We start from the raw sequence: 144,179 nt of genomic DNA on the forward strand, positions 1-144,179 counted from the left end.
ATTCTGACTATAGATGCCATTTTGGATACAGTTCCCCTTGTCTGGTACATTTATGTTCTAAGCACGCTTAGATCCTGAATTAGTCCTTCCTGTGCTTGAAGTAAGCAAGAAGCTTTCAGATGCTATCCTAATAAGAGATTCTTGATGTTCACTAATGCCTTAATTTGAATGACAAGTCTGGGAGTGGCTGAGCCTTTTTGAATGGGGTTACTCTTCATCTGGAAACCTATAAACTGAAAGAAACAAGTTATGTGTCCCTATGCCCAAATATAATGGTGAGATGAAACAGTAATGTAATCTGTATATAAAAACTTGCAACCATGTCACCAGACCCAATTTCAGTGACGCCTGAAATTCTGTAGTATATGCTTCTATGAGTCTCTAATAAAGGTAAAGAAAAAGGATCAGCAGGAGAAAGGAAGCTCGGGCAAACAGGTCGCAGTGCAGCTACTAGAGCTGTTTGTTGGTTATAGAAAATGTGCTTTTTCTTTGGACAGTGAACTGCCAGGATGTATCCAATATCCATTAATCACAGGAGCCAAGGCTCAAGTGTACGGAGAAATCTTTTATAACTTACTGGTAAGATAGCTAAAACCTGCTCTACACCCAGTTAAACCAGGTGTTAATGATAAATTTTCAGTAATAAAGTTGACAACTCATGCCCTCCAAGACATTTTTTAGAACTCAAACAATTTTTAGACTCCAAGACGATTTTTAGACTTCAAACAGCATGTTATAAGCCATTCTCTAGTAAATGTCATCCCTATGTTGACCAAAGGCTAATACCAGAGTTCCAGACTTTCTGGATATCACTACAGAGCTACCACAGACCGGATACCTATTAACCCTATGCACTTTGATTCAAAAAGAGAACAGTAGGCAAATAGCAACCACTGTCCCCCAGAGAAAACGTTTCCAAGCTCTGCCTGAGAAAGGAGATGTGTCTTTGATAGGGTCTGGTTCTGCTTCCTGAGAGTTCTTCTCCATTACAATCTTCTCTCTCAACATAATCTCAGCTGTCTCAGAATGTAATCTTCCCTCTGAAACATCCTTTCTTGTCTGTTAAAAAATGGCTCATATTTGTAGCAGTGAAGTAGCTTTCATAGCCTGTGGAAAGTTAGGAATCCAGGCCTTTCAGTTATTTGAGCAATCGCAACTCCACTTAGCCCAACCTAGTGGCTTTTTGTGCTGATGCAATTTTCATGCAATGTTTGTGGAATTTGTATGTATCAGAAATGTATCAGTCCATGTGACAAAGGTCACACAATTCTTTTCCAGACTTTTCTCACTCTTGAGTGGCTTGTCATGTGGCCGCAAAACACTCCACATAAGAGTCTTTGAGCCTCTGTAGTCTAGGTTTTTGTTTTGTTTTTGTCTAGGACCTGGTCTACTAGGCCCTGGCTTGAGTCGTTCAGAACTCTTCAGGGTCTTACAGCCACACTCTTGATTTGGTCTTTGGCCCCAGGCTTCATATCACCGTGAGCATACGTTACCAGCTGGGAAGACTGGTGATGACTGGCACTTCAGTTTTTGTTTTTGTTTTTCTCCAGAAAGTCCTGTCTCCTCTGTATTGCCGCTCCATTCTGCTTGCAAGCTAAAGGGTTTCTTTTTGATCTTGTCTCTCTCTTGCTGCTTTCTATCATTCATAGTTAATAAAACCAAACAGCTATTTGAAGCATTTGGCCTGGTGATCTCCATAGTCAGATTGGAACATTCACTGGGTACAGCTGTTATTTTCCAAGTCACCACACATGAGAGTTTGGCCATTTATATTTCCACTGCTATGTAGCATGGACAAGCAGAAACTGGAAAGCATTGGGGGAACTATTAGCAAAGGCTGATAGCAGCCAGCCAATGGTTAGCAGAGGCTGCAAAAGCAGTTAAGTGAGTAATTGTGACAGCAGACTAGAGAATGGGGAGTCTGCCACCTTCTCCCAAAGGAAATGCCACAGGGTTTAGATTTTTTTTTTTTAATGGCAGCATTCTACTACCAGGAACTAATTTCTGTGTGATTTACCAATTGCTGAGGCATCAACCATACCAAATTTGAGTGGCTTAAAACTATGACCATTTATTAAGATTGCAATCCCTATTAGTGTGTGATTTTGGTCTGGACCAACTTCAAACTGATCTGAGCTAGCTTGCTCATGTGTCTGCTCAGAGCTGGCAGATTGGCCGGAAGTGGCTTGCCCCAGATGGTCTCACTCCCAAGTGTGGAAGTTGGGTGTGATGACAATGGCAATTACCCTCTTGCTACTCATCACCTAGTATACAAGTTCATATATCTTCACATGACAAATGGATTCTAAAAGCAACGAGAGAGGAATTTGCAAAGTGTTTGGAGACCTAAATTGTGAGCTTGCTTAAAATTTCTTCTATGACATCCTAATGGCCAAAACAGGTCACAAGGCCAGTCAATGGTAGGGACTTAAACTTCACATCCTTATCTTTTTGGGAGGACCTGAAGAGTCTTGTGGACATTGTTTTTTTTTAAGCTTGTCATTGACTACTGTCAAGTACAGGAACCTTAGCCTTTGTCCTAATCTGATATTTCTGAAATGGTCTTGGAACCAGGAACTTATTTTTCTACTTACACATGCCTTTTCCTTGATTAGTAACATCACACAGTTTATGTTAGAAATCATACTCTCTATTCTCATTAAAAAAAAAAAAAGTTATGATAAGCCCAGTGCAAAATAGTGTCCTTCAGAAAGAAATATTAGAGAAAACTAATTAGGCTGTGCTGGTTCTAATTAGCAAATAAATTCCAGTATGACAGGATTTTAAAAACAAAATAGGAAAGAGCAAAAGCACATTAAAACCTTGTTAAAGCAAATATAGTTGCCCCAGAGAAAACCAATAAATTATTAGATTAGGATCCTTTGATATCATTTACCCACATTCAATTTTATCTGTTTTCTGTTGAGCTAATCACCAAACAAAAATGCGCTACTTAATAAAGCCAATTATACACAAGTAGGCTTTGAATAATTTTTTGAAAGGTGCAACATTTGAGAAAGTGTTGACTATGAAGGTAGTTAAGGTAGGTTTCTGGACTTGGCTTACCTGTTTTCAGGATCAACAAATTAGTTATACCTATAATTTCATGATTATGAAGTACATTTTGTCCACTTAAATAATATGCATAAGGAAATAAATATCAAAGTGTTATTAAAAACATTCTTTGAGTTGAACTGTGTATTAGAAATTAATTTATGTAGGCTCTGCCGCTACTCTGAGCTAATTACCAGTGTCATTTCCATAATTATGCACCATATTCATTTCACAGAGCAACACTTAGGATGGAAATAACCTAATTTAGCATACCCACTTCAGTAAACTGTAGAGTTGAAAATATGCACGAATAAATTTTAAGGTGTATGAGTTTGTGGAACAGCAGTGTCACAGAATGTCTGGGAAATAAACATTAATATCATCGAATTAGTGATTTTAAACAACCTTGAGCTCATGACTTTGCATAAGCCTTTATTTAAATTCAAAACAGTTAAATATGATTAATGCAAATTCCTCTACTCCGAAATCTGTGATTAGACAGATACAAACTGAGTTTAATTTTACCCTGTCAAGGAGATATTGATTTAAATATAAGCAAGACACATGCTTGCTTTTTTGATAAAACAAACTTTTTAAAATAGTTTTCTTAAACTTAAAAACTGACTTCATGTAACAGAAGAAAAAATGAAAGTGTATTTAGCATATTCTTTAGTAATTAACATGATTGTTCACAAATATTTCTTGAGCTGGGCATACATGATATTATTAATCCCAAAATAATCCTGTGACAAAGGGCTGAATATCATTATTTCACAAATGGAAAAGTCAAGCATTAGATGGGTTGTTTGATTTCTGGAGATAACACAGATAGTAGGTACTGAACAGGAATTCCATCCTGTGCTTCTGGGCCTGTCTTGGTCCAAATCTGGTGTGCTCCCAACACATCACTTTGACAGAATCTTGACATTTCACTGAGCATTTTAAATATGTTTTCTGGGGAAAAAAATGCACATTGATTGCTATTTCAAGTTAATTACCAGCTCCCTTCCCTGCTTCCAGCTCCCCACCTCTGCCCTTCATTTTTTGCTCCGGTCCTGTTAGTTCATCCATAACTGATCAGACCACACGTTGTGTTTTCTAAGTTCCTATTCCCTGGGCATGTTATATGGGACTACCCACCATGTTGATTCTGCAATACCTACTATTGATTGGCAACCACTACCTTATGGCTGAGTAAGCAGACTGATAATCTATTGTGAGACTTCAGGAGTTTTGCAAAAAACATTCAACACACAGATCTTTTGAAACCTCTTTCCAGTATCTTAAGATGTATTTCAACCTAATTCAAGATTTCCTTTTAAACCAAACTTAGCTTTTTAGTAACAGCACAGATTTTCCTAATTAACACATAGCTGGCATTGTCTCATTTGAGTAATTTCAGTTTATTTGTATCTGCTCATTCATTTTATAGATTATTTCATTGGACACTGGAAATGTGAAAGTGTTTTCCTTTGAAAATAGGTATATATAAAATTAGGTTTAAAATACATAAATACTGAGATATTTACTTTATATAAATTAATATGAAATAACGCAATATACTAAAGGTGTTTCATACACTCTATTTTTTTAAGTTTGTTCATTTTTTTTTTTTTTTGAGAGAGAGAGGGAGGGAGAGTGCATGCATTTGCACACAAGGGATGGCAGAGAGAGAGAGAGAGGAGAGAGAGAGAGAGGAGAGAGAGAGAGAGAGAATCCCAAGCAGGGTCTGTACTCTTGATTTCATACACCATGAGATCATGACCTGAGCTGAAATCAAAGGTTGGCTGCTTAACTGACTGAGCCACCTAGGCGCCCCTTGTACACACTCAATTTATATCCTAAACACATATCATCTGGCACAAACCGCAAGAAAAACATTTTTTTTTTCTTCTAGTCTGTTCTCATTGGCCATATATATGCCTAACCTACTGTACTTTGCTAACCACCTGGTTCTGGCACCATTTGTTTCATTTTATTTATTAACTCATTCAACAAACTTTAAATGTGGAATTTCCAGGATAATACATGTCCTGTGGTATGTGCCCTAAAAGTTCATCCTCCTTTTGTATATTCCCAAAGCTAAAGTATTTTGTACTTTCTTTAAAGATGAAAAGACAATGTTTCAGTTTTTTGAATCCTTCCCATATGTCAAATAACCTGCTAATCCCTTAAATAACATATTTAATTCTCATCACAACATTGTGACAATGTACTATGAAATATGGAATAATGCACTCATGTGTTCACATGATTAATTTATTTGTTTAATGGACAACTGTTGCTACTCATTATAGGGGAAAGGAGATCATGACTGGTAACCATGGATCCATATGAGGAGCTGTTAGGATCAACTCACAACATGGTCCATGGTTAGTAATAATAAAATTTTAGCACTGTAATTATTTTTATTCCTACCACCATTTTATTTCTAATTAGTATAGATTATAATTGATCCCATTTCTCAAGTGATGCTCTGGTTTCATAATTCAAGCAATAAAAATAAAATATGATTGATACAAGGCCCACAGAAACACAATATTGTTTTATTATTAATGTACTGCTAAAATAATATCCCAGTCTATGAGACTCAAACAGATTTGTACCCGGCCTATCTCTAATGAATATGAAAACTGAATGGAAATAATTTGTAATTAATCGAGTTCCATTCCCTGCATTTTTTTTACTTCTTTTTGTTTAGAATCGTTATTTTAGACTTCTTGGGCATTTTAAGGTGGAAAGATGAAGATTAATTGAAATATATGATTTTTATGTGATTTTTGAAATTTGTCTAGGTAAACATCAGATTTGAGAGGTTTATGTAATAAAGTCTTATTGGCAGAACAGTAAGTTTACAGAGAATTGAATTCAGAGAACAAGCAATCCTTCCTCCATTTCTTGCTAATGCTATAACCTAGACAATATATTTTAAATTTACAGTGTAAGAATAAAGGGTGAATATACTTATTTCAACAACTAGATGTTATTAGTGGAGTACATCCAAAGGTCTAAGTTCTCGCACTTCTGTGACCTTATTTTATATCAGCCAGTCCTTATCAAAGGCATTTTATCAGAGTAGTCAATATTGTTTGAAGTCAGATAAATTCTATAGTTAGGGAACTTGGATGGTGGAGGTGTAGATGAGGAATGCTTCAGTGAGTTGTCCATTATCAAAATGTCTAAGGTTAAGTGGAGAATTAAACTGACTGAGGCCTGCAATCTAACTTCCCAGCCAGGCAGAGGGGCAGCTAACTTTCTTTAACAGCAAATTCCATTATCTATAATTACCTACCTCTTTTAACTCTTCTAAAGTCTGCCATCATGAGTCTCCTAATTTTATAAATGGCTGTACTAATAGACAGATAGATTGCAGCTGTGGTTTTTATTCCCAGCTTTTTCAGTGAGTCCTTTAGAGGAGAATCAGAAAAATCCTTTCCAGATTTTCTCCCTAAACTAATGTTTCATGATTTGTAATCAATGTGGTAATGTGAAAAAGTGACAGATTTAGATAACACCTCTCCACTCCCAAATTTTACATCAATACTCTATTTTCAGTGCTGTCAGTGGCAAAAAGTAGGCTAGTTGTCAGAGTACAAGAATTGTGTGTGTTTGTGTGTGTGTGTGTGTGTGTGTGTGTGTATGCACACACTAGAAATAATCAGATTATTATGTGGGATTTAAAAACATTACATTGTATTATAAATTTCACAGATTTAACTTTATTCATCTATTTAAGCATCCATCTCCATAATAGATTATAAATCTACATTTAAAGTATTTATAATGCAATTTAGATACAAAGTGGACACCAAGGAAAAAATGCAAAATGCAAGTAGTAAACAAATTAGAGATTTGACCTGAGGAAATACAAGTAATGTACCATAGTGAAGAAAAAGTAAAGGAAACTACAAATGACAAAGACAATATTGCTAATGATTAAGAACAGTGACTCAAGACTGATGGCCTGGGATGGAATCCCAATTTCACAACTGATATATCTATGTGACTTGGAAAATATTAGCAGCTCTTTCCTCAATTATAAAGTCTCAGAGCTTAGGGACACCCAGGCAACTCAGTTGGTTAAGTGGCCAACTTCGGCTCATGTCATGATCTCGCAGTTTGTGAATTCTAGCTCCACTTTGGGCTGTGTGCTGACAGCTCAGAGCCTGGAGCCTGCTTCAGATTCTGTGTCTCCCTCTCTCCTTGTCCCTCCCCTTCTCACACTCTGTCTCTCTCTTTCTCAAAAATAAACAAAAATTTTAAAAGTTAAAAAAAAAAACAAATTCTCATAGGTTATAGTGGGAATTAAAAATATATATTTAATATATACAAAGAACACATACAAAAATATATAGAAATTAATATATACAAAGAGCTTATAATAATACCTATCATGTAATAAAAGCAATATGTTGTTTATTATAAAATATGTGGGTCTGGAACTCTCAAGCCCCGGGAAGGGAAACTCTTGGCAACACCCAGTTTGGGCTCATTTCTCCTGATTTTTGATACCATGGCACCCTCTTAACTGTGTATATTGTACATTGGATTGTACATATTTGAAAGGGGACATATGGCAGCATCTGGAGACATTTTGATTATCATGATTTGGATGACATTACTGGCCATTCAGTGGATAGAGACCAGATCTGCTAACCTACCTACAGCAAAAGAAAAGCTGCCAACAACAAAGAATTACCCATCTCAAATCTCAGTAGTAGCAAGACTGAGACATCCCAAGTTAGATCACCTATCTTATGAGGGACTGACTTTTCCAACCTAAGTGTCTCTTATTCTAAAACTTAGGCTGATCATGTATTTTTTTTCTTGCTTTAAATGACCTGAGTAATGTAAAGATGAGGACGTTCAATGAATTCAGTTGTTCAATAGGTCTTTAAAAAAAATATGTGGGTGACAAAGCGTTAATGGATGGCAGAGATGAGTTTAAACATAGCCCAGTTCTTTCTAGTAATAAAAGTAGAAAGACATTGAAGATTTTTTAGCACTTCATCTGAAATTCTGTTTTTTTTTTCATGTGGAATTCCTAGTCCACAGATTTATTGTAAAAGTTGTAAAATATATAAATTATAGTCTGGCATATATTTAGGATTAGTTAACTGTTATTACTATCATTTTATTATATAATTTCATTATTATAAATAAATGGTAAAAAGTTGAGGTTGCCCAAGATTGTTTTGTTTCTGTCTTTAATTATTGTGTGTTTTTAGGGCTAATTTATGGCACTTTTGATGTGATTAGGAAAATGATATAAAAATGCCAAGAACATTTTTTTTTCTAACAACACATAGGGAATTTCCTAAGCGTTTTTCCACAAAGGTCAAGGTAACAGTGTTGAAATGCAATACAATACGTACAATTTCTGAGATATTTAAGTTAATACACAGCAATATAGTTCAAGATCTTAATTGCCTTACTTCTGAATGGTTTGCATACCTTTTTCTAAGCAATTTTAAATATCATTTCTCTCAGGAGTTTTTAGACAATGACTGTTTAGCAGACCATTTAAAATTACTTTTTTAATAAGATTTTTAAGTCCTGGGATTCTTTGTTTCTCAGTGATTGTAGATAACCATAGAAAATTTAAAATGCTAAGTTGTACATATGTGAGTACCTATGTGTTGTTCTTTAAATCTATCTAACAAGGAATCTTGACTAGATACTGAACTTTCTTATCTCCATGTAAATATGAACTCCAGAAGTAACATCTTATCTCCATATGAATGTGAATAAAGCCAGCATTTTTCTTCAGGAAAACTACCATGATTCACACCCCTAAAAATGAAAATACTCAGTAGTTCATAAAGTTTCTATGACAGCCTAGAGCCAAGATAATTTTGGTTTGGACTTTTTTCATGCTAGTTTTCATTAGCTCTCTACCTTTACCATAGTAGACTTTCAGTAATGCAATATTTAGATGTAAAATTTTGAGAAAGAATTTCCTCGTCAGTTGTACTGATCCTAAAATGTATTGATTGGAAACAACTAAAAAAAAAAGTATATGAGGTGATCACATTTGAACCACATATAAGTATACTTTTAAAGGTAATTTCTTGTGTTTTATTACCGTAAACGGTGTTATAATTCCTTCTGCAGTATTCTGGCTTGCCACTCATTTTTATTTGAGAAGATTTGTGGTTCATAAATGTAAAAAAAATATATTATTTATGGAACTGAAAGTGATTTTAAGTAATATGGACAGAAGAGAAATAGATTGATAGGAGTATGGCATATCTCTATTTTCCCCACTGAAAGTTTCATTTGGTTTTTAGGACAGAGTTGAAGATCAGTTGTTCTGTTATCCTTGAATCTGAAAGCGTTATTGAAATTCAAGATTGAGCCATGTTTTATTAGCTGGCATTTTATATTGAGTTAGTATAGATTAGGCAGTAACTAGTTTCTGCCCACAGAGTCAAAAGCCAATGAAAAATCAATAAGAGTTTCAACCACTTATACTATTCTTGGTGAAATTCTCCAGAAATTGAGTGTGCAGCATAGATAAATAGTTGAGTTGTGTGTCTAAAGCCCACTAGATTTTACTATAAAAATGATAGCATAAAATATCTGAGTTTTTGAAAGAAAACTGGCACTACACTTGGTGGATGTTCTTGAAAACTAAAACTAAAACTAAAATATAAGTTCCAATTTCCCTTTTGAAACAAAAATCAACATGGACAGTGCTTTGAATTTTTCTTATAGAATGTAGCTACGGAACTTAAAAAAAAAAACTTTAACAATATTTGTTATCTAAACTAAGCAATATTGGTATTCATTCCTGAAAGTTAAGGGATTAATAAGAAAGATGATAAGTTAGAATACATAATTTAAAAATGATCTCAGAATGCTCTGAAAACACATCTCACTTTTAAGATGCTATCCTAGACAAGGGAACTATAAATAAATTTTTAGAGCAAGGGGAAGAAAAGTTAACAGAGAGATAGAAAACACATGTAATAATGTCACAGAAATCAAAAGCTGGGCACTTTTGAAAAAAAATTGTGTCACAAATGATCAAGATATGTTAAGGGATAATAACGTGGAAATCATTATCTGAAAGCAGGAATGGAAAGCCTTTATTTATCTAGCAGGAGAAACCATACAAGGAACAAGGCAAAAAAAATAGTGTGTTCTGGCACAGGATTTACTTGTATGGGTCACAGGTTATAGCCCAGGGATTCTATTATTTATAATTATATAATTGTGCTTATATATTTGGATTTACTTTTATGAAATCATCTCTCATTCTGAAAGAGGCTACTATTTGCTTTAGGGAGGTTCAGATTCTTACGAAGGCAATTCAGCTTTGTAACTGAACAAAATAAACTTTCTGAGCTTGCAGAATACAACGATCATGAAAGTCAGGCTTTGTCCAAAGGAAAGAGATTTTATAATCCCAAATATTTTAACTTGACACATCAAGAGGGAAAGTTGGCCAATTCAGAAATTAGATGATTTGATATAATTTATAAATTAAAAGGAAAGGAATTTATCTCATAAAGGGATTCCAAAAGAAAGGAAGAAGATTGTCAAAACCTTCCTTCTCTGATTCAGATCGAAAGTGAAGAGATTGTATTATATAGGATGGAAACAATCTCTAGGCTGTGTGTTAGGAAACTTGAGTTCTAGCCTTGGATGAATAAATATGAGTCTTGGGCCATTGGTTTTCAAGGCATAGTTCACAGACCCGAAGGGTTCCCTGTGATTTTTTCAGAGTGTCTGCAAGTTTTATTTTAAGAAAAAAACTAAAAGGTATTTGCTTTTTTCATTATACTGACATTTTAACTCATGGTGCTAAAGCAATGCTGGGTACAACTATGTGCCTTAGCAAGAATCAAAATGTGGCACTAAACCATATTCATAATCATCCTGGGTTTTTCACCACCACATATTCAATCAGTCGCCATTATCAGGAAATTTCTATATATTAATTCTTTCTACCCACTGTGAATATTATTGTACAAATATCCCAATGGGCGGTTTCTGTTATTTACCATCAAAAGAAATGAGTGATATTATTTCACTAGGTACTGGGTCAAAATTGTAAGTGAATCATGTTTATAAATCAGATTTTAGTCATATTTAAGAGATTTTTCAATGATTTCAAAGGATAAAATTAGTTTTAAAAATTATTTTCAGATATTTGTCCAAAGGCTAAAGTAAAAATTTTAGGTCAACTTTGTTGAGAAGATACTACATATAATATATGCAATGTAAAAAATATATTCATTTTACATACAAGTCACATGTAGACTGTGATTAAATAATTATGCAGATAAAGTCAGTTTATAGCTTTAGGATACTGTACATATTCAGGTTAGTAAAATGAAACTCCTGTATCATAGTGATGAATGAATTTTATACAGTATAAATATTTAATGCTTTTCTTCAAGTATGAATTTAATAAATAAATCACCCCAAAAATAGATTAACATAGAAAAACAGTCTTAAATATGTACGTATAAAGTATAGATAATGCTTATCTTCTTACGGATATATAAAATCACCCTGTTCTGTTTAGTATTTCATTGGAAATAAAAAGTAATCTCCAAGAACCTCAGTTTTTAGACTCTTTGAATGTAAATTATATCAAGTACTATATATTGTCTCTAAATTTTTATTTAGAGAGAAATAATACAAATTCACTTATGATTCACGCATGCCCTGATACATTCTTATTTTAAAATGAGACTCATAATTTGTGATTACATGATAAAATCTTTCAGAAACAATTTTTCCAGATATTCTCTAGCAGATAATATACCAGCCTTATGAATTTTTATCTTTAGTTGAAGGTTACAAGAAACTTAGTTACTGACTTAATTATTGAATGGAATATATGAAATATATGCATATAAATATATTTCATCATAAAATTCAAAACATAGTAATTCCAATTTTAGGAATCTTAAGAAAAGGAACTCATAGATACAGAGGAACGGACTGATGGTTTACAGAGGTGGGAGTTGAAGGGTGTGACTGAAATTGGTGAAGATGGTCAAAAGTGCAAGCTTCAAGTTATAAGATAAATTCTGGGGCGGTAACGTGCAATATGGTGACTGCAGTTTACTGTATTGTATATTTGAAAGTTTCTAAAGAGTAAATCTTTCTTTGATGTCTTTTTTGCCTTCCAAATTCTTATTTAAATTCCAGTTAGTTAACATGCAGTGTAATATTAATTTCAGATGTACAATATAGTGATTCAGTGATTCTGTACACTGCTCAGTGCTCATCATGATAAATGTGCTCTTTAATCCCCACCACCTATTTTACCCATCCCCCCACCCACCCTCCTCTGGTAACAGCAGTTTGTTCTCTATAGTTAAGAGTCTGTTTCTTGGTTTGTCTCTGTCTTTTTCCCCTCTTTGCTCACTTGTTTTGTTTCTTAAATTCCACTTATGAGTGAAATCTTATGGTGTTTGTTTTTCTCTGACTTATTTTACTCAATATTATACTCTCTAGCTCCATCCATGTTGTTGCAAATACCAAGATTTCATTCAATTTTATGACTGAATAATATTCCATTTTGTGTGTGTGCGTGTGTGTGTGTGTGTGCTCACGTGTGTGTGTGTACCATCTCTTCTTTATCAGTTTGTCAGTTGATGAACACTTGGGCTGCTTCCATAATTTAGCTATTGTAAATAATGGTGCTTATAAACATAGGGGTGGATGTGTTCCTTTGAATTATTATTTTTGTATTGTGTAAATACCCAGTACTGTGATTACTAGTTTATAGGGTAATTCTATTTTTAACTTTTTGAGGATGCTCCGTACTGTTTTCCACATTGGCTGCACCAATTTGCATTCCCACCAATAGTGCAGGAGAGTTTCTTTTCCATCATATTGTTGCCAACACTTGATTCTTGTGTTTTGATTTTAGCTATTCTGAAGGTGTGTGGTGAAATCTCATTATAGTGTTGATTTACATTTCCTGGATAGTGAGTGATGTTGAGCATCTTTACATGTGTCTTTTGGCCATTTGTATGTTTTCTCTGGAGAAATGTCTGTTCATGTCTTCTGCCTGTTTTTAATTGGATTATTTATTTTCGGGTGTTAAGTTCTTAAGTTTTGGAAACTAACCCTTTTTTGAATATGTTATTTGCAAATATCTTCTCCTAGTCAGTAGGTTGTCTTTTAGTTTTGGATGTTGCCTTTGCTATGCAGAAGCTTTTTATTTTGATGTAGTCCCAATAGTTTAATTTTGCTTTTACTTCCCTTGCCTCAGGAGACATATCTAGAAAAATGTTGCTATGGCCGATATCAGAGAAATTACTGCCTGTGTTGTCTTCTAGGGGTCATATGGTTTCATGTCTTCACATTTAGATATTTAATCCATTGTGAGTTTATTTTTGTGTATGCTATAAGGGAATCGTCTACTTTCCTTCTTTTGCATATAGTTTTCCAGTTTTCCAAGTACCATTTGTTGAAGAGATTGTATTTTTCCCATGTCACATTCTTGTCTTCTTTGTCATACATTAATCTCCCACATAATATAAGTATGATAAATGACGTAAATCAGAGACAAACAAATACCATAAAATTTCACTTATATGTGGAATCTAAAAAATAGAACAAATGAATAAACACACAAATAAAAAATAGGAACACATCCATAAAGACAGAGAACAAATAGTTGCCAGTGGGGAAGGGTCAGGCGGGAGATGTGAAAAAAGTGAGAATAAAAAAAAAAGGGTGACAATATTCTATGTTGAGTTGCATATTGATGACATACTTTAAAATTTTAAAGCCCCCTCAAGTATACTTTTGGAACATTTGTGAGTTTTCAGATTTTGTTACTAGAAATTTACTCCCAAGTTTTTCCTTAGGGAGGCAAAAACATAAACTTTTCTGTGGGAGAGTATTTTCATTTAAGTAAATAGTTGCTTTAGGGGATCATTTAAAATATAACCAAGTTCTTTTACTTTTAATATCTATCTAAAGTACACAGTGAATTGAACATTTAGCACTGAGGCTGTATTTCACATGAACATGCAAAAACATGAGGTTATGCAAGTTTTATTGATGTCTGCTTTTCATAATAATAGCAAACACTGATACAGTTTTCTTTTTTTCTTACAATTACCAGTAGCTGTTCTACATGAACTGCATTACAATAGCTCACTTAATTTTTAAACAAACTTGAATTAAGTTCTGAGATTGTGTCCAATTTATAGATACAGGAACTGAGTTTTAGAGAGGTTAATAATATACCTAAACTCATAAAGCCAAGAAATGGCCCAGTTTGAACCTACGTGGTCTGACTCATATGGTCTACATTCTTAATACTGTGTAGCACAGCAACACCACATATTATCAATGGGTACTATTTAATGTCGTCTCTCAGCTGCTAATATTTAGTGCTGCCAACAGCTCATTTTTAGGTCATCCATTAGTGGCTACATTTTTACCTAACTTACTTCTATTATTCCATTTTGCTCACACAGGTTTTTTTGTTTTTGTTTTTGTTTTTTTACTGATGAAGTGTACTTGAAATCAAGAAAGGCAGGGAATGAAATTTTTCTTTTATTAAGTGATTCTGCATATGGTGTCTTATTGTCAAATTATGATATCATACCCAACACCTCACACCATTCAGGGCCTGAATGATTCTAATCTCGATCTTAGAAGTTGGGTTTAAGAAGAATATTTCAGTTTGTGTCCCAAGGTCTTTAGCTGAAATTGACCAGTTAAGAAAATTAAACATTAACGTACAATTTACAATGTTTAAAAGTAATTGGACGTCAAGTGGCGTCTGGGTGGCTCAGTCAGTTAAGCACTTGACTCTTGACTCCTCGTTTAGGCTCAGGTTATGATCTCTGGGTTCGTGAATTTGAGCCCTGCAATGGCCTTCACACTGACAGTGTGGTTCTGTGCTTGGGATTCTCTCGGCCCCTCCCTGGCTTGTGCTCTCTTTCCCTCTCTCAAAAAGCAAATAAATACACTTTTTAAAAATGTAATTGGACATTGATTATTTAGCTGTAAAAATTGTTAGCATATATTATTTTAGAAATACATAATTATTAATAGGAATTGATCCAGAAAATTGCTGAAAATTTATAAACAGTCACAGGATATTTTGAAGGCTATATAAAGCTCAAATGGTATTTTTTCCAGAAAATAGAAATCCATTTAACATATAGGTATACACAAAAATTTTAGAAGAAAAAAATGTGTGCATATAAATATATGTTCATACTAAATAAGATATGTAGATTACATATATAATAAACCAAAATATTCATATATTCTATAAACTGACAATTGTTTTCCCCATAAAGTAATCCAGAATTTATGACAACCCCAAATTTCTTGTAACCTGAAAAATGCAGTACTTTCTTCAGATATATTCAACAACTGTCTAGAGTTCAGTAGATTCATATGACCCAAGAAAGAAATGAGGCTAATAAAACTGAAAACTCATTGAGTTTCAAAAGGTGATGACCATGGAAATAGAAGTACAGTGTTTCAAATTGACAGGGTACTGTAAATCTATGCTACAAGCTCTGGATAGGGACCTGTCACAGATAAAACTGTGGACCCAGAGAGAGAATCATTAACTGGAAGTAGCCTCATCCAAAAAAGAATTATGTGAAAAGGAAAATCCTGTTCAATTAAAGTGAGGATGCTTACTTTTGTTCTTAACTCATTAAAAGCAATGAAACCACTTGATTTTATTATACGTTTCTTCACTGTCTGATTAACTGATACAATTATTTACTTAAAACCCATTACATTAGTTAATTTTATGTGGTGTGAGTTTCAGAGAAAGAGCTGTATCCATGCATGTATTTACTGAATCTAAAAATATATAATGAAAATAAGTTTGAATACTGGATTTTCCTTTTAAAAATTCTTTTTCACATTCCTCAAACAAAAGGTAACATTAGGAAAGATCTTTTTCCTTTTTGAACTAATTTTAATTTACTAAATTTTATTTAAAAAATCGTTACTGATTATCTACATTTATACCCAAACAAGAAAAAACAAAACAAAACATACAAAAAACCCCTGACTTTAGCTCTTTATAAAAAAACAGCAAAATTGTAGCATGTGAAATTTCATTTTCTTTTTTTTAATTTTAAAATTTATTTATTTATTTTGAGAGAGAGAGAGAGAGAGCGAGCACGAGTGGGATGGGGCAGAGGGAGAGAGAGAGAATTCTAAGCAGGTTCCATGCTGTAAGTGCAGAGCCTGATGTGGGGCTTGAACTCACAAACCGCGAGATCATGACCTGAGCTGAGATCAAGAGTTGGACGCTTAACCGACTGAGCCACCCAGGTGCCCCTAAAGTTTCATATTCTAAAAATCAACATTTTATGGAGTGTTGTCTAGGCCAATTTATTGTTTGCTATTCAAGTCAAATTATGTATTTAATTTTAATTTATGTGAAATAGTTTACATTAATTTCCGGTTGCTCCTGTAGTAAGTTACCATAGACATAGTGAGTTATAGCAACACAAATTTATTATATTAAGTCCCGGAGGTCAGAAGTCCAAAATGGAGTTGAACTAAACCCAAGATGTCAGCTGCGCTATGTTCCTTCTGGAGATGATAGAAGAAACTGTATTTCCTTGCCTTTTCTAGCTTCTAGAAGTGCATTCCTGTTATTCCTTGACTCATCTCCACTTCCTATATCTTAAAAGCCAGACAGGCACATGCTCTTCAAATCTCTATCTGCTTCTGTCTGCACATTGTCTTCTGTCTTATAGGGATCTCTGTGACTACATCTGAGCCACCTAGATCATCCAGCATAATTCCCTGTCTCAAGATCCTTAAGTCAATTACATCTGCAATGTCTCTTTTTTCGTATAGTTTTTACAGGTTCTGGATATTATTACATGGACATATTGGGAGCCCATCATTCAGCCTCACACATACCGTTAGGCATAATGTAGACAAATGTTTCCAACCTAACTAGTTTCTGATTTACTAGATCTAAATATCTCTAAGGATCATAATAAAGTACTCAGAAAAAACAAAGGATATCTGAATATAAAAAATAAGAGCTATTATTTACTCTATAAGTTTCCCTTTTTATTTTAACGATTTTTATTTCACTTCTCTAAATATATTTGTACAATAGTTTACTCATACAGACATCTTATTACACACAAATTAAAAGTAATGAACAATCTATGAAAGACAATAAGCATGAAATGTACTTATTTTCACATTTTGATGGTCTTTAATCATTATAAGAAAAAAGATGACCACATGAAAAAATATCCATGGTCATATTTCAGTGTTTAGCCTTTAAATTTACTATTGGACAGTCATTATCAGACATTTATACAAATATACATTTGTACAATTTATACATTTATACAATCAGGAATTTATACAATACAATACAATAAATACAATTTATACAATATATTAATTATAGAAAATTATTCAACAACATGCCAATATGATATATATTCATGACTAAGGGGACTATAAGGATACCCATTGGAAACATAAAGAATAAATGATATAAAATACAAGCTTCAGAAATAATAGAAATGTAAATCATCAAAGAAGTACATAGTTATTGAATCATTTATGACTGAGAATATTTGTGTATAATAAATAAAATTTAATTCCTTTGTTAAAAAATCTCATCAAAGTCACTGATTAGCCTGAAATCCAACATTTAAATTAGTAATTTACTCCTGTAAAAAGGAATTATAATACAAATATCAATCTTACTTGAAAAATTTATATTCCATTATAATATTAACATAATTGGAATGTAAATGCTCAAGTTCAACCACGACACATGAAAATGCATCTTTATCATCTTTCTGACATATTCATAACATTTTATTTCCTTCACAGAGCACTACTACTAAAATCCTGTGTCATTATTCAATTTATGACCTTAATTACCATTATTTTTGTGACAAATGTATTTGTACTTAAGCATTTTCCCTATATTTCTTAGAATCACATATTGTCTTCATGTAGCAATGACTTGTAAGCTCCTTGAGGACACAAACCTCTGGCTTGCATAACGTTTTGACCAAGGTGACACTGAATCAATGTTTGATGAATGGAAGAAATTATTTTTAATGATCAAATTAACCTAGATTTCTTCATAAAAATTAATTGTCTTAAGAATTTCATGGTACTGGGGCACCTGGGTGGCTTAGTCAGTTGAGTCCAATTCTTGATTTCGACTTGGGTCATGATTTCGATAGTTCATGAGATGGAGCCTTGCATGGGGCTCCGTGCTGAGGATGGAACCTGCTTGGGATTCTCTCCTTCTCTCTCTGCCCCTCCCCTGCTCGCTCTTCTCTCTCTCTCTCTCTCTCTCTCTCTCTCTCTCTCTCTCTCTCTCTCTCTCTCTGTCTCAAATAAATAAACTTAAAAAAAATTCAGGATGGGGCACCTGGTGGCTCAGTCAGTTAAGTGTCCTACTCTTGATCTCAGCTGAGGTCATGATCTCATGGTTCATGAGATTGAGTTCCATGTTGGACTCTGCACTGATGCTATGGAGCTTGCTTGGGACTCTCTCTCTCCTCTCTCTCTCTCTCTGTCTGCCCCTTCCCCACTCATGCTCTTCCTCTCAAGACAAATAAATAAACTTCAAAAAAATTTCAGGGTACATTTTCTGCTTAATTTTATTTTCTAGTTTCCAAAGTTGACAAATCTCCGTAGAATACAAATGGAGAGCATATATCCTTTGGAGTAAAAAGTTGTTCAATAATTCCTAAGTCTGAGGAAAAGTAAACATATTCTATCTTAAAATTCTACCATACTAGCAATTTGACTTCAATATTTCTCTACCAATACAAGGTTTGCATTTTTTCTGGTCATAATAAAATAAAAGCTGAACTATGTGTGCAATTCATCCCAATCTGGGCATCATGTGTCATTCAAGTCTGTTCAAATTCAAATAGACAGTAATGTTTTTTGATATACAATCTTTGTATATGTTACTTCAATCAACATCCCAGTATAGTACTCATTTAAAGAAAAATAGAAGAATATCTTATGAGCCATGGTTGAAATAAACCTCTAAAAGGCCATGTGTGTACCTTCAGCAGCAGCAACAACAACAACAACAACAACAACAAATAGGAGAGGTAAAAACATGACCTAGCTTATGTCAAAATCAGACAAAACAGTCAATTTATTCAGCAAATATATTTTGAGATCTACTGTTTTTGTTTTTTTTTTTAATTTTTGAGGGAGAGTGTGCAAGTACTGGGAGAGGGGCAAAGAGAGAGGGAGAGAGAGGGGAAGGGAGGGGGAGAGAGAGAGAATCTTAAGCAGGCTCCACATTCAGTGTAGAGCCCAACATGTAGCTCAATCCCACGACTCTGGGATCATGACCTGAGCCAAAACCAAGAGTTGGATGCTCAACCAACTGAGCTACCCAGGCCCGCTGAGATCTACTCTTGTTTAAGGAACTGTACACCCAGATAATAAGAGAAAAATGCAAAACCTTGGTTTATGGCAATAAATTGTTCAAGGTAAGAGATAATATTCCTTAAAAGACTGAATTATATACTAACACATAACTCCTTAATGTGTATTATGTACATACAGATGTGTGTTTATATATAGACCTGTATATATGTGAATTGGGGCATATATATATATATATGTGGAAATATGAGCGTAGGTATCTATTCATGTGTGTGTGGCTGTATGGATGTGAACGTGGGTGGTGAAATATATGTGTGGGTGTTTTGGGGTGTATGGAAGGTAGTGGAGGTATCATGTGTGCATGTCTATATAAGTGGGTATGTATATGAGGAGTATATTTGTGTCAGTGGTCCTCAACCAGGGCATTTTGCCCCCCTCCCCTGTCAACATTTAGCAGTATGGATTTATTTGTAGTTGTCACAAATGGCAGAGAGGTGTGCCACTAATTTGTAGCAGGTAGAGTCTAAATAGATGCCACTGGATGCTCCTTAAGCACCTATAATGCATAATGTAGTCATGCATAACAAAAATCTATTCAGCCCAGAGCAAAATGCCAACAGCACGAACTTGCAGAGCACTGGTATATGTGTGTATGTGTGTGTGTGGGGGGGGCGGGCGGGGGGGGGGAAGGGGTTGCAATGATGTTATAAAACTTGCACAGGATTGGGGCGCCTGGGTGGCGCAGTCGGTTAAGCGTCCGACTTCAGCCAGGTCACGATCTCGCGGTCCGTGAGTTCGAGCCCCGCGTCAGGCTCTGGGCTGATGGCTCGGAGCCTGGAGCCTGTTTCCGATTCTGTGTCTCCCTCTCTCTCTGCCCCTCCCCCGTTCATGCTCTGTCTCTCTCTGTCCCAAAAATAAATAAAAAACGTTGAAAAAAAAAATTTAAAAAAAAAAAAAACTTGCACAGGATAAAGAATCAATAACCATTTTTGCAATTTTATGCTTCATGTCATAAACAAAACCTGAGGCTATTTTATCTGGTCCCTTTACATCATTGGTATCCAACACCCATGCGAAGTTCTTGCTATTCTTGACTGGCCAAACCATCTACTCAGAAACATTTAGCATTTACTTAATGTAAGTATGAGCCTTACAAAAATTTGCCAAAACCATAAAGAAAAATGTCCCAACAAAGACTTCTTTTTACAGACTCTCAGAGAAGCAACTTTTTTTAGTTACTGAAATAAACCCATTAAATTTTGTTGGCCAAAGTATAAGTAATGCCTATTTAGGATTAAAAGTCTGTACGGAAATGGTTGATTTACTATTATTTGCTTTGTTAGTATGTAGATAATTGAAGCTGTTTTATATTTGGAATCTGTGTATACTCGATGTAGCATATTAAGCAGATTAAAATGTAAAATTATCTTTTATGTCTACTTTTTCTCACCCATAGTCCATGAAAGGCTTCCTGTTATTAAAAGTCCAGTCATTCACTAATTGTTTCCAAGAAACTTCTCCTTTTCGGTCGCTTTATAACCTATGCACTAGGTAGATGATTTAATGCCATCCCTTTCATTATGATTTCTACTTTCTCACTTTCCAGCTTTTTCAGCCTAGTCCTGGCAGAAGAAAAGGCTAGGAAAATGATATCTCCAATTTATTACTGCATTTGTCTGGGGGCACTTTTCTGATTGAAATGACACTAAATCCACTGGGAAGTAGAAACTGTGGACTTGATGAGGATGCAGCCCACACATCTGTGATCAAACCTTTGACTCCGTTACTATAGCTGTCAAAATAAACTGATATGAAATATGAAAAAAAAGAGAGTTCTTATTTTTAACTGCCAGATACACTGCTATAACTCTCTCAAAGAATTTTCTGTTCATTATATAAAAGATGCATACTTTTTCTGTCATAAAGTTGCCAAACATATAATATAGAGAGATTGTGTACATGTCAAAGGCAAGTTTGTTTATTAGCACAAGGACATACATACTGCAATCTCATAGATAGTTATTTCTGGCACCCTGCATGCCATTTATTTTTAAAACATATATTTATAGTACCTGTGTGCTGTTAATTTTTTCCTGAAATAGTAATGAAGAACGCCAAAGAAAGTTGTTATTAGCTATCATTACTATATATTCTTCTATACATAAAATTATCTTTTCTCCCTTCCAAAGAATACTAACTGCATGCCTTTTGTGAGGTCAGGGGAAAGACACACCTGCTACTTTATCTGTACTTTGTCTCACATGTGTAATGGGATCCAGGTGGAAACATAACCACTAGGGTAGTTTTCATCTATTTTCTATGAATGTTACTATTGTCTGCAATAAGCCAGCTGATATCAATACATTATTTGATACAGTGAGTTTATGTAGTTGTCTTTCAGTCTGCCTAAAATGCTACAGGTTTTTTTCTTCCTCTTTAAAAACATTTTATAAATGTTTTGAAAAAGATATCAGAGAGCATGGATAATCAGACTAATCTTCTGCCTGTGAAGTCATCTTTAATACATTATTATCGGTCTAGTTTTTCATTTTGATAAGGAAGGCAACCCAGACGATACCAAAGTCATTTATCTCTTGAGGTTATGACAACAGGTGCATTGCTGCTTCCTTGATGAGCAAACATTCACTGCAGAGAAAGATACATTGGCATTTTATTTCACATTAAATAGAATTAGACAAAATAGTTATAAACTATCAATCACAAATCATTGGAAATAGAAATTTTCTTATTTCTTCTAATGACATTTCTGGATTTGGGTTTGTTTCATGATCATGAAATTTGGCATCAAAATAGGTAGTGATCATTCCATTGAGTGGGGATAGTATTTTGGAATGTGCAAATACGTGTTAACAATGTTGGGAGACATGAGAAATATGGCTTTCAGGTAGCAATTCGCACATGAAGAGTTAGAGAATTCTTGTATCCCTATCTTATTGTTGATTGGTCAGTTCTTTTGGTTTTCCTATTTGTTTAATTTCCACCATTCCCGTTAACCAGATTTTGCAGTGACAGGATAAAAAGAGCCCTAAACCTCCAAAATGGACCAAATCTAGACTGATGCCATAATAATTATGGATCACTATGCATGTTACCAAGAATCTCTTTAAATAAAGATATTTAATTTTAAAACAAGACTACAAATATAAAAATCAGATATTTCCTTCCCCATTAAAAATATATCAAGGTTAATATTTGAAGGAAAATGCTATTAAAAGCAGTTTAATAGCATTTAGGAAACATTTAAACATTTAATAAGAACAACATAAAGAAAAGCATAAGGGCACAAAATGGTAAGGGTCATTTTCATGTATTTTGGGGAAGCAGAACAAATTTAAGGTGGTCAGAATTATTTAATATTATACATTATGTCAATCATGAAATCACTGATAGTTACTTCTGTTAAAAAATATATATATAGTGTAAATCCATTAAATATTGAATACAATTTTATTTTAGAGAATGTCTTAAACATTTAAATCTGTTGGTACAAATAGTCACAATTAAGGATTTAGTTGTGCACTGATTTCAATTCTAGAAGTGCATCCAGAATGTGTATGCTCTTTACTGTATATCACAGACAGATTGGAAGAATCACTAAACTAATTCAGACTGAAGTATTTTATGTACTCTATATGGAGTAAACTTGAGCATGCCACTTTGTATTTGTTCATATCTAAAATGTGGGAACAAATGTTGATCTGGCTTGGTTATTGTAATGAAAAATGAGATAATCTGTGTTAAATTATTAATTGTACAATGAACAATGTCAATATTTTAACAAGCATTCATTAAATGCAGGCTATGTATCAGAAACTCTCATCCTGCTTGGAGATACAAAGTTAAATTAAAAATAATCCTTTCTTCCTTACACACCAGTGTGAAAGAGATGCAGCCGTACCTTTAATATACTACATTAAATATCAAAGAGTCTTCAAATGACTCATCACTCACTAAGTTTCCATTGCCTTTAAAGATTAGTGCATTTAGCTCTTTCCATAATTTGGTTATTGTTGAAAGTGCTGCTATAAACATTGGGGTACAGGTGCCCCTATGCATCAGCACTCCTGTATCCCTTGGGTAAATTCCTAGCAGTGCTATTGCTGAGTCATAGGGTAGATCTATTTTTAATTTTTTGAGGAACACCTACACTGTTTTCCAGAGTGGTTGCACCAGTTTGCATTCCCACCAACAGTGCAAGAGAGTTCTCGTTTCTCATTATCCTTTCCAGGATCTATAGTCTCCTGATTTGTTCATTTTAGCCACTCTGACTAGCGTGAGGTGATATCTCAGTGTGGTTTTGATTTGTATTTCCCTGATGAGGAATGACGTTAAGCATATTTTCATGTGCCTGTTGGCCCATCCGGATGTCTTCTTTAGAGAAGTGTCTATTCATATCTTCTGCCTATTTCTTCCCTGGATTATTTGTTTTTCAACTGATGAATGGATAAAGAAGTTGTGGTTTATATATACAATGGAATACTACTTGGCAATGAGGAAGAATGAAATATGGCCTTTTGTAGCAATGTGGTTGGAACTGGAGAGTGTTACGCTAAGTGAAATAAGTCATACAGAGAAAGACAGATACCATATGTTTTCACTCTTATGTGAATCCTGAGAAACTTAACAGAAGACCATGGGGAAGGGGAAGGGGAAAAAAAAGTTACAGAGAGGGAAGGAGGCAAACCATAAGAGACTCTTAAAAACTGAGAATAAACTGAGGCTTCATGGGGGGGGGGGTGTGGGAGGCAGGGGAAAGCACGGGAGGCAGGGGAAAGCATGTGATGCGCATTGAGGAGGGGCATCTGCTGGGATGAGCACTGAGTGTTGTACGGAAACAAATTTGACAATAAATTTCATATTAAAAATAAATGAATAAATAAATAAACAAACATAAAAAATTTTTAAAAAATTTGGGGCCCCTGGGTGGCTCAGTTGGTTAAGCGTCCGACTTCGGCTCAGGTCCTGATCTCGTGGTTCGTGAGCTCAAGCCCCGGGTCGAGCTCTGTGCTGACAGCTCAGAGCCTGGAGCCTGTTTCGGATTCTGTGTCTCCCTCTCTCTCTCTGACCCTCCCCCGTTCATGCTCTGTCTCTCTCTGTCTCAAAAATGAATAAATGTTAAAAATAAAATAAAATTGAAATAAAATAAAATAAAATAAAATAAAATAAAATAAAATAAAATAAAATAAAATAAAATAAAATAAAATAAAATAAAATAAATTGGTGCAAAAGTATACAACTTACCTTAAAATAGTTTAGCATCAAGACTATATATTATCCTAAATAGTTATTGTTTCCTGTTTATTTTATTCCTTCAACCTGGAGAACTTCTTTCAGTACTTTTTCTAGTGAAATATGGTGAATTCTCTTCATCTTCTTTGATTTGGAAATATTTTTATCTCTTAGGCATACTTAATATTTTTTTCTGAATAAAAACACTGGATTGACAGGGTTTGCATTTCCATTTAGCCCTTGAAGTTGTTCCATTTTCTTATGTCCCTCACGTTTCTGAAAAGAAGTCAGCAGTATGCAAGTGTTTATTTTATTGTTCTCGTACATGCAGTGAGCTTCTCTCTGGCTCCTTTTAATATTGTATCTTAATCTTTGACCATAATGTGCCTAAGTGTGGTTTTCTTTGTATTTATCCCACTTAGACTTTAGTGACTTCCAAGAATCTGAAAATGTATGTCTTCAGCATCTTACATAAATCTCAGCTATATTAAAAAAGCATATTTCCCCAATACTTCTCTTTCAGCTATCTTTCTTTGATATCATCTGTAAGATCCTAATGTTCCATATTCCTTATTTATTTATTTATTTTTAATTTATTTTTTTAAATTTACATCCAAATTAGTTAGCATATAGTGCAACAATGATTTCAGGGGAATATTCCTTAATACCCCTTACCCATTTAGCCCATCCCCCCTCCCAGAACCCCTCCAGTAACCCTCTATTTGTTCTCCACATTTTAGAGTCTCTTCTGTTTTGTCCCCCTCCCTGTTTTTATATTATTTTCATTTCTCTTCCCTTATGTTCATCTGTTTTGTCTCTTAAAGTCCTCATATGAGTGAAGTTATATGATATTTGTCTTTCTCTGACTGACTAATTTCACTTAGCATAATACCCTCCAGTTCCATCCATAAATAAATAAATAAATAAGCTTGCAAATGGCAAGATTTCATTCTTTTTGATTGCTGAGTAATACTTCATTATATAATATTATATATGACATCCTCTTTATCCATTCATCCATTGATGGACATTTGGGCTCTTTCCATACTGTGGCAATTGCTGATAGTGCTGCTATAAACACAGGGGTGCATATGTCCCTTCAAAACAGCATACCTTTATCCCTTGGATAAAAACCTAGTAGTGCAATTGCTGGGTCATAGGGTAGTTCTGTTTTTACTTTTTTGAGGAACTTCCATACTGTTTTCCAGAGTTGCTGCACCAGCTTGCATTCCCACCAACAAGGCAAAGAGATCCTCTTTCTCTGCATCCTCGCCAACATCTGTTGTTGCCTGAATTGTTAATGTTAGCCATTCTGACACATGTGAGGTGGTATCTCATTGTGGTTTTGATTTGTATTTCTCTGATGATTAGTAATGTTGAACATTTTTTTCATGTGTCGTTTGGCTATCTGAATGTCTTATTTGGAGAAGCATCTATTCATGTCTTTTGTCCATTTCTTCACTGGATTATTTGTTTTTTGGGAGTTGAGTTTGATAAGTTATTTATAGATTTTGGATACTAACTCTTTATCCGATATGCTGTTTGCAAATATCTTCTCCCAATGTGTTCTACTGTTTTTTTTGTTTCAATAGCATTAATTTCTGCTCTAATCTATATTATTTCCTGTCTTCTGCTGGTTTGGGGTTTTATTTGCTGTTCTTTTTCCAGCTTCTTAAGGCGTAAGGTTAGGTTGTGTATCTGAGATCTTTCTTCCTTCTTTAGGAAGGCCTGGATTGCTATTTACTTTCCTCTTATGACCACCTTTGCTACATCCCAGAGGTTTTGGGTTGTGGTGTTATCATTTTCATTGACTTCCCTATACTTTTTAATTTCTTTTTTAACTTCTTGGTTAGCCCATTAATTCTTTAGTAGAATGTTCTTTAGTCTCCAAGTATTTGTTCATTTTCAAATTTTTTTTGTGGTTGATTTCGAGTTTCATAGCGTTATGGTCTGAAAATGTGCACGGTATGATCTCACTCTTTTTGTACTTGCTGAGGGATGATTTGTGTCCCAGTATGTGGTCTCTTCTGGAGAACGTTCCATGTGTACTGGAGAAGAATGTATATTCTGCTGCTTTAGGATGAAATGAATATATCTGTTAAGTCCATCTGGTCCAATGTGCCATTCAAAGCCATTGTTTCCTTGTTGATTTTTTGACTAGATGATCTTTCCATTGCTGTGAGTAGGGTGTTGAAGTCTCCTACTATTATGGTATTCCTATCAATGAGTTTCTTCATATTTGTGACTAACTTATATATTTGGGTGCTCCACATTTGGCGCATAAATGTTTACAATTGTTAGGTCTTCTTCGTGGATAGAACCCTTAATTATGATATAATGCCCTTATTCATCTCTTGATACAGTCTTTATTTTGAAGTCTAGATTGTCTAAGTATGGCTACCCCGGCTTTCTTTTGTTGACCATTAGAATGATAGATGGTTCTCTATCCTCTTACTTTCAATCTGAAGGTGTCTTTAGGTCTAAAGTGGGTCTCTTGTAAACAGCTTATAGATGGATCTTGTCTTCTTATCCATTCTGTTACCCTATGTCTTTTGATTGGAGCATTTAGTCCATTAGCGTTTAGTGTGAGTACTGAAAGATATGAATTTATTGCCGTTATGTTGCTTGTAGAGTTGGAGTTTCTGGTGGTGTTCTCGGCTCTTTTCTAATCTTTGTTGCTTTTTGTATTTATTTATTCATTTATTCTTTCATTCATTCATTCATTCATTTATCTTTTCTCCCCTCAGAGAGTCCCCCTTAAAATTTCTTGCAGGGCTGGTTTAGTGGTCACAAACTCCTTTAATTTTTGTTTTCCTGGGAAACTTTTTATCTCTCCTTCTATTTTGAATGATAGCCTTGCTGGATACAGAATTCTTGGCTGCATATTTTTCTGAGTCAGCGCATTGAATATATCCTGCCCCTCCTTTCTGGCCTGCCATGTTCTATGGATAGGTCTCCTGTAAACCTGATCTGTCTTCCCTTGTAGGTTAAGGACTTTTTTCTCTTGCTGGTTTCATGATTTTCTCCTTGACTGAGTATTTTGTGATTTTGACTATCATATGCCTTGTTGATGGTCGGTGTTTGTTGAATCTAATTTGTCCTCTGTGCTTCCTGGATTTTGGTGTCTGTGTCTTTCTCCAGGTTAGGAACGTTTTCCACTATGATTTGCTCACATAACTCTTCTACCCAAATTTCTCTCTCTTCCTCTTCCTCTGGGGCCCCTATGATTCTAATGTTGTTCCTTTTTAATGAGTCACTGCTTTCTGTAATTCTTAAATAGTGCTCTTTTGCTTTAATCTCCCTCCTTTTTTCTGCTTCATTATTCTCTATATTTTGTCCTGTATATCGCTGATTCTCTGTTCTGCCTCATCTATCCTTGCTGTCGCAGCATCCATTTGAGATTGCAGCTCAGTTATATTATTATTTTTTAAATTTTTAAAATTTATTTTATTTTCTTATTATGAAATTTATTGTCAAATTGGTTTCCAGTTATATTATTTTTCATTTCATCCTGACTAGCTTTTACTTTTTTTGCTCCACAGAAAGGGATTCTAATCTATTTTTACCCCAGCTAGTATTCTTATTATTGTGATTCTAACTTCTGGTTCAGACATCTTGCTTGTATCTGTGTTGGTTAAGTCCCTGGCTGTCTTTTCTTCCTGCTCTTTCTTTTGGGGTGAATTCCTTTGTTTTGTCATTTTGAAGGGAGTAAAGGAATTAATGAGGTAGAAAAAAAATAAGATTGAAAAGAAATAAAATTTAAAAAAATATTAAAATTAAAAAATTAAACACACACACACACAATCAAGTAAATGATATTATATCCTAGGTATGTTTTGGTCTGGGTGTTGAAAGTGGCTTGAAAGATTAGAGAAAAAAGGGGAAAAAAAGAAAAAGGAAATCATTGGAAAAGTTGGAAGAATGAATACGCTTAAGTAGACTAAAATGAAATGATGGAAGTAAAACAGAATTTGAAAAAATTTACACAGAAGTAAAAAAACATACTAGAAAGAAAATTTTTAAAAATTTAATAAAAATTGTAAATAAAAATGAATTCTTTTTCTTTATTCAAGAAAAAGAAAAGTAATGAAAAATAGAGGGGAAAAAAGAAAATTGAATAGTTGCACTGGCTAACAGACTGAATATGACTGAAATTACTTCGTTTTCCCCTAGAAGTCAAACTATGAAGCGTTTTATAGTACATAAACTAAGCAGGTGTAGAGACTTGTGTTCTTGAAGAGTAAGGTTGGCCCAGTTGATCAGGGCTAGTGTAACGGCTCCATTCTCCACTAGATGGCGCTGCTAGCCTGCTGGGGTGGATTGTTGTGGTGCTTGTAGGTGCATATGCACATGTGTAGGAGCAGTGAAAATGGCGTCACCCAGCTACCCAGTCTCTAGTATCAGAACTGTGTTCTCCCCGATCAGGAATCGTGCACCCGTCCTTTGTCTTTGGCTTCTATCGACTCCCTGCTTCCACACTGTCCGTGAACAAGTGGCTGCCTTCCCCCGGCCCTGATTTCTGAGGAATTGAGGCTTTGACTCTCTTCATCTCTCTGTGGAGGGTCTCACCAAGCAATGGCCAGGTGGTGGCCACACCCAGGAACACTTGCAGGACTTTGCTGCTGCCAATGCCCAGAGACTGCGGCCAAGTGCCAGCCTGCCCCAGAAAACATTCACAAGGCAGTGTAGCAGCAGTGCCGCAGGGAGTATGGAAAATCACAACACACATCTGGCGCCAAGCTTCACACCCAATGACCTTGTTCCAGTACCAGCGAATGTGGCCATTCTCTGGGGTCTGCTGAGCCCAGGAGGCCTCACAGCCTCTACCAAATATCCTTCCAGCAGTGGAACCGCTTCTCCCCGTGTGGCCCATGTAACTCCCGTACCCCACTCTGCTCCTGGGGATTTGCCCTTTCTACCAGAGCACCACCAAGTATTGAGCTGCAGAGTTTCAGATTCTGTGCTCCCCCTGTTTACAGTCTCAATGGAATTTAAATCCTCTGTCCTTTTTCCCTTTCTAGTTCAGTCCCTGCGGCTGTTTCCAATTTTTCACTTTCTCTCCAACTGCTTTTGGGGAGTGGTGCTTTTCCCGTATTCTCCCCCAACCCTGTCTCCATCCTCTCTCTGCCTGCAAAAGTGGCTCCCTGACCTCTGCGGCTTCTCTCTCCCCAAGTTCACCTCTCCACACCACATACCTGCTGAATTCTGTGGTTCAGGTTGTGCAGATTGTTTTGTTAATCCTGAGATCAGTTTTCTAGGTATGCATGATGGTTTAACTTTGGTCTGGCTGTATTTCATGGACGCGAGACACAAAAAACTTTCATGGTATTCTGCCAATTGGCTCCTCCCATATTCCTTATTAATATATCTACATTTTATTGATTTTTACCTCCATCTCTGTTCTGATGCTCTGTAACAGATTGGAGTTCTAGAATTTACATTTTTTAAGAGTTTCTATAGCTCTGCTGCTATTTATGTTTTCATTTACTATTATCATATTTTCTCTTTTTCTTGAATATTATGCTAATAGCTACTAATCTATTAATCCCAACACCTGGGTCCTCACAAGCTCAGCCTCTATAGTCTTTTTCCTTGAGAATTTGTTACATTTTCTCCTTTCTTTAGATGTTGGATAATTTTGTATTATGTCATGGATATTGTGAGATTGTGTTTGCCAACTCTGGATTCTGTGAATAGTCCTTTGGAGAACTTTTCCTTCTTTCCTCTCTCTCTCTCTCTCTCTCTCTCTCTCTCTCTCTGTTTCCTTCCTTATTTCCTGGCTTCTTGTTTCCTTCCTTCCTTCCTTCCTTCCTTCCTTCCTTCCTTCCTTCCTCTGTCTCTTCCTCCCTCCCTCCTACTGTCTCCTTTGTTATTCAGCAATCAGGTTGGTTAGACACAAGCACTCATTGTTCAGAGGTCACTAAAGAATTCTGGATTTGGAAATGATTTATATATAGAATTTGAGTCACTTTCTAAGGCTCTTTTCTTTCTATAACTCCCTGATCATCCAGTTTTCAGTGGTTGTGGTTGAAATGAATCATTTCCTCTTATTCTTCTTGACAGAAACTCTGTAGATATTCTCTTGAACTTTTAAACTTGTGGCCTGGTGCAGGATGCAGACTGTGGCCTGCCGTCAGGCTGGAGGCTATGAAAATAGGAAATTCACTCACTTCTACCTCCATATTCCAGATGTTACATACCTCTAGGATCTACCTATATTTGGTTACTGTCTAGTAATGTCATAGTTACTTTTTTGCATTTTGGTCAGAGTTTGTAGTTGTTATCGGCAAGACTATTTGACGCATAGGATCTTAGTCAGACAAAAGGGAATTGGAAGTCATTCAGGACCAAAATTATAAATAATACTTTTCCTGTCTGGAAAAGATAAAATCTAAACTGTACCCTGAAAACATGAAAAGAAATTCTTCCTCCAACCCCCTGACTCAACACTCAAAGGATTCTCTTTCTCTCTCTCTTAAGCACACATTGTGATAATTTTTCAATGGTAATCCTACCATGGAAAATTTTAATCTAATAAACTGCCCACTGGGGATTTTTTTGAGTTTTATTTTTAAGATAAACTTTTTGCTTATTATTTTTTATGAATTGAAAATACATAGGGAAAGAAGAACAAATCATGAATACAGAAATACACAAATGATCTTAAACACACCTGTGCAGCTCCACCAGGATCCAGGTATATAGCATGGGCATTCAAGAAGCTTCTTCAGGCAAATCCAGTAAACAGTCTCAGTTTCCCCAGTGCGAACCATGCTCCTGATTTCTACTGCCAAATAAGTTTTTCTTGCATGGATTCTTCATATAAAATGGAATCATAATATAGGTATTACTGTGTGTCTGGCTTCTTTCACTCAACATCTTTATTTGTGAAACTATTTCATTGCGATAAATTTTTATATTTTATGAACAAGTGTACAAATTATTCACTCTACTGTTGATGGATATTTGTGTTGCTTCCATGCTCTCGCTTTTAAGCATACTGCTGTTACGGGTATCTTGTAACGTTATTTGCTGCTAATATTTACCGAATTCCTTTTATAGTGGAAATACGGGATCATATATTGTGCATATATTCAGTTTTAGTAGATAGTGACACACAATTTTAAAAAGTAGCTTTGGTATTTACCCTCTCAGAAGTAATGTGCAAACATTTCTGTTACTCCAAATATTTGACAATATTTGGTATTGTAAGTTTTTAAATTTTAGTTATTTTTGCAGGAGTATTGTGATATCTTATTGAGATTTTCTTCTGTATTTCTCTGATGGATAATATCCTTAATTAAATTTTTATGTATTTATTGACGATGTGGATGGAGTGCCTTGTTAGGTCACTTGCTTATTTTTTTATTGTGTTGTCTGTCTTCTTTGACAATCATGAATATCAATTCATTGACAATATATTACAAATATCTTTTGTCATTCTTCAGCTTGCTTTTTATTCTCATAAGTGTGTCTTTTGATGAATTCTCAGTTTCAGTGGAGTCTAATTTATCAACTGTTTCTGTTATGGCTAGTACTTTTTGTAACCTTTTAAAGAAACATTTACCTACTGTAAATCTTGAAAATATATACCTATGTTGTAGTCTGGAATATTTATAGTTTTGCCTTTAATTTGGGGTATGCAACAATGGAACTGGTTTGCTTTAAAATAAGAGTGAAGTTATTGCACAGTATCCTACTTCATTTTGAAAACGTTTTAAATTTGTTTTGTTTTGAGAGAGAGAAGGGGGGGAAGGGGAGTAGAGGGAGAGAGAATCTTAAGCAGGCCCGACACTTAGTGTGGAGCCCAACCTGGGGCTCAAACTCATGACTGTGAGATCATGAGCATGAGATCATGACCTGAGCCGAAATTAAGAGACACTTAACTGACTGAGCCACCCAGATGCCCTACAATATCTTACTTCAATATCTCGCTGATATCATCTAGGATTATGATTACAGGTTGCACTTTTTAAAAATTCTTCTTGATTCTTGGAATGAATATTTTTACATTGACTTTACTTATCATTTTTAAAATATTCTATATCTTTATGTTTGACCAAGAGAAATATCATGTTAGGGAATTTTAGTTCTGTCAGTTTTTACTTTCTGTGCTTTAAACAATATTAGTCTCACCTTTCTTTTTGGGGTGATAACATGTTCTAAAGCTAGATTTTGTGGAAGGCTGCATAATTTTGTAGCTATGAAAAAAAATTAAGTTGTACATTTTATACAGGTACATTTTGTAGTATGTGAATTATATGTCAATAAAGCTGTTAAAAACTTTTAAAAACTTAACAGTAAGTATGTTTCAAAATTATTAAATTAAAAAAAATTAGTCTTTTTACTAGCATAGAAAATCTACTTTTGTTATCCATACTGATGACCCCTTAAATTACAGTTTTGGTGATACTAAATTACCAGCCCAAATTTTTATTTGTTAGCGTAAGGGGTATATCTTTACCTACATTTTGATTTTTAAATTTTTTTCTTAAAAATGCTTCTTACAGGCTAAAAAACAAAGTTGGAATTTTCATGAGTTTTAAATATGTTTTATTAACAATAAATGAGCATTTTATGTTATATATTTTAAATAATAGTGTTTATTTGTATTTTTTCCACCTGACCTTCACAAAATTCTGCTAGATCTAACTTTCTTCTCCAGGTTTTAAAGTTTTGCAATCTTTATTTTTTTCAATTATTATTTTCCTACTTTGTCCATATGTGTATTAGAGCTTATTAGTTATGTCAGGGATTTAATGGTATCTTGGTATCATACAGTATAGAAAACCAGCTTGGATTATTAAAGTTAATTTCTCAAAAGTATACAAGGAAAATGCTAAAATCAGACCTAGGAATCTGTCCTCTCCTCCATTGACTATCCTCTCCATTACATATTATTCTTTCAGATGATATAAAAACACATGACTTTAAGTAATAGAGCACAATTTAAAATAAATTAACACTGGCTTAGGTAACACATTAGAAAATGCCCAAAGTTGGGGCACCTGGGTGGCTCAGTCAGTTGAGCATCCGACTTCAGCTCAGGTCATGGTCTTGCAGTTCTGAGTTCGAGCCCCGCGTCAGGCTCTGTGCTGACAGCTCAGAGCCTGGAGCCTGCTTCAGATTCTGTGTCTCGCTCTCTCTCTCTCTCCCCCTCCCTGCTCATGCTCTGTCTCTCAAAAATAAATAAATGTTAAAAATTGTTAAAGAAAATGTTCAAAGTAATAATTGGAAATAAAAATATAAAAGTAAATTAATACTTTGTCACCTTTTGCAAGACATTTTAAAATCAGTAATCTCATATAATTGTAAGAAAAATCTTTAAAAATATTTATCGTTTCAATTTCCAGAGACATAGAATTAATGTTTAGAATAGGTACATAAATTGTTATCATAACTGTAAGTGATCATTTGAACTTATAGTTTGTGATTCTGAAGCCAAGAGATATTTAAAAAATTTTTATTTTGAATATCATAAGGCTTCTCATTATAGCTGGATGGAACTCAATTTCCTCCCCTTTTATTCCTATTTTCTCAGAACAATTTCTTTCTAAATTGTATTCTTTCCTCTTTAGTTTAAATTAAGAATTTCCAACATCTACTCAACTGACACTAAAAGGCCAGGCAACTTCAATCTCTCCTCTTCCTGACTGATTCTTCCCAGGAAATATTTTCCCAAGAGACAACAGATCATTTCTGTATGAAAAATGAAATGGCTGTGTCATATGGGAGGGGACTGTCAAGCAGAAAAAATACAGAGAAGTTTCTTCTTTATATCCCTTGTCAGTTATTTTTTACTTCCAATGCAGCAGGCTTTGTTGTAAGGTCTTAGGCAAGCATATTAAAAATATTTAATAATTTAAAAGACAGTTTATTAATAGTAAAAGGGAAAAGTGGCTTTTATGTTCATCTTATCTAAAATTCTGTTACAGCATGGTTTTGCATTCAGTCAAAATGTTTATTTACTCAGCCCAATTAGATATTTGGATATAACTTTTGGTGTAATCTGCTTCAAACAATAAATTAAAATTTATTCTATATCAATACTAGAAGAAACACTCTATCTTCTGGAAATATCTCAGTATCTGACAAAAGTATCTCCTTGACCAAACTTTAGTCAGGCTCCTCTAAATCCTCTTTCCCAACTAGGCCTCAACTTTTTGACTTCTATGTCAGTCTTTGCATTGCCCAGTTTTAGCCAGAATGCTGTTAAGTCCCTTTAGCTAGATTCCCCACATTCTCAACCTCTGGCCTAATTCCTCCTTCTACAGCACCCCTTTGGTGATATCTGGTCACCCTAGGCAGTTTAGCAAAGAATTATCCCGCCCTACCCTATCTATCCTGGTAGTTTTCCTCAAACCAATCCTCCTGCCCTGCTGTTGGCTATAAATCCTTACTTTCCTTGTTGTTTCTGGGATTGAGCTGAGTTCTATACTGAGGTCTCTTTCCCCCTATATAATAGTCCTAAGTAACCCCTACCTACCCCCCTTGTCCTTGAATGCTGTCCAGCTCTGGATTTCATTAGCATGACTCCACCACAAGTTAGAATTTTCAGAAGTGAGGGAAGAGTTTGAAAAGGTACATTTTCAGCTTCAGTGGTTTTATGATATGTGTAAAGCAACCTAAAATTTTTGAGACATTGAAACAGCCAGTAGTATTTCTTGGTCATGTAACCTATGTTTGGGGACAACTGTAGATCTGCTGGGCTGAGCTGGGTTTGGTTTGAGGTCACTTGTTTCTCCAATCCCAAACCCAGAGTGCAGGAGTAGGTGTAGAAATAGGGGGGAAAATAATGATTCTGTTCAGTGCTCAGCTAATTCTTTCGAAGCACAGGATTGGCTTCTAGATTAAAAGACAAGTGTTGCAGGGCACCTGGGTGGCTCAGTCGATTGAGCGTCTGACTTCAGCTCAGGTCATGATCACGGTTTGAGGGTCTGTGAGTTCGAGCCCACGTCAGGCTCTGTGCTGACAGCTCAGAGCCTGGAGCCTGCTTCAGATTCTGTGTCTTCCTCTCTCCCTGCCCCTCGCCTGCTTGCACTCTGTCTCTCAAAAATAAATATACAATAAAAAAAGACAAGTGTTGGTTGGACCTTAAAAAATGAGTGAATAGATAGCAAGAAAGTTTCTTCCCTCAAAGTGTGAATTTATATTTCGAAGAGGTGAGGGTGGGGTGAAACCATGGAGAGCCATGGAGTCAGTTATTTATATTCCAAAGGATTGCAAATGCCTAGGGAACAGAGGTTTCTCTCCCTCTGTCAGAAGGGGAGAGGAGACAGCTGTCCCAATACTATGTAAGCTGCCAGATTCATAATTTCAGGGTTCCACTCCTGTGGTGCAAGAAACCCATTTTGTACATGCTAGCCTAACCATCTGGCTGTCATCACATAGCCCATGAAGGAGAGGAATTGGGATGTGATGAACCATTGTAGTTTGTGCCATAAGTACAAATAATCTGTCCTTGTCCCAGAAACCTTGTGTTTACTCACAGTATAATATATATCAATATAGACACGAAAAACTCATTGGTAATCAATGCTCTCACAGTATAGAGAAGGATCAATGAGTGGCTCAAATATATATGTACAATGTCTCTCAAAGCTTCTGCTTAGAACTCTCACATTCACTTATGCTTACATTCTATTGGTCTAAGTCGGTCACATGTTCCAGAATAAAGTTAATGGATAGCAGTCAGCAAGGATAGGGAAGAATTGAAAATCATGAGCAAACAATACAATCCACTACAGTCTGCTGACCTCAAATATCTGTCGTCTTCCCGTCCATAAAATTGACTTATTCCTTTGCAAAACATCCTCCCAAGTTCTTATCCAATCATAGCATCAAGCTTAAAATCACAGTTGTGGCTAAGATCAAGCGTGGATCTAATTTGTTTCTGGAACTGGTGTCCCTTGATTCAGGAAACCAAAGGCTAAAACAAAATCAAATCACCTGCTGCACGTGCACACACACACACACACACACACACACACACACACATACATACACACACAAAACCTCTCATTGTGGAAAAAAGAGACAGGATGATTCCACTAATGATCACATTAGGGAAGGTGAATAATGGGAAACACATAGGTAGTTCATGAAAATTCTGAAATCCCATCAGGGGAAATATATTACAAGGTCATCCTATATCTTGGTTGGATTATGGGCTTTGATTGGGCCTTGGTTCTGCTGCCTGAGATTAGGTATTCTGTCCTTAATTCTTCATCGTTTTTGGCTCCACACATGAGGTCATTCTTTTCCATTATCTCCCCTGACCAGATTTGAAAAGGGAGCTGGGGCATCTACCCTCCTTGTCAGCTCTGCTGCTGCTTCTGCTTGCTTCTTGCCAAAGATATTTGAGGTCTCTAGAGTCATTTCATGTCTCATTGAGTCAGGGTCTTTTTTAACCTAAAGTGAAGGCGTTTTTTCTTAATTTTTTTTTTTTACCATTTATTTATTTTTGAGACAGAGAGAGACAGAGCATGAACGGGGGAGGGGCAGAGAGAGAGGGAGACACAGAATCGGAAGCAGGCTCCAGGCTCGGAGCCATCAGCCCAGAGCCTGACGCGGGGCTCAAACTCACGGACTGCGAGATCGTGACCTGAGCTGAAGTCGGACGCTCAACCGACTGAGCCACCCAGGCGCCCCAAGGCGTTTTTAATAATAGAGCCTTTTAGGGCCACCTGGGTGGCTCAGTCGGTTAAGCACCAATTTTGTCTCAAGTCATGATCTCCTGGTTTGTGAGTTCGAGCCCTGTGTTGGGGTCTGTGCTGACAGCTCAGAGCCTGGAGCCTGCTTCCAATTCTGTGTCTCCCTCTCTCTGTGCCCCTCTGTCTGCATGTGCTCTGTCTGTCTTTCAAAAATAAATAAACATTTAAAAAAATAATAGAGACTTTTAAAATATATTGGTGATTTAGTCCATTCAGCATCATATGCAAATAACCACACCCAAAATTCTTTTGAAGATCTCTCTAGCTCTTTCTCTCTCTGTCTCTCTCTGTGTGTTCTGTCTCTGTCTCTCTCTTTGCAGGTAGACATATTTTGAGCTTATCAGGCTTTCATGGGATAACACTTTATGATTCTTTTACCTTGGCCCATATTTTGAACTGAAACAATGCACTGTGGTCACTTCATTCAAATCAAAAGACCTAAGGGGCCTGTTCTTTGCCTTTTGCTTTTATGTTGTGTCCTCGTTTAGAGTGCTGGAAAACTGTCTTTTCATAGAAGGATATCGTTAATAGTCTTTGTGTTTATACATGAGTATGAGTATGCATGAAAAGTATGTAAAACATTCATAGATATTTCTATTAGCTTAGGATACTATGCTAATCATTAATCTAGAAAGAAAATCTCTTCTTTTGGTTTTTGTTTTTTTCAGGTGTTCTCTATGCCAGGTTTGGTAGACAAACAATTTTATAGCAGTTTGCATTAATTAGAATCTGAAGCATTTTTAGACAAAGATAATTATCCTATTCTTATCTTCCTTCCTTTTGTTATGGTGATGAAGCAAATTTTGTTACCTAATGACCATTTTAGGAAAGCCAAAGATAGTACTAGCATAAAAATTTTAACAGTGTTGTTCATCGGAATTTGGGAAAGGCAGTATCACGTGTAGATGTTGGAGAAAATAATATGATTATAAGTAACTTGATGAAAATAAACAGCAATAACAAATAGTTATTAGGGAGGGGGGGATGCCTGTGTGGCTCGGTCAGTTGAGCATCTGACTCGATTTTGACTCAGATCATGATCTCACAGTTCCTCAGATCAAGCCCTGCATCGGACTCAGTGCTGACAACACAGAGCCTGATTGGGATTCTCTCTCCCTCTCTCTACTCCTCCCTCCCTTTCTGCCTGTCTCTTTCTTTGTCTGTCTCTCAAAATAAATAAACATTTATTAAAATAGTTTTTAGGAACTTAACCCTTTTTAATGCTAAAGCTATTTAAAAAATTTTTAAAGTATTCTTAAAAGCATTGAGAGAGAATTTGGTAACAAAACAAGGGTCTACTAATTTGAGAATAAAACAATTTAGTAACTTTATAGAAAAAAGCACCACATATTCTAATCTTATTCCTTTAGTACATTTTCATGTAACAGTTTGCCAACAAGGTTTTATTATAACTTTATAGGTGTGTTTAGGCAGATTCAAATATATGTGTGTAAATTATAATACTTTAAAACTTTAAAATGTAATTGACAATATATTAAATAAAACCATGTATATTTTATACTAACATTGCTATCTGAATAAGCTACAAGGGAATTTTTAATAAAAAGACAGTAAGCATCAATTTTCTTATTCCTAAATTCATATTTTTCTGATAGTATTTCTGATATTAATGACCACATTTAGCCAAAGTAATCAATGCTTGTTTTCTCCAGGCACAAGTGGAAATTAGAAGTTAGAAAATTAAAAATAGCTACTGTTTTCTGCATGAACATTTATATCATGATTAAAATGTTTTGAGGCAAAAATAATTTCAGGGATGCCTGGGTGGCTGGGTCAATTAAGTGTCTTACTTCAGCTTAGGTCATTTTCTTGTGGTCCGTGAGTTCAAGCCTTGCATCAGGCTCTGTGCTGACAACTCAGAGCCTGGAGCCTGCCTCTCTGTCTGCCCCCCACCCCCTCCTCCCTGCTCATGCTCTTTCTCTCTCTCAAAAATGAATAAACATTAAAATAAATAAATAAATAAATAAATAATTTCACTCAGAGAAGGAGTGGTTTCTGCTATAGCAAACACGTTTTGGTATACCTGAATGCTATAGAGCAGTCAGGATAGTTCATCACTAGGCTAAATAAACAAACAAACTTTACTTTCTAAAAAAAGACTGCATTGAATACTAACACTAGGTTTCATTGCCTGGGCTTTGATTATCTAGGACCGTGGCTTCAATACTTGTTACAAAACCTAAGAACCTGTTACAAAACCTAAGAACCATTTTATTGTTTCTGGTAACTATGCATGTTACAGTTGGTGAGTAAAGAATGTCCGGAATCTTAAATGCTACTGTGTAGTCAATGTGTATCAGAGGATCCAACAACTCATCTGGGAACAAAGGGAGTAGGGGAGACTAACCTAGTCCAGCTGCAGATAGTGTTCTCTGAACAAACGTTTAATCAGCAAAATTTTGACAATGGTGAAATCAGGATATAATGGAAATCAGGATAATGGCGCCTAACTTCATCTGCTTTTGACTAAAAGATGGACTGGGGTGAGGGATGAGGAAAAGAAGGAAAGCGGGAAGGACTGAGAAAGATAAACTCAGTCCCTGACATACAGGGACTGGCCTGACAGTAACAATTAGCTTTTGGTGTCGTTGGGAGCTGACAGTAGCAGCTAAACTGTGATAGTCTCATGTTGATCATATGAGGTGGCCAAGTGACCAAGATAAAATGAGACCAAAAAGTATAAGAAACAGAAATAAAAAGATCACAGTGCAAATCAAAAAAATGTTGATACCCTTGAATCTCAGCTCGTATGAGCAACTGTTGCCTTTTTATCGATTAAAGCTTCAAATTTTGTTGATTCTTCAAACCGTATAGATAAATGAAGGTGTTCAGTCATACAATTACCCCTCCTCCTGATAGTATCCGCTCAAAAGCAAAACCACACTTCCTGGAACTCTCACACAAATCACCTAACAAACTCAAAAATCTTGTAATCCATTTTTTATAATGTCCTCTTACTGAGACATTCTGAACTTCTTTCTTAGTGTGTTCTCTTTTAGGGTAGCAACAAAGAAACTTAACTTAGTTCAGCCCCAGGAATCGTGAGAATTGAAAATGATCCTGTTTGGGAAGTATCTGTTGGAAGAAAATAAGTAAAGCTTTCTACTTATTTAGAGATACTTCTTTTCTCTTTAATGGCACTAAAATGTACTAAAAATTAAATCATAAGCAGTGTAACAAATGAAAACAAATCTCAGTTTACAATGTTTTAGGATTAATAAAGTCAACATTTATTATGGACATACCCATTTGGGTGAATGATTTTACTAACAAGTAAATAGAAATAAACTATTAAAGATATAATTTGTTTCCAATAATATAAATTCTGGAATATACACCCCTGCTCCTTCCCAAAGCCTAACAACTAGTCTTCTATGATTGCTCTGATATACCAGAGAGAGATAGATAAGTCTCTTATTCTGGATTTTCTGAGTAAAATACAATAATAATTTACAGTAATTTGTAGTCCTTTTTGGGTAAACATAGTTTATGATAAATTCCAACCTTCACAGTGCATATTTACCTTATTTTTCCTAGCAATAATCTGATTTCAAAGAACTAGGGACAAGTCACTGCTGTTTGCCTTTCCCACGCAGGGCTTGTTGTATTCTGAGTGTCTGCAGGAAGGGAAATTCAGATAAAGTTTCAAAGCAAAGTTATTACTCAGAGATACTGAAAACTGGTCCCAATTTAGAGTATTGGCTGCCAGGTTTCTTTGACAGTGACAAGAACCAAAATCTGTATATGATAAAAGGGTACTCAGTAGTAAGGGCCACAAGATAGGTGAGGAATAGCTTACAAGATATTTCTTGTCTCCTTTATTTTGGTCATTTTTCTGTTTCATTGACTTAGACTGGGCATTTCTTACCTCTCACATTGGTTTATTTGTTCCATAAGGGTATTTCCTCACAGTATTCAGCATTTGTAACAATGTCTTAATTTCCCATACCGCTGTTAACGTAAGCTGGTTTGGTAGACTTTAAAGGGTATTCCAGTGGGAACTGGGGGTGGCCAAATTCAAAAGCATACCTCTAGCTAATGTTACCACCCGTAAACCTCAATAGTTGGTTCACAGATTGTTTAATCGGTTGTCATATTCTCTCTGCCAAATAATAGAAGTAAAATGTCCAGGTCTAAATGGTAGATTAAAATATTAATAGCAATATTCAACCGCTAAAGGTAAATATGTCTGAAGTTGGAAAACTAGGTGAAACCAGTACAGATGGGATGGCAGCAACAGAAAAAAAGTCTCTTGTTTCAGGAGATAATTTTTATCAAGTAGCATAAATGTAGTGACATTTATCCATCTCAAGAGAAAGCTGGTAATTAGTGTGTCGATTCCACACAGTAAGCATCTTTCTTGTGTTAGGCAAATTTTTATTTTCCATGTCCCTTTAGTGGCATTAGGATATCTGTGAGTATGTGATACATCCTTTAGAAATCTGCCCTCTTAATGACCAACACAGATACTTGTTCTCCTGAGTGCCTGTATCCTGAGATCTTTGTTCTCAAATTTATCTAACGTGTCCCTGTTTGCATCTCTCATATATAATCTTCACTGCAAGCAGCCGGGGTTGTAGACCATAAAGCCCTATAACTGGTTTTACCCCTTCGCAAGGTATACTATCTTTCTGCAAAACTGTTTCTCCAGTACAGCAGGGTGAGCCAAGGGATAGTGGCATCTAGGCTTCTTGCAATTTCAGTTTCGACTTCTAGAAGTTTTCTTTCCGGTTCTGAGGATCAAACATTGTTATCATTTACTTATGTGAACGGTAATTCCTCTCCCTGTATTACCAAGAGAAACTCCTCATATTTTTAGATTTTGTTGAAATCGCTCCCCTTAAGGAGTCTCCAAAAGACCTTCAGAGAGCTATACTTGATAATAATTGGTACTAAAATCCATTTAGCTCAAGGATTTCCAAAACTTTTCATTTGACTTCTAAGATCTCATGTCCATTTTACCAGAGCAACTGAAACCCTTTCCACACTTGTGGCTACTTAAGAGGCTCTCGTGCTCTCTCATATGACCATAGCTCTTGAATCAACATCATATATAGTTCTCAGGAAATACGGGGGGAAAAAGATGGCTATTTTATCTTCTATGCAAAGATCAAAACTTACCTTAATCAGAAAAGCTTGATAATTTTATCAGAGTCCTAAGGAAAAAATAACTGTTAACCTTTTTTGTACCTAAAAAGTCTTTTCTTTAAGAAAGAGGGCAGAAATTTTAAGCTTAACCAAACCTGATAGATTTCCTTCCATCAGACCCTCTCTAAAGAGACATTCAAAAGGAAGGTGATCCCAGAAAGAAACTAACAAAACTTGTCTCAAAAATAAAAGAGTAAAGAACACAGGTAAATCTTTTTTAAAAAGACTACAAAAATGATAATGTTATGTTTGAACATTTAAACCAGTTCTTGGAACTAATATCACATAAATCAGGAGAGACTTGGTCAGAATTTATTATTATGACTTTACCCGTATTCATGTGATCCTCTATAACAGATGTTGGCAAATCTAGTCCATCGCCTGTTTTTGTATGGCCCAGAAGCTAAGATAAGTTTTTTGTTGTTTTTTTTTTCAATTTTATATGTTTAAACAAATAAAAACAAGAGTATTTTGTGACACACAAAAAAATTACATGTAATTCAAGTGTCTGTAAACAAAATTGTTTTAGAACACAGAACACTCATTCACTTAACTTTTGTCTATAGCTGCTCTTAAGTTACAATATCAGAGTTGATACAACAAAAATAGTATGGCTGCAAATTCTGAAATATTTAACATATGATCTTTCACAGAATAGTTTGTCAACCCATGTTCTATAATCCCAGTCTCAATCACTGGTTTTTGTGACTAAGTTCTGAATTCTGGCTGCTTCAGACTCATCATCAGAGTGTGAATGTCTTTAACATTTGTGGAGTGCAGCAAAAGCAGTGCCTAGAGGGAAATTTATCATAATAAGTGCATATAATGGAAAAAATATCTCTAAAATCAGTAACCTAAGCTTTTACCTTAGGGAAACTATAAAAATAAAACTTTAAGCCTAAAGCAAACAGAAGTAAAAAAGCAAAGAAATAATAAAAATTAGAGCAGAAATCAATGACATTGAAAACAGTACACGATGGAGAGAATTAACAAAACCAAAAGCTGGTTGTTTTATAAGATCAGTGAAACTAATAAACCTCAAATGAGGCTAACCAAGAAAATAGAAGGCGTAAATTACCAATCCCAGAAATAAAGAAGGAATCATCACTGTTGATCCGATGGGAATTAAAAGGATAAGACAGAATCATACAAACAACTCTATAACTGCAAAATGATTCCTTGAATGAAAAGTACTAACTCCTTGAAAGACATGAACAACTAAAACTCACACAGGAGAAGTAGAAAATCTGAATAAACCTAGATCTATTAAAGAAATTGAAACAATAATTAATAACCGTCTTAAAAAGAAACCACCATGTTGCAGACAGTTTCACTGGTGAAAATCTATCACACATTTAAAGAATGCTGTCAATTCTCCTAAATCTCTTTCTGAAAGCAGAAGCAGAAGTAAAACTCCCTAGCACATTCTAGGAGCCTAACATTACTTTACTAATAAAACCATACAAAGACATTCCAAAAGAGGCAAACTACGGGCCAAAATCTCTCATGAACAGAGATGCAAAATCCTCAAAAAAAAAAAAAAAAAAAAAAAAAAAAAAGAATAGAATCTACTAATGTATAAAAATAATTATACCCCAAACCAAGTGGGATTTATTGTAGGTATGCATGGCTGGTTCAGTGTTCAAAAATCAGAGCATAATCAATCATATTAACAGGCTAAAGAAGAGTCGTGTGATCATATCAGTGATGCAGAAAAACAATTTGACAAAATCCAGCACAACATTTAGTTCATGTTTAACAAAGCAACTATTAAAAAATTAGGAATATAGGCAAACACCTTCAACTTGAAAACTTGATAAAGGACTAGATGCTTTCCCTTTAAGATCAGGAAAAGGCAAGGATGTCCTTTCTCATACCTCCGATTCATTATTGTGCTGGAAATCCTATTTAGTGAAATAAGATAACACATGCAAATAAAAATGTGTACAAATTGAAAAGGAAGAAATAAAACTGCCTTTATTTGTAGGTAACATGATTATTTTTGTTGAAAGTCTTAAAGAATCATCATCATCATTCTCATCAACAACAACAACAACAACAAAACTCTAGGGACTAGTAAGCTAGTATAGCAAAGTGACAAGATATAAGGTTAAAATATAAAAGTATATAATTTTCTTATATACAAGTAATGAATCATTAGAACTTGAAATAAAAAAATGCCATTTATAGTAGCATGAAAAATAAAATAAAATACAAATCTAATAAAACATATAAAGGATTTATACATGGAAGACTATTAAATGCTGATGAAATATATCAGTCTTTATAAATGGAAAAATATTCCATTGATGGATTGCAAGAAGCAGTATTGTAAGATGCCATTTTTTTTCCAACTTTATCTACAGATTCAATACAGTGCCTGTCAAAATCACAGAAATCTGGGGTGTCTGGGTGGCTCAGTTGGTTGAGTGTTTGACTTTGGCTTGGGTCATGATCTCATGGTTCACGGGTTACTGCCCCATCAGGCTCTGCGCTGACAGCTTGGAGCCTGGAACCTGCTTTGGATTCTGTGTCTGCCTCTCTCTCCTCCCCTCCCCTGCTCACTCTCTGTCTCTCTCTGTCTCTCAAAAATAAATAAATGTAAAAAAAATTTTTTTTAAATCACAGGAATCTATTTTGTAGACAACAGCAAGACTAAAGTTCATGCAGAATACCAAAAGAACTACAATAGCTAATACAATATTAAAGAAGAAAAATTAATTTAGAGTACTCACACATTCCAGGCTCAAGATTACAATAATCAGGACAGTATAGTGTTGGTGAAAGAATAGACACATACAATAATGGACCAGAGTCTATTAATGGACAAGAGTAGATACTTTATAAACAGTGAACTGAACTTTGACAGAAGACCAAGGGCAAATCTTGGATAATAGAGAGTTTTTTCAACAAATCATACTGGAATAATGGACTTCTATATGTAAAATAAATGACCTACATACAGTCCTTTCCTATTTCACAAAAATGTAATCAAAATGTATCATAGACTCAAATTTGAAATGAAAAATTATAGAACTTCTGAAAATGTATGTAAACTTGGATTTGATGACAAGTATAAAATATAATACCAAAAAAAAGAGAACTCAAAAAACAAAATCAGAAATGAAAGAAGAGAAATAACAACGAATACCACTGAAATAAAAAGGATTATAAGAGAATATTATGAAAAATTGTATGCCAATAATTTGGACACCCTAGAAGAAATGGTTAAATTCCTAGAAATCTATCACCTCCCAAAACTGAATCAGGAAGAAATAGAAAATTTGAACAGACCAATTACCAACAATGAAATGGAATAAGTAATCAGAAAGTTCCCAACAAACATAAGTCCAGGACCAGATGGTTTCACAGGTGAATTCTACCAAACATTTAAATAGAAACTACTGCCTATTCTTCTCAAACTTTTCACAAAAAATAGAAGAGGAAGGGAAGCTTGCACATTCATTCTGTGAGGCTAGCATTACCCTATAATAACCAAAACAGTATAGTTATGGCACAAAAATAGACACATAAATCAATGGAACAAAATAGAGATCCCAGAAATAAACACACGATTATAAGGTTAATTAATCTTTGACAAAAGAGGCAAGAATATGCAATGAGAAAAAGCCTCGTCAACAAATGGTGTTGGGGAAATTGTATAGCTACATGCAAAAGAATGAAGCTAGATTACTTTCTGACACCATACACAAAAATGAACTCAAAATAGATTAATGACCTAAATGTGAGACCCAAAACCATAAAAATCGTAGAAGAGAACACAGGCAGTAATTTCTCTAACATGAGTCATAGCAACGTTTTTCTAGATATGTCTCCTGAGACAAGGAAAACAAAAGCAAAAACTATTATAAACTCTTGGGAATTCATCAAAATAAAAAAGCTTCTGCACAGCAAAGGAAATAATCAGCAAAACTAAAACACAATCTGCATAGGAAAAGATATTTCAAATGACATATCTGATAAATGGTTAGTATCCAAAATATATAAAGAACTTATACAACTCAACAAACACACACAAAAAAACAAATAATCCAACTAAAAACAGGCAGAATACATGAACAGAGATTTCTCCAAAGAAGACATACAGATGGTCAACAGACATATGAAAAGATGCTCAACATCACTTAACCATTAGGGAAATGCAAATAAGAAAAATAATAAGGTATTACCTCATACCTGTCAGAATGGCTAGAATCAAAAACACAAGAAACAACAAGCGTTGGTGAGTATCTGGAAAGTAACGAACCCTTTTGCACTGTTGGTGGGAATGCAAATTGGTACAGGCACTGTGGACAACAGTATGGAGGTTCTTCAAAAATTAAAAATAGAATTACTGGGACACCTGTGTGGCTCAGTTGGTTAAGCATCCCACTTTGGCTCAGGTCTTGATCTCATGGGGTTTGTGAGTTTGGGCCCCACGTTGGGCTCTGTGCTGACAGCTCAGAGCCTGGAGCCTGCTTCAGATTCTGTGTCTCCCTTTCTCTCTATTCTTCCCCCACTCATGCTCTGTCTCTGTTCCTATCTCTCTCTCTCTCTCTCTGTTAATTAAAAAGAAACATTTAAAAAATGTAAACAAAAATAAAAATAGAATTACCATATGATCTAATAATTCCACTACTATGTATTTACATACAGAATACAAAAACACAAATTCAAAAAGATATGTACACCCTTATGCTTATTGCAACATTATTTACAATTGCCACATTGTGGAAGCAACCCATGTGGTGTCCACTGATAGATGAATGGATAAAGATGTGTGTACACACACACACACACACACACACACACAATGTAATATTACTCAGTTATAGAAAATAATAAAATCTTGTTATTAACAACAAAAAGGATGGAGCTAGAGAATATAATGTTAAGTAAAATAAGGCAGTCAGACAAAGACAAGTATCATATGATTTCACCCACTTATGGAATTTAAGAAAGAAATGAACAAAGGGAAAAAAAAAGAGACAACCTTAGAAATAGATAGAAACAGACTCTTAACCATACAGAAAAAACTGATGGTTACCGCAAGGGAGGCTCATGGGGAGATGGATGAAATAGTGAAAGGGATCAAGAGTACATTTATTGTGATGAGCACTGAATAATGTACAATATTGTTGAGTCACTCTCTTGTACACTTGAACCTAATATAACATTGTACGTTAACTGAACTAGCATTAAAATTTAAAAATAAAAATAAAATAATAAGATATGTTAAAAGATAAAGTTTTAAAATATCTAAAGGTATGGGAAACTGTTCATTTGCTATCAGAACAAGTGTACATTTTTACATTTTCTTTTGGAAAGATGCTCTGTCAAATACACTCTTAAGAGAATAAAATTCAATGCACTTACTGGGTGAAATAATTTTCAAAATACATATATGATAAAGAATTGTATCCAGAATACAAAAATAGCCTTTAAAACTCAAAAATAAAATCAAAAATGAATAAAAATGGGCAAAAGTTTCAAATGGACCCTTCACTAAAGCATACTTTTCAATAGCAAATAAGTATATAAACATATGCCCAGCATCATTTGTCATTAGGGAATCATGAATTAAAACAATGAGTTACTACTATATACCAATTAGAATGGCTAATATTCCCAAAATTAATGATACCAATTACTGGGAAAATTGCAGAACAACAGGCATTCTCCTTTGTTGCTGGTGGGGATACAAAATATTACAACACTTTAGAAGAAGAGTTTAGCAATTCTTACAAAGCTAAAGATTTACCATATGATCCAGCAATTAAATTTCTAGGTATTTCCAACTGATTTGAAAACTTATGTCCACACAAAAACCTGCACATAAATATATACAGAAGCTTTATTCATAATCACCCAAAACTGGAAGTAACTAGTATGTTCTTCAGTAGGTGAATGAATAAACAAATGTTAGCACATTAATACAGTGGAATATTATCCAACAATATAAAAAAAATAGCTATCAAGACACAAAAGATATGGAGGGAGCCTGTATGTATAATGGCAAATTAAAAAAAATCTGAAAAGTCTACATATTATATAATTACAGTTATGTGAAGTTCTATAAAATACAAAAATAGGTAGTAAACTAATCAGTAGTCTCTATGTATGGGTTTGGGGATCGAAGAGGCTTATATAAGTCAAATGCAGGGGATTATGTAGGGCATTGAAATTATTTTTTATGTTACTGTAATGGTTTATACATGATTTTATGAATATATCTAAATCCATAGAACATTGCAACACAAAGAGTGAAAGTTGAAGTGTGCAAATTAAAAAAAAAAAAATCATTTAGGAAGTTGGTGACCCTTGGAAGGAATGCAGACTGGGATAACAAACTATGAAAGTGAATGAAACAACTTCATTGAAGTAGATGGAGAGGGTGATGACCTAAGTGCTTAAGAATGGAATCTATTATACTAAAGGGCGACTTTTCTGCCCGTTAGCACTGAACTCTAGGTGGTAAGTGGTTTCCTACTGATGAATGGGTTAACAATTCTGCTTCCATTGTACTTGTATACTGGTATTGAACAGTTAAGCAGATGGATGGTGGGAGTCGGCTTTGTATTTGTTGCTATGGGAATTCATAGATAAGTAAAGAGAGGAGGGTAAAATGATACATGTGATATGAATGAGAGATGGAGACTTTATGGTTAGTTTATAATAGAGTTGCATATGGTTACATACGGAAATATTTATAGACGTGTGTATATACAGGTTGGCACACACACATATATTTCCTTCTTCTGTCAATGGAGAGGGCCTAGAAGCAATGACACTCTAGTAGCTATAAGCATACGCAGCACTCAGATCTTGGTTTGTAATATTATTTTCTATTACAAGGAACCAGGACTCCTTGTACGAATGCCTCATTGTAGATTGGGGAAGTAGATATGCGAGATGAGACTCTTAGAGTATCAGAAATTAAGAAACTGATCAAAAAATATATCACACAATTATTGGAATATGTTAAAGACATACAGGAGACAACTGAACAAGTTCCCAATGCCCAAAGCTAGAACAATTTGAACAACAAATTAAGTAAAGTAACATGGGATTATAATCCAAAGTATTAAATAAATGTTTATGAGTCTGTTAGTATAATTGAGTGATTAAATTAAAAAATAGAGAGGAAGACATCTCTCATGAAGAATTCAAAATAATTAACATTGATACATTGTCTCTAGGATGTGGAGCATAACTCTTCCCTCTTTCCTTCCAAAGAGTGCATTATGGAAAAGGCGGGGGCGGGGGGAGTAACTTTACAATAGAAACCTGATAGCACTTCCTATCCAGGTGATCAAGGTTAACATCAGTAGTCATGTTGACAGCTGTACATTTGATTTGATGTGACGATAATAGCATTTTGCTTCTATGATCTTCCTCCCCAAAACCCATCGTCATCGTGTAATGAAAAAAAAATCAGACACATTGCAGTCAAGAGATATTTTATTAAAATATCTGACCAATACTCCTCAAACTATCAAGGCTATCAAAAATAAGAAAGTAGAAAAGCTATCACAGCCTATAGGATTCTAAGAAGACATGAGAAATGTAAGTGGTGTCCTGGACGGGATGATGCAAGATAAAAAGTACATTAGGTAAAAACTAAGGAAATATGAATGAATTGTGAACTTTAGTTGATAGTAATTATCCACAGTTCATTCATCATAACAAATGTATTGTAGTATTGTAAGATGTTAATAATAGGGAAGTTAGGTATGGGATATATGTGGGGAAACTCCCTGTTTTCACAATTTTCTATAAATCAAAACCTTTAGAAACATTTAAAAATCTAAATAATGTCTAAAATATGGATACTTTGAGTATATAAACTACACAACGCTATTGTATATTTTAGCATTGTTATTGATTAATTTATTTAGTGAATTTTTTGTTCATCATTGAAAAATGGAGAGCTCAACACTAATATGTTTTTGACTAGTATGAGATAACTTTTGCTGGTGATTAAAATCTGTTTCTTATACCTCGTATTAATAATTCATCCTTATGGAAATGTAATATTAAACTGACAATTAAATGTGTATGATGGATGTCTATCTGAAATTACTCTTGAGCTTTAAATTATGGATTTCACACCTGATGTGCTCCAGTGTGTGTTGATAACAAATGGAAAACACCTTTGTATCACGGCCAGCTAAATGATCTCTATTAACTTGATGGTAAATATTCCTTCATGCTGTGTTTGCACAAAGCACAGCATACATTACAGATCAGGTGTAGGAAAAATATATTTAATTGGATATTAGTGAGACTGACATGCACATGAAAAACACATCATTAACTTAGAAGATAATTTGAAGGTTACCTAGTCTTTTTTTTATGCGAGGAGTTTGAATTAATAATGCTCTTTTGTATTTATATAATGCTCAGGAGTTTTATGCTTAAATTTAACACAACATTGGCATGAACAAAAATTACCTGTTACTCAAGCCAGATGCAAAAGTTTGCATCAATTGATGTTTCCTTTAAACACCTGAACTGCTTTTTGTCATTAGCAACTTTAGGATAATTATATGATTTTCCTATATACAATTAATCTTTCTAACACACAAATATGTAAATTATTAAATGAATCCATATCACAAATGTAAGCACTCAGTAGGAAGTAGAGGTAGTGTATATTTCCTTCATCATAAGGGCATTGAAGAATTGATAAAATAAATAACTCAAAGATAAAAGTACTTTGCAGAAATGAAAAAAATCATAACTGTGTGGTTGTAGATCTCATTTCTTAAAATGGTCCATTCTTCCAAGGGTTTGGAAAGGCTGCTTTTTAAAAATTATAATCACATTAGATTCTAGATCAATTACATTTTAGTGTCTAATATTTGTTCATCTTCCCAATTTTATTCACTAATTACAAACTAACAGATATGTGTTAACGTCTGATCCTGATAGATGCTCACAGAGTAGAAAGAAGGATTAAAAAGATTTTATGAGCTAGCACAGCCAGTGTGGTAAGGACCAGTAATAGAATATTCTCAGCTTACCTTGAGCAAATAATTTTTTTTCGAGTTTTTGCTTTGAAAAAAATGGGACATATCTACTCTCGTTTCATTATCCTGGCTGAGAATAGAAACAAACAAACAAAATACTAGTAAGTAAACCCTATTAAGAGATTCAGTGATAATGGGAAATTTCTTGGAAGTTTATGCCAGTATTACCTAAATTTACCAAATTGGAAGAATCACTTGGGATACTTGTTAAGGTCAGTCATCTATGCATGGCCCCAGACCTCCATAACCAGAAACTAGGGAAGGGCCTGGGAATCTACGTTGTTCTTAGCAACAGAAACATTAGAAACTCTTGATCTAAATTTTCACATCAAATTTAGGTTGTTATCTTTCTATAAATCTAGTATAATTAAAGTTATTTCAAACAAATGTTAATGAATACTGTATACCCTGTATATTCTATCCTAAATCCACTTTCTAGACAAGGTGTTTCTAGCAACATCTGGATAATCCACCAAAAGTTTATCCTTAAGATATATCTATAAATTATACATTTTTTAAGTTATCAAGGGTTTCCTAGGTAACAAAATACTTTTTTAAAGAAATTCATAATATAACACATGGAGCAAACAATGAATCTCTCTCTTTCTGACTCTCCCTTTATTAGATTTAGAGATACAAATAAAGTGAACCTTACATTTCTTTCTTAAATTCTGGTGTATTGAACTATATTTATATCAATAAACTTCATCCACTTTAGGCAGTTTTGAAATTAACACCATGATCCATATATAAATTTTCATCACCTTCAAAAGTTTTATAATGCCCTTTCCAGGCCTACATTAAAGTCATAAATCAGAACTCATGTTACCCACATACAAAATAGCTCCCATTGAATGAAAGACTTCCTCCTCGCTTCAAGTATCAATAATAAAGGTGTTTATTGAAATAGAAGTCAGTTATTTTATTTTCCTTGTTTGGATCTAGCATAGCTCTGAGACTCACGCATGCATTCTGTATCACTGTAAAGTGTTAACCTTTAAAAAGTGCTGGGTACTCCAGAACATTTCTTTTTTCAACCATGGATACAGTCTCCACATGGAGGGGTACATGTGGGAATGACAATAGTATGCACTTTCTTTTTTTTTTTAATTATTCATATTATTTTTAGAGAGAGTAAGAACATGAGTGGGGAAGAGGGGCAGATGGAGAAAGAGAGAGAGAAAAATCTTAAGCAGGGTCTACCTGCTCAATATGGGGCTCGATCCCTTGACCCTGAGATCATAACCTGAGCCTAAATCAAGTGTTGGATGCTCAACTGACTGAGCCACCCAGGCGCCCCTATGCACGTTATTTCCTACAATGGTACCCTAATGTTTCACTGGCTTTCTGAAAGAAAAAAAAGACCCTGATTTGGAGTGTTTGACAATTCTAAGGAGTGAACACTCCCACTGGCCAATGTCGACCTAACTATATAAGAACATTGAATATGAACTTTAAAAAGATGCTGCTAATAGGCTCTAGCAAGTTTATATAAGACAACTTTATCCACACACCACAGCTCACAACCCAAAGCAGAAATACTTTTTCTCTGATGTGATAAATTAAAAGCGGAAATAAAAACAATAGAATAATCTTTAGAATTGGCATCACCTGTGTCCATAGAACTTGTAACTGCTTGTTACATGTTTTTAACTCATAAATGTCAGGCTATAAAAACTAAAGAATTCCAATACTCCATCTGAAAAATTCTACAAACCTATTGTCCAGGAAAATAACTTGTGCCTCTGAAAGTTCTGCAAACTTTTCATTTGCAATGTGACCCTCACCCTTATCATTCCTAAGCCTCTCTCCTGATCAGTGAGCTATTTAGTTTTGATAGTACGCTTTAGTTTCTCAAATTGTGTCACATGCAGAGATTCTAATTTTTTCTCATTTGTATTAATATTCTATTTTATCTTCCCACCAACTTCATCAGCATAATCAAATGAAACAAACGTTTTGAAACTTCAGGACAAGGACTTGTGGATTTATGTTTAGGGGACAATGAAAAGAACATAGGGACGGGGCAAACCCTTTCATTTTGCACAATCCCAGCTTCTACCTAAATTCATGGGGATGCCTGAGGGTGTCATTTGAATAAAAAATATAAGCAAAATATGCTCCTAGGCTTATTTGATTCTCTCCTGAAGGTGTTATAAACAAATATTCTTGGTTCTGTGCAGATCCAATTATTTTTCCCTTGGTAGAACTAATGTTTACTCATGATTTGATGAGGGCAGAATGAGTGAAAGCTAATAGTCACCCAAATTCCCGGAGACCAGTAACCTCATTTACTCTTCACAATATTATGTGATTGTGATAAAGAAGTGGAATGTAACACAGACAGGGTGGCTCTTTTCATTTTTATATTTGGTACACTGTAGGTTGAGATAACCCAGGTTGAGTTGCAGGATAATAAGCCAAAAATCTCAGTGACTTCATACAATGCAGGTTTATTTTTTGCTCAGAATCGGTATCATTTGAGGTCAATGTGTATAAAAGAGGGGTGGGGAACACTGGGCTTCTGAATTACATTATTCTTATTCTGTGAGCCAAGCTGACCTAGCTTCCATAAGGAATGCTGTTTGGCACTGAGAGCATAAAGGGAGGGAAGCTAGCAAATCAAAAATTAGAACTTAAAGGCTTCCACTCAAAGTGACCAGCACTGTCCATTTCATTTACGAAAGCAAGTCAAAAGCCATGCTTAACTTCATAGAACCAAGAAAGTGCAATACTACACCCATAAGCAAAAAAAAGGAGGAGAATGGAATATATTTGTCACTAGACCCCAATAGGTCCACAGGTACTTGCAAATTTTTGTGTGAAAACAAGAAAACAGGTTTAAAAATACTGAAGTCATCGTCACTTAAAGTTGTATAAATTTATTGTTTATAGTTGACACACAGTGTTACATTAGCTTCAGGTGTACAATATACTGATTCCACAAGTTTATACATTATGCTTTGTTCACATTGTAGCTACTGGCTTCCCTGATACATCATTATTACAATATCTGACTGTATTCCTTATGCTGTGTCTTTTATTCCAATGACTTATTCATTCCGTAACTGGAAGCCTGTATCTTCCACTCCCCTTTATCTATTATGCTCAACCCCTCACCTTTATCCCCTCCTGTATTTATAGGTCTAATTCTGGTTTGTGCCATTTGAAACAAATACTTTATACTCGCAATCGATCTCTGTCTATACAATTTCTACGTGCCGAAGGATATGGCATAATCTATAGTCATATTTTGAATATTTATTAGAAATCAGCAAATGAGGAATATTGATTAAGGACTCACAAACTGGAGAGCCCTAAGTACCTGCAACAATTAATCTGTTGGCTGGGCTTCTTGATATTTAAGAAGGCAGTGATGAAAAAATAAGAAAAAGTCCAGCAGGGGGAACCCCAAACTCAACAATTATGTTTGTGTGTAAACCAAGAGCCTACTGCAAGGAAGCATAACTAGCAACTAGACTGGGCAAAGACAGAGAGATGTCTCTTTCTCTACCTCTAGATATGTCACAGTACAACTTTGGAGCATCCAATAATGCTATATTCTACTGCTCCAAATACTGCCCCCCAAGAGTACTCTTGCCCTGCCCTATAAAATATCAATTTGTTTATTCACATCCAGTAATTTAGGAAAGAAAACTTCATTTGACAATTTTTCATTTAATACACATTGTATGCAGGCACTCTGCTGCAGAAGGAAGGACTGAAAGATGAAGTATTCAGATCTCTGCCCTCGAGGAACTTTCTGTGATGGGTGGAGGGCAGTGGGGCGAGAAGAAATGAAGATTAAGTACTGTACCATATGGTTAGTGCTCTAACAAAAGCCTAAACCATTGCTAAAGAGACAAAAGAGAAGGAACTTGGCTTGCAAGAGCTCAAGGACTTTTCCACAAAACTGATTCTATCCTTGGAGTAGAAATTTTCCCAGGGAAAGAGGAAACAACAAAAAGTAAAAAGTGTATGGTATAAAGATACATTGTAACAAAGTCCCAGTGTTACCAGACAATAGTGACTTAATTGCAATTGATGAATTAGCAGTTTTCATTGTTGCTGCTGTTAGTATTGTAGTTGTTTTAATTAAAAAAATCTAGATGATTAGATTTGTTTCAAAGGAAAATAATTCTCTGGCAGAATAATTACTTTAACATTCACCTTTTTCTTTTATTTGACTAGACCAGTGACTAAATCCTAATTGCCCAATCCCCTCATAGATCTCTATAGAACCTCTATTTCACACTACTCATCCTGCAGGCTATTGCACTTTGCATAGATACGTATTTTCTCCTTTGATCACCATGTCTAACAAATTTTATAAACTCCCTCCCCTTTCCCTAGATCTACACAGACTCTTTTCTGTTTCAGTGTCTCATTTCTCATCTCATTTCCCTCTCCTTTCCCTCGTTTTGTTTGACAGCTTTGGGACCACATATGTTTTCTTTTTATTTGATTAAAGCTACCCCATGGATTAATTTATCCAGATTTTAACTTGATAAAATTATCATGTTGGAGATAAGGAAAATATTAAGGTTCCCAGTTTTGGGGAAAGTACTAAGGTATGTTTTGAAACATCACATCCCGTTTGGAGGGTTGACACTCTAATAAGGAACTGCTTATTATTTCCGATTTAGTGAAAACAAAAAAGGTAAAGGCATAGTTGCTCTACCCATCCACCCCACCTCCACCAGCACATTGTGTGTCCAACAGGATTCACAGTGAAAATGTAACAGGAAGTAAGTCACAAAAGGTGGGGAAACATTTCTTAGAGAATACCGTCATATAGAGGTTGCCATAGTTTCTATGCTCCTGGGTAGTTTCATTTTTGCATATGAATAAAACCAAGCATAGTAAATCTTTGTTAATTATCGAATTCTACTAACATATTAATGAGATATCAATGACTTTATCCTATTAAACATGGCACTACTTTTTTTTAATTTTTAAATTTTAAAAATTTTTTAAATGTTTTTATTTTTGAGACAGAGACAGAGCATGAGCAGGGGAGGGGCAGAGAGAGAGAGGGAGACACAGAATCTAAAGCAGGCTCCAGGCTCTGAGCTGTCAGCACAGAGCCTGACGTGGGGCTTGAACTCACAGACTGTGAGATCATGGCCTGAGTGGAAGTCAGACACTCAACCGACTGAGCCACCCAGGCACCCCAGGCACTACTTCTTAATATTCAAGTTTACCTAATCTCATACTATGTAGGGTATTCAATATTCATTTATCCTACTTGGAAGTCAGAGTTTCATCCAGAAATGACTGGGGATGTAATAGTGTTTGTCCTTGAATCTCAATATGCACATTAAAAGTCTTGTTCCAAATTAATCAATATTTATTAAATTTTTATATTAAATATAATTTATTGTCAAATTGGTTTCCATACAACACCCAGTGCTCATCCCAACAGGTGTCCTCCTCAATGCCTGTCACTCACTTTCCCCTCTCCCCCACCCCCCATAAACACTCAGTTTGTTTTCAGTATTTAAGAGTCTCTTGTGGTTTGCCTCCCTCCCTCTCTATAACTTAAATATTTATTAAATTTTTGACTCTACATGAGGTATATTGTTCTATTTAGTTCAAAAGGCAGAGTTACCATACCTTACTGTAATATTTGCAACCAGATGAAGTGTTAAATCATTCATCCAGGAAATGCTAGAGATGCAGATTAATATTTTATATGGTAACACAGATTATCCCTATGACCCATTCCTCGATGAACTGCTCTGTCAATAATCTATTTCCCGAAGACCCGAAAAATAATATGGACTCTTCCAGCATCTTTCCCTGAGGTGCTCTGACCCTCCACATGAGTAGATCAAATACTGTGCAGCATTTTCAAATGGAATCAGCTCCTGACTTACAAATGACCATTGTATTGACTTCATGCCTCCTTTATAAAATAAGCTCCACAGAGGCAATTTCTGCTATTGCTGTGGAAGCCATCAAGAAAAGAAAGACACTGAGTGTAGCTGTTCCAAATAAGGGATTATCTGCTCACAGCCACTTGCTGGGTCCTGAGCAGCAGGAAATCGATAGAGAACACTTTAAAAAAAAAAAAATTTTTTTTTTTTGGAACTCAACCCTGACCCTGACCGTTACTAGGCATGATGCTTCTTTTTTCTTTCTTTGTTTTTTTTTCTTTCCTCTCCTAACAGCAACCCCATGCCAGCCTACTTGGTATATGCTCCAAGTAACAATATTCCCAAAGGGAACCCAGGAATCTACTTCAGATACCTGGATTCTCTTGTTGAAATGATGCGGTCATAGTTCATCAATATAATGACCCCTTGATTGAATCGGTGTTTGTCCTGTTCCCCTGTAGTAGCCACACAGGTCAAAGAAGGGACATGGTGATTCCATGTAAATTTATAAAAATATCTTCTCCCTCTTGAACCTAGTCTATTTATTTATTTATTTATTTAGTTAGTTAGTTAGTTAGTTATTATTTATGTTTTATGCATGAGCAGGGGAGGGGCAGAGAGAAGCGGGGAGAGAAAGAATCCCAGGCAGGCTCTGTACTGTCCATGTGGGGCCTGTTGTTGGCCTGGAACTCACGAACTGTAAGATCATGAACTGAGCTTCAATCAAGAGTCAGACCTTTAGCCAATTGAGCCACCAAGGTGCCCCAATACCTCATCATTTTAAAGTAAAAGTTTGGGTATAAGTAAAAGATTACTGGGAAGTAGAGGAACTTATAGCTATTGGAACAGAACGTACTGATTTTGTGGTGCTGGAATGTGAGTTAAAACCCCAGTACTTGCGGAGGGAATACATTAGATGCTTGGTGGTATGGGACATGAAGGGAATAAAGACCATTAATAATCTTGGTCTTTGAAAGTTTCTTCTAGAGCCTGACTCATGGGGAAAATGTGTCAGTGTAGATCTCCCAAACTGTCGCATTTGCGTTAAATTTAAGTAACTTTTGGGTTGGTCATCACTTCTCAGAGGCTCTGACCATGATTTCATTGCTATTCCCTTTAACTTACTAAGAATTCTATCGGATATAGGAGGGTGTGGTCCCAGTTCCAACATATATTTCATGAAACACCGGCCACTCCCTTTGTTTGGATTTTCTCCATTGCCAGTTTCCTACCCACTCCTGACTCATTCCATGGGTTGGATACCATGCACAAAGAAGACAGTTTGTACCAATTTCTATTAGTCGTTTCTCTAAAAACAAAGACTGGAGTTAATTATTTAAAATTATTTGGGAAGTCTTAGACACGTCTGCTAGTATAGAGGGCATATCAGAAGCACAGAGAGATGTAGATACTAGTTGTCGGGGGACCCAACAGTTTTTAACATTGAGTTAAAATGTTAAGTTTAACTTGAGTGCCGCCATGCACACTTTCTTGACTGTACTTCTTATATAAAAATCCAGCCATTAACCTGCCCCTTTCTTGAAACACAGTGACTTACACATTAGAGTTGTTCATTGGAGAGCTCCAAGTGTTTAAGAAAATACCACCAAAAGATTATTTAACTCTTAGATGACTACAGATATCTCTTACAAGTGTCATCACCTTTGTTACTCTGGGGAGCTTCCTGGAGATATGCCTTACTCGTTTATATCCCCCTTGAAGGCTGTTATTTCTAGAATAGAAGGGATCCAATTAGGGAAGGTGATATAGATTTTGTTCCTAACTTTAGCTGAAGTGATCAGTTATATCACTTCAGTCCAAAGAAGGCATTCATGTCAGCCTTGACTCATTGGCCAGCATTGTTACAGATGATAGTCTTGCCTCTTCATAAGCCATGGTAAAGTCTGAGCAACTATATATTAGTTTCAGCTAATAGATCATGTTATATCTCCATGAATGCCTCAGAAAAACAATGGCACTACAGAAATATAAATGACTTGATTTTTTAAAATTTTAAATCAAGTTAATTTAGCATACAGTGTAGTATTGGTTTCAAACAGATCCTGGTGATTTATCACTTCCATATAACACACAGGGCTCATCCCAAAAAGTACTCTCCTTTATACCTATCACCCATTTAGTGCACCCTCTCACGCCCTCCCCTCCAGCAACCCTCTGTGTTCTCTGTATTTAAGAGTCTCTTAAAGTTTGCCTCCCTCTCTGTTTTTATCTTATTTTTCCTTCCCTTCCCCTGTGTTCATCTGTTGTGTTTCGTAAATTCTACATATGATTGAAATCATATATTTATATTTCCCTTCCTGACTTGTTTCTCTTAGCATAATACACCCTAGTTCCATCCACATTGCTGCAAATGGCAAGATTTCAACCTTTCTTGCTGCTGAGTAATATTCCATTGTGCGTGTGTGCGTGCGTGTGTGTGTGTGTGTGTGTGTGTGTGTGTGTTTTATATATATATATAAAACATCTTTTTTATCCATTCACCCATCAATGGATGGACATCTGGGCTCTTTCCATAATTTGGCTATTGTTGATAGTGCTGCTACTAACATTGGGGTGCATGTGCCCCTTCAAATCAGCATTTTTGTATCTTTTGGATAAATACCTAGTAGTGCAATTGTTGTATTGTAGGGTAGTTCTATTTTTTTGTGAGGAACCTCCATACTGTTTTCCAGCATGGCCTCACCATTTTGCATTCCCACCATCAGTACAAAAGTGTTCCCCTTTCTCCGCATCCTCACCAACACCTGTTATTTCCTGAATTGTTCATTTTAGCCACTCTGACAGGTGTGACATGGTATCTCATTGTGGTTTTGATTTGTATTTCTCTGATGATGAGTGATGTTGAGCATCTTTTCATGTGTCTGTTAGCCATCTGATACCTTCTTTGGAAAAGTGTCTATTAGTGTCTTTTGCCCATTTCTTCACTGGATTATTTGTTTTTTGGGTGTTGAGTTTTATAAGTTCTTCATAGGTTTTGAATACTACCCTTTTTCTGATATGTCAGTATCTTCTCCCATTCCATAGGCTGCCTTTTAGTTTTGTGGATAGTTTCCTTCATTGTGCAGAAACTTTTTATCTTGATGAAGTCCCAATGGTTCATGTTTGCTTTTGTTTCCCTTGCCTCTGGAGACATATCTGGTAGGAGTTGCTGTGGCCCAGGTCAAGGAGGTTGCTGCCTGATTTCTCTTGCAGGATTTTGATGGTTTCCTATGTCACATTTAGGTCTTACATCCATTTTGAGTATATTTTTGTGTATGGTATAAGAAAGTGGTCCCGATTCATTTTTCTGCATGTCGCTGTCCAGTTTTTTCAATACCATTTGCTGAAGAGACTGTCTTTTTTTCCAATGGATATTCTTTCCTGCTTTTTGAAGATTAGTTGCCCATATATTTGTGCATCAGTATCCAGGTTCTCTCTTCTATTCCATTGATCTGTGTCTGTTTTTGTGTTCGTACCATACTGTCTTGTTTACTTTAGCTTTGTAATACAGCTTGAAGCCTGGAAATGTGATGCCTCCATCACATTTTTTTTTTCAAGATTGCTTTGGCTATTTGGGGTCTTTTCTGATTCCATACAAATTTTAGAATTGTTTATTCTAGCTGTGTGAAGAATGCTGTTGTTATTTTGACAGGGATTGCATTGAATGTATAGATTACTGTGGGTACTGTAGACATTTTAACAATATTTGTTCTTCTGATCCATGAGCATAGAATGTTTTTCCTTTATTTTTTTTTTTTGCATTCTTCAATTTCTTTCATAAGTTTTCTATTGTTTCATGTGTGTATATTTTTTATAACTCTTTTGTTACATTTATTCCTAGGTATCTTGTGGGTTTTGGTGGAATTGCAAATGGAATTGATTCCTTGATTTCTCTTTCTTTTCTTCATTATTGGTGTATAGAAATGCAACTGATTTCTGTACATTGACTTTATATCCTGCAACTTTGCTAAACTCATATATTAGCTCCAGTAGTTTTTGGTGGAGTCTTTCAGGTTTTCCACGTAGCGCATTATATCATCTGCAAAGAGTCAAAACTTTGACTTCTTCCAATTTGGATGACTTTTATTTCTTTTTGTTGTCTTATTGCTGAGGCTAGGACATCCAGTGCTGTGTTGAACAACAATGATGAGAGTGGACATCCCTGTTGTGTTCCTGACCCTAGGGCAAAACTCTCAGTTTTTCCCCATGGAGGATATTACCTGTCTGTCTTTTGTACATGGCCTTTATGATGTTGAGGTATGTTCCTTCAATCCCTACTTTCTTGAGGGTTTTTTATCGAGAAAGATGCTGTATTTTGTCACATGTTTTTTCTGCATCTATTGAGAGGATCATATGGTTCTTATCCTTTCTTTTATTAATGTGGCATATCATGTTGATTGATTTGTGAATATTTAATCAGCCCTGCATCCCAGGAATAAATCTCACTTGATTATGATGAATAATTCTTTTAATGCACTGTTGAATTTGATTTGCTAGTGTCTTGAGAATTCTTGCATCCAGGTTCATAAGGGATATTGGCCTGTAATTCTCCTTTTTAGTGGGGTATTTGTCTAGTTTTATAATACAGGTAATTCTGGATTCATAGAATAAGTTTGAAATTTTTCCTTCCATTTCTATTTTTTGGAACAGTTTGAAAAGAACAGGTATTAACTCTGCTTTCAATGTCTGGTAGAATTCCCCTGGGAAGCCATCTGGCCCAGGACTCTTATTTGTTGGGGGATTTTTGATACCTGATTCAATTTCTTTGCTGGTTATGGGCTTGGTCAAATTTTCTATTTCTTTCTATTTCAGTTTGGTAATTCACAAGTGTCTAGGAATTTGTCCGTTTCTTCCAGATTGCCCAGTGTGTTGGCATATAATTTTTCATAGTATTCTTTAATAACTGTATATCTGTGGTTTGGTTATGATCTCTCCTCTTTCATTTGTGATTTTATCTATTCCTCTCGCTTCTTTTTTGCTAAGTCTGGCTAGTGGTTTATCAATTTTGTTTATTCTCTCAAAATCAGCTTTTAGTTTTATTGATATATTCTATTGTAGTTTTTTTTTTCTCTTTTATTTCTGCTCTGATTTTTATTATTTTTCTTCTTCTTCTGGCTTTAGGCTTCATTTGCTGCTCCTTTTCCATCTCCTTTAGGTGTAAGGTTAGGTTTCTTGCTTCTTGGAAGTACATTGCAATGTACTTTACTCTTGCGACTGTCTTTGCTGCATCCCAAAGGGTTTGTACTGTCATGTTTTCATTTTCATTTGCTTCTATTTATTTTTTTTTTTATTTCTTGTTTAATTTCCTGGTTAAAGCATTCATTCTTTTTTTTTTTAATATTTATTTATTTTTGAGAGAGACAGAGACAGAATGAGAGTGGGTTGGGGCAGAGAGAGAGGGAGGCACAGAATCTGAAGCAGGCTTCAGGCTCTGAGCTGTCAGCACATAGCCTGACACACAGCTCGAACTCATGAGCTGTGAGATCATGACCTGAGCCAAAGTCAGACATTCAACTGACTGAGCCACCCAGGCGCCCCTAACCCATTCATTCTTTAGTAAGATGTTCTTTGACCTCCATGTATTTGAGGGCTTTCCAAATTTTTTCTTGTAGTTGATTTCAAGTTTCACAGTGTTGTGATCTGAAAATATGCATGGTATGATCTCTTTTTCTATCTGTTGAGGGATGATTTGTTACCCAGTATGTGATCTGTTCTGGAAAATGTTCCATGTGCACTTGAGAAGAATATGTATTCTTTTGCTTTAGGATGAAATGTTCTGAATATATCTGTTAAGTCCTTCTGGTCCAGTGTGTCTTTCAAAGCCACTGTTTCCTTGTTGATTTTCTGCTTAGATGATCTGTCCATTGTTGTAAATGGGGTATTAAAGTCCTCTACTATTATGGTGTTAATATCAATGAATGTCTTTATGTTTGTTATTAATTGATTTATATATTTGAGTTTTAAAGTTGGGGGCAGAAATGTTTACAATTGTTAGGTCATCTTGGTGGATAGACCCATTGATTATGATATAATGCCCTTCTTAATTTCTTGTTACAGTCTTTGGTTTAAAATCTAGTTTGTCTGATATAAGTATGGCCACTCTTGCTTTCATTTGACATCCATTAACATGATAAATAATTCTCCATCCCCCCACTTTTAATCTGCTGATGTCTTTAGATCTAAAATGAGTCTCTTGTAGGCAGCATGTAGATGAATCTTTCTTGTTTGTTTTTGTTTTTGTGTTTAATCCATTCTGATACCCTGTGTCTTTTGACTGGAGCAATCTAGTCCATTTACAATCAGAGTGATTATTGAAGGATATGAATTTGGTGTCATTGTGTTATCTATGGAGTTGGTATTTCTGATGATGTTCTCTGGTCCTTTGTAGTCTTTGTTGCTTTGGTATTTTTTTTTTTCTCCTGTCAGAGAAACGCCCTTAAAATTTCTTGCAGGACTGGTTTAGTGGTCACAAACTCCTTTAGTTTAGTTTTGTTTTTTTTTGTTGTTTTTTGTTTTTGTTTTTGTTTTTGTTTTTGTTTTTGTTTTGTCTGGGAAATTCTTTATCTCTCTTTCAATTCTAAATGACAAACTTGCTGGATAAAGAATTCTTGGCTGTATATTTTTGCCATTCAGCACATCTACTATTTCCTGCCACTCCCTTCTTGCTTGCCAAGTTTCATTGGACAGGTTTGCTGCTAACCTTCTGTGTCTACCCTTGTAGGTTAAGGATTGTTTGTCCTTAGCTGCTCTCAGAATTCTTTTTATGTTTGAATTTTGCAAGTTTCACTATGATATGTTGTGGTGTTGACCTATTTTTGTTGATTTTGAGGGTAGTTCTCTGTGTCTCTTGGACTTGAATGCCTATTTCCTTCCCCAGATTAGGGAGGTTCTCAGGTATAATTTGTTCAAATAAACCTCCTGTCCCTTTTTCCTTCTCTTCTTCTGGGGTTCCTATGATATGAATATTGTTTCATTTTACAGAATCACTAAGTTCTCTAGGTCTCTCATGATCAAATAATTTCCTCTCCCTCTTTTTCTCAGCTTCATTATTTTCCATACTTTTGTCTTCTTTATCATCTATTTTGTCCTCTGCTTCTTCAATACTCATTGTGACTGTATCCAGTCAGTATTGGATCTCAGTCATAGCATTTTTTATTTCAGCCCAGCTAGTTTTTAGGTGATTGATCTCTGCAGCAAGGGTTTCTCCAGTGTCTTGTGGGCTTTTTTTCAAGCCCAGCTATTAGTCTTACAACTTTTCTGAATTCTTATTCAGATATATTACTTATATCTGTTTTGAACAAGTGTCTGGCTGTGATTTCTTTTTGATCTTCTATGGGGAATTCCTCCATCTTGTCGTTGTGGCGAAGTTTCTGGTGTTTTGTTTTGTTTTGCATGTTGCAAAAGCTTGTTATGTTTCCTGCAACTGCGAGTACTGCTGTATGAAAAGGGATCATACACTTTAGGTGTGGTCCTTCAGGAAGTGTTTCTGCCATGTGGTGTGCACTCTGCTGTTGTGTTTTGGCTGCTCTTTCCCACTAGTAATTCCTCTGCAGAGCTCCTGCTTTCTTGCAATGGGCGAGTGTTTTGACCTTCAACTAGGTGTGCTTTGATTTTTATTTTGTTGATGTAAGCCATGTACCTGCCATGCTGGGTCCCTCCAACTGTGGAGACCCTTCTGCCACTGGGCAGATTGACTTCCTGGGTATTCCAAGTGATCTGACCTCAATATAGCTGTGTTTAAGGGATGAGGAAAGCTCAGGGTCCTTCTACTTCTCCACCATCTTAACTCTTCTAACTTGATTTCTTAAAGTAAATTTAAGCAGCTTGGTTTTCTTAGGAGAAAGCTAATGGTTTTTAAATTTTGGGGGGGTACCTGGGTGGCTCAGTGAGTTAAGTGTCTGACTTTGGCTCAGATCATGATTTCACGGTTCGTGGGTTTGAGCCCCACATCAGGCTCTATACTGACAGCTCAGAGCCTGGAGCCTACTTTGCATTCTGTGTTTTCCTCTCTCTCTCTGCCCTTCCCCCACTTGTGATCTGTCTCTCTCAAATAAATAAATAAATACATAAATACATAAATACATAAATAAATGGGCGAATAAGTAAATAAGCATTAATCTTTTTTTCTTTTTCAGGTTTTCTTGGGTCTAGGGCTTTAGGGGTATGGTTGAAGTGAATACCATAGTTTGGTCTCATCCCCCTGGAGTCCTATTGATCATAGCCCTAATTAAATGCTGTATGAGACAAATTGAACAGATTTGTTCCCAACCTGTCAGATTAATCAGAGTGGCTGATGGAACAGTGTGTACTCATGGGGAAATTTGCCAGGAGCCATGACAGGGTAGAACGAAGGGTTAGGGGCTCCTGTGTGGCTCAGTCGGTTGAGCGTCTGACTTCGGCTCAGGTCATGATCTCACGGTCCATGAGTTCGAGCCCCGCGTCAGGCTCTGTGCTGACAGCTCAGAGCCTGGAGCCTGCTTCAGATTCTGTGTCTCCCTCTCTCTCTGACCCTCTCCTGTTCATGCTCTGTCTCTCTCTGTCTCAAAAATAAATAAAAATTAAAAAAATAAAAAAAAAAAAGAGAAAGGGTTAGATATTGTTGGGAAACAATTCTCCATGTGTATCTCATATTTGTGTACATCTTGAGAACAGTGTTACTGACAGCCATTTTTTTCTGGGCCCCTTTTTCAAGGATGTTTGTATTATACACAGCCTTAGAGGAGGGAGGTAATGTTTCTAGCACAGAAAAGAATAGATTTGCTTCCAGTCTTTTATAATACAAAGCATTTCCTTCCAGAATCAAAGGCAATTCTGCTTACTGCCCATTGTAAAATGCTTGAGTGACCTGATCTCAGAGATCCTCTTCTATAACATTCCTCATTACCTGTCCAGGTGTCACTAGACCATTTCATGTCTCTCTGTGGGAATTGGGGGTCAATGAACTGGTACAAGAAAATGCCTATACTCTGCCTCTTGGTTATGCTGGGAATAATAATGTGCTTTGTCTCTGCCCTAGGATTCTGGTGTCTTTGGCCAGCATTTATTAACTGCAACAGGCTAACTTCTTAGCTTGAACCCAAGAGCTTCATGTCTTCCTTCCACATCAGTGGAATGGTGACAGGCTAGCTTTTTAGCTTGTAGCTAGAAAAAAACAATTTCAGATCCTTCACAATTTTTGACATGGACTGATGCCAAACTGCAAGACCACTTATCTTTCTCCGAAATATATTTTGATTCCATTTACTGTTTTCCTCTTTATTATCAATTCTTCTTCCAAACCCTCATATCTTCTCTGAATTACTGCAAAATCCTTTCTTTTTTCCTTCATGCCACCACATTGATATTCAATAGACCAATGTAAAATTTTAAAAACATAAATCAATTACATTCTTTTTGTTATAACCCTTCAATTATTTTTCAGCTTAGATTATCACTCTGCCACTTGACTATGGCCTAAAGTGTTCTCTGCCATCTAGCTTCTGCCAGTCTTTACAAACTTTTATGATAGCTCTCTTCTCCTTAGTCACTACAGTCTGGCAACATAGCCTCTGATGCTATTCTTGGAAAGACACAAGTCCCTCCCTTCCCAGAGCCTTATCACATGAACTGCTCCACTTGGGAGCAAAGGTTTCTCAGGTTCAGTCAAGGGTTCATCCTGTCTTCTAGATGGGATTTCACCTCATTGGAAAGACATCATCTAACCACACTATTGAAGCATAAAGCATCATCTTCTTGCTTATTTTTAAAATATTTTTTTAATCACAAACAGAAGTCTTTAAACATGTTCACCCACATATTAAAACCCTTCCCCCATTAAAATATAACCACCATATGGGGCACCTGGATGGCTCAGTCAGTTAAGTATCTGACTTTGGCTCAGGTCAAGATCTCATGGTCCATGGGTTCGAGCCCCATGTTGGGCTCTGTGCTGTCAGTTCAGAGCCTGGAGCCTGCATCGGACTCTGTGTCTCCCTCTCTCTCTGCCCCTCCCCTACTCACACTCTGTCTCTGTCTCTCAAAAAATGAATAAAAATGTTAAAAAAATTAAAAATAAATTAAAAAATTTAACCACCATGGGGACTGGATCATATTTATTTTGCTCCTATCTGTATCCCAAGGGATTATCACCTTTGTGGGATGAATTTTACTTCTCTCCAAATTCCTATGCTGAAGCCCTATGTCTCTGCACCTCAAATTGCTGTATTTGGAGATAGGGCCCATAAAAAGCCTCTATTTGAATGGGCCCTAATTGAATATGACTGATATCCTTATAAGAAGAAGAAATGTGGTCACACAGAGAGACACTAGGAATGTACATACACAGAAAAAAACCTTGTGAGGACACAGCAAGGAAGTCGCCAATAGAAAACCAATAGAAGACCCCTCAGGAAAAAACCAACCCCATGGACATCTTGATCTCAGACTTTTAGCTTCCAAATCTGAAAGAGTAAATGTATGTTGTTTAAGCTATCCAGTCTGTGTTTTCTTGTTATGGCAGCCCTAGAAAACTAATACAAGCACTATGTATTAACATAATTAATTCTTAATATATATTTAATAGATGAATTAATGAAAAAGCAGAATCTAATAGCATAACATCCATTCCACAGTGTTCATGTCTAAACTACCAAGAAATGTTCTTTTACTCTTAATCACAGCTGAATAAGAAAGCACTTCTCTTTATTCAAAAATGTTACGGAACATGCTTTACAAAAAAAAAAAAAAAGGGAAGATTGATGATGTACTCTGTGTTGCTGACAATGCTAAAGATGAAGTCTATGAGATAGCACAGCTCGTGAAAAATGATGATAGTGTTTTATCCATAGGATTTTTGAATGATGGGGCCTACAGTCAGCAATATCAGTATAGTTCTTTTTTCTTGAGGTATTTCATAGAATAAATCTAAATGTTATCAGAACAAACAATATCTAGTTAAGTGAATGAAATGCCAAAGACTTAGAAACATCTTTCTCAGAGATATTTTATTAAATGTAATATTTATAGATTTCTATCATATTTGTTTTTAGGAGCAAAGTTTTTGCTGAGTCACAGGGTGAATGTGTCCTTGTACTTCTTGTCTTTTAAAACTCTTTCTATTTTCTCCTATTTGACAATTGTCCAGTATTCTTTTATCACTCTTTTCTGTGGTCAAATCTGCCTTTAGGAAAGAATGCCTTATCAGATATTTATTCTGCAATATGAATTACTATTTAACTGCTCCTAGGGATGTTTATCTGTTAAACCTTATCTTTTAAGCCATCATTACAGAATGGGAAATCCTTGCTAAAATGAACCAATACATCAGATTTTGGAATTGGGAAGTCTTTCTTAGGGATCCTAAAGAAACAAGTTCACCTCTACCTCTCTTAATACAAAGCTGAGGCCCACTTTACTGCCACGGAAAGGTCCTGCCAGGTTGTACAGCATATCTTTCAAGAAGACTCAGTATTTCTGTTATGTAACAATTTACTCTCAGATATTTTTGGTAGAAAAGTCACTCTGCCACCATTGTCCCAGTTTGATTATACCAGGCATGGACAACTTATCGGAAGACAGCTTGTGTTGCCTGATATGGTTAAAAATGACAGTTTCCCCATTAGATAAACTATTTAGTGGGTTACAATTGGAAAAAAAAATAAGAACTTTATCTCTGACTTTGTATATAAGACGTAGATGAGAGAGTGGATGGACAAACAATGAGACACAGAGACACACATACTGCACATTAGTCTAGAAGAGATGTTAATTTATTTTACATTCAATAGACACTTCTTGGGAAATGTGCTAGGTAGACATCAAGACGAAAATAAGTCAATTACACAAGTCTTAAGTGGGAGAAGGCATGAGACATTAAGAAGCAGGAGTAATCAAAATATAAGTGCTATATTTTGCTTAGCAATTAAAATATTTAAGAGTTTATTATACAAAAGTAAGGAAAGGATTGTGTTAAAATGTCAGGTATACATCAACCATGCACAATATTTAGAAACCTGTGAACAGTTTTATTCCATCTATGTGCCATCCATGGCACAACTTAACACTCCCTGAGATTATTTATAATCAAGTCCCAGATATCAAATTATTTTATCTAAATATTTCAAAATCTATCTTTAATTGATTGGGGCTCCAACTATAAAACCCACCATAACATTATTCCAAATAAAATATTTAACAATAACTTCTCAATAATGTTAAACATTAGTCAATTTTCACATTGATCGCCTTTATGGTGGTTCTCAAATTATTTGGTCTCAAGAAATCTTTGCATTCTTAAAGATTATTGAAGTCCCCAAATATCTTTGCCTTATGGGGTTATATCTATTGATTTTAATTTATCATAAATGAAGATGAAGAAATTAATTTTGTGATTTATTAATTCATTTTAAAAACAATAAAAATGAAATCCATTTTAACACACATTCCACATCTTAAATGAAAAATAACTGTATTTCCCCCTGAAAAGTGAAATGGGTAACATTACTTGACATTTTCCTAAATCTCCTCAATATCTGGCTTAATAAAAGACTGCTAGATTCTTCTATCTTAATTTTCATTCAATATGTTACTGTGTGTTGTTTTAATGTAAGTATATGAAGCAAATTTAGCCCCCCTTTTCCACATAGCTGACAAAGGAAGAAATACTGTGAATAGCATTTTTTTTTTCAGAAGCTGGGACTAGAATGTTGGAGTTCCTGTCCTGGCTTAGCCATCAACCAGTTGTGTGTGTCTCAGTGTCCTTGTCTATAACACAAGTTAGATAACGCTAGATCAATGATTTAACTTTTTTTTTAACCAAACCTCACTGTTTTCAATATATGAAACAGGTAAAATGGAACTGTTATAAGTAGATCATTAGTAAGAGAGTTATTTTGTTTTGTTTTGCCACAGTCACTTTAGGTCTTATGGAGGAACAAGGAGCACAGTTGGAAATCTGTCCCAAAGGCTTTTCCATGCCAGCCCCAGAAAGCACATTGACTGGGAGGGGTAAAAACAGGAAGAAAGGAGGGTTTTACAAAAAGACCTCGCATGCATCTGACATCAAGGACCCTAACTCTTCAGACTTTACTCTGCCAGATGCTAAATAGCATTTTTGGATAATTATGAATATTCTTTTTGACATTGTAAAAACAGGATAAGTGAGAGTTTCTTTTTTCCACCACCTTTATTGAAGAATAATTGACAAACATAGTTGTATATATTTAAAATGTATAATGTGATGATTTAATATACATATATTGTAAAATGACTACCAAGACCAAGATAAATGACACATCCATCAGTTATTAGTTAACACGTGTGTGTGTGCATGTGTGTGTGTGTGTGTGTGTGTGTGTGTGTGTGTGGTGAGAACACTCAAGATCCACTCTCAGCAACTTTCGAGTATTCAATACCATAATATCAATTGTAGTCACCATGCTGTACATGAGATCCTCAGAACTTATAACTGAAAATTTATACCCTATGACCTATATTTCCCCATTTCTCCCTCCCTAGAGCCTAGCAACCATTATTCTATTCTTTGTTTCTATGAAATTGGCTTTTTTAAAAATAAAGATTCCACACATGGGTGATACTGTGTAGTGTTTGTCTTTTTTACATATGTTAAGTCCTAACTCCCAGTATCTCAGAATGTGACTGTATTTGGAGACAGGGCTTTGAAGAGGTAATTAAAGTAAAATCCAGTAGTGGGATGGGAACTAATTCAATATGACAGCCTCTAGAACTGTGAGAAAATACATTTTTGTTATATAAGCCAACCAGAATGTGGTACTTTGCTATGGCAGCCCTAGAAAACTAATATACGCTGTCTCTTTTAGTTCTTCTTTAATGTGTTTATTAAGGGAATTTGGTTATTTGTACCATAGTGGTTCCATTAGAAATAAGCCCACTGTTCCAATTAAAGGAGGGACACAGAAAGGCTTTAATCAATGTTCTTGCAAGAGCAAGTGTCTGATGGATAGACACACTCGGGGAAGTTACAGTAGGCAATTTATCTCCTAGCACGCAAGTCCCTCCCCTGATTCCTCTTTGACTGAGTATACAGAGGTTATACCCTTATCTGGACATCGTCCATGCCCACGTAAGGCAAAAAGTAGTCTGATTGGCACAAATGTACATTCCCTGAGGTGATGCAGAGACTTTCAGTCCCTCCTCCTTTTGTTCTTTGGTACACGCTTATTGCAAAGCCTACAAAAATAAGCCCACAAAATGGAGAGGGGAAGAAGAACAAAGAAGTGAAGTGTTTAAGGGTTTGGAACTCCATTTTGGGCAGTGGTGTTCATACATATTTCCAATAGGTTGTAAACCTATTGTTAACTAGAAAACACAGCTTTTATTTGGTATTTCCTAAAATGAATCATCTCCCTTCTCACAGTTTTCACCTATGGATTATGACAGTTACATCCCTGTGATATCACATATCACAAAATGTCATCATATAACATGTATATATTATATACCATATAACTTGCTTCTTTATCCTCCATACTTATATAAATTAATGGTTCCTTCCAAAGAAAACTTCATGCTCATGTTTTTCAACATCATTTCATAAATGATGTCAATGTTTCCATGAGAATTCATATAATACCTGGACCGTCCATCTTTTTCATGATCTTAGTAGTCTTTCAGGATTGTTGTCTTTAGACATTAATTTATTTAAAAAAGATTGTAAACCACCAAAATGCACACGTGTGAATTGTGGGGAGGGCTCAATATTATAAGGCATGTTAAGCCTTAACATTTAACTTTTAATACAATCCTTGAAGGTAATTATTGTTAGAATTAACATTGTATGAAGAGGAAAACTGAACTCAAGGGAAGTTAAGTTGTTTACATAAAATCATAAGTACAATACAAATTATAATGAGACTTGAATCCATATTCACTTATGGTGTTTATGTTCTTTCCACTCCAATACTGACTTCTTGGAAGTCAGAAAAGTGTCAACAGTACATTAGATGAGGAGAGTATATAATAAAATTGAAATATTACTAATAAAATGATATACTGTTATAAAGAGGGATTATGTGGAAAAATGAAAGCAGATTAATTTTATTGCAATTAGTGTGACCATGAGTGAAATTTCTTTTTAGTTTTTAGTAATATTATATATCATTTATTATATATATTATTATATTATAATACTTATTTATATGACAGGTGTAAAGTGATCTCTCATAATACTATTATTACATTATATCAACAGAAGTAACTTGTTTTTTAAAAATACATTGAAATTCTCGGGGCACCTTGGTGCCTCAGTCATTTAAGTGACTGACTCTCCATTTCAGCTTAGATCATGATCTCGCAGTTTGTGAGTTCGAGCCTCGCATCAGGCTCTGTGCTGGCAGCGTTGAGCCTGCTTGGAATTCTCTCTCTGCCCCTCCACAACTCATATTCTCTCTTTCTCTCTCTCTCTCCCTGCTCTCCAAATAAATAAGTAAACCAAAAATTTTTTAAATATATTGACCTTCTCATTCTTTTCATGGCTGAGTGGTAGTCTACCATATATGTAGTAATATACACATTACATCTTTTTCCATTCACCTATCAATAGACATTTGGGCTGCTTCCCTATTGTGGCCATCATAAGTGATGCTGCAATAAACTTAAGGATGCATGTGCCTTTTTGAATTAGTGTCTTCATTTTCTTTGAGTAAATGCCCAGTGGTGGAATGACTGGATCACATGGTAAATCTATTTTTAAGTTTCTGAGGGACCTCTGCACTGTTTTCCGCAGCGGCTGTACCAATTTACATTCTCACCAACAGTGCAGCATGGTTCCTTTTTCTCTACAGCCTCACCAATGCTTGTTATTTCTTGTCTTTTTGATTCTAGCCATTCTGACAGGTGTAAGGTGACCTCTCATTTCATTTGTATTTCCCTGAAGATTAGTAATGTTGATTATCTTTTCATATGTATGTTGGCCATCTGTGTGTCTTCCTTGTGACAACATAGGCGCGTCTAAGGGTTTTATGCTGAGTGAAATAAGTTACATAGAGAAAGAGAAAATACCATATGATTTCAATTATATGTGGAATCTGAAAAACAAAGTGACCAAACAAGAAAGCACTCTTAAATGCAGAGAACAAACTGCAGGTTTCAAGAAGGGAGGTGGGTGGATGGATGGGTGAAATAAAAGAGATTATGAGGCACAAACTTCCAATTATAAAATCTGTAAGTAACAGAGATGAAAAATATAGCACTTTTAGCATAGTCAATAACATTGTAGTAATGTTGTATGGGGACAGATGGTGACTGTACTTACCATGGTGAACATTAAGTAATGTAAACAGTTGTTGAAGCAATATGTTACACACCTGAGACTAATATAACATTGTATATTTCAATTAAAGAAGACACTGAAGTACTTTTGAATGTAGGATTCTACAGAATCTCAGTAGAGTGGACAGATATTCAGAGATACAGTAGCCCTTCCTGAAGAAAGATGGATGTGACTACATTATCATTTGGTCATTTTGGTCACAGTGTAGTTTAGCTAACAGGTTCTCCCACCTGTACGTGATAATAATAAAGATACATGAGGCCAACTGCTACCAGTTACAACAACAACAACAAAAAAAGCAACTCTATCCTTTAGACACTATATACCTACATATAATTTCATTTAAAGCTCCCATAAACATTGAGATATAGTACTATTATATTTATTTTGCAGAGAAAGAAATGAGGTTCAGAAATGCTCAAAATCATTCAACTACCAGTGATAGAACCAAGATAGCAGAATGACATTAAAAAAAGAGCAGATTCCAAAACATCTGCAGAACACCATACATTACTACAGCTCTCATACTATTTTAGATTACATCCAGGACTGTCATTTGCTTGAAAAAAAGTAATTTTTTCAATTATTTGTATTTTTGTTCCAGTGCAGTTATATGAACAATGCACACACTGTATTGTCTTTATTTAAAACATTTGATAAGAAAAAAGCCCAATCACATTTGGAGAGAGGAGTTAATTCCATTAAGCATTACTTTTATAGAGATAACTTCCTTTTTCAAACATCAACCAATAATTACATTTCATATTGTGATCCATTGATTTTAATCAGCCTAACAAGTTCATACCTTTATTGGGAATTTCTCTATGGTGGCGTTTAACTGTCAGTATGGGATCTATAAAAGCATAATGCAATGTACTGTGAAGATCTTTTGTCCTCTGTTTCTTCCTATAAAATCCTTTGAGACTGAATATCATTCACTGGGGAACTGAAAAAGAGAAAGGAAAGATGAGACCTTGCAGACTATCTAAATCAAATAATCAAAATTGTTCCAACAGACAGGAAAATCAACAAAGGACATAAGAGTCTACATACCTCCGAGGCACACATTTAAGGATATTTTGGTGCGTTTTAGTAACATATAAGCAACGTAAAAATAAGGGCAATTCTGAAAAACAAATGACCCATAAGCAACATCTAAATTCATGTCTTCTCTGGGGCACATGGGTGGCTTCGTTGGTTGACTGCCCTACTCTTGATTTCAGCTCAGGTTATGATCCCAGGGTTGGGATTGAGCATTGTGTCAGGCTCCAGCTGAGCATGGAGGCTGCTTAAGATTCTCTCTCTCTCTTTCTCTCTCTCCCTCTGGCCCTCTCCCTGGCTTGCACTCTCTCTAAATTAAAATAAATAAATAAATTAATTAATTAATTAGTTAATATATTTTATTTTGTGTATGTATTTATATAGAGATATATGATATAAAATATAAATATATATCATATAAATATATATTTAGAACATTATCTGTCTATGAAGTAATGTCTCCCTTGAATTTGGTTAAAAAGCAGAACATACTGGAGTGTTTTGAACAGGAAGAAGTTTATCAGTTTATCACAAATAGTTATAGACTTACACAACAGTTAGAAGGACTAGGGAAAGAAGGTTGAGAAAACTGTCGACTGGAAACGTGGAAGAGGAAGGACCTAGGGATTGAGGGAAGCAGGCACCAGTGATCTAAGCTGTCTCTTGGAACCAAAATAAATCATTTACAGGAGTATACCCAGAGCCCCTGGAAGTATGGTTGCTAAATAAAACACAGGATGCTGAGTTAAACTTGAATTTCAGATATACAAACTTTTTTATAAGATAACTATATCCCAAATATTACATAAAATATATTTATGCTAAAAATTATTCTTTGCTTCTCTGAAAGTCAAAGTTAACTCAGTGTTTTATGTTTTATTTGCTAAATCTAACAATCTTACCTGGACACTATCATAGGTGATCCCAGCTGCCTATGGCTGTGCTGTGTGTAATATATGAATGGACCCCAAAGGCAGAGGAAGCCACTGATCTCAGCTGACTGCCCATAGCTGCTAACAGAGAACAATGGCTTCTCTTAGTCTTATTGGGAAAGGAGTTTTAGGTTTCCCTCTAGGACATGGTGTGGATGGGGATGATGTGGAGTTGAGAATAGTCAACCTGCTACATAAGTTTACCTCAAGGAAGTAGAGTTCAAACACAAATATTTTTTATTATATTTTGCTTCCATTATGCAATGATATTTTAAATCTTGCTACTTAAATATTATTATTTTCACAAACACATATTATTCCAGTAGTCTGAGGTTACATAAATACATATATTAAATGTATATTTAATATATATTAAATACATATATATGTATAAATATTAAATATATATTAAATACATATATATGTATTTATAAATATATATTTATATAATTATATATTTTTAATTTATTTCTATATATTTTATACATATGCATATATACTTTTTAAAAATTTTAAAATATTTTTAAGTTTATTTTTGAGAGATAAGACAGAGCATGAGTGGGGAAGGGTAGAGAGAGAGGGAGACACAGAATCCAAAGCAGGCTCCAGGCTCTGAGCCATCAGCACAGAGTCCAACGCGGGGCTCGAACCCATAAACCATGAGATCATGACCTCACCTGAAGTCGGACCTTTAACCCACTAAGCCACCCAGGTGATCCTATGTATATATACATTTTAAACCTCCTCAAATTATTGGATAGTTCAGTGGCCTTCAAGCAAAGTTAATGATATTAAATATTAATGGATTTGAAGGAAAAATATTAGAGATGACTTTCAAAGTGAAATAAACTGAGCTTGCCATAGCACATAGAACAATAAAAGTGCAAAAAAAAAGTTGGGCCATGAAAAAAATCAACAATTGGACTTAAAAATTACAAAATAATGATAAAGTGTATCAAGGACACATAAATGATAAAATGACTAAAGGATGCAGTCCTATTGGAAGAGAAAGTTAGAAAAGCTGCAAGAATTTGGGTAAGCAGTGACTGCTGTTTAAAAATAATTCAATTATTTTTATTTAATGATTATTAATTAATTATTAATTTAATTCACAGAAGCTGTAGAATTAACTGGTCCTTACATTTTGACACGCCAGTAATATTCCAACTGAGTTAATGTTCGAAGACAAGGATTTTAACCTCATTTTATTCATTCACACTATGACTTTGCCAATCATTTAACTCTCTAAGTTGTGATTTCTCTTCCCCTTAGATGCTTAGATGTGCAGCAGCACTTTCCATAGAGAAATTCAATGCGTACAACTTTAGAAGTCTTTAAGAACATTCAGTTCAAGGTACTTCTTTATTCTAAGTTTTTGTTTAAATTTGGGGCGCCTGGGTGGCCCAGTTGGTTAAGCATCTGACTTCGGCTCCGTTTATAATTTTGTGGTCAGTGAGTTCAAGCCCCGAGTCGGGCTCTGTGCTGACAGCTCAGAGCCTGGAGCCTGCTTTGGATTCCGATTTGGATTCGGTGTCTCCTCTCTCTCTCTGCCCCTCCCCTGCACACACACACTCTCTCTCTCTCTCTCTCTCTCACTTTCTCTCTCACTCTCTCAAAAATAAATAAATATTAAAAAAAACAAATAAATTCCAGTTAGTTAACATGCTTTTAGTATTGAAAGTTCTACTCCCATGGAGTCTGAGTCGGGGCAGCATAGCTGTGTTTGAATCAGTCAGTGGGACACATGCCACTGCACCAAAATTTTAGTTCCTTAACAATTTCTTCACTTTCTGCTTCCTTGTAGCTCCTAATTGTTGTCCTCATTTTCACAGTGAAGCTCTTGTTAAAAGTGCAATAGCTCTTGCGGTATTAAAAACAAAACAAACAAACAAAAACAAAAATAGAATTTCTCCTTCATTTTGAAATCTATAAGAGCTCTCTAACATGTGGTTTCCAAACTTGCGTCTCCCTGGACAACTTCCTCTTGATGGTTTGTGTCTGGCATGGAGGACACTGATATGAATGCATCACTTGACCCAGATAGTGTAAAATATTAAGATTAGTAATTGTGATTTTTTTTTGTAGAATTGTCATCTTTCAGTGCAAGATTGAGTTGTAAAAATAATGAAGCCAACACAGCTTTCCTTCTACTATTATTCTTTACTCTTTAAGTTTTATTTATTTTGAGATAGAGAGTGCTACTCGGGGAGGGGCGGGGGGGGGGGGTGCGGCAAGAGAATCCCAAGTAGGCTCTGCACTGATTGTGCAGAGCCCAATGTGGGACTCGAACTCACAAACCATGAGATCATGACTTGAGCTGAGGTCGGATGCTTAACTGACTTAGCCACCCAGGCTCCCCTATTCTTTACTTTTAGAGTTGAATTTTGTGCAATTATAGGTTATAAAGTTTGTTTTATATTTATATAGCTAAGGTTACTTGAATGAAAAGCAATTTTATTTTTAACATGTTTTCCTTAAATATATGGATTTTACTCAATAATATGTGAAGTTTTGTTGGCAAGATTTTGGGCCAGAAACCCTACTTTGTTGTTATGTTCTGGTCATTGTGATCAAGTCTCAAACATCCAATTAAATGGATATCCGGGGATTACTAATGATCTCTTTTATCATGATGTTATTTAAAATTACAAAGAAATGTATACCTTAAATATAAACATAACTTTAAATTTATAACATTTTCATTTACAATGTTAATTAAATATAATGTATACTGTTGTTTTGCTGAAATGCAGTGTGCATTTACAGCATATTTACTTAAATAACATTAAATAAAAATAATACAGCAAAAACTTAACATTCCATGGGCCTCAGTTCTCCTGCCAGAGTTCTCTATTATCATTATCATCTTACCTTGTAAATTATTTATTTTCTAATCCTCCTTTCTTTATTATATCTTACCTCTAAAATTTTGATAATTATCTTTCTGTGTCAGTAAGTTGCTTGTCTACTATATATATTTTTGTATTGAATATTATGAATATTAATATCATTTTCTATATGGATCTTAATCCTTAATAAACCTTACTTTGTATTCCTAAACTTAAGTAGAAAGAAAAATCTTCTCTTTCTTAGCTTTATACCTTATTTTCTATTTCTATTCATAACCTGGTTTCTATTCCAGAAGTTGACTGACAGTTCATATTTACTGACATTGAAGTTATCATTGTCAAAGGAGGTGTAAATACATTTGCATATGTCCTAATATCCTCTAAGGGAACAGATGTATGGGGAGATTGTAGAGTAACTTGCTTTTAACTAACAATGTCATTCACATAAAGCTATGTGTAGAATAAACATTGCAGTTCTCATGTGATTTTACTTTAGTGACGCTTTTATACATACTATTTATCTATGAAGATTGAGTATAGCCTTTTACAATCACATTTGGAAAATGGGTAGATGAGAAATCAAGCCTACTCTGTAAAAACACAGTTATAGGACCCATTTGTCAACCACAATATATGATACTTTTGTATCAATCTGTCAACATAACTTTCTTAGTGGGCTTGCACCTTCGCTCATCTATCTTTATCTGCTGTGAAACTTCATGTTGTATTAGTTCTATAGCACAATAAAACAAATGGATACTTTATGGCTTCCAATTGAAAATAAATGTTTCATGTGGAACATTTTTCTTTTAACTGAATCAGCTGAAATACAAGCATATGATTACTTTTGTGTCTACAAATTTTTAAGAGACAGACAAAACAAAACAAAACAAAAAACCCCTCAAGTCAGTTTGGTTACTATTCAAAAGAAACTCTACTGCTATGTTAAGGTACATTCTCCATAGAATGGCATTACTCCAGTGAACACTGGAATGAGAATTGCAATCTGTAGGAAATCTATACTGTTAGCCATGTGATTGGAATTGGAGGGTAGCAGTAGGTTTATTATGTAGGACCAGGTGTCATGATACCTGCCTGAGAACTGAAGTCAATCTAATACCTTTTCCCAATTTAAGCTTACTTTTCCTTTTTTAATCCAGATAACTACATTATTATGCTATGTTATTTATTTTTGGGTATAGAATTTAGTGATTAATCACTTACATAAAACACCAATGTTCATCACCACAAGTGCCCTCCTAAATACCCATCACCTATTTAACCCATTTCCCTGCTCACCTCCCCTCCAGTATCCCTCAGTGTGTTCTCTATCAGATAACCACATTTTAATCGACTATTTGGGATTTTTAAATTTCAGTTAGTGTTCATTAAATCATTTTTGGAAGAATACATGATAGAACATATTTTGAGACAATAAAATGCCCATATGGGTGCATTTTGATTAATATTATTTCATATAGGGGCACCTGGGTGGCTCAGTCAGTTAAGCATCTGACTTCAGCTCAGGTCATGATCTCCCAGCTTGTGAGTTCGAGCCCCATGTAGGGCTCTGTGCTGACAGCTCAGAGCCTGGAGCCTGCTTCAGATTCTGTGTCTCCCTCTCTCTCTACCCCTTCCCTGCTCATGCTCTGTCTCTCTATCTCTCTCAAAAATACATAAACATTAAAAAATTGTAAAATATACATTATTTCATATATATCATATCACTAGTATATACCTTATATATTAATTTATATGATCAATATTTATACAGTACATACTTTTGGCTGTACTGTACTTCTTTTTATGAATATATAATAATTACACAGATTTAAATATCAATTCCTTGTTAATCCAGTACTTGTCCATTAATCATTGTTTTGATTTTCCACTTTCTTTTACATTAAGTGATTTACATTTTTGGTAAACTCTTACTCTGAATTTATGGCTCTTTAGGTTAATAAAATGTTCGTTATCCAGGACAGTAAGTTTTTTAGTGTTTTTTTGTTTGTTTGTTTTTGGTGTTTTCTTTTTATCTACAGCCTTGTTAATGTAAGAGTCCATAATCTCCCTGTTTTGTTTGTAATGGAGATATGATTGTCTCTCAAACCTCAATTATCTGGGACATGGTTTTGATCATAACACTAAATATTGGGTAATAGGGATTACTATTCTAAATATTAATATTATATTTTTGTCTCAATTTTATAGCTTTTTAAAATTCTCATGTTAAGTACTAAGACTCAATAACTCAAAGCAAGTGTTTGTTTTGTTTTCTAGAAAAGGGTATATTCTTCAACTATAATAACTAGGCACTCAGACGATATTCTCTAGGGAGGAGAATAGGATGTAAATGTTGTTCAGGCACAGAGAAATAAAACCTACCGCTGGGAGAATATGAGAAAAAGAAGTAGGCAAAAGGAAGTTTATGGTCCCCATCAGGAATTTTGGTAGATTGCAGTGGCTGAGGGAAACAACTGAGCACCATCACCCAGTACTACAAGCAACAGATTCAGGGGAATAAAACTAGCAACTTGGTGTCCTAGAAAAAAAAAAAGCCATAGGTACCATCTAAACTCCCTTTACAGCTTCTTTTGTGTCATGGAGGGGATTCAGGAATCTCTTTGACAAGTCAGGAGATAATCAGCTAAGCCTGATAAACTGGCTAAAGGGGCCTTCAAAGAAGAGACAAAATAATGCTATCTGTTGCTGGAGCATTTCACAGATCAACAAGGAAAACAACATGTAGCATTTTCCATAAGACCAGTGTGAGTCAAGGTCAGATCAATCTATCAAGAGGTCTTCAGAGCCCTTTTCAAGGGAAGAAAATAAGACACAAATTTACTGGTCACACATTTCCACACTGGATGACGTCAAGGCAACTGATGATTAAATTTCAAAGTGATACTGCTGCCCACTGCCTTGAAATAGCATTAAAATAACATTATTCCCAGGGCTTCAAAAATAAGAAGTTGTTTTATCTAAATGTAGCAAAAACCTTCTGGTCCATATTAGATAAATTTGTGAAGAGAAATGCCTTTTAATAAGACTAATTTAACAGATTCAGTTACATATTTGTCATTCCATTAGTAACATTAGTAACATATGACATTCACAACACCTTTATCTTTCTGAAATAGTATCTAAAAAACAAAGTAATCCAGGGTTAGCCCTGCTTGCTCTTTATTGAAATGACTTTACTATCATTAATATTTAATAAATTAATTAATATGGCTTAGTAATGAAATCAAGAATCATAACATTAGATATGTAGATAAGTAGAGCATTATATTTTGGCTCATAACAGTAAAATTATTAATAAACATTTATATACGCAATATAAAAAAGGAAATAACAGTGCAGTGTTTTAAACATATCCCTAAATAACCCATGGAGGCAAAACAAAGATTAGAGTTTACATTCAGGAGTAACAAATTCGATCTAAACACAAATTCTCTTACTGTAAGGGATAAATGATTTTACTTTGGCTAATATTATATCATGTTAAGACCTGGAAAAGTGAAATTAAAATGAAGTATGATTTGCAAAACTGAAAAATATGTTTTATATTTTAATTGTTAATGTTAAATTTATATATGGAAATAGACAATTTCCATGAAAATTTTAATGTTACTTTTTTTTTTTATTTTTTATTTATTTTTTTTTTTAATTTTTTTTTTCAACGTTTTTTTTTTTTTTTTTTTATTTTTGGGACAGAGAGAGACAGAGCATGAACGGGGGAGGGGCAGAGAGAGAGGGAGACACAGAATCGGAAACAGGCTCCAGGCTCCGAGCCATCAGCCCAGAGCCTGACGCGGGGCTCAAACTCACGGACCGCGAGATCGTGACCTGGCTGAAGTCGGACGCTTAACCGACTGCGCCACCCAGGCGCCCCTTAATGTTACTTTTTAAAAAATTTTTTTTTAACATTTATTTATTTTTGAGACAGAGAGAGACAGAGCATGAATGGGGGAGGGGCAGAGAGAGAGGGAGACACAGAATCGGAAGCAGGCTCTAGGCTCTGAGCCATCAGCCCAGAGCCTGACGCGGGGCTCGAACTCACAGACTGCGAGATCGTGACCTGAGCTGAAGTCGGACGCTTAACCGACTGAGCCACCCAGGCGCCCCTAATGTTACTTTTAAGACCTTTTAAGGCCTTAGAGCACTTTTGCTATAGTGACACACTATTCTTGATAATGCACACTATCTAATACTGTGATCACAGAGTTAGATTCTAATAAAATTCATGCCAGTATTTCACTATATATTGTCCAAAACACTGCTAATGAAGAAGGACATTCATAATAAGATTTAATTGTAATAAAAATTCTTAAATTTTAAGTATTATAATATTGATATAAAGCTTTATATTGAATGAGATAGAGGGATACATTGATAGACTGATACTCTGTAATCCATTATGATATGTATATGTACACACATTAATCACACACACACACACACACACACACACACACACACACTGCATTTAGGTGAACAGAAGTCAAATGTTAGTGACACACACTGGCCATCTGCAAAATACCATAAGTAGAGAAAATTGATACTACTAATAATAATAATTAGATCTTATTTCTTTATATTTCTTATTAGAGATATTTTAATTTCCAGGTAACAGAATGTGTCCCAACAACCTAAATAGAATATTTTATATGTACATAAGACATTTTCAGATGGACAATAGTCCATCCAGAATTGGTATAGCAGCACAAAAATACTGCCAAGACTTGGGTTTTTAATTCTTCTACTTAGCCAATTCTGCTATATTTATTTTCATCATCAGGCTTCTTTTATCCTCATCATCACAAGAAGGATGCAAAAGCTTGAGGCATCATGTGTTTTTAGAAAGTCATTGAAAGACATGAGGAAAGACAAGATCTTTCCTTTCTGTTTGTATTAAGGAAAATTATATTTCTCAGTAACCTATCAAAAGATTTCTCCCTATACCTAATTAATGAGAATTTAGTCATATGTCCATCCCAATCCAAGTACAGTCGAAGAAGAGTGGTATTTTTATACCTGGTTAATATTTGGTTAAAGTTCATCCTCCAAGGCCTAGCATAAGGCAACCTTATATTGCAGCCTGATGTCTGAGGAAACTCAGCAGGAAGATTGATGGATGGTGGATGTTGCATAAAGTTCCAGTTAGTGTATGAGCTATCAAGCAAATGTCTGTGTGCACTCTGAAATAAGGTATTTATTACAAATATTTTACATTACATGATTATACATTACATAATTAAACTAGGGAAGAAATTCTAGAAGAGCATAGTGGTAACTAAACCAATTTCTGAATCCAGGAATAGCATATTTAGATGAAACATTGTACACATAAAAGGGAAATATGAACTGAGAGTATCTATTTCAATGGGAACAAAACACTTTTTTTCAATAATATAAATAATTCTATGATAGAGCTGTATTAAGAACTGTGAGTAGTCTGAAATTTTAACTGAGGTGAAAACTAACAAATAGCCTGACACCCTTTCATGGGTGTCGGTTGAAGACTTGAACTTCATGGGGCAAAGAGGAGGGGCATGTTAATACTCATAGCATTAGTAGTAGTCAGTCAGTAATTTTGTGCTGGTTTCTTGAACTTCAGTTCTCACTGGGACATGCTAAAAAGGCCAGATGGCCCTTGTACATGCATTGGGTTGTGTTGAAGTAGAAGAAATTTGGTCTTAGGAAAATTAAATATTATTTAATATTTATTTAATATTATTTAATATTTAATAAATAAAATTAAATATCTTATAATGAACAATAAGCAACCTGCTTTGCTCCAATACCTAAATTCCTTGGTTGCAAGTAAGCCAGGTCTTTGCTCTATTAGGATACCATATCTCTAATTTCCAACACTGTTGGCTATAAAATCATTCAAGGAAAGATGATCCTGACAGAAGCTCTGTTCATTCCTTATTCATGAGACAGAAGTATGGAAAAACTTATCTAGAGCCATCTCCCAATAATATTCAATCACTCATTTCTAGAGCATCTTGACTCCTGGTGAACTTTCACATAAACATGCCACTGTGTTAGCTGCTCTGGTTAACTGACTAACAAAGGCTGGGACAAAACCATTACACTTGTCTCCTACAGCATTTAATCAAGACTCCTATCAACAGGATACTAAATAGTAGGAAGAGGCTAACCTCCAGTATTGACCTCAACCATGTTTTCCAGGGTCTCAGAATCAACCAGCTGTATACATCCAATACACCATCATGAGCAATCTGAGAAATCCAGGTGGCTTTCTCCTTAAGTTTCTGTATAGACCTTTCTACTTGTCCCAAGGAACTAGTCCAGTTAAAGTAGGAATTATTAGCAATTGTATAGGCTACACCTTAGCCCCCAAACAGAAATTTAAGGACAACTCTATCATCCATAATAACCCTGACCAGTGAGTTGAAGCTGACAGGAATGATCTCCAAGATTGAGGCAGTATCAGTATCTTTCAGGTAGAGTTAGGGTCACATTTTACAACATATTTTATATTCTCACAACATTCATTCTAGGAATAACTGCCTAAAATCTGCATGAAAATAATGATTCAATTAATCCTCCAGTAAATTCAGCCAAGGGTTGTCTCATTTAGGAGAAATGTCCATGCCATCTGAGATTCACATGATTTATTGGAGATGTTTACTTAAATATTTGAAGGTCTCTTATGAATTCCTCAAATGTATAAGTCCTTATGTTTTTAGTAATGAGTTCATGCTTACCTTCCACAAAAAGTACAAGTCCCAAGAGTACACATGATAACCTTGAAAAACGCTAAAATTGTTGGAAGGCTCCAAGTGTGACCTATATAATCAAGGTATATAGATTGACATTGCCTCTGACTTTGGGGCTTCAAATTCAGTTTGAATAATTGATTCTAGTCTATTTTTTGAGACTGAGTTATGATAGAACAATATGTCTTGTTATCGTGTGCTAACAACTGATTGTAATTCTTCTGCCTCACTCAAAGAAAATCTGAGCAATACCTTCAGGAATGGAGAGCTGGAAATATTCGAAGCCACTCAAAAGTATTTTCTCTTGCAGGTGTAGAATCTGGGATCTTCAACAGCTGTTTTTCTTAGATTTCTAGTTAAGGATGAGGGGAAAGGCAATCAAATAATGATGAGAACTATCTGGTCAGTTCTGCCAATGCAGCAGTCCATTGAAATCAAAGTTTCTGCAACATTTTAGGAGACATACTTTATGAGGGCATTGTTTGTTCATTAAGAAGGCCCAGGTGTTCTAAAAAGAAAAAGATTGTAACTGAACACCAGCTCTCTACTTCTTTCAACTTCTGTGGTGTTCCCTGTGGTGTGTGTATGTGTTTTCTCCTATATGATCACACAACAGGAAAGATAACATCACATTAAAAAAAATCAATCTCAGACCCAGGCCTTTAATTTGGAAGGGTCAGGTGCAAGAAGCATGAGTGCCTATCTTACAAAACATACGAAACCATTTATATCCTACAATTTAACCCACTGTGGACAATACAGTAGAGCTTATCAACAGTGTACTCAACTCAGTAATCAATACCTTTATGATCAGGGCCATGTCACACACAAAAATAATTCATATTCAGACAGCTGATCCGGCATTGAGCTTGAATCCCCTAGGCCTTCATTTGATCTTGTTGACAGCTGAAGGCTATACCAACCAGGCTGGTCTTAAGGGACAGTAAGAAGCACCATCTTGCCCACAAATGGTCAGAGAAGAATCCAAAATTTTCTGAAATTCTTTATAACCCTCTACTCCCTTTTGTGCTCATTAATAACCACTTATTGACTAAGAGATGATCTCTTTCTTGGGACAGTCACATTCAATGATCAACCTGCATTTCTAAAGTGTGTATACAAAGAGGAAGTAGTAGAGGTAGAATCAGGAATGTTTTTCATTCCATTTTTGAGGAGACTTTTCAGAAACAGTGGGTGCCTCTCGAGTGTGTCTAGGGAATGTGAAAAGTGTTAAACACCTCACTTATCCACCCGTTGTTGAATGACTCTTATGATAAAAGGCACCCAATTTTTATACTAAAAATAATCAAGAAAACTGGAAACATGGCACAGAGTAGTTTCCAGGGCTAAAATGATGTGGTAAGAGTCAGTGGATTGGACTGGGAGAGCACCCTGATCTATGAGCAATTTGAATACAGCTTTATGAGATGAGCTATTTTAAATTGATCCAACTTTTTTTCCTTTATTGTATTTCTGTGTGTATGTATATTGTCTATTTTCCAATATATATAGTGCATATATAATTATAACTGTATATATGTGTTCCAATGGTTAAACTAGAAAGAGCAAAAGGCATATCCAAATGACAATGATATGTGCAAGTAGATTCTCTTTTCAGAGAAGAAATAATTAACCAAAATATTGCCTGTAAAGCAAAAGCAGTATAAGCAATCATATAAAAGAAGCTTGCTTAGAAGTTAGATTCAAATTAAATAGATATTCTTAACTTTAGTGAGCAATTATGTATTTGCCTCACAATATTTCAATGGTCAAGAGTATAAATATTTAATTTTATTAAATATAACCACATTAGATCATATATTAAGGGATTATATAAAACTATTTTACAGCCAGTACTGCAAGGGAGAAACCATTAAAAATAGACACAGCGATCAATCAGAATGGACATCAGCTATGAAAAACAAGCCGGCTGTACTCCTGAGTACTAGCTCATACGTATTCAGTATGGCCAGAAAATGCTGGCCTTCTTCTGGCAATCTGGAGTGATGATTTGCTTCACTGATGAATCTTAAAAATCAATCCGATGGAAATTATTTTTAGCATCCCACAAATATTCATGGCAAAATATTATTGGGATGATGCACTTGATGAGTCTGAAATTTAGGAGCTTGATAAAACAGGAAAATAACACTTCACAAGTGACATTTTAGTTCTTACTATTGCTCTAATATGGCCAGAGCATGATTCCTTTTTAGATTTCATTTCATTTTATCTTAGATTCTTGTTTACTTAAATACTTGTCTCATTGGATATTGTGTGCATGTGGGTTTGTAGCAAAAGTTGGGTGCATTCTGATCACACCTTTCACAGTGCTGGAATATCTGCATAATGAAAAACTCATTTAGGCAGCAAAACACCAAAAAGTAAAATTGTAAGTAGTTTCAATTTAGACCTAAAAACAAATGGCCATGAAACTAATTCACAGTAGATAGAGATGGAAAGGCGTTTAGTTACAGACTTTTACGAAGCCTTAAACTCTTTTGAAAATTGATATCAAAATGAAAGTATGTGTGGTGGTAAGCAAACAACAGATTTTGACTCTCAAGTGCTCTGAAAACATGCATTTTAATAAGTAGCACAATACTAATATTAGAATCTTATATAAAATCATATATTAAAATGTTTCTTTTTTAAATGTTTTATTTAAACATTTATTTAAAAAAAGAAAATAAAATAAAATAAATAAAATTTATTTATTTTGAGGGAGAGGGAGAGAGAGGAAGAGTGAACACACATGGGGTGGAGGGGCAGAGACAGAGAGGGAGAGAGTGAATCCTGAGTAGGCTCAGTGCTGTCACAGAGCCGGACATGGGGGGCTCCATCTCACACACTGTGAGATCATGACCTGAGCCAAAATCAGGAGTCAGACACTTAACCTACTGAGCCACTCAGGGACCTCCCCCACCCTTTTTGAAAAATGTTTATTTATTTTTAAGACAGAGAGAGACAGAGTGTAAGTAGAGGAGAGGCAGAGAGAGGGGGAGACACAGAATCTGAAACAGGCTCCAGGTTCTGAGCTGTCAGCACAGAGCCCGATAGCAGGCTCAAACCCACGAACCACAAAATCATGACCTGAGCTAAAGTCAGAGGCTTAACCAGCTGAGCCACACAGGCGCCTCCAGGAGCCCCTTTTAAAAACAATGTTTATTTATGTATTTTGAGAAGGGGAGAGAGAGAGAGAGAAAGAAATATTAAAATATTTGTAATCAGGCCCAGAATAAGAAAAGTTAGTTTCTGCTACTCTGGCTCTGATAGCCATTAAGTAGCAAGTCATATGAAAATGTGTAAGTTATCTACCAAGCTCTCATACAGAATTGTTATACAGGGAGTGTGGGTAAATTTACACGACCATCAAAAGCATTTAGGGAATATGTGTATAAAAGTGAAAAATATACTTTGAATATTTTATATAAAAATGTGGGGTTGACAGTGTGAAAGTGGTAGATTTAATAGAGAAAACATATATTTCTATTCTATAGATATGCATGTGTGAATACCTTTATAATCAGAAATGTATGCTTAGATGTGTGATTATAGGTATTTCACTAGATAAAATGGTGTTGACACCATTATTACATTAAATGTAATTTCACTATTAAGTTTAGAATATTTGGAAATTTCTCTTATTTAATCTGTTACAATTTATCACCTTACACTAATTAACATAGGTCAATAGCTTTACAATTTTTGCTAAAGTTTCTTTGTTTGAAAGTAATTTTCCACAAATGCTTTGTCAATGAATTTTCTGAAGTTAATTTTGAGAAGGAGGTCCTAGGAAAGTTAGTAAGATTTAGTGACCTGAAATACTAGCACGGAATTGGTTTCAGATGTCTGTCCTGGACCAATGAAGTAGCTGTGTGACCTTGGGCAAAAATCACTTAGTTGGTATTTTTCTAATTTTCATCACTTATTACATGAGGGGATGTATCATAATATATCGAAACGTCTATCATTTTAAGCACTAAATCATGCATGGGTGTCAAATGCTTAACAGCATCTTTAGTTATAATCTAAACATACCACTATCTTGGCAACAGTTAAATCCCCTATGCTGGCCTAAAATACCTTTGCGGTATGTAAAAGTAGTAAGTCAATAAGAGAGGAGGTAATTCCACCTTCCATACACCGGAAAAACGTTTTCTCTCCTTCGAGGATAGAGAAATCATGAATGGAGCTCCGTGTCAGGAAATAAGGCACGATTTCTCTACCTGAATGGTAACTCTCAGCCCTTAGAACAGTTAATAAGCAAGATCCCCTCATTCCTGAGGAATACATATATTATACTATTTAACCACCACTGAATTCCACCAAGCAGATAGGCCTAAAATATTTTAAACAAACTGGTCTTCTGAGGTTCTACTAAAATATTGCTGCCTTGAGTCTTCTCTGGATATATGGATCAAACTCTCATGAATTTGTCCTGTAATTACTCCTTAGTCATTCCGACTTTTGTTATCCATGAAAATAGTCACCTGTCCTGATCTGTGTGTTTCCTATTTACAAGTAACCTCTGAGTCAATTAATATTCTTGGCTTTATCTAGCCCCTGTGATAACTACCAGTCCTCAAACAAACTCACACTGATTTTGTGTCAGGAAGCAACTTCCTTTACTGAGGTTCTAAAATAAGCTATCAATGGAAGCTTAGAACCTTCAGGTAGTTATTCAATGTCAGTCTTAACCGGCTGGTTAACTGAATGAAGTAGATTCTCTGTCGTGTTCATACTGTCTCACCTGAAGTTATAATAATGCAGGTGTTCGACAAACATTTGTCGAACCAACAGGAAGAGAGAAGTTCCAATAATAGTCTACCCCTAGAGAGCCTCCATATTTCCCTTGAGTGATTAGTATACATAATATTTTATTGTTGCTGCTGTGGCTGCTGTTTTCTGTGCTTTGTTACCGATGTCATAAAATAGACACTGGAAAAGACGCAAGGTTTTGGATAACCCTTTATTTTACAGATGCCACTAGATGTAGATACAGAACTGAGAAGCCAATTCAATAAGAAACGATCATCAAATTATTAAATTGTGATTTAAATTGGTGCAACATGCATTGTATACATTAGCTCATTCCAGTCTCACAATAACTCATGTAGCATAGATATTATTATCCCCTTTGATTTACCACAAAATTACTTAAATCTGTGAATATTTAGTTATGATTACCAATAATCTATGGAAGTATTAAAATGTTTATATGTTTTCCCCATGTTAACATTTTGCATTTATAATAACTATACACAAATATATTTATATTTGATGATTGGTTACATAGAGCAATTGTTTTTATATAGTTGAAGTTGATAAGAAATTAATGCATAATTTGGATGAGGGTAAAATGTCAGAAATTATGGAGGAATATTAATGATTATATAAATCAACACTGCTATTTTAGGAAACAATGAAGACCTCCTAAATATACAGATGGTAGTGGAATTGGGCATAAGACACAGATATCTAAACAAGTTATCCTTTCCAGTATTCCACAATCACAGTCTTGTCTAATATGCCATATATTGCAAGTTTCCATGTTCATCTGTGGCAGCAGTGTGATGCCACTTCTTATTTTTAGTGGGTTAATAAATAAAAAGTCGAATCCATAGCACATGCCAGAATTTTCTACTGACTCTGTGAAAAACAGACTTGTGCTGCCTTAGTGGAGAAGGCAGTACATAGGGCTCACCATCGGCATGCCCTGAGTTCAAGCATCTGAGGGAATCTTTGTTCTTTGTGTGCTGCTGTGGCTGACATCAGAAGCTTGATCCTCATGTGGCCCAATTAACTGTACATTGTTCCTTAGCTGCTGGTGGTGTGGCTCGTTTAATTCTTAGGATAATATCTTTATATAGACATTAAAAAAAAAAGATTTCTCTTCTAGAAAGCTTTTGGTTTCAGTAACACGTTGTATTTAGAATGAATTGCTTTTATTATAAAAGGAATACTATAGAAATGTTATTTTACAGTGACTAAAGAATTGAGATATTTCGAATGTTGAACTATCATAATGTATGAAGTTAGACATGTAGATTTGAGAGGTTTTCTTTCATCTTTTAAGGTGATGCCATCACATCTCTGGAACACGTGCTGGCCAATACATCATGAATAGAGACAATAAAATGGTCACTTTCAAATGTGAACTTCAAATGGGAATTTTTTATTTATGTAGATAGAAATTTTATTCATCAGGAGCAACATATTTTGCCTTTATGTAGAATAAAATCACCATCCATATGTGAATTGGCTTGAAAACTTCACAGAAAAAAGAGCTAAAACTGTAAATTCGTTATTTAAGGGAAAAACTTTGGGGAAGAAATAGAGAGCATTATTAAAAATGTTCTTTAAAAAATGTTATATAGGAAAGAATGACTATCAGTTTCACCATAATGGGCAAATTCTGAACAAATTATTGATATTATCTTAGAAACCTTTAAATTGCTTTTAAAAACCTATCATGCTAGTAAGTACATGGATATTATGGTGGCAGTGGGATGATCTTACACACATATACTCTGGGTTAAAAAATGGAATATCTTTGAATTAGAATATATAATGTCTATAATATTCACATTATGAAGCAGCAACACAGTAAGCATTAAACAGAATGGCATTCATGTGATTTATTGAGGCACAAAAATCACATTTATTAAAAGACTGTTGATGTCAATCTTCATTAATCTAGATATTATATTAAAAAGTGAAAAAAATAGTAATCATATCAGTAGATCTGTGGAAAACTTGTCTTAATTTCATATCTTTAAATTTTACATTTGATCATGTTGATTTATTTTTTATAGAATAAGAGAGGATCATAAAAATTAATAACAATGTTAGGCTGTTCTATAATTCTCAAAATACAGAGTATTTTTTAAATGTAGTGAAAATACACGTTTAAATTCAGCTTTTCCATAGCACTGCTATTAGATAATATATCATGTAGTGAAGTAAAAGTGTCTAATTGGCATATTCTCTTCCAAAGTTAAAAGAGGTCTGCTCTAGAAATTACATGTAATCAATATGAATGCAACTATAAAAGTCACTACATATGGCACTCTGCAATTTAATTCTTCATAATTTTTGCTGGTGTTCATTTTATATTTAGAGCATACATAAGGAATGAATACTTTGGTATCAAACAAAAAATGTATTTGCTTATGATGTTAACCCAATAATTTCTCAAGTCAACATGTTTCAATAAGTAAATTTGTTTTTGGAGAAACAAGTATATAAGTATTTAATTTTGATTTAGATTTGACTTTAACAAATAGACATGTCTTCTTATAAGGAGAAACCATCAATTTTGCCAGGAGAAAGACTGCCACAGCAGTCATCCAAAAATGTTTAAAACTTCAAATTAATGAAGGGTGCAATGAAAAGAAATATTGGGGAGGAAACATCGATTCTCATGAAAGGTAGCCGGAACATGTAACAATCATTCACTTATACAGTGTGACTAACATGAGTTTGCGAATGGTTAACTCCGTTTCACATCAATTATTTCACCTGAAGTGACAGGTTGCTTTTTGAATGAATTTGTAGTAATTCGCTTACCATAGTGATTCACCTATTTTACATACGGTCTAAAGAGCAGCAAGGTTGGGGAAGGAAATTGTAGGAACTGCACTAAATATCATTTTTCTGGATCATGGTAAAACAATAAGTTATCACCTCTAGCTGGGAAAAAAGATAACTATTTAACACTTAATGGTTTTTTGAACATTGTTTTCATAAATTAGTACTGTGACAAACATTTCTGTAAGAAAGTAATCAAAATATTAAACAACTATCTTATGTTGTATTTATGTTGCGTATAATATGTTCTTAAAATTTTTTGAGGTCATATCCACCTTAAATAAATTAAGATATATTTTATTCACAATAGCGAACTGCAATGTTTTTATAAAAGATGAAAATATCTAGAAATCAAGTAGTATTTATTGTGCTTCTATTATATGTTTAGGAGAAACTGTATTTTCTAGGATTCAAATTAATCTCCATTGCAACTAGAGCTTTAAAAGAAGCTGTTATAGGGGCGCCTGGGTGAATCAGTCAGTTAAGCACCCAGCTTCGGCTCAGGTCATGATCTCAGGGTTCATGAATTTGAGCCCTGCATGGGGCTCTGTGCTGACAGCTCAGAACCTGGAGCCTGCTTCAGATTCTGTGTCTCCCTCTCTCTCTGCCCCTCACCCCCGACTCACTCTCTGTCTTTCTCTGTCTCTCAAAAATGAATAAATTTAAAAAAAAAATTAAAGAAGTAGTGATAATAATTGTCAGTGTGATAATTGATCAATTATATTCCATAAAAATAACATAGTATTTTCTTATCATTAAAAAGTTAAGTCTATATTTAAGACATCAGCAGTCCTTATTTATTTGTTCTTACATTTTATTCATCCAAATTGAAAAAAAAATCTTATGTCTCTTTGGGCAGTGTCTTTGGGAAGTGTCTTTCTTTCCTTCTTTAGAACTAATCTTTCTTTAGTCTTACACATGCATTCTGGTCATTGTTTTAGGATGTCTACTTTTACCTTTAAATATCTTCTTAAAACATTATGTAACCCTAGTGGAGTTAACATACTCATTATTTCCTAACCAAGTACTCTCAAAGTCTTTGACTTTTCTGTGATAGAGTCATCATGTATAATCTTTTAAAATGTGTAATTCTTTCAAAAGCTTTTTTTTGCCACTGGGGACTTAGCAACCAAATGTTCTTCTCCATCCACCAAATGGTGGAGGCTTCTGGGAATGTGGTCACCAGATTGAGCATATCCATAAAGGTCTTCTGAATCTTGTTTCACCATACTTTACTCATTAAATTTTCACCCCATTGATCTTCATGTTAAACCCCATCTACCTGTTGCTATTTATGTTTCACTGCTGTTGCTTAGAAAGGAGCTACTGGGGAATTCCTTTCTGACCTTTTCTCTGAAGCTGATATAAGTAGAGTTCAAAGAAGACAGTTATGACAACAGACGCAGCACTAAAATAGGAGAACTCCTTCTCCTTTATTTTTTTGGAAGTCCTAAAAATAGAGAATAAGGAGCCTAGAACTCTAGAAATCAATTTCTCAGTGAAAATTTATCATGGATAAAAAATTAAAAATCCAAACTGTGTGAATATTATTTTTTTAAGCCTACCACGACACACACACAATATTCAGACATAGATGCATTCTAAGATTGACTCCAATATTTTCTGATTTATTTTTAATTCACTTATATAAGTATGCTAATAATGGTATTTGTATCTTCATTTCACAGTTTTAATTACATTCTCATTTGTTATTTGATATGAGTCATACATTATTATCATATAAAAATTACAGAATATGAGTTTAAGTGACTTGTTTGATTGGTTAATGACTAAATAATTGAGCATATATAGCTTTAGGCTATGAAATTTGCATGTGATTGAGCCATATTATACTGGTTTTACAAATTATTTTGGTAATAAGTAATTTTGCATAGAACCCACTTGCATTTTTCAAGTTTACCTGATATAATTAATGTCATGACAAGTTATCGATTGTTCTCAGCAGGAAGTATAACAGTCTAATGTGCAAAGAATTCAAATTACTTATATTGATTTTTTTTTATATTTTCACAGAAGTTAATATAATAGTTAAAGATTTCATTTTAAGAAAGACAGTGATTCAGACACACAGGGAAAATATGTCCATTCTTGCATCTACACATCCTTCACATCCTCACATCCCACATTATGTTGGAAATAAATAAGCCTGTCTTAAAGACTGCATGGACCTCTCTCTAGCTGTTCCCATGGTGTTGGCTTTAAATAACATATAATTATGCAGGGTTTAGAAGGTTCTTTAACAATTATATTATTTTTACCCTATAAGAAAGTTAAATCTATCCATAGCAATACCTAATAATGCAACGATCCATGATATATAAGAATCATAGATGATGATCTATATGAAAGGTTTAATTTATTTTCTCATGATTGCTGATTTAAGAAAGCTTTGCCATTAATATTGGTGTTATTGCCTTAAAACATTTCTGTTGGGTATGCTTTGGGAAAACTCCTCCTTTTTTTTCTTTTCCTTCCTTCCTTCCTTCCTTCCTCCCTCCCTCCCTCCCTCCCTCCCTCCCTCCCTCCCTCCCTCCCTCCCTCCTTCTGTTCCCTTCCCTTCCCCTCCATTCCCCTTCCCTCACCTTTCCTTCTCCTCTCTTTCCCTCCCTTCCCTTCCTTTCTTTCTTCCCTCCATCTTATTGTGGTGAAAAAAAAAAGCACATAACATGAAAACTATCTTCTTAAAAATTTTTAAACATTCAGTACAACATTGCTAACTATAAGCACAGTGTTGTACAGGAGATCTCTAAAGCTTTTTTATCCTGTATAACTTTATTCCCATTGATCAGCAATTCTCCATTTCCCCTTCCCTCCACACCCTGGCAACCACCATTCTACTCTATGTTTCTATCAATCGACTACTTTAGATACCTTATATAAATGGAATCATGCAGTATTTTTCCTTCTATGACTTGCTTATTGTGTTAATGTTCTTCTCTTGGTCCAGTAGTCAGGGAGTGAAAGAGAAGATTTAAAAGACTCCTAAATAGCTAAATGCTCAATTTAAAATATTGACCAATACAAAAATTTATTGCTACATAGAATTAGTGATATAGCTTAAACATTATGGAAGTTCTTAAAGTAGGTTTCTTGGGTCTGTTTTTATGTTGAAAACTTTTCAAATAAATAGTGTAGCCCCAAATCACCAAAGGACCTTTGAAAATTGCATTGACAAAGGATATTTACATTATATTTCTTTTTTGTTTGATTTTTTATTTTATTTTACTGTATTATTTCCAATGTAGTTACATATGGTACTATATTAGTTTCAAGTGTACAATATAATGATTCAACAATTCCATATATTACTCTGTGCTCATCAAAATAGATGAAGGGCGGGGGGCACCTGGGTAGCTCAGTGGGTTGGTGACCGACCTCGGCTCAGGTCACGATCTCACAGTTCATGGTTTTGAGCCCATGGTCGGGCCCTGTGCTGACAGCTCAAAGCCCGGAGCCTGCTTCAGATTCTGTCTCCCCGCCTCTCTCTGCCCATCCCCTGCTCATGCTCTGTGTCTCTCTGTCTCTCAATACATAAACATTAAAAAAAATAAAAAAAAACAATAGATGAAGGGGGTTAAGAATACACTTATCTTGATGTACATGATGCTTCTTAACACTACATTTTATTTTCTCAGATGGTGATAAATAAATGGGTCTAAGTTTAGTTACTTTATTGCTTTGTAAAAACTGAAAGTTTTTACCTTCATTTTCATTGTGGATTTTTATGATGACCGTTCTATAAGGGACTGGTTTGTATATGTTCTGCACGTGGATTATTTAGATCATTGTAAGGTACAGGTTGATAAAAGGAATATGTTCAAAGTTGTGACAGCATTTCAATGTGGACTTTAAGAATCCTATACTATTAATATAGTATATGCATCAACTGATTGATATGCAATAATACATGGGTGATTCTTTACAAATCTTATTGAGTATTCTTTATTTGTGTGAAATAATTTGGCAAAGATAATGTGCCACTAACGTTAAATTTCTCAGATCTCATTATATAATTAATTAAAATGCCTAAATTTGAATACTCATTGTTAAGGTATCTAATAATACCATAATAAATCTACTTTTATAGACATATTCCAAAAACTTAAAAGTTTTGTGCAAAAGAACCCAAGCTACTTACTCTCATTATTTTTTTTAATGTTTATTTATTTTTGAGAGAGAGAGAGTGAGACAGAGTGTGAGCGGGGGAGGGCCAGAGAGAGGGAGACACAGAATCTGAAGCAGGCTCCAGGCTCTGAGCCGTCAGCACAGAGCCCAACGCGGGGCTTGAAACATAAACCTTGAGAACATGATGTGAGCCAAAGTAGGACACCCAACAGACTGAGCCACCCAGGAGCCCCTACTCTCATTATTTTTTCAGAGAAAACTTATTCCCCTTGAAATAGAACAAAGCAAGAAACTATGAATTTTCCATTTTACCTTACAAAATAAATTAGTAACAAACATTTAACTGTTGATTTGTTTCAAAGCTCTTTTGAAGAAACAAACTTTCTACTGATAAATTATTTTATTAATTCAATCATTGTATTAATAGACCATTTTTTTTACAAAGCATTATCCATAAGGGGATCACCGAATAACAGACAATGAAGTAAATAGTTTTATTATGTTGTTTATTTAAATGGTAAAATTAGTGTCATTGTTGTAATCTTAGCTTCACTGAAGTAATTTAATTATACTACAATTCACTAGATATCACTCATCATCACTGTTTGTATATTTTAGCATGTTGTTCACTATTACTATCAAATAAATATGCAGTAGTCTGCCCTTATCCACAGTCTTGTTTTCCAAGGTTTCAGTTACCCATACTCAAGTGATCTGAAGGTTGATGATCTTCCTTCTGATGTATTGTCAGGAGGTCAATAGTAGCCCAGCAATACATCACCTGTGTCATTCACCTAACTTCATCTCACAGGTAGGCATTTTATTCTCTCACATCACCACAAGAAGGGTTAGTACAGAACAGTAAGAAATTTAGAGGGAGTCCACAGTCACATAACTCTTATTATAGTATATTGTTATAATAATTGTTCTATTATATCAGTTATTTTTGTTTATTTCTTAGTGTACCTAATTTATAAATTAAACCTTTTCATAGGCATGTATGTATAGGAAAAATCATAGTAAATATATATGTGTGTGTGTGTGTGTGTGTGTGTGTGTGTATAGATAGATAGATATAGTTATCTATCTATCTGCATATATATACATATATATAGTTCAATGCTATCTGGGGTTTCAGGCATCCACTGGGGGTCATGGAACATATGCCACAGTGAATCAGTGAAAACAACTCTAACAGCACCATCTAACTATGCCACATAGAAGTTATAATTTAAAAAAATATATATTTTATATCCTGAGTGAAACAATGCAAAAAAAATGGATTCTTAAGTGATAAAACTGATTGGGTGGGAGAAAATGTAGAATGTGAGAAGAACCTAAAACATAGTACACATTTCCTAAAGAGATGATATACAAATTGATGGATAGAAGGGTATTATTGACCCTGTTGGGTTATGTAGCAAAAACCTCCCTTCCTTCCCTTCAGAATTTAGTGCCATATGCAAATGCTCATAATTTGGGGGGAAAATCAAATAAGTGATAAAAGCCGATGTAATAGACCAATTATTCTTTAACAAATATACCCCCCCCCAGCCCCCAAAAACGTTGTTTCAATTGCACATACCTATGATGTTGGTTTTGACGATGGGACTTATTTGATGAGTGCGATTGTGAGTGGAATTGGCAATGTGCCATCTTACATTTTTGTTTCTGGACTTCTTCAAGAGCCCTCAAAATGACAAATATGGGACGGACCTGAACTATACTACAGTTTAGAGCAGAAACACCCCATTCCCCCCACAGAACTATGTGTTAGAAATAAACAATTAATGTTTTCCACTCAAATTTTGCAGTGATTTCTTGAAAGGAAAACTGAGTAATGTGATAGATTTTACAATATTGCTTACTTCCTAGGGGTAGGGAGGTAGAGGAATGACATCCAAGGAACATGTGAGTAGGTACAAAGTATTCTTGCTGTTATAGTTCTTAAGTTGGGTGATGTGTGCATAGGAGTTCATTATGCCTATAGCTTACATAAAGTGTGCTATTTGTTATAGAATTCTACAAAAATATAGAAAAGAAAAAAGAGGCAAAGGGAATTTTAAAAGGAACACATCTATTCAGAGGAGCATATGGTTCTTATCCTTTCTTTTATTAACATGATGTATCACATTGATTGATTTGAAAATATGGAACCACCCTTGAAACCTAGGAATAAATCCCACTTGATTGTGGTGAATGATTGTTTTAATGTACTGTTGGATTCGATTTGCTAGTATTTTGTTGAGAATTTTTGCATCCACATTCATCAGGGATATTGGCCTGTAGTTCTCTTTTTTAGTGGAGTCTTTGGTTTTGGAATCAAGGCAATGTTGGCCTCATAGAATGAGTTTGGAATTTTTCCTTCCATTTAAGTTTTTTGGAATAGTTTGAGAGGAATAGATATTAACTCTTCTTTAAATGTTTGGTAGAATTCCCCTGTGAAGCCATCTGGCCCTGGACTTTTTTTGATGGGAGATTTTTGATTACCAATTCAATTTCTTTGATGATTGCTGGTCTGTTCAAGTTATCTATTTCTTCCTATTTCAGTTTTGGTGGTTTGTATGTTTATAGGAATTTATCCATTGGCATATAATTTTTCATAGCATTATCTTATAATTGTTTGTATTTCTGTGGTGGTTGCTATTTATCCTCTCTCACTTGTGATTTTATTGGTTTTCATCTGATTTAGTAAGTCTGACTAGGGGTTTATCAATTTATTAATTTTTTCAAAGAACCAGTTCCTGGTTTCATGGATCTGTTCTGTTGTTGTTGTTTCTATACCATTTATCTATGTGCTAATCTTTATTATTTCCTTTCTTCTATGGCTTTAGGCTTCATTTGCTCTTTTTCTGGCTCCTTTAGTTGTAAGGTTAGGTTTTTCTTGCTTCTTGAGATAGGCTGATATTACTATATACTTTCCTCTTGTGACTATTTTTGCTATATCCCAAAGCTTTTGGACCGTGGTGTTATCATTTTCATTTTTTTCCATGTCTTTTTTTTTTTTTTTAATTTCACCTTTAATTTCCTGTTTGACCCATTCATTCTTTAGTAAGATGTTCCTTAACCTCCATGTATCTGTGGTCTTTCCAAATTTTTTTCTTCTGGATGATTTCAAGTTTCATAGCATTGTGGTAGCATGCAGAGAAAGGGGAACCCTCTTACACTGTTGGTAGGAGTGCAAACTGGTACAGCCACTCTGGAACACAGTATGGAGGTTTCTCAAAAAACTAAAAATAGAACTACCCTACGACCCAGCAATTGCACTACTAGGTATTTATCCAAAGAATACAAAAATACTGATTCGAAGGGATATGTGCAACCAGATATTTATAGCAGTATTATCAACAATAGTCAAATTGAGAAAATAGCCCAAATGTCCATCAACTGATGAATAATAAAGAAGATATGATATATATAGATAGATAGATATAGAACTCAGCCATCAAAAAGAATGAAATCTTGCCATTTTCAACAATGTGGATGGAGCTGGAGAGTATTATGCTAAGCAAAATAAGTCAGGCAGAGAAAGACAAATACCATATTATTTCATTCATATGTTGAATTTAAGAAACAAAACAGGAGCATAGGGGAAAAAAGAAAAAAAGAGAGAGGTATACCATAAAACAGAACAAACTGAGGGTTGATGGAGGGGAGTTGGGGGGCTGGGCTAAATGGGTAATGGTATTAAGGAGGGCACTTGTTGTGATGAGCACTGGGTATTGTATGTAAATAATGAATCACTAAGTTCTATACCTGAAACTAATACTACACTGTATGTTAACTAAATGGAATTTAAATAAAAATGTAAAAATAAATAAACAAATAAATAAATAAATGGAACACAGTAAATCAGCGTTATTCCTATGTATAAACATATGTACATACATTTATTGTCCATTTTGAATTTAAAATTTATTCAGAACAGTTCAAAATAATTAGAGGTTAGAATTCTCAAGAGAACAAAATTAAATGAACTTAATCAGTTTAAAAATTAATTAATTAATAAAAACCAAATTTTATTTCCCTATTGTCCAGAACCATAAAAACAAAGTTTTAAATATGTGAATTTCTGAAATATACTGTCTTGTGTATGCACGTGTATCTTGCACACATGCTCTTCAAATACATATATATATATATATATATAGATAGATAGATAGATAGATATAGATATGTGTATATATAACTATATATACATATAAATTATCTATACAATATATTAAATATATATACACACAGGTAATAGCTTTTCATCTGTATGTAACTTTCAAATGCTATTATTGATGTGTTTACATGGGATCATTTTACACATTTGAATGAGATTGATATGTTCATAAGTGCACTCAGACAAAGTTTTTACCTTGAATAATTTTTCATTGGAATACCATAGAACTTTAGAAATCTTATACAGTGAAATATATTATTTTATAAAAATAAATTTAAGCTACTATAGGATCAAGAATACCTATTGAGTGGTGCCTGTTCAGCTGAGTCGTTTGAGCAACTGAGTCTTGATCTCATGGTCATGAATTCAAGCCCCGTAATGGCCTCCACACTGTGCGTGAAGCCTATTTAAAAAAAAAAAAAAACAGAAAATATATATCAATATATATTTAAAAATGCCATTATTTTCAAGTGGGTTTTTATATTATTTTGATTATCTTTAAGTATATAAATAAGGTAACCACTAATTAAAATAATATTTAATTAAAAAACTATGCTATGAACATATTTGGTACATAAAAAATTGTACCTTATAATTGCTACCCATGAGATCATGTAATTAATGAAAGGGTAGAGACTAATGAAATCTGCTTACACCTTAGGAATTTACATTGTGTGTTTCATACTGATATCACATAACTTATTATAGTAGAATGACATTACCTAATTTGTATTTATAGATTTTCACTCAGAAACTGAAGATACACTCTAGAATTATGTTTACCATTTTCACTCATGAAGGAAAGCATTTTCATCAAGGTTATTTTTGTTTCCAACAGATAGAAAACTTTTTTTAGTAATCCCTGAATAATTATTTTCTGTACTGTCACTATCTCTTGTTATTTTTCAAAGTTAGGTACTTTATTTTGCATTTCCTGACACAGCCAAGATTTGGTTTTGTTTTCCTTATTTCAGCATCTTGAGACAAACAAAAAAAAAGGAGAAGTGAACTATTTATTATTAAGAAAAAAATCTCATTTATATTTGTGTCAACTGAAATAATTTTTGGATATGAAATGTGAGGAAATTCATTAAATGATGTCACTTAGTAATTTTTTTTGCAATTATAAGTAACTTCCAGATGAATGAACTTAGTGCATTTGAAGTAGACTCATTTTTAAACAAGCATGTAAATGTACTTTGATCTTTACCTCATAAATAATGTCCTTTTCCTCAAAAGTTTCTGTAACTTCAAATTTTATGATCACAAACAGATCGACATACACACTTTATTAGCTTATCAATTTGTGTTTCCTTCAATCAAATTGTAAGAGACAAAATGAGAAAAGGTATTATATTCTGATTAAAAACAATCATTTCGTTCCAATACTTAAATTTATATGAATTCTCTGCAGAGTTCTAATAGATCTATCATAGTAAAATTGAAGATATGATTAATAGATTATGTATAACCAGTATTTACTATCTGTTTCCACAAGTTGGAACTGAAAGGTGACCACACACAACCCTGAAAAATCTCTTTTTTGTTGTCTATTTTTTCAATACATTCTTTTTTTAAAATACAATTCATTGCCAAGTTAACTAACATACTTAGAGAGGAGAGTCTCATGCTCATCCCAGCAAGTGCCCTCCTTAATGCCCATCACCCATTTTCTCCTCTCCCCCACAACTCACCCCCCTTCAACCCTCAGTTTGTTCTCTGTATTTAAGAGTCTCTTATGGTTTGCCTCCCTCTGTTTGAAACTGTTTTTTCCCCTTCCCTTTCCCCATGGTCTTCTGATAATTTTCTCAAGTTCTACATATGAGTGAAAACATATGGTATCTGTCTTTCTCTGAATGACTTATTTCACTTAGCATAATACCCTCCAGTTCCATCCACATTGTTGCAAATGGCAAGATTTCATTCTTTCTCATTGCCAACTAGTATTCCATTGTATATATAAACCACATCTTCTTTATCCATTCGTCAGTTGATGGACATTTGGGCTCTTTCCATGATTTGGCTATTGTTTATAGTGCTGCTATAAACATTGGGGTACTTTTCCCAGTGTGGAACTTGTTATATATTTGTACATTTCTCCTATATCCTGCACTCCTGATCTTCAGTACTCTTTGGTGGTGAATATCTATTTCATTTTTGGTTGTTACAATGAGAGTCTATGAAGCCACCAAATCTAATCTTGCCTGATGCTCAAGGAATAGGTAATCCACGTGCTAGTTATTTTATTAAAGGCAGAAATTTGACATTGATGTAATAGCCAATATTTAAGTGAAGAAATTACAATATTTAGGCTTTATCAACATTATGTATTCTAGCTTCTTTTTTTTCTCAGTATGTCGCCAAGCTACTGTATGTATTCTGCTTCTAAGTGATGTGCAAGTTACATTTTGAGATAAATCATATGTGAGCAACTCTGAATGCAGTTATACACTGCAGGATAATAAGTGTACAGTTCAAGTATTATGTATTAATCATATAACAGTAAGATTTTTGGAGTTATTTATAAATTCTTTTTTTTCTAAATTCTTCTTTCTGTAAATCCTTACATTTTATAATTTTAAAATCTTGTTAGGAATTATGATAAATATGATTAATATTATCATAATTGCTTATAGTTATTATAAGATTCAATAAAATAAAACACTTAATATTGATGGATAATATTAACACTCAGGTAATTATTTTTTTAGGAGAAGCATTAATCATTCATGACACCAGAATATCTTACAATAGTTTTAGAAGGACTCACGTCTCATTTTGTCTGTGGTGTAATATTCTGGCCCCAAACCATCCGACACAGTTTAATTATAACCATTAGACTGTAAAATTATCATAAATCATGGGATATATATATATATATGTATATATATACACACACATATATATACATATATATATATACACACATATATATATACACATATACACATGTATACACATGTGTATATATATGTGTATATATACACACATATATATATAAAATATCAGGGATATCATTATTCACATGGAAAATAACAATCTTTGTGTTTAACAGCTATTTTGTCAGTCAGTTGTTTCATATTTACATTTATTGAGTAAACATGCATGCCAAAGACATCATTGTTAACATAGGAAATAACCTTGCTTGGGGTGCCTGGGTGGCTCAGTCAGTTAAGCATCTGACTTCAGCTCCGGTCATGATCTCACAGTCAGTGGATTCCAGCCCTTGTGTAGGGCTCTGTGTTGACAGCTCCAGGCTCTGAGCTGTCAACACAGAGCCTGATGAAGGGCCTGAACCCACAAACTGTGAGATCATGACCAGAGCCGAGGTCGGACGGTTACCCGACTTAGTCACCCAGGCACCCCAACTAGTAGCTATTTTATAAGATAGAAATTGTTTCATGTTTGGGAGGACACTTGAATACCATGAATGTTTACCGGATCCAATCCAATCCAATCCAATCCAATCCAATCCAATCCAATCCAATCCAATCCAAGAAAACTATGCAATGCATCCATCAACTGTGAAGGACATTTCTTGTTACCTTTTTTAGATTTTGATTGTTTTGCTGGAGTGGTAGAGGAACTGAAGTCATCTCTGAAATTACAGCCGGACTGTTCTCTGCAGGTATACACCTTTGTTCCAGAGTGCAAAGATCTGGAAACACTGAATGGAATAAATGTCTACAGCCCTGTTTCTCAGAAAGTTTGCACATAAGTATGAAGCCAGTGTTAGAGAACTGTTGCTGTCCACAACACTAACAGTATCTTCAAGGTTCTTCCTTTCCCTCAATTCTCCACTGCCATTAGTGAGATGAGTAATGACAACTGTGTCCTTGGTGATTGCTTTAATTTCTTAGACCATTTTCCAGCAGTGTAGTTTTAGGGACACAGAATTTCTTTAGGTGTATAACTGCCGCAGGCTTTTTTTGCAGGATACATATGGACAGGTGATACATTTCTCCAGATATATAGTAGACTTTTGAGTTATTTGTTTCCAATCCCAAATGCAAGCAACCATAGCCAAAGAATTTAAATAGACAAACTGTTTGAGATTAAGGATTTTTAAACTTCTTTATCTCTGTTTATTTCCCATCTGCACTTCGTTGAAAATTGAGGCCATCTGAAATAATGGCCTTAGATAGAAAAGGAAACCTCTTAATATCATCTTTGCCAGCAGAGTCATATTTCATGCTCTGGTACTGCTAAAGCTAAAGCATTATCTGACTGTCTATCATCTATCTATCTATCTATCATCTATCTGTGTATACTGGGACAAATAGTACTCACAAAAATTCATGTCTATGCAGAACTTCAGAATGTAAACTTATTTGTAAATAGGGATTTTGCATATGTAAATAGTTGAGATAACATTAGATTAGTTTGGGCCCTAAATGTAATGACTGGCATCCTTATAAAAAGGCTATGTGAAGACACAGAAAGGGAAGAAGGCTGTGTGAAAACAGAGAAGGCTGATGCAGTTATGAACAAAGGAATGTCACAAATCGCCAGCAGTATCAGAAGCTAGCAGAGAGATTATGGGAAACTCCCTGTAGAGCCACCAGAAAGAATCAACCTTGCTGACACCTTGACTTCAGATTTCTAGTCTCCCTAACCACGAGAGACTAAATTTCTGTTGTTTTAAGTCACCAGGTCTGTAGTAATTTGTTATAGCAGCCCTAGGAAATGTATTCTCTCTTCCTTTCTCCAAATTGATCTACACACACACAAACACATTGCATCTTCTAGCACAAAGGTGTTGTGTTTTTAAACAGCAAGTCCATAAAATAAGGGATAACCACCTGTGCTTGGAGATGTGCTTCCATTAGCTTGAGTCCGTAATCCTTTTGTAGGATGTTACTGAAAGCAGCAAGTTGGCATCACAAGGGAATCTTGTAAAGCCCTCTGCAATTCCACTTGACTCTACTACCTTGGCCAGCCTTTAGTCCCCTTCCACAGCACAGTGTGTAATACTTTACCGGAAAGGCTTTGCCACTGCAAAAGCGAGGTCGAGACAGCAATGTTTCCAGCTATTTTTCAGCATCTGGGTCTTGTTTACATCTATACAATTAGCAAGTTTGCAGATTCCTTGATCTTGTCACTTTTCCATGTGATTGCATGCATAGCACAGCAAGCAGATAGTAGAAAGAGGGAAAAAAGAAAAAACACTCCTGCCCTTAAGAAGGATTCTTGAAAGAACTATAAAACTGACATAATCTCATTCTGCAGATTTTAGTTAAATGGTCCAACCTAGCTGCAAGGAGACTGTGCTATTTTGCCTTTTAGCTGGGGCTGTTGTTGACCTGAAACATAAATGAGCTATTACTAAGGAAAACAGAAAGCATAGATACTGCATTAAGCAACTTGCAATCTGTGTCACCAATCATTTTGGTATTGTGTGAAATAAGAAAAAAATAGTAACTGAATGGAAGCATGTAGTTATCAAATATAGGTAGCAGAAACTAGACAAGTGAAGTAGATGTCATTGAGCAGTAGAAAATAATAGGTTTGAATACACAAAATGAGGGAACTAACTCTAGGTTCATACTATCACTAACCTCCATGTTACCAACTCTCAGTCTTCACCTTGTCAACTGATACCGGTTAATATCATTGACATCCTATTTCTTGACATTTTTTTTCTTTAAGTGGATCTGGAACACATTCTTTCCTTTTTCTTCCTCTCATATTTTCAGTCTATTTTGCTAGACCTCCTTCCTCTTCCTGCGGCTGAAAAAGCTCAATGCTTGGTGCTCTGAGCTCTTCTGTAGTTAAAGCTGTTTTGTCTTTACTTCTACCATGATCCATGCACTCTGTTTACCACAGAGCAGTCAGGGTGACATTTTACATGTGAAGCCAGATGATACCATCCTTTGCTCAAAATCTCAAATGGCTTCCAATCTCACTTGTAATGAAATAGAATTCTTACAATGCCCAATGAAGCTCTGCATGATCTGCCTTTCTGGTCTCATTTTCTTTATCTCCCCCTCATCCACACTTTGTAGCCGTATGAACCCTTGGTTCTTTCAAGCACATGATTTATATTTCCACGTCAGGACCTTTGCACTTACTCTTTGCTCTCCCTGCAACATGCTTCCTCCAGAAAGTGAAAGACTGGTTCAGAGACTTGGATTTCTCATTAAATGTCCCAGATCAGAGAAGCCTTCCCTGTGTATCATACCTCAAACAGCATTCATATACCACTTACCCTACTTAAGTTTTCAACATAATTATCAGTCATGAAATGATAATTTCTGTCTCAGCCTAGAATATGAGCAACACGGCAGGAAAAATTTCTGTTCTGTCCTCTGCAGAATCAGTGGTAACTACAGCATTTTCTGACATCCACGGCCACACAAGTGATATTTCCTGAATAGCTAAGTGAATAAATAAAATTGAAGTCCAGACACAGAGATAAGACTCTACAAAATTGAATGCAAAGGAACAACTCAAAATAATGGGATGTACCTATCAGCTCAGAGTGGAATGGAACAACACCTACTTTAACTTGCTCAAGAGGACAGGAATTATTTAATGATATCTGGTAGCTTAATGTATCTCTGGGAAAGCCAGAAAGTTAGTCTTAGAGTCAGGTCATGAATGATACAACACACCATAATGGTTTTCTCTGCAAATCCCCCTGTCACAACTGGGCACAAACAGTCCAGTGGACACTGCTTACATTTAGAACTGGATACTAGAACCTCTGCATTGTTGGTCTAGCAAGCCTTACATGAAGAATGGATTCCATGCAGTCCCATTTCCTCAAATTGCTATTAAATCTAAATCTTTCTATCTAATTGGTGGACCCAGGTCACAAGTCTGCATCCATGTGCAAGGAAGACAGGAAAGTGAGATCTCTTTAGCTTCTACACTGGAAATGTAGGCTTTATAGGTGGGGAAATGGCAGGATACAGGACAGACACTCAAACAGTGTTTAGAAACCCCTAGAAGGAAGAATGAAGATAGCGGGAACAAAAAGTTTGGACATATAATAAGAAGGAGCTTGCCATCAAAGGCAAACATTGGGAGAAGCATTTCATTCTTTCAAACATTCAGTTGAATGCCTCCTAGCAAGAAAGACCTGGATTCTATTCTACAGGAGCTGGCAATCTGGTGGGAAAGATAACAACTAAACAAAGAATTTTCCACAAGGGATAAATACACTGCCAAGATAATTACATGTGCTGTAGAATCAACTAACCCAGTCTTCAAGGGCAGGGAAAACTTTTTAGAGAAAGTAATATTTACGCAGATCAGTAAACAATAAATGTTTTTTTTATAGTTCAGAGGAAGGAAAAGGGTAAGGGAATTGAAGGAGAGGAAGCAATGGGGAGATTTAGCATAAGTTTCCGGTATGGGGAATAATCTGACTAAAACCTGACAGTGAGAAAAAACATGGAAATTTTGAGTAAATAATGAAACTTTATTTTGTCTGGAAGGGATCCTTTGGGTTTCATAACTAAGACAGGCTTGATGACTTTTGCCAGAGCAGTATTAGAGAATAATCAAGATTGAATAATCCAATGCTTTTGAAGCCAACCAAATAATAACTAGTAATAAATGGAGGATAATTTATTTAAGAAGCTTGAATGATGAAGGAAAATGTCAGGCACAGGTTCAGACTGATTTTATTTTATTTTATTTTATTTTAAATGTTTATTTATTTTTGAGAGAGAGAGACACAGAGCACAAGCTAGGAGCGGCAGAGAGAGAGGGAGACACAGAGTCCAAAACAGGATCCAGGCTCTGAGCTGCTGGCACAGAGCCTGATGTGGGGCTCAAAGTCACAAACTGTGAGATCGTGACCCGAGCTAAAGTCAGATGCTTAACTGACTGAGCCACCCAGGCACCCCTAAGTTCAGAATGATTTTAAACAATTTGTATACATTAAGAGGAAAGAGCTAGGGTTTTATTCTCAGAAAATTTAGGAAATGAATGATGAATCTATAATTCTCATTAAAGTAAAAAGGAACATTACTCCATATTTGTCTCTTACCATGTAGATGTTTAGAGTTAGGAAATGTAATTGGAGTTTCTCTAAGAGCTGTGATTTTTATACTTTGAGGTGTATTGGAAATGACTTGGAAGCTTGTTAAAAATATAAACTTTGTAAATACCAAAATGTAAGTATCATGACTTCACTGTGTAGCAACATACTAATTCTTAGTAGATGGAGATTTTCCAAGCTACTTTTACTTGAAAGCTATTCAGATAAATTGACTACAAGGGAGCCAACTCATTAAAAAACAAAACAGGGGTGCCTGGGTGGCTCAGTTGGTTAAACATCGGACTTCAGCTCAGGTCATAATCTCAGGGTTTGTGAGTTCAATCCCGCGTTGGGCTCTGTGCTTACAGCTCTGAGCCTGGAACCTCCTTCGGATTCTGTGTCTCCCTTTCTCTGTGCCCCTCCCCCGCTCACACTGTGTCTCTCTCTCAACAATAAATAAACGTTAAAAAATTATTTAAAAACAAAATAAAAAAGCAAGAAAACAAAACCAACAAAACAAAACCAACAAACAAAAACAATGACAAAAGAAAACTGCACTGTGTCATGGAGAGGAGACTGATAAGCAAATAGCCATCCCAGTATGTGCTCTCATGAAACACTTACAGCATGCCAAAAGGCTTTCCCTAAAATATGATGTATTGCCTTCTTGTTATCTTTCAAGGGTGCTTTTGATTATCTTTCTGAGATATGTCCACTTATAGAATGTTTGTAGTAGTTGAGACTGTACAGTGATTTATTGGTTGCCTTATGCCAGTACACCCTTTATTTTCCTCTGTCCTCTAATTTTCTTATCTAACAAGAAAATCTCACATATATCTCATTGATGTATCATGGCACATAACATTATCTCTCCTAAGGTTATGTTTTAGACTTTTTTACTCACTTTTATTTTTTCCAAATTAATGACAAAAAGCAATAGATGAGGGTAGAATGGAGGGATTATTTGTACATTTAACCTTAGCCAAAATTGCCCCCCAACAATGGTCATTAAAAAATTTTTTTTAATGTTTATTTATTTCTTGAAAGAGAGAGAGAGGGTAGGGGAGGGGCAGAGAGAGAGGAAGACACAGAATCTGAAGCAGGTTCCAGGCTCTGAGCTGTCAGCACAGAGCCCAATGCGGGAATTGAACCCAGAGACTGCAAGATCATGACCTGAGCTAAAGTCAGATGCTTAACCAACAGAGCCACCCAGGTGCCCCTATAATGGCCATTTCTAACTTGAGTGGTGCATTAGTTGATTTTAAATCACCATTCTTGTGAGAAATTATATGCTAAGCCCCGTGCATGACAATAGGAGACAAAGAAAAATAAGATATTTAGCCTATACTTAAGAGCCATAGAAATTTATAACTTAAAAACTAAGAATTGTCTGTCAAAATCAGGAGAGAGAATTTGGGTGTCTCATTGTCGTGGCTGCTTTTATTATCTTGGTATTTAACCTACAATTCTCATTCAACAATACAATAAATTGTAAGTAATTTACTTTATCAGCACTACTTGAATTTGGATACATTCTATATTCTTAAAAGACAATATTTAAGATGAAAAATCAATTTTTCTAAAATCAATTATTCAGTCAATGTAACCTAGTTCTAAGAACCATAATGACTTATAAACTAGATAAATTATTTAGAAAATATGTATAATTTAGATAATATGTAATTAACACCTTATAAGAACAGAAGGTCATTTCCAGTAGATCTCTATTTGTCATCAGAACTTCTTTTATGGTTTGAATGGTTTTGTTGACTATTCTTAGCATTCATGTTGAGTGTATGTGGTTAAGGAACTATTCAACAGAAAAGGAGGACAACAAAAGAATGTGTCTCTGGCTTTAAGAAATGTTGTTTTTTGTATCAATGATGGTGACATTTTAGGGCCTTTTCCACAGTCCTCCCCAGTACTTGAGTCACCCAAAGGAAATGAGATGCAACCCAGGGCATTTTGCAACAACTAGCTCTCCTTGGTAGACAACACTTTTTTAGTAATCGAAACATAAGTAACTTCTTTTAGGATTTTTTCTTCTTATTAATTTCTACTTTATCTAGGCCTGAAATCCAAATGTTTATCACTTTCCTCCTCCATAATTAGCTTTCACGACAGCAATGGGAGCGGAGACATGACACTTTTCTCTCCTCATTAATGTTTCCCATGTTGCCACTATTCTGAGTCTTCATCATATCACTGAAAGTACAAAGAAAATAATTCCAGTGTGACAGGTGGGGAAAATAAAGCTGAAGATTTTATATGTTTGCTGCAGTCGTTAGGTAGAACAGGAGCTCAAAACTCAGGGGTTTATTCCTAATTTGTAAATATGATTAGGCCAATAAAATCATTTTTTGTCTGTTTTTGTTTTGTTTTGTTTTTGTATTTCTTTTACAAGTAGCTATCTTAAGCAATCTCAAAGATCACATCTGGCATGCCAGGATAGAGGCCTTTGAAATATTCATTTCACCACATGAACTTCCAACTATAATCTTTGAATGGAATACAGAATATATCTTGAGGATGGAAAGAGCTTCTGAACCACAATAAGTCATTGAATCCAAGGCTTTTTATCACTATCCACCAGTGTTAACTGCACTTTCTATCAAGTGCTCTCCTGGTGAGCAAATTCTAAAAAGAAAACAAAACAAACAAAAGTCTTAAGACTGTGATCTGCCTGTCTTCTTTGTGAAACATCCAACAAAGGTGGCTGTAAGAGCCCTTGGAAAGAAAATCCTGAGTCATTTCTAAATGTGCAACAGTGCTTTAGAACATTGTTGTTCTAAAATTTTTTCCTCTAGTCTATCCAGTAAAATGTCATGGAAGGGCATTCTTAAGAATTTGTCATAGTGACTGATAAACAAAAAAGGAAGATGACTTTCAACAAATATCAATCATTGAAATCAACACCAGGTTTTATATTGAGAAATCTACTGTAATACTATAATCATAATATGCTCCTTTTGGTGTGTTGGGTGGCCAATCCTCAACACTGTAACTTAATTATTGTAGCCTTTTTAAACCTTTGGTCGCTGGTGAAAAAAAAAAATACAGAAGCTCCGGGAATAAGAGTGGTCTGTTCCAGGAGGTGCATATGATAGTATACAAAAAGGGGAAGAGAGGCATGAAAGGTAATTTATGCACTTCATGATCAACTTTATTGTTGACAACACTGGATTAATACATTAAAAGTACCTTCAAAGATGCTATGTAATTCTGCTCAGGAAAGCCAATTGTAGGCAGGGAAGACACATCTCTATATTTGGTTACATGTTGGGCAATGCCAAGTGTAAATACCAGGTGGAACAAACATAGCAGTCGACTAAACTTAACAGTGTTGCTGTTGTCCACTTGGCAAAGAGAAGAAAGTACTATACCATAGAGAGAATTTCTCAAGAACTCTGAATCATGTGTAAATGACGTTAATGATGGGGGTGAGACTTGAAATGAAATTACCCATAGCATGCTTTAAATTCTTTAAGAAAACTAGATCATCCGCATTTTAAATCAACATTTCATTATACGACGTGATTTTAGTAGAAATAGATTTGAAAAAAAATTGTCTCAGAGTTTACAGGTGAGACTAACAGTAAAAGTTCTCCAGAAGCTGAAGGAGGAATTAAAGAGCATGCAATTGTCTGCTCAATGAACATCCATCCATCCCTGGGACTCTGAGGAGGGAGGGAGGCTGGTGGGATCATAAACACCAAAGGGCTTCCCAAAAGTGCCCTGCAGATGCATCTTCTCTTTCCTCCTGGTTGAGAAAACCAAAAAGTACTGTTGAAATAACCTGGTTGGATATTTATACTTTTCCATCTATGTTTAAGAGAGAGTGAGTACTGAAGCAAGCAAAGAGAATCAAGCAACTCTCACAAATTATGTGTTATATAGATCAACCTGTGTTCAAATGGAAATATCTGTCTTCTGGGTTTCTACTGTCTGTATTATAGTTATCTAAAATTTCACTACACTCTAATTCCAGGGAGAGAGAAAGAGAGATACTGTATATATTTTATATTTGAAAATGAATTTTTAAATTTCAAAGTGAAATTACATACATAATATTTGTATTATATATTATACATACACCACACACACACACATATATAATTTCACTATTTAGTGATAAAATGTGTTGTTTATGAATGTGATTAGTTTTCTTTTCTTCCCCCTAAAAATTTATTTTGGGGATGTCTGGGTGACTCAGTTGATTGAGTGTCCAACTCTTGATTTAAGCTCAGTCCATGATCTCATCGTTCATGAATTCAAGCCCCACACTGGGCTTGGTGCTGATAGCATAGAGGCTGTTTGAGATTCTCTTTCTCCCTCTCTCTCTGCCCCTCCTCTGCTTAAGCTCTTTCTCTCTCTCTCAAAATAAATAAGTAAACTTGAAAAAAAAAGAATTTATTTTGTTTATGACTTAAGTTTCATTTATAGGTATTAGTATATCAAATGAATTATGTATATTGATGATTTTAATTTGTGTTTATGTTTTAAATATTACTTTGATATCAACCTTCTGACTACAACTATTATTTTGTTCACTTCCCATTTATTTTGAATGTATGGAATGGCAGTATCCTAGTCTAAGACATGTATGAATTTGGTATTTGTTGAAGAAAGTGAGAAACTTTTTTTATCAGTGTAGACAATTAAGCACATTAATTAAGGGGCTTGTTTTTTTTATTGCATAGTTGTTACCATTTTAACTCATTATTTATATTTAATATTTAAGTAACATGTCTATTTCCCTGATCCTTGAAGTTCAGACAAGAATGCACTGTCTGTGTTACATATTTGTTTCCAATGTTGGAGAAAATCCTCTCTTCTCCAGTCTTATACTATATTACTACATTTCTTTTATTTTTCTTTTTAGACTATATTTAATTTATTTTTTTAAATTTATTTATTTAATTTTATTTTTGAGACAAAGACAGAGCACAAGTTGGGGAGAGGCAGAGAGAGAGAGGGAGACACAGAATGCAAAGCAGACTCTGGGCTCTGAGCTATAAGCACAGAGCCTGACACAGGGCTCAACCTCATGAACTGTGAGATCATGACCTGAGCTAAAGTTGGAGGCTTAACCAACTCAGCTACCCAAGTGCCCTGACTATATTTCTAATACTAGCCATTAAATTAAAATTTTTATTCCTCTTATCACAGAGAGGAAAGAGTAAGATATCATGCATACTCTGGAATAAATTCACTACTATCTGCTGAATATATGCTGATAGTAAGAAGAGTATGGTTGTCAATTACTTTGCAAAGTACAGAAAAGAAGTCTCATGTAAGATCCATAAAACCGATATTCCCAATGAACAAGATGTAGGCCACATATACACTTCTAAGGTTGTGGATCAGAATGGTATGTATGTTGTTACTAAAAACATAATAAATAAAACCTAGATCCTAACTTGCCATGAAATGTTGTTAAAGCATTTATATAACTTAAGTGTTATACATTGATTAACATTTTATTGAAACTGTACCAATAACTATAACTAACAGTTTTTTCCAAGTGCTTTACCTATATATTGTTTTGGTATACCTATTTTGTATACCTATACATGTTTTAAATGAAGAAACTGAGTTTTATAGAGTTTAAGTGTCATTCCAAGAAAAAAGGTAGAAGATTATGGACATAGTTTATACTCTGATTTTTCTTATATCAAAGAGATTTTTTGATATTTAGGGTTCATGTAGAGATGAGATTGAATCACACAAAGGAATGAACACTGGCCTCTCCTTAACAGACCAAATGGATGCCTTTGGTACTTGAGTCAAGGGCACTAGACTCTGACATCTCTCATGAATGTATCCACAGTAACAGGAACACCAGACACAAAGCAACAAGGCTTCCATTAGATAGAAACATCTATCCTTGCTCAACTCATACCTGTCTTTTGGATTTTAGAAACTTGGTCTTAAATCCATAAACTATGTAAATAAGTATATACATTTTCCAAGCATTATTATAATTGTTAGAGATAAAATTAGAAATCTATTAATTTCTCTCAAAATTTCTGTGGTAATACCAGTATTTTAATAGCCAAAAAGCATTGGTGGTAGTCTCATTGATATTTGTCCTTTCAACAAACATTTGATATCTCTTGTGAGAATATAGATTTTCCGGTTGTGAATCGGTAAACATGAATTTTAATATAAATAAAACAATAAATGCTATCTCTACAAAAAGAATTCAGGTTCTGCATAGTTTAATAACATACAGAGAAAAATATTTAAAAACAGGACAAATCGGTAGAAGTAGAATGGTGATGCCAGCAACTCTAGCGCTGATGACCGTACAGTCCACAGAAAGAACAGAGGATAGCACCAACAGGGACAACAGGAGTTGAGAATTCACCAGAAAATAAAGATTTATTACTTCTCAAGAGGATTCAATGGCAGGATAAAGATGGCAACTACCATTGTCCCAGGGCCATTAATAAATCAAAGTCATTAATAAATCAACAGTTAGCTATATATGCTATGGTAATAATAAAGAAAAAATAAGCTGGCTTTTAAGCACATGAATTCGGTCAGTGTCCAAACGCTTTTTTTTTTTCTTTTTTTTGAGAGAGAGAGAAAGAGTGAGTGAGTAGGAGAGGGGCAGAGGGAGGAGAGAGAATCTTAAGCAGATTCCATGCCCAGCATGGAGCCTGGGCTCCACACTGGGATCCTGGCCTGAACCAAAATCAAGAGTTGGATGCTCACTGTCTGAGCGACCCAGGCACCCCCCAAATTCATTTTCATAACAAGCAGCATCAAATAAAACAAGGCAAAAGCAATATGTTAAGAATCAATCGCCACAATGTCTACTTGCATTAGTTAGGGTTCTCCAGAGAAATAGAACCAATAGCATAAATATAAATTATGGTATGGTAATATTAACACAGTCAATAGTAAATTTTATTGTTAATATTAATTTTATATGCGTATGTATGTATATATATATTTGAAAAGATTGATAATAAGTAATTATCTCACGTGATTATACAGGTCGAATAGTTCCCAGATCTGCTGACAAAGTAGAGATCCAAGAGAGCTGATGGTGTAGTTCCAGTCAAAGAACAAGAAAGTCCACAGTGTAGTTCTAGTCTGAAGGCCAACTGGCTTGAAACTCAGGTAGTACTGTTTCAGTTCAAGTCCCGAGACAGGAAGAAACAATGTCCCAGACAGAAGACAGAGGACACATTCCCTTTTGCTCACAGCCTTTTTATTTTACTCAGGTCTTCAACTGATAGGATGAGGACCACCCACATTTGCTTTACTCAGTCTATCAATTCATATCTTATTTGCATATGGAAACATTCCCACAGACACACCCAGAATAATGTTTGACGAAATGTCTGAACACCCCGTGGCCCAGTCAAGCTGACACTTAAAATTAACCATCACACTACTGCATCAACCTCAAGAACTCATCATAGAGAATTTGGATTCTTCAAATTTCACACTTCTCTAATTGACATCAAATGTATCATATCAACCTCTACAATAATTATTGAACAGGCCTACTTATTTGCATTCCTACTGTTTCTTCCCTATTTATAGTCCCTGTAATGCCCTGCTACAGCTTTGCAAAAACATCTGTGTTTAAAAGATTTTTTCATAAGAAACTTCAATTCTACTAAAGCACTTTAGAAAATATTTCACTGGAAAACATTTGCAAATATGTACAGATATATTAACTGCACTATTGTTTGTAGAAACACTGTAAAGCAGTCTGAGTTCCCATTGGTGGTGGACTGGTTGTGTACATTCTGATCCATTTATACTGTGAAATAAAATCACTCATTGGGAGAAAAACCGGCAGACTAACATGGAAATACCAGCTAAGTAAAACAAAACCAAACAAAATAATAAGAACAAGAGCTCATTGCAAGATAGAATTATAGTAGCATCCAGGTTGTTATAAAATGAAACACATTGTTTTATGCATCAATATGTAATACATACATGCAAAGTCTTGGCATGTTCCTCAACTCAATTTTTCAAACTCCTCTCTTATCTGGGATGTGCATTGCATTCCAGCCATTAACGGAATTCTTATTCTTCATTTCTCGAATATGACCTTTATTTAAAAGAAATGGATTTTGCCCACCTTAACTACTCAGTTTCATTATATTTCCACCCCAACTCTGCCTTTTGAAACCCTTCATATTTTTCAGTGGAAAACTAACATGTGGCCTCTTTGAGGAAGCTTTTCAGAATTCCTGCAACAAGGTTTTTCCACCTTGGAAATATTTATTATTGCTATTTTTAAAATTTTTTCTTAATGCTTATTTATTTCTGAGAGGGAAAGAGAGAGAGAGAGCGCAAGCAGGGGAGGGACCAAGAGAGAGGGAGACACAGAATCTGAAGCAGGCTCCAGGTTCTGAGCTGTCAGGACAGAGCCTGATGTGGGACTCAAACCCCACAAACTGTGATATCATGGCCTGAGCCTAAGTCGGATGCTTAACTGACTGAGCTCCCCAGGTACACCTGGAACTATTTTTTATTTTGAGCCAAGTAATTCTTTGTTGTCAGAATGCTGTCTTGAGTATTGAGGATACTTCCCAGCATCCCTGTCTACTACCCTCTTTATGCCCTAGAACTCCCCTCTCCCCCATGGTTGTGGAAACCAAAAATCTCTTCAGATATTGCCAGATGTTCATTATGTAGGAAGGGTGTTTGTGTATAAAGTTGCCCCTGGCTGGGAATAGCTGCTCTAGCAGAGAATTTCTCTGTCCTTCAACACTGATGGCACTTTATTTGTGCTTCTCTCTTGGCATGTATCACATTCGTGTCACATTTTAGTTAGTTGTGCATTAATAGTCTCTCCTGTTTTGTGTGAGGAACTTTGCTTAATGCATTTTTGTCACACGATATTGTATAAATACTATTTTCATAGTAGGTACATTGTTTCCTACATATAATTGAATCCCAATGCCTAGCTTCTTCTTATGTTTAAAGATAAATTCAGACTCATCAATAATAATGATAAAATTTGTTGTTACAATTGAGTTTTCTATTAGTAGGTGTGGGTGTGTAATATCAGAGCTCTAGAGGCTGCTAGATGTTTTCTCCTGCCTGTATCTTTAATAAACGGCCACTAGATAGATAATGGTATCGTGATTTTGTGTTAAAAATGGCTCACTTTGTTAGAATGTAGATGATTAAAACAAAGATTAGCATGTCTCCTAACTTGATTAATAATTCTGCATGACAAATGCACTCTGTTTTAAAACAACTAAGATATGTATTAGATTAAAGATTAACTCTCAGGTTCAAAGTGGAATTCAAAGTAGGTTCTTTCTATATCTATCTCTATGTCTAAGAATATGTAATGAATGCTAGGAGGAAGATTAAGTCCATAAACGAAAACATGTTTTATTTACTTCATGTTTGATCTTTAAGGCTGTTTAATCTAAATTCGGGGGGGGGGATTTGATTTTGAAGATATATCAGTTTTAAGCTCGATCTTCTTGGAGAAATTTTTTCATTGCATACATAAGGTTTTGTCTTCTGACCATAAAACAACAAACTGCACACTAAAATAGACTCTTGCAACTTACTTCTAACTCCCTCATTCTGTTAAATATTGAAAGTCATGGTTTTGTCACTATTGTCTTCCATTTTCATAGAGGAAAAACAAATAATAAATTAGAATGTGGGGGAGATTTTGGAGCAAACCCACTGACAGCAGGGAAAGGAACCATTTATAGTTGACACGGTGACATCGATGAAGGAGGTAGGAGTTACATCTCGCCATATTTATTAGGACAATAATATATCGATCACACTGAGTCATCAAAAAAAATTCATATATGTTCACTATTTCCTGCATAAGCAAGTGGAAAAATCTATTTCATGCTACAGAAATAATTCTAATATAAGTTTGCTATTTTTAAAAAAATTTTTTAGTGTTGATTTATTTTTGAGACAGAGAGAGACAGAGCCTGACTGGGGAAGGATCAGAGAGAGCGAGACACAGAATCCAAAGCAGGCTCCGTGCTCTGAGCAGTTAGCACAGTGCCCGACGTGGGGCTTGAACTCACGGACCATGAGATCATGAGCTGAGCCGAAGTCGGACACTTAACCGACTGAGCCACCCAGGCGCCCCAAGTTTGATATTTTTAAAAAGTGCTTGAAAATGTATTTTCAGGTCATTTTAAATATTTTAAAAACTCCATATCTGTGCACTCATTTCTCAGTGCTAATCATATGATAATAAAAGTAATACAGAAGTGTCTAGATAGGCTATCTTTTGCTGAGATGTCAACCTTATTTTGGTGAAACAATAACCTGGAGATGGATGGAATTGGATTTGAGGGTGAGGAAGAAAGCACCAGTAATGGCATCTTCCTCTGCAGCACAGCAGGTGGTCCACTTCTTAAAAACCCGGTGCCCAAGTGTCAATGATGATACTTCATGTCTGAAATTTTGCTTTGGTGTATCCTCAATGCACTCCTTTCTGTCTAGTCTGCCTTTTATTTATTTGTTTACCGTAGTTTACCATGCAACTGCTGCTTTGCCAAATATATTTAACTTTCTAAAATTAGGTTCATCATGGTCTATTAGGAATTTTGTTTAAGTGGCTTTCTGTATCTAGACTCATCCCCAACATGTACTAATATGCCCTATAGAAAATAATTGTGACTACGAGAACCATCTGCTGTTCTCATGAAAACCTCCAAAAATATGGCTAGATATCTGTAAGACATTTCCTCCTCTTGACAGATCTATTTCTGTTAATGTCACAATTCTCCATGCCATCCAAGTTTTGTATCACCCTTGATCCTTTTTTTCAATCAAAATTCTTTCCTGATAATTAATTATATCCAATATTCTAACACCTCTCCCTTTTCTTTTCTCCAAACTATTCTGATTTAGAGTTTACTGTTGAGACTCTCTTTAATGAATTCAGAAGAGCTTGAATTGCCTACTGAATGACTTTTAACTCCATACTTCATATTTCCCTCCAAATATATCCATACAATCTAGACAAATAGCTCTAAAACAATGGATTCTTACTTCTCACAGAATAAAATCAAAATGAAGAAATCTGGTGTTCAGATCTTTTTCAGACCCTCACTTTATCAAGTTTTCTGTTGATGGAAATCATGAGACTGAAGACTTGAGCCTGATTAGGACCTAAAATTTTTACAAATTATATGTCTGTGCCCAATTTATCTATTCATTCTTGTGTATGTTTTTCTAAAATAAATAGTTCATTTTATTAAAGATTTTTGCAAGTTTTGTATAAAATTATAGTCACAAATCATATTGCATATTCTAAAGAAGTAACACACATCTAATTTAAAATAATAGTAGTAATAGGAAGAGAAAGCACTTTTTTTTCAGTATCATTTTCTAGTTTTACCTTATGTAATGCTCATTATTCAGAGAAATATGTTTGTTGTATCTAGTCATTTTTTGCATTCTGTTATTTTGGCTATTCATTAATAATTTTCTGCTTCTGTGCACATAGTGGCCCATCTTACTTTCTCTTGCTCTAAAATTCTATACCTAAAGTGGGATTTATTTTTTTTTCTGAACACCTAGAACTTACTTTCTGGCACTAAAAGATATTCCAGGCTCACCTTGCATTTTTCATGCTTAAGGCTGACAATTAGCCATTTCCGTAATACTCTCATTCCTTTTATCAGAAAATTATATTTAGAAACTAAGTCTGGCCACTTAGTGTGCTCAAAGCACTTGAGGTGTCATTGCTTCTAGGCCTCCCAGAGGACGCAGCTGGGTAATATTGTTATCTACTAACACATTTATATTTCTATAGCTACATTATTTCTGTATCTATCCAACTATATGTATATTAAGTTAAATGAGTTATATTTTTTAAAAAGTGCATCTGATAGAATGCACTTAGTATGAGCCAGACTTTCGGCTTTTAATACATACTTTATTTACATTATTCCTCACAGCAACCCTGTCAGGTGGATGCTATGTTTATCCCCATATCACAGACAAAGATCGCTGAGGTTGCAAAGATTAACTTGCAGTTATAATGTAAAGTAATAACTTGCAACTTAAAAGTAGTATGCTTGCAAGTTGGAGGCAAATTGCTGAGGGGCACACTTATTTGCCTGAAAGACAAAGGGAAGAATTGACTTTTTTTTTTTTTTTTTTTGGCAAAACATAATATTGTTTCTGGACTTTGGGTGATAGCATTTGACCAGAGTGTGAGGAGCCTTGCTTGCTGGCAGACTCCTTTTGATTGACAGATACTACATGGCTTACAGTGCCAAAAGTGACAAGGTCATGACTGTGATCTTGGCAGAATACTGTGATCAATTAACAATGCCTGCACAGGATGCCTGAGGGGCAACTGGTAGTATGCTATATTTAGTAACTCTATTATAGCCTATTTTCTGTATTCCCTGCTTTCAGTTAATCATGTAATTCCCACAACATAGAACTTGGTACACTGAACTATTTTTTTAACTCTCTTATCTGCTTTACCAAACTGTGAATGTTATGAAAAAGTAGTTATGTCCATCTCGTTCATGTTTTTGCATCCAGAGTGAATAGTATAATGCATACTACATACCCGAATTACAAATTGTGAAATTTGGGTAAGTAAAATGTATGGCTCACTTTGAAACCACTTGTGACTAGGCAGCAGCTTACTATGCAAATAATACATATAGCCAAGTTAAAATCATTGAGACTTAATAAAATGTTCTCAGAGGTCATCTGTGAAGCACTAGCATCCTAATAATTATTTATATCGAGAAGCAAAATGACAGGGTAAGTTTCCAATATCTAATCTTTTAATATCAGCTGTAGCAACAGTCCTATATAACCTCATTATTACTGCAACCTTATAAAGTCAATGGCTTGTAAAGTATATGATATAATGAATATTCATGTTGCACAGATTGTAATGGAAATGCTTCTAGAACTCTACCTCTTTTCTAATGCATTCTTGTCATGTACTGATCTCTCTGGAATAGGTATTTCACCTTATATTAGTTTATTCTTAAATGCACAAGCATGGTGATGAATGCTGTAACCTTAGCAGGTATGAGGTATGGTTACAAAATATTCTTACAGAATGTTCTATGTTGATTGTGGACTCTTACCTTATTTTTTGTGTATATCCCTCCTTGTGAGAGACCACAGAAACAACTTTCATCACACCCAAATGCAGCCATTGATCATACAAAGTAACTGGTGGAAGAGAAAATATAGATTGCATTTCTGTGCCTAAAATCTACACATAAAACCACAACCAGTGGTATTTGGATTTTTTTTCTATATGTTATATTATTAAGATTAGGATGAATGGATGAATTTATTTATTTATGCAGAAACTTGAGATAACATCATAATTTTTGTTTTGTCACAATAGGACCATCAGAAATTGTTTGAATATATTTATTTTTTCTGATACAATACTAAAAAACAAAGTTATTCACTATTTTTGAGAATGAACAAAAGAATTTTGTACCTTAGAATATATTTCCTATCAGTGGCTTTACAATTTATATTCCATTAAGACATAAAAATGTTGGGGCATGCCTGGGTGGCTCAGTCAGTTGTGTTTCTGACTCTTGACTTCCACTCAGATCATGATTTCATGGATTGTAAGCCCACATCAGGCTCTGAACTGACAGTACAGCCTGCTTGGGATTCTCTATCTCCCTCTTTCTCTGCCCCTCTGTTGCTTGCGCTCACACTTTCTCTCTCTCAAAAATAAATCAACAACAACAACAACAAAAGAATGTTGAGAATTATGGTTAAGCTAAAAATTAGATGAATTTGGGGAAAATATAATACCTCTAAAGTATTCTTTTTTTTTAATTTTTTTAAGATTTACTGTATTTAAGTTTTTTAAGGTGGTATAAAATATTTCAGTGCCCAGATAAGGTAGATATTGATAATAAAATATATTTATCAAGAATATTCAGGGGCACCTGAGTAACTCAGTCAGTTGAGCATCCAACTCATGATTTAGGCTTGGGTCATTATCTAACAGTTTGTGAGCTCAATCTCTCTGTCAGGCTCTGTGCTGAAGGTACACATTGGGATTGGGATTCTCTCTCTCCCTCTCTCTCTGCCCCTCCCTTGTTCGCTCTCTCTTTCTCTCAAAAGAAATAAATAAACTTAAATAAAAAATAATATACAACAAAATAATTCTCAGTTGCCAAAAAGGAGTGAAATAAAAATGTGAGTTTAATCAGAGAATTTAGGAGACACAAAATTTATTTTTATTACCAGGATGATATAATCTAGTAGTATTGATTTCATTAAGAATAAAAAAATGCATACAATGCATAACTGATTTGTTCATGCCTTCTCCTGAAGCATTTAAAAAGGGATAGTAAGCATAAAACATGTCCCCTGATATGACATTGCTATTAGTCAATTGTATGGCAACTTAAAAAACAAAACTATGAGGCATAACGGATATCTGGAAATAGACAACTATTGAGAATTTTTAGAATTTTTAAAGCACCTCAGATTTTAGTGTAACTTGCGTTTAGAATCAGCTATGGGGTCTTTTTTAAAAATATGTACTAGAAAATTCACTGTGGTGATTTACTATTGCGAATCTCTTTAGTTTCATTTTTGTGAGCCTGGAGGTCAACATTTGGTTGTAGGAGTTCCTTGTCATTCTTATTATTATCATTTTTTATAGCCAGTAGCAGCAAGGAAGGCATATTCTTTCTCAGCTTGTAAATGTCAGATGGGTTGCTGTTGGAATGCATATTTTCAGCCATAAATTAAAATATAGGAGTGGTTATAAAGTGTTTCAATTAGAAGATATTTATCCTGTTTCCACCTGGAACCAGTGGGGCACTCCTGTGAAGACAATTTTTTACAGCATCTATTTATATTGTGCAACTGATAAGTGCCTAATAATTTTTTGTTGTTGGTTAAGATTTTTATCTTGTTTTATAATACAACCGTGTCAAAATGTAACCAGAAGGTCATGACACTATCCTTTCTTTCTCTCTATTGAAGTGATAACCCAGATAATTTCAAAATAACATTTTTTTTCTGACAGAAAAATTGTTGCTTAAAGGAAACAAAAGCAGTCTTGCAATTACCTTCAAAAATACTTTGAGCCATCTACAAAACTTCGCACAAATAACCAGTCTATTTTTGTACCAAATAGCCTGTACTTAAAACCAGTGGCTCCCAGAATATAAAACACTAACATATAATAGCACACTTCCCCCCCCCCCCGCCCCTTACTATTTAGTTCTCAGTTTTATTCCACAAATATTTCTCGTGGATATCACAGTACTTTTGTGAGGTACGGAGTCCTAGTATTATTATTACCATTTTGCTCAAGTATGAACTTGAGGTTAAAAGAGTTGACCAAATGCCAGTTATTTAAACAAAACTGAAACTTGGGTGCCTGGGTGGCTCAGTCGGTTAAGCGTCCAACTTCCGCTCGAGTCATGAGCTCACGGCTCCTGGGTTCGAGCCCGCGTGGGGCTCTGTGCTGACAGCTCAGAGCCTGGAACCTGTTTCAGATTCTGTGTCTCCCTCTCTCTCTGTCCCTCCTCTGCTCATGCTCTGTCTCTGTCTCAAAAATAAATAAAAACATTACAAAAAAATTAAAAAACCCTGAAACTCAAGTCCCATATTTATATTCTAGTGAGATTTCCAAAAGAAAAAATGCTGAATATTCAGATAACTACATTTTTTATGTTTGCCTGGGGATAGCTTTCAAGCCTCACTACTCCTTCCCCCTCTGATCAAGTATAGGCAAACTAATAAGAAATCCCCGGTGCTCTCTCCTTTGGTGTTGGTGGAAGGACATTCAAATCATAGCTCATCTAAGCCCTTACCTCTTATCACTATACAACCCAAGACAGGGGTGCCTGGCTGGCTCAGTCAGAAGAGTATGTGACTATTGATCTCAGGGTCATGCTGTTTGAGCCCTACCTCGGGTATAGAGATTACTAAATAATATGTAAATAAACTTTCATGAGAAAAACCCAAGCCAGTCTCCTTTTCTTTCTCTCCCTCAAGCCATTTTCAGACAAGCTTTAGAGACTGTTCTGCTTTCACCCTTAGTGCGCAAACCTCATTATGTCAGCAATAAACCTTTCCATACCATCTTGGTATATGAGTGGGCGTAATCAGTCCTTATGTTCAGCCATATTTGTGGGGGTGGGGGAGGAGTGATATAGCTCACCTTTATAATATGGCCACAAAACAAACATAGGCCTAATTTTCAATTTACTTTTGGTAGAACTGTTCCTCCCAAACCTCTACAAATAAAACCTCCCTCTTGCATGCTTCCCCTGAGCAACTCTTGCCTATATTTGTACCAGCTGTTATTTTTCTCTTCAACATTCCTCCTCCTAAAATTATATCTTGCCAGTAGCCCCTTTTCCCACCCTTATCTTATTTTCATATCTGTGGGCTTTACATGCCCTGTAGTAGAAAATGTGTGACAATAAATGTTTATTAGTCTACTTACAACAAGAAAAATTGTTAATGAAAGAACATATGAATTTGCATTTTTATATTATTCTAATAAAGCAAGGGTTGGCAAACTTAGTGAGTTAGCAAACTCACTGAATTTGTTGGCCAATTACTGAATATTTTAGACTCATGGCCATATTATCTGTGTCACAATTACTTAGGTCTACGATTGTAACACAAAAGCTGCCATAGAGAGCACACAAATAAGGAGGCATGCCTTTCTTGGAGTAATAATTGAAAATTGAACTACCATATGATCTAGGCATCCCACTCTCAGGTATACACCGAAGGAATTGAAATCAATATCTCAAAGAGATATTTGCACACCTATGTTCATTGAAGCAATATTCACAACAGCCAAGATATGGAAACAGCCTGTGTCCATCAACAGATAAATGGATAAAGAAAATGTGATTGAGATATCCTACCATTTGATACACATGGATGGTCCTTGAGGAAATTGTGCCAAGTGAGATAGTTCAGACAGAGAAAGGCAAATACTGTATGATATCACTTATATATAAAACCTACAAATATTAAACTTGAAAAAAAATAAAAACTATTGAAGTTTTGAAAACAGAACAAAATGGTGGTTGACAAGGGCTGAAGGGTGGGGAACTGGGGAGATGTTAATTAAGGGTACAAACTTTCAGCTAGTAAATAAAGAAGTTCTGTACAGTTTGTGCACAACATAGTGATTATAATAATACTGTATTATACACTTCAAAGTTAATAAGAGACTAGATCTTAATTGTTCTCAACACACGCAAAAAAAAGAAATAGATTACATGATATGATAAAGGGGTTTGCTAACGCTTTTGTGTTTTATATTGCAAATTTATGTATTTGCAATTTATATTTATATATATATTTATATTGCAATACTTATATTGCAAATATATATTTATATTTATAAAGTTTTATATTGCAAATATAAAAATGCATTAAACACTTTGTACACCTCAGTCTTACACAATTTTATGTAACAGTTTATCTCAAAAATACAGCAAAAATTAAAATGTATGAAATATAAACAAACAAAAACAGATTCAGCCTATACTTACTTGGCCCTTAGTTGCTCCACCTGTATAATATTCCTGTGCAGTTTACTGCAAAGAAGGAACAAGCCAAGAAAAAAAAAAAGTCTCAGCGAGTATCTGCCTATTTTAACCAGTTTAGCCTTTAACAGGTAAGAAAATGGGAGACAGGCTAGATAATAACAATGTAGATGTTGCAAGCAGGTGCAGTAAAGGTTTCTATCCAAAATGTCCATAAAACAGGTGGAGCATTGAATGGCTATTTATTAAATAAATGATGTAAAAGACCATCACATACCACTAAAGACCTCACTTCAGTCTTAGAGGTACATAGTTTGTATTTAAAATTAGAAACAAATTAGTAAATTTTCAATAGAAGGATTTCAGAATATTATCCACTAAAAAATATAAATAAAAGAGTTTAGTTTTCAACTGTATTATAACCGTGAACTGATCCATGAAAAAAATTAAAATATAAAAACCTGTGAACTGATGTTCTAAATACAAGATCTAGCAACCCAATTTTCTTATTCAAATAAATATTGTTGTTTCTAAGCACATATGCGGTTTCTAAGAAAAATGCACTCACTCTAACAGATTTAAAACATCATTTTCTATCTGTAATAACACATTCCACTGAGCAATTCTGAAATAACTGCAAAGCTTTGCTAGTTAAACATATTTGGCTTTGGTTCATGCCCAATAACACATCTAAAAGATTAAATCTGCAATAAAACAAACCAAAGGCCTCCTAAGGATATTAAGATAGCTGCCTACTCTGCTTTAGATTGTTAGTTTCCTAAAAATTCTCATTTGGATCTAAATCTGAACTCTGAATAATTTTTTGTAAATGTTACTCTGAGGAATTTGACAATCTTGATAGAGTTTTGAATGAGAGCAATGCCCTTCCTTATCTTTGATCATAATTCTATTCTCTATTTGGCCACAGGGATAAGCAATTTTGCCACAACTCATGGAGATTGTGTCTACATATGAAGAAGAAGACAGATAAGGGTTTTCTATAATAAATATCCATTTATATTATCCATAAATGTATGTTCATTTTCCATATCTCTGACATTAACACCAATAGGGATATAAAGGCAAAGGAGTTACATATATTTCCAGCTTGTACTGAGTTTTCAGGTAGAAAGAAATGCAGACAATATATAGGAAATTAAAATATATGGCATGGTGTAATATTTTGAGATGCTTGTTGAAGACTTTAAAAAATACTTAATATTTCCTCTCTTCCTGTTCAATCATCATCAGCTTTCTTTGGTTTGGGAAGGAAAAAGTGAAAAGAAATAAAACAGAAATAGCCTTTGTATATTTCTGGATTTTCATTTTAAATGTCTAAAGCCTTAGAGAACTGCAATGTTTTGTGGAATAGGTTACAGAAAGATGATTCAGGGCATATGACACAAGTCTGGCAGAAATAATGTGTGGATGTGATACCAGTCACTTCATTTCCAGAAAGTCACTATCCTGAGTAGAAAGAAGAGAAAAGAAAAAGAAATGAGACTTTTTTAGACTGCCTGCCAGTACTACCTGAAAGATGTCAAGAACCGTGAGAAAAAGTGAATGTAAAAATGTATCTGGGTAGCTCGGTCCATGGACAGTTATTATCGAGGGTTTCTATTCTCAAGTGAGGCATAGAAGAAAAAAAGAATAACCACATACCATGACCATTGCCCAGTGGGATGTTGGACATGAGTTATTTTTGTGAAAATCTGATGCACTCTGCAAATTCCATGGTAGAATAGAGGTTGGCCCTCTTAGCGAAATGGACTTAGCTTAAGTGGAAGGTGGGAAACAAAGGCAAGAACTTTTTCTACCCTCCTGTCTAAAAGGAACTGAATTCAGAATGTAAATCAGCTTGCTAAATATTTTAGAGTCAAGTATTGGACTTTGACACCTGCTTTTGAGGTCTGTATTTCATTTTTACTTGACATGTAGTAATGACTCCAATGTATGATATATACAACATTTAACAAAGTCATAATTAGTAATTAGGATGATTGTTTTGGCTTAGGAGCCTTAGGTTTTGGATTCAACACCCATATGTATGTTGGAGCTATTCAGTTAGAAAAGAGTGAGGAGGATAAAAGTGGATGGGGGGATATGTATTTGAGGCAACACTGAGGCAAATGAGTGGATGTGAAATTTCTAATTTAGAAGTCTTTGGCACAGAAGTATCAAATGAAGTTATGGAATGAAATAACCCAGGAAAATTGTGCATCTGAAGAGGGTAGAAGTCACAGTGCAAGAACCCAAAGAACTTTTGTTTTAATGCCATGAGCACAAGAATAGGACACCACTAAAGACACTACAAGTGAACAGTCAGAGCCTTTTGGAAGAATTCAGGTTGGAGTTTTATCTCAGAAGCCAAAATCAAAGTGCATTAAAAGAGGAACGCCAGGGCTAACAGAGCTAGAGAATGCCAAGAAATCAAGTAGCATAAAGAAACATGTGCTAGATTTAGCTAGAAAGCCATTAGTGACTCGGATGGAACAGTTTCTGAGAACTCACTCTGCCAAGGTTTGAGGGATGATGAGAAATAGGAAAAAGAAAAAGAAAGTATAGATAATTTTCTCAAGAAGTTTGGGAATTCCAAATTACTCTGCTATTTCTATATTCCAAATTCCCTGCAAAAAGTAAGCATAAAATATCATGTAAGTTTAAAAATACTGCTAAGTGCGTGAGATATTGGGGTAGCAAAAGCGGGAGACCTCTGTTCTGTTAATTGAGGACAAAAGGGAATTTACTGTGTCTTGTATGAAGAGACTTGCTCTTGTATCTAGAAACTACTTTACAATATGTTCGGCATAGGATTTTTTAATGCTGTTATTTCTCTAATTATGTATTATGAATTTTGTAATTTTTTTTTTTTAGTATGTAACTCAATGGCTTCCTTCTCATCTACTAGAAAAATCAGAGTTCTCCATAGGGCTTTTAAGGCTCTGAATGATGTGGCCCACCTCATCTTTGTTGACTCTCTACCTGTCCCTTATTGAAGCACTGTGGTCTTCTTGCTCTATTTGAATATGTGAGGCATACTCCCATTCTGAGGCTTTTGAACATTCTGTTCCCTCTGCTTTAAATGTTCTTCCCAAATATATAAGCATGAATTGCTTATATGCTTCAGGTTTGGCTCAGATTTCACTCTACCTGTTTATCCTCTCCAAAACAGACTTTCATTTCAATTCCTAACTTCTCTATTCCCATTTTATTTTGTGTATTTTATTTTTAATTTATTTTTTTAATTTTAAAGAGACAGAATGCAAGTGGGGGAGAGGGACAAAGGGAGAGGACTGAAATTTAAGCAGTCTCCACGCTCAGTGTGTAGCCTGACAGGGCGCTGGAACCCATGAAGAGTTTGATGCCATGACCTAAGCCAAATGAAGAGTAGGATGCTCAACCGACTGAGCCATCCAGACGCCCCTTCTCAGTCCCCATTTTAGATAGCACTTATTACCAGAATACATACATTTGTTTATGTACTTATTGCCTGATTGATCCTACTAGAATTGAGGCCACTTGTGAGCTAGAACCTTGTCTCTTTTGTTTGCTATTGTAATCTCAGTGCCTAAACTGCACTCTCCAATATGATAGCCTTTAGATATATGGGACTCTTAAAATAATTAAAAAAACTGGGGCGTCTGGGTGGCTCAGTTGGTTCAGCGACCGACTTTGGCTCAGATCATGATCTCACAGCTCGTGGGTTGGAGCCCCTCATTGGGCTTTGTGCTGACAGCTCAGAACCTGGAGGCTGCTTTGGATTCTGTGTCTCGCTTCTCTCTTGGCCCCTCCCCCTCTCCTGCTCTGACTCTCTCTCAAAAATAAATAAACATTAGAAAAATGATAATTAAACATAAATTTAAATACAAAGTCAATTCCTTAGTCATATCCATCTCATTTCAAGTGCTCAATAGCCAGATGTGGTTAGTACCTAATCACTGGACAGAGTATTTCCAACACAGAAAATGGCCTTGAACAATGCCCAGTATATAGAGTTTGTGTTTAGTAAACATTTTCTGAACGAATCTTACTTCCTTTTGGTGTGTTACACCCAGAGTGACTACAACCTGAGGACAGTAGCATCAACTATTTCAAATAGGAAAATGTGTCTTAGTGGAAGCTTGAGTGGTAGAAATGTGAAGCCCTCAAAATAGACCTTGGTTCTTTGTGCCACCATTGATTGCAATGCTTTAGTTATAAAAGTTTCCCTGAATTTTCTACTAACCATAAGTAATTTGGGCTATTGAACAGGATGTGTTTATTTTACTTCTTCCCTGTTAGTACACACACACACACACACACACACACACACACACACAATTTCTTTTGAGTTGTGAAAATTATGGTAGTAGTGAGAGGTAAAACCTACAGATAAGGCTCGAAAGAAATCATAAAGAATTTTCTAGCAGACTAAAGAATGCTCTAGTTTGGCATAGTGCATTTCCAGGATGATTTTGTATCTCACTCCATCAGAGTTTAAAGTGAAACAGCTTTTGCCTATTTTGAAACTGCCTGTGTTCTTAGCTACATCAGAACAGACTCATAGAGACTAAGACATTTTTGCCAATGTTTACATTATCTATAGTTCTGTGTATAGTCATTTATTTAAATCCTGCCTTATCTGGCAGACCATAATCTCTTCCTGATAAGGTACCAGATAGTTATGCTCTTTGCAATAAGCAGCATCTGCACTGTATTTTAGCACAGCAGGTATGTATTCTTCATCTTACAAAAAGATCCCAGGATATTATTACATTTTTCCTTTTTCTTGCTATTATCTGGTTAATAATAATTTTTTTAAAAAACATAAAAAAAAGAAGTCTAATAAACACAGGTAGGAAAAATAACTAATGATCTAATACCCTTATTTCTCCCGTCCTTTGTGAATATTTTCCTTTATAGGAATGAGCCAGGAATTACACCTGATATGGCAGGTAAAGCTCTGTTTAATTATTATTCTGAGTTCTAGGAGAATAAAATCAAGGTAACATAAATCAATCATGTTAAAATTAAAAGTACGTAGAGCATTGTCCAGCATATACTAGGTGCCCAATACATGTTATATTTATTTATCCACTTACTTATTGCATAAAATAATTAAGTACACCCAACTCCATTATATGTTAGACATAAGATTTATTTCTAAATTTTAAGAATGTTATAATTAATATACTTGTTTCTAATGGTTCTAGGGATCAATACAGTTTATTTTAGATATAGCCAGTTAAATTCTAAGATTTATTTATTTATTTATTATTTTTTAAAAATTTTTTTTAATGTTTATTTATTTCTGAGGCAGAGAGAGACAGAGCATGAGTGGGGGAGGGTCAGAGAGAGAGGGAGACACAGAATCAGAAGCAGACTCCAGGCTCTGAGCTGTCAGCACAGAGCCTGACGCGGGGCTCGAACTCACGGACCGTGAGATCATGACCTGAGCTGAAGTCGGACGCTCAACCGACTGAGCCACCCAGGCGCCCCATAAGATTTAAAAGATCATGTGAAAATAATCCCTGAGTTTTGTTTTGTTTTTCCATTAGTGTAGGAGATAAAAACCACAATAATTTATTAAATGAATACATGAACTTAAGGACAGGTAGAACTTCCAGGCTTGATATGATAGTACTGGAAATCTAATAGTTTCCATGTAAGTTTTTTTTTTTTTCCTTTTTCAAGTTTTTAAGTTCCAGTTAGTTAATAAACAGTGTAATATTCATTACAGATGTATAATTTAGTGATTCATCACTTACATGTAACACTCAATGCTCATCATAACAAACGCCCTTCTTAATCCATATCCCCATTTAATCCCTTTCTAGTAACTCTCAGTTACCCCTACCCACCTCCCTTCCAGTAACTCTCAGTTTGTTGTTTATAGTTAAGAGTCTGTTTTATGGTTTTCTTTTCTTACTTTTTTTTACCTATGTTCATCTGTTTATTCTTAAACTCCACAGATGAGTGAAATCATAATGTATTTGTTTTTCTCTAACTTACTTATTTTGCTTAGCATAATATTCTCTAGCCCCTTCCTCATTGTTGCAAATGGCAAGATTTCATTCTTTTTTTTTTATGGTTGAGTAATATTTTATTGTATATACAACACCACCTCTTCTTTATCCATTCATCAGTCAATGGACATTTGGGTTCTTTCCATAATTTGGCTATTGTTGATAATGCTACTATAAACATTGGGGTGCATATATGCCTTGAATCAGTATTTTTCTATCCTTTGGGTAGATACCTAGAAGTGCCATTGGTGGATCATAGGGTAGCTCTATTTTTAAATTTCTGGGGAACTTCCATACTATTTTCCAGAGTGGCTGTACCAGTTTGCATTCAGAAGGCTCCCCTTTCTCTGCATCCTGGCCAACATCTGTTGTTTCCTATGTTGTTAATTTTAGCTGTTCTGACAGGCATGAGATGACATCTTATTGTAGTTTTGATTTGTACTTCCCTGACGATGAATGATATTGAGCATCTTTTCATAAAATATTCCCCGAGTTTTAAAGGTAAGGAAGTTCTGATTTCCTTCATAAAATTGTGCCTGAGAGACTTCAAATACATACCACACTGAAATTGTAGTTTAAGGCACATGCTCTTTTTTGTAGCTAAGATTAAATCTAGCTGAGATTTTAAAAAATTAATATGCCTGCTATCACTAATTTGACTTGGTATAATTCAACTCCCTGTTTAAAAACTTGTGCATAGGTTTATTAAAAAGAAAAAGTCCTAAAATCTCTTCTCTATAGCATGTATGCTCCACACTAGGTCTTTATTTTGTTTTGTTTTGTTTTGTTTTGTTTTAATACAAAATGATGGAAGAATTACTGGAAATATCATATACATGGTAATTCAGTATGAAAACTTGAGAGAATTTAAGACCTTGAAAGTTTTGACCTTCATATATCCTGAGGTTTTATGTTGGTTTTATGTTGGTTTTATAATGGCTTTCTCTCTGGGAACATTTATTTTGTCCTGTGTAAGCTGATAAATAAGATTCAAGTTATTGCAACGGGGTCCACTCCAGCAATGTATATATCTTTGTCTATTAATACTTTTCTTAATGAATTAATGAATTATTTTGCTTTTGTAATCTCATTAAAATAAGTGAAAATGTAACAGATAATGTACTATGAATTTTGGATACTAAGGCACAAAATTTTAGAATCAATCCCATGTTTATTGCCTATAAACAGTTCCAATTTTTGTTCAAAATAACAAAAGGAAACACATGAAATAGAGGACAGTGTTTAAAAATTAAGATTTTATTGATCAAAATGTTAACAGTGCTTTAAATTGGCCTTATTTCTGGATGACATTAACAACAACAACAACAACAATAAGTTATTAGAAGGCAGTGAGGACTTGTGTTCCAAAATCTCAGGGAGAAAAGAAACTCAGAAAATGAGCTTGACATTTAGCATTGCTTGTCCATTGACTCATTTGTCAATTTGAAAGCTGTGAAGAGGCTGAGTAGAGAATTCCACGGTCTCATGGGGCTAGAGATACAAAAGTTGTGGCCCAGTGCCTACCGGGCTGGAAGGATTTGGGGATAGATCCCAGCTGTTCAGGGGGCACTTGGAAGTTCTATCAAATAGATAAGGGCAGGTACAATGACTCTCATAAGGAATAAAAGCCAGCCTTCAAATCAGCCCCAGAATATTCTCTAATCAGGATGCAATTAAAGTAAAAATAGATAATAAGGCTTACTAGAAATGTTGAAAATTAATCCCCTTAAAATGTTATCAAATATAATAAGTGACTACAATGGAAATCAGAAAATATTTTTGGATTAAGTGATAGTTAAAATATGGCATATCAAAATCCATGGGATGCTGACAAAGCAGTATTTGGGGGGAAAAGTATAGCCCTAAAGACATTAGAAATCAGAAAAGTTGAAAAAGCAATGACCGAAGTATGCATCTCATTTTAACACACAAATAAGGAGTTAAACCCAAGGAAAGAAAAATAAAAGCAAAAATAATGGTAATAAACACAGAAATTAAATAACATATTACAAACATAAAATAGACTCTAGAAAACAAAAATTCGTTGTTAGAAAGTAGCTGATAATATTGATAAACTCAAAAATACTGTCAAGGATAAAAAAGGAAGGTGTGAAAATAACCAACAACCAACATTAGGAGTGAAAAGGGAACACCACTAAAAACTTTAACAACTAAAAAGAAAATAATAGAATAGTATAAAAACTTTGTGCTAATACACCTAATAACTTTATAAAATTTATAAATTCCTTAAAATACACAAATTTCAAAATACACATTAGTATTTTTTAAAACTGCCGTTTACTTTATTGAAAATTGAACTCATGATTAATAAAGTTCATTTTAAGATATCACCTGGATATCTTGAATATTGAATTATTCTAATAGTTTAAGGAAGAAACATCACCTTCTCTGCACACATTTTCAAGAGAATAGGGATATTTTTCAAGTTCTTTTATGAATATAACATAACTGTGATATCAAAACCTGACAAAACATTATTTAAAAAAAGAAAATGTCTGGCTAGTCATTCTCATGAACACAGATGCAAATGTGCTAACAAAATATCAACAAATCCAGCAATAGAGAACTATGATATCTCACAACAAACTTGTTTTCATTCCTTGAATGTAAGTTTGGATTAATATTTGAAAATCAATGTAATTCATTGCTTCACTAAAATTTGGGGAGAAAGTAAAGCATGCACTATTTTCTTTAAATAAAAAAGATAAATTGGGGCGCTTGGGTGGCTCAGCTGATCAAGCGTCTAACTCTTGCTTTCAGCTCATGTCACCATCTCACCAGTTTGTGGGTTCAAGCTCCGCATGAGGCTCTGTGCTAACAGCATGGAGTCTGCTTAGGATCTCTCGCTCTCCCTCTCTGTCCCTCCCCCACTCATGCTCTCTGTCTCTCAAAATAAATAAACTTTTTAAAAAATGAAAAAAATACAAAAGATTAATAAAATATAACACAAAGTGGTTTATCAAAAGTAATTTTACAAACCAGAAACAGAAAGAAATTGACAAAGGATGTCTACTTAATACCAAGAGCAAACATCATACATTGTGAAATACTGAACAATATATTCTTCAGCTCAAGAAGTGATGTTTACTATGATCTTTTCCACTTACCATTGTGGTAGAGAATGTAATTGGTGCAACAGGATAAGAAAAAAAAATTCAAACATGCAAATGTTCCTTCTGTTAAGCTATTTTCTCTCAGCCCTAAAGCTCTTTCTATATTTTAGTTTGTGATTCTGGGTTTGAGATTTGGCAAATCCTACTTTTCCTGTCACATATTCTAGGAGAAGAAATCAGAATATTCCTATTAGGCATTGTTTAAAGATAAGCAGAATTCATATTTTAAAATTTCCTAATTTGTATTGAAATCAAGTAGTAGTAATAGCTATAATAACTGGGAAAACATTTTCTAGAGCCGTGTTATAAACTAAAGTCTTAAATGAAATTCTGTATGTAATTTTCTGGAAAAATGTATGTATTTTAAATGTGGTATTTTACCTAGGATATTTTATAATCTTGCTATGGATTGAAATATGGCTGCGTAATATAATTAAATAATAGTTACTATGAAAGTGTTTCTACCTGTCTGGCTACAATTCTATTTAGCTGGGAGTATATCAAGCTCAGAATAATGGTGGCGTCAATATATATCACCTTGAAACAATTTAAACAAGACAAAATCTCTTGTGGTCACCACATCGTTTTCCAACTATTGCTCTATCTGCTCTAATTTGCTCATCTTCATGTAGAAAAAAATATCTTGAAATGTTGCCTGTGTTCGGTTGCTTTCATTACTTCATTATCTTTCATTAACTTCTCAACACTCTATGAAAACTAAAAGTTCTGTCTTGAAGGTGGCACTTTGAACTCATTACCATCTTAGCCTTTGCACACTTTTCAGTCTTTGTGTTACTTTACCTCAGGCAACATGTGTCATTTTGACAACTTAATTCCTCCTAAAACTATTTCCTTTTAGTTTCCATAATACCCCTTTCTCTTGGTTTTCCTATTACCTCATTAGTCTCTCTTGTTTTTTTTTTTTATTTTAAATAAACTATTTTATCTATCCTTCCATGTTCATGTTCAGTTAGATACTAAACAAATCTTATTTTGACTGTTGACTGTAGTCTAAGAACTGGAAGTACTTGGTAAATAAAGCGGTCATGGGTTCTGCCCTCATGGAGCTTATACCCTCCTAAAGTAGAAAAACAAAAATCATGGGATACCTGGGTGGCTCAGTCAGTTAAGCATCCCACTCTAGATTTCAGCTCAGGTCATGATCTCATGGTTTATGAGTTCAAGCCCTGCATTGGGCTCTGCACTGGCAGTGTGGAGCTTGATTGGGATTCTCTTTCTCTATCCCTATCTCTGTTCCTCCCCAGCTCTCTCTCTCTCTCTCTCAAAGTAAAAAATAAATGAAAAAAAAGCAAAAATCAGAAATTAAATAAGTACATAAATACAAATTGTGATACAATAATGGGGATGATATAGTAATGAGAGAATAATAATTTATTTAAATGATCACATATATATGTATGTATATATTATATACGTGAATATATGCATGCATATGTGGAAACACAGGTAAATACATACAACCATTTATTTATTTATTTATTTATTTATTTATTTATTTATTTATGAATGGGCTCATGAAACTGAGCTGAAAGATCCAGATATGGGTTAACTGCAGTGGAGGGCTGAGGGCGTGCCATGGGAAGGAGTAGCTTTTGCAAAGTCCTGAACTGTATTCTTAGATACTCTGGAAAGTGGTACACCAGGAGCATATTGGTGAGATGGAGCTCTAGTAGAGATAAGCCAAGGTCTGATGCTGCAAATTTGTATCAGGCTTTCACTATCTTATCTTCAATTCCATCTTTATCTTGATAGCCATCAGATTCATATAAAGCCAGTTGAGATTTTAAGAAGGACAGCTGATCTGGAGATAGCACTGAGAGCTTATATGTGCTATTTAAAGCCATGAGGCTGAAAGAGATTTAAAAAAATTGTGAAAGAATGAATGTAAAATGAGAAGAGTCTTTGGATTCTCTAACATTGATCGGTCCAGAAGATGAAGAGGAACTGACAAAAGCCCTGAGAAGAAGCAAACAGGTGGACTAGAGGCAAACCAGGACAGGGTGGTGTCCCAGAAGGCAAGTGAAACATGTGCATCAAGGTTAAGTTTATGCATAAATATATGAGATGCAAATGAGAGTTTAGTCAAGAAAAGTTAATTGTCCATTATTTTTAAAGAGAAAATAAAGGTTATTGGTGATCTTTTTTAAAAATATTTTTTAATGTTTATTTTTGAGAGAGAGAGAGAGAGAGAGAGAGAGAGAGAGAGAGAGAGGGAACAAGTATGAGAGGGGGAGGGGCAGAGAGCGAGGGAGACACAGAATCTGAAGCAGGCTCCAAGCTGTCAGCACAGAGTCCAACGCGACATGGGGCGGGGCGGGGCTGGAACTCATGAACCATGAGCTCATGACCTGAGCTGAAGTTGGTCAACCGACTGAGCCACCCAGGCGCCCCTAGATTATTGGTGATCTTGACAACAGATAGTTTTCCTGTGAGCAAAAAGGAGAGAAGTGTAGTTAAATGTATATATAAATATAGTTAAATATAGGTATGAAAATCTATATATCTGTTAAGGCATTTTGTTGTAGAGGGTTGCAGAGAAATGTGCCAACAGATATAGGGGATAATGGAATCAAGTGAACAATGCTTTTAAACAGAGAAGTAACATGTTCATAGTCTCATATGATGATGTATTAAGTAGAGAAAGATTGATATGTAGAGACAGAAGAGAATATTACTTGAGACACATTCTAAATGATGAGATCTAGTATACAGGTAAAGGGCTAGAAACATGGATATTGCATTTAACACTTATAAAGCATTTTAAAAGTGGCAAACAGTAGAGGGGCTTGGATGGCTCAGTCGCTTAAGCATTCGACTTCTTGGTTTTAGCTCAGGTCATGATCTCACAGTTTTGCGAGTTCAAGCTCTGCATCTGTGTGAGTGCAGAGTCTGGTTGGGATTCTCTGTCTCCCTCTCTCTCTCTGACCCTCCCCCACTTGCACTGTCTCTGTCTCTGTCTAAAATTAAATAAGTAAACTAAGAAAAAAAAAGGTAAACAGTAAAAAAGAAAAAATGTCAGTTGCTATTCTTATATTTATTTACTTTCAGGACTAAGAGTGAATGGAGAAATGGTCCCCATTTTTAGAAAGAGACAAATACGGGCCATAAAGTGCTATTCAACATCATCAGTAGGACTCTATAATAGAGTACACTGATCCCCATGTATGTTCAGATGTGTTTATGGCAGGAATATTTTTAAAAATCGATCTAAAAGTCACAGCACCTGGGTAGCTCAGTCAGTTAAGCTTCCAACTTTGGCTCAGGTCATGATTTCCCAGTTCATGAGTTGGAGTCTCGCATGAGGCTCTCTGCTGTCAGCACAGAGCCCACTTTGGATCCTCTCTCCCCGTCTCTTTGCTCCTCCCCTGCTCATACTTGTTCTTGCTCTCTCTCAAAAAATAACATTAAAAAATCAATCTATAAGTAATTTAAGAGCTCTTGTGCATACAAGATCTGTAAACTATGCTACCATAATGCCAGGCACTCATGATAAAAGTAGTTTCAAATGGCTAGTTGTTCACTTCAAACTTGCTTCTCTCATTAAGCTAGGCTTGCTGGCATGAGGGAAGGGTGGAGAGAAGTCAAAGTGCAGAATTTTCCCTTAGACTTAGATAAAATTCTTATTTCTAGTTACTGTGAACTAAATAGAAAATTGTAACATTTCCCCAAAGTCCGTAAGTATTTAATTGTAATTCTAAGAATAAGCCTTTTTTTTCCCCTAGTATTCTGAAACTGGGGCATGCTGTGAAGTCTAGTTCTTCCAGTATCTTTATATTAACCCCATTTTAAGAAATTCTAAAAGCATTTTCTCAATATTTTTTCCTAAATACAAAAAGACAAGCAAACAAAAAGGAAAACATCTAGACACAGTCGTAACACCAGCACCAGCTTTTCATTTAATTAGAATGCTCGCTTCCAAAGAAGCGATTTTTTTTTCACCTTTAAGTCATAAAATAAAAACTTTGATCATATTACGTGTTCCAAGCTGGAGAGTTATGGAGAAAATGGAAGGAAATCATGCCTGTTTTAATGATTTTACTATGTAATTGAGAGTATAAAATACTTTGTATATAATTATAAAAACTCAAGAGCCAGTTTATAATTAGATTCTAACCTGCTATATCACAGGGTGAAGGGCTATGGGCATTAAGACACAAGAAAGCCAGAGCACCCACAGAAGTGCTAGTTGGAGCTATAGGACATGACATCCATCTCTTCTGTGGAACCAGAATACATGTGCACAAGATTAAACATTAAATGAGCTTGTGTTTGTCTGAACATAGGTAAGATGAAGCCATGAGCAAGCCAAATATGTACTTTGCCCGGTTCTCACTGAACTGCATTAGCAAGTTGCTATTACAACCAGTGTTTGAAAATAATCCATATCTGTGAAGACTGCAAGTATCAAAATCAATATAACCACTCAAAAATTTAAAGGTATAGGAGCACCAGGGTGGCTCAGTCCACTAAGCATCTGACTTCAACTCAGGTCACGATCTCATGGTTGGTGAGTTCGAGTCTCTGTGCTGTCAGCACAGAGCCTGCTTAGGATTCTCTGTTTCCCTCTCTCTCTGCCCCTCTCAGTGACCCGCACTCTCACTCTCTCTCAAAATAAATAAATAAATAAGTAAACTTAAACAAATTCTAAAAAAAAAATATTGAAAGGTATAAAACTGATATCTATCTACCATGAACAAAGGATAGATTAATTGTAAACATATAATGGATGCATAACTATTCATGCTACCGGTTTTCAAAATTAAGATTCATGTTCAAACTGCCTTATTCAAATGTGCAGAAGACACTTCATAATACATATTCAGAGATATAGCAGTGATGTAATTTAGGGCTTTTCAAATGTCCCAAGTGTATGACCAAGAAATGGAAGTTCTAAATTTTGAGGTAGACAATCTGAGTGACAATGGCTAAATCACTTAGCCTTTCTGAATTTTTTTCTTATGAAATGATATAAATAAATGGCACATATGTTTGAAGTGGCAAACCTCCTATGCTGTTATGAAAATCCTCCAGTGGACATTTGTAAATCTGAATTTTGTAGCACACATGTCGTATTTACTGAGCTGGTGTTTGTTACCTCTTATTCTCACTGAAGACTTTTTTCTTCTTAATGATTGTAACTAACCTATATCTGGCATTTAATGTGTGTCAGGAAGTTTGAAAATTTCTTGTGTCTTATTCTTAGAAGTACTATTAATCATCTATTATTATCCTTATTTTTCCTATTGTTATTTGTGTTTTACATTCAAGGGAACTGGTACATGAAACCATTAGGTAACTTCCCAAGATTACATAGAAAGTGCATGTTAGAGGCAGGATATGATTCCAGTTTCTCTGATTGTAAGACTTGCACGTAAATCATTAGGTCATTGTGCCTCACAGAATTTTGTACCTGTAACATCTACATTTTATTGAATTAAATACAAACTCATTTTTTGCAATGTAATTTGATAAGTTTAAAGCTCTTCGAAAAATTTGTTGAGTAATTTTAATTATTTTATGTTTTTTTAATTAAAGAGATACATTGTTTCAATACTTGACAACCTAATAGCAAGATGAATTAAGACAAAGCTAACCAATCATCTCTGATCCAACTTAACCTACAGGTAACATGTTTAGGGCCTGGATGAATCCTTGCTAATGCAAATATATACAACCATGATACTCATAGACTGAGTATTGTTGTTTGTTTCTTATTTTGTTGAAATAAAACCATAATACATAAAGCTGTTCTGTTCACCTAATATTGGTACCCTTAGAGGCAATCTTTTTCAGTTTAAGTTTATTTTTTCAGACTCCTTCATTTAGACTGATAGTTATATAAATATTAATTATTATTTATAGTAAACCTACATAATATTTCCTGATTTATTCATATATATACAATTATATCCAAAGTATCATATCATACATGTTTACTTTCCAAAGGCTCTGTCATGGCTGTTCATTTGACTTTTCCTGTTCTCAAATTGCATTACAACCCACGACCTATATTAGCATTAAGTGTAACTTCCATCCACTTTTTAATTATGCTTTTATGTAGGCATTTTATATGTGTTAATGTTTTAATACCTTTAAATGTGCATAGATATAAGCATTCATATGTATATACACTAGTACAGAATGTTGTCATTAATTGCCTTCTAATAATGGAATATTATACATGATACAAAATCATTTCTTACCTTACTTCTTCTAACTTAATTATACATTATGGAAGTCCCTTGAAGTCAATTGGTATATTTTTTACTAATTCTTTCTATAAGTTGAATAACATTGCATCAGGTAGAGGCACCATATTTTTTTCAATCATTTTTCTATTGATGGATTTACTGGGATGCTACAAAAACAGTGTTTCAGTAAGTGTATCTACTTATATCCTTACTTATTTGTATTTTCTAAAATTCTTTATAATAGGTCCCCAGATGTAAGACCGTTGGGTAGAAGAATGGGTATATGCATCTTATTTTTAAGAGATGTTGGCAGGTTGCTTTCCAGAAACGCCATGACAAATTGCCTATCCATCAGCAATTTGTGAGAGCTTGCTTTACTATGACTCTCCAACACCAACGGCACATTTTTGCACTTTAAAAGTTTTCTAGGTCAGGAATATTTCTAAAATCTGCCATGATTTGTGTCTCTTACTCATCAATCCCTTCAGGAATTAGATGAGCACTTTCACCTGCAGCCTCAGGTCTTTTCTTCAGTTCCAGGACAACTTCTATTATTTGCTGAGTATTTGTCTCTCCTTCACCTATCTCCTTGTCTTCTGATGGAATTGCTATCATATGTATGATAAACCTTTGGGTTTATCACTTACCTTTTCAAACCTGCTGGCTTTCATATTTTTTTCTGTGACTTCAAATATTTTTACCATTGTTCCTCTAGCCCACTAATAAAAGTTCTGCTAGTTACTAACTTCTTTACAAAATGTGGACACAGTTCTGGTTTTTTTGTTTGTTTCTTTGTTTGTTTCTCTGTTTTTAGCTCTAGAGAACTTTTTAATTTGCTGAACTTAAATATTATGAGTACTTTTTCTTAGTTTGCTCAAGTTATGCCTTGGGGGAGATTAAGTGAGTCTATTTTCCTAGATATCTGTTCTAATTATTCTCATTCTTCTTACTGCTCTGGATATAAGATTCTATGGTGTTGTTATCATTTACTGTATGAAAAATAATTATATTGAAAATTATAAAGGATAATGGAGTGACCAACTCTGTGCCAACATTACACATTTTTGAATATTTGTCAAGTTTGTTTCAGATCTTGATTTTTCTTTAAAAAAAAAAAAAACAAACATATGGGGGAGCCTGAATGGCTTGATTGGTTGAGTGGCCAACTCTTGGTTTCAGCTCAGGTCATGATCTATCCCACAGTTCATGAGATTAAGCCCTTTGTTGGGCTATGTGCTGATGGCTTGCAGCCTGCTTGGAATTCTCTCTCACCCTCTCTTTTTCTCTCTTTCTCTGCTCCTCCCCTGCTCATGTTCACTTTCTCTCTCTCAAAAATAAATAAACATTAAAAAAACATATATAGGGGCTCCTGGGTGGCTCAGTCGGTTAAGCATCCGACTTCGGCTCAGGTCATGATCTCACGGTCCGTGAGTTCGAGCCCCGCGTCGGGCTCTGTGCTGACAGCTCAGAGCCTGGAGCCTGATTCTGTGTCTCCCTCTCTCTCTGACCCTCCCCCGTTCATGCTCTGTCTCTCTCTGTCTCAAAAATAAATAAACATTAAAAAAATAATAAAATAAAATAAATAAAAATAAAAAAATATATATATACACACACACCATATATATATATACACACACCATATATATGTGTATATATGTATATATATACACATATGTGTATGTGTGTGTGTGTGTGTGTGTGTATATATATATATATATATATATATATGAGACTTTTTCCAAGTCTCAACCTCATCTTGTGTCCTAAAGCATGGTAAAAACACTTCTGATTTTAATATTTACCATTTTTATATGTTGTGTTATAATTTTACTAAATAACTACTGGTTCGCAAACAGTATGGATCTAACTGGGCTCTTATTATACATATGTGTGTGCTCGTGTTTGCATACATGAGTCTGTGTATTACCAGACTGTGTATATATCATTGTAATTTATTCCTAGAAGTTGGGGTTTATACATGTTGATGCATAGGATTATACCTTCAGTGATTTCAGCCTTTTCATCAATCATCACCATAATCTTATGAATTTAGACTGCTAAATAAATTGTTTTGCTAATACAAAT

This window comes from Panthera pardus, unplaced genomic scaffold, assembly GCF_024362965.1.
Source record: "Panthera pardus isolate Hobbes unplaced genomic scaffold, ASM2436296v1 HiC_scaffold_1, whole genome shotgun sequence".
Lineage (NCBI taxonomy): Eukaryota > Metazoa > Chordata > Mammalia > Carnivora > Felidae > Panthera > Panthera pardus.